The sequence below is a fragment of the Gossypium arboreum genome, chromosome 13 (assembly GCF_025698485.1).
Source record: "Gossypium arboreum isolate Shixiya-1 chromosome 13, ASM2569848v2, whole genome shotgun sequence".
NCBI classification, from domain to species: Eukaryota; Viridiplantae; Streptophyta; class Magnoliopsida; order Malvales; family Malvaceae; genus Gossypium; species Gossypium arboreum.
The window spans coordinates 124,271,044-124,392,939 of NC_069082.1; the positions used below are offsets into that span (position 1 = coordinate 124,271,044).

Consider the following 121,896-nt stretch of genomic DNA (forward strand, 5'->3'; position numbering starts at 1 on the left):
TAAAATGAAATTTATAGGCGATGTTAGAAGACAACAGATGTGTTAGTTTCAACGGCGAGGATTTAACCGAGTTCTCGCCGGCAGCCTGGTGGTGGTGGGGGAGATGACATTTTGTGTATCATTGTTGTTTCATTGTCGTTTAATCATGTTTCTTCTTTCTGATTTATACAAGAGATTAATATTTCATTTTTCTTATGATGTCGAAATCATAATAACTCAATCTTTGGGTGAAAAAAATCATAATCCAAACTTAATTTAATAATGCTTCGAAAAAAAAAAGTATATTACAGCAAAGCTTTGGGCTCCAGCAGCTTTCGTGTTTGTCTTCCAGATTTGACGATGTCTTGAATACAAGTTTTTTTTTCTTTAAAATTATTTTGAGTTTTGGTGAGGGAAGGTGGAAATTTTTCTAAAAAATTATAAAGTGTTGGTCGATATACCTTCATAAGTTGGGGTTTGAACTTCAAAAGCCGTCATTTCTTTTTCTTTGGTAGGTGATTCTACGTCCAACTCAATGAAACGCTCTCATTTTATGAATTCACCATAACCTGTTAAGATATTTGGACTCGATAAATTATAATATTAAGAAAATGTAAGGTTCAAATGACCAATGATGGGGTTGTTAGAGATGCTTTGTTTTTTTAGATAGACAGTGTTAGTTCCGTTGCTTTTCGTTTGCTGACAATAGGGGTATAAGGTTTGTGTGTATTAAATATAAAAAAAAGGTGAATTAAATATATGTATGAGGTTTATATTATAATTTTAAAAAGGGTATAAAATAATCTGACTTTACAAATTTATTTTATAGAGAGCGGTGGGGGAAGATTTTGGTAAGTGGAAGACACGAAATACTTTGTTCTTTTAACACACATTAGCATCGACGCGTTTGCCAAGCTGCCATGGCCATGCCACTCTTAAAACCTTCAAATCTGCTGCTTATTTTTCCATTTTTCGAATTTATTATATTTCTTTATTTTTATTAAATAATTTGCTCCTTCCCTTTGTTGTTATAATAAAATTGTTTCTCTATTTAGGCCATTAATTTAGGTTTTCAATAAGTTTCATTTGTGTTGAGTTTAGTTCACTTGAATGTGACGTATTTGACAAAATTAGAAACATGAGTCGAGTAGGGTGATAAGATTCCTAATCGAATTGCTTGAAGTGATTGGATAAGCTTGAAAGATTTTTTTTTTACCTCTTGAAAGAGTTTTGGAGAGTTTGAAGACTGATTTATCAATATTTTTATGTGATAAATACTTAGGATAATTAACCACTTGAAGAGGCCCATAAATAGGTTGTTTTGTGCATGTACATCAAGAATCATTTTGGACTGTCTTTGTCAACAGCTTTATTGTGTTCTTATGATTATTTTGTGACACTCTTTTTTATTGTATTGTGAGGTATTAGGTTAAGTGATTTGTGACAATTGGGGTTGCAATCACTTCTTTGTGTAAGGGTAGACTGGCTTAATCTAATAGATGATTCGAACGGTTATTGAATAAAATCATTCATTAGAAGGGATTTCGTAGACGTAATACCGTTGTGTCTAAATTATGTTAACAAAGATCAGTTATGTCTTTTCGACTATTATTTTTTTTTGCTACTTGTTTTCGTTTTAACTGTTGTTACACCAAATGTTAAACAAAGTTGATTTATCATATCTACAAACTAGCTATTTTTCAATATGTATTAAAAGAGTTCGATTAAACTCGAGTTGAAATTAAAATTGGTTTTATATTACTATTGCTAAGTCCCTACTTGAGTTGGTGTCACGAGCCAATTGGGCACGAACTCGATCATGAAACTTACGAAAATGTCCTTACATAATTAAAATAAGTCATATTATTCAAGGGTATCTTAGTTTTTTTTTTTTAAATTCAATAAAAAATTTGCATGTAGCCTATGCTATTTACATTAATAAAATATTAACATTACCATTTTAATATAGTAATTACATTTTAATGGTATTATGTATATTTTATTACTTCCACTAATTGTATGTGTTAATAATGTTTTTGATCGAGTTGTTGTCACAAGTCAAGTCAACATTAACTCAAGACTGACGATAACAACATGATAAACAATTGTACGTATTTAAATTAATTTTACTCACAATTTAATTTATTTTTTCATTTTACGTGTGTAATAGAATTTCTAAACGCTTTACACTTTCCAAAAGAGAATTCAAATTTAAATTTTGACTATAATTTGTTAGAAGGACTATATAAAATTAGTAATTTAATTTACTAATTAAAATAAACTGTTATTATCGAGAATCAATCATTAGAAATAATAAATTAAATTATTAATTCAATAAATTAATTCAACTCAAATTAACTCGTCTAAATATAATAATTTAGACTATTAAAATTTAAATCTAAAATCTTCAAATTCTTAAAACCAAAACTTTACCATTAATAACAATTTTAAGACAAATTAGGTACCTAATTTGAATACATATGTCTAATTGTGTAACTTGCTTTTTAACATGTACCCACATTGATTTTATTTAGACCAATCCCTAATTACCAACCACTTTTAATTCAATGATGATTATAAAGTTGAATACTTTTTATTTTCTTTTTAAATATTATCCTTACAAGAATTCGTTTAGAATGATGATTCAACTATAAGAATAAGAAAATTAGTTTGGTTTGATTAAAGTTGTGATTATTTTTTCTCGAATAATCTGATTATATAGTATTTAGAATTATTTATAGCTTCTTTTTATTTATAAATAAGATAATATTATGTTTTTGTATACTCGAACCTACGTCATTTTATATTAATAATAATGTTCATGTGAATCGAACTAAAACTTAATTGATAAAGCTGTAATTATTAAAATAAAACTAAAAATTGAAAACTGTTTTCCAAAGGATTATTTAGATTACAAATTAATAAAATTAAATTTAAAACACATGGTCTTTTAGTATTTATCCACAAAATTTGAAAAAAAAAAAAAAGAAGAAAAAAAAATGAATGTTTGGAATCCAAGTAATCCTTATCAGAAATAAAGAACATGGCAGCTGCAAGAATGATTATTGTTTTGACTTTTGACGTTGTTTTGTTTGTGTAATATTCCCAATTTTAGAAAGAAGAAAAATTAGAGTTTTATAGGTTATTAAGCGTGAATTCGATTGGTGTAAGTATTATTGTTAAGTTAGAAAGATTTAAGTTTGAGTATATTAAAGTGCATTATTTTCTTATTTATCGATTAGGGGCTATAGATAGTTTAGCTATTGTGTCAAAAATAGCAGATATGATCGAATTTATAACGAGATTATTAAAATAAAATAATTATTCTATATTGTGAATGTTAATGTATGTATAACAATTATAAACAATTATCTAATTAATTGATCTAACATTGGTGGAATTTAAATAAAAATAGGTCAATCATATTCTTTATTTTTTAATCAATCTATATTTTATAATATATACATGTAAATTTAATTTTGAAAAATTATTTGATATATCGTCGGTAGAGTATTTTAGATTCTACAAACGAATTAAGGGTTTGACAACTGTATTATAGTGTGTAGTAAAAAAAAAATTATATAAATAAATATGACACTTATCACATCCTCAATCCGTTTGTGGAGTCTAAAAACATCACGGATGGTGTATCAAATAATTACACTTTAATTTTTTAAGAATTTTTCATTATACATTACACTATTAATTCTTTTATTTTAAATATTTTTATTATTTATTAAATTTATAAATAAAACTCACGTATTCAAATATTTGGTTAAATGTATTCAATAGACAATAAAATTTATCAAAATTATAAATAATTTTATTAAAAAATTACCTTAAATAAATAATAAAATTTTGATATTTAAAATTAGATTAATATATATATTTTTACTTTTTAGATTAATGAAAAATTGGTACTTTAAAGATTGGTAATGCATTATAAGTTTTTATTTTCTTATTTATTAGCAAATAAGTTAAAGTTTTTAATAAATTTATTTACGTGTGATCGATTTTATTATCAAACAAGTTGATATGATATTTATTTATAAATGTGGAAAATTTTTAAATAATAAAAATATTTTGAATCACCCTCACAATTAACGTAAATGAATTGTAGCCTAAGCTTTAGTAATTTATATATTAGAATTTTATGATTTTTAATTTTTTAAAATTTTAAAATTATTGATTATTAATAATATTTTTATTATTTTAATTATTTTTAATATTCTAAATTACGTTCATAATGAATATAAATAAATGGTTGTTCAAGTTACATTTGTCCAGCTCATTTTGGACGTACATATTTTATTCATGGATCAGCCAAGTTCATTACAAGGAGCTTTGTATGCTGATAGGATTGTAAGTATAACGGGTTAACTGTTATTGTAACCGCTTAAATATTATTTTTGTCTATTAATTTTTTTTAAAATATACAGATGTGACATGCCATATGTTAAATTTTTCTTACTTCCGTCAATCATTTCACTGTTTGTTAATGGGCAAATCAGCCAATAACAATTTTCGTTGATTGAACAGCATATTTGATTTTTTTTTAACCGTTACCTTAATTGAGTGCACTTTTTCTGTAAGAGTTTAATTGATTTTTTTTTTTATAATTTTTTTACTAATTGTTTTGTAATCCTTTTGACTTATATATTAAATAACTTCATATTTAATATATAAAATTTAATAAAAAAATACATTTAGGAATAAGGGATTGATCTCCTTGCAAGGGATCAATCTTAGCATCGACCCATTGTCACGACTTTTGCACTTTCAACTAGCATTGTTCATCCCATACACCTGTTTTTGTTTTAAATTGAAAACAAAATTAAAAAATTTCCAAGTATCAAGCATGAATTATTTCTATTATCTTATAAAAATATTATTTTAAAATAATTTGTATAATATTTATGAGGTCTGTGTTACCATGGAGAAGACTTGGTTGGCCTATGAAGAAGTTAAAAGAAGAAAAAGACAAAGTCCAGTTAGCTGCCTTCCACAAAGAGAAGGTCCAGTCTCCGGTGTTTGCGGGTCTTTAGGGAAAAAAAAAATGTAATAAAAGCAGCAAATATAGGGCATGTTTGTCATTTCGGCATCGGGACTGAGTCAAGTCAGTCAACTCAGCCATGGGGCTATAGTAAAATAGGGAGAAAGGGACAGCCCACGTGGGAGATGGTCGTGGCAATCGGATTTTAGGGTTTTCAGTTGATAGCTCCATTCTTCCCGTCCCCATGTTACTCCTAGAATTTTTGTCCCCCCCTTTTATATATCACTATATTAATTTTGATTTAACATTGAATTTTCATTTGATGCATGAAAAAAAACCCTCATAATAAAAGTTATTAGAAACAAATATGATTATAGTTATAATTTTGTACACCTTGTATGATTTATAAATAATTAGATTGATTATTAGCTCAGTTGTATTGATATTATTGTCAGTATAGGAAGATATGGATACTCGAAAACACGTTATCCTCCTATTTAAGGGTTAGAGAGGAATTATGAATAGTTTTAGGCATTATATCAAAAAAGAAAATAATAAAACTTATAATGAAATTAATGTTCAAAAAATTTTAAATTTAAAATTCAACATTTATTGTGCAAATGAAACTACGTTGCCGAGCATTAATTTAAGTTGTATATTTATTTACTACTAAAATTATAATAATTAATTAATGTATTACTGAGTGTAAGTTGATGATAATGATCCAAAAAAGATTAAAGGACTTTTATGAGAGTTTTGGAATATATGTTTTTAATTTTTCGTCCTAATTAACTTTGAACTTGGCCTGCCAACCCTTGTCCATGAATTTGGTGTGTTGGTATTAAAATAAAAAGTACCACTATATAATATAAGATATTCAAGCATATAAAAGAATGATTTGAAGAATGGGAATTAAGACAAACAATACCCACGAGGAGAGAAAAAGAGAGGTGCCCATGAATGGACCATGCATATATGTTTAGGAGACCAACAAAATATTTCTATATTCATCATAATTGATTTCCATAGCATTAATTAATATATTGAAGGACAGTTGCATTATGAAGATAGTTTAACAAAAAAGAATGAAACATAAGAAGGTGTCGAAAGTTAACTTCTGAGGCCTGTTCCGATGTAATAATCAATAAAGTAGGGTGGTAAGATATAATAAAAATTCGGAGATGCCCATTCCTATGTAATAGTTAGAAATGAACATTTGTGTGAACCCATATACTTAATATATCCATATTCAAAATTACAATAGGGTTAGACATATGGTGCTTTTAGAAGATACTAAGTGAGCACCTAAAGACGTCGATCCTGACTTTCTGTTCTAGCTATGGTTAAGTCACTCGTTTTTCATTGTGAACACTTTTCAAGATTATTGAGATCCACTTGAGCATAATAATATCATATTCTCTCAAAAAGAATAATAGAATAGGCCCCATCATATATACCCTCACGCATTCCATGATGTTAATTGCCTTACCACGCCACCACTACCACATAAAAGGACTTCCTTATAAATACCTTCCAAAATGAAAGAAAAGGGACCTTCTCCCCCTTTAACAATCTTGAGCACTTAGTACTCCATGTACTAACCTTTTCCGGTGCTCGCAATAACTTTCTTCCTCTTGTCTTTTTTTGCTTTTTGCTTGCTTAATTTAATCGACTTCCTTTACACCACCACCTTTTTTTTTCTATCTCCTCCCTCATTAAAACTTGTATAGCAAAATTAATACCTACATTATTGTAATTCAAATCCATAGTTGACATGAAGCAACTTGTGTAATGTTGATAATGTTATAAGGGCCCCGTTTCTCATTGGAGGCAAAGAACAACAAAAGAACCTGATGAGTTGGATACCAAATTTTGCATGTTAAAGTGAAGGCAAAGGGATGTATGATGATTTATTTATTTATGGCCATCGTTTTGTTAAAATATCCCAATATATATTTTGTATAAATAAAACAAATCCCTAACTAGTCTTTGTATTCTTGCATGGTATAAGTGTAATAAAATACTATGTTCAAAGCAAATCTTTGATTGTTTGATCTTCTTTTTCTTTAAAAGATTCATCATTTTCAGTGGTGGATCAATAAATAAATAAATAAAATTTGCTTTTGGGACTTAAAAAAAAGTTTTTGAATGCAAAGCATAGGTCTCTTTCAACAAATATTGTATTTTTAATTTTGCACACAAACAATATATACATATATATATGTCCAATAAAATCCAAAAGTAGAAAAACCAATTAAACGACATGACATGTGATGTTCTCGAGTATGATATAGATATCCCCACGATTCCACCATGCAAAACTATGGGTTCTAACATCAGAAACAAAAATGAAACAAAAAAAAAGAAGAAGCAATTTTGTACAAAAAAGAAAGAAATTAATTAAGTACCCATGCATGAACATCTTGATGGAAATGTTGAAGCTAAAGACTCATAATTGAGCCCATACATTAGAAAGAGAGTAACCTCTCAGGGGTGGAAGTATAAAGTAATTTTATCATATATAAATTTAGTAGTATAAATTGTGATGGTTGAGGTTTTAATTGTCATTGTATTTTATCATATATATATATATATATATATATATTTTATATAAAAATAAAAGAAATAAGAGTATATATATGCGAAAGAAGAAAGTAAAGATAAAAGATAAAAAAATAAATTAAAAAGAACAAGACCTTCGTGTGATGAATTGGTTTTTGATCAGCTTGCTATCTTTTGTTTAAATCTTTCTTTTTTGATATATCAATGCCCCCCATTTACATGATTTTTGAATGGCTTTTTATAGCCATCTTTTACATGATTTTCTATTATTTCTTTTTCTATTTCTTTTGTAGGTGATGATGACAGACAATGGATATCAAAAATGGGAGGAAAATGAGACAAGTGAGAAAGTGGCTAGGTGGCTAGGATTTCTTGGTTTTTTTTGGGGGGTTAGGTTTTTTTTGGGTTTAATGGGCTTTTGAATTGGATTTAATATTTGGGTTTTGTAATGAATTTGGGTAGATATAAATGAGACATAGGTTAAAGGTTTTAGTGAGTTTAGAGATTTGGTTAGATTTTGATGAAATCGAGCTCAAGCAATTTGAGCTTCTACAATTACTATAGATTTATTTGTGTTATAAATTACATAAAATAATTAAACTTAAACCTTAAATATTCAAACTCGAATCTAACCTATATTTTAAACAGATGTATTTTTTCGCAACCCACCCAATACCTTTTACCAAACCCTCTCATCTTATGTCATGTTAAAATTATAGCATGTAATGAGTGTTAGATCCTTCTAGATATACATTCTTCCACCAAAAAAGGTTCATATGATTATTTTAAGACGGAGTTCATATTATGTTACGGGTTAATTACATAAGGTAGAAAACAAGCTTTTGCATGAAGATTAAATGAGAAAATCATCCACCCTGCTGCCAATTCAGGATTCATTACAAATTGGCTTTAATTAAAAAAAAAAAAAACAACTGATATAAGCCATTTCTTTTACATGAGCACAAAAATTACTACATTTACTGGTTCTTCAATGGCCCTGTGGCCTCAAACACTAAAACCTCAATTGTAGCTACTACGTTTAAGTGAAACGAAACCTTCCCAAACAAACACTGAACTACGAAACAGTAGGAGGTTTTTTTTTTTTTTTCTAGAGCTCTGCTACCGGCCACCACCGTACTACTTCGTAATAATAACGCTTTCAGAGTTATGTTTTGTCTACAGGAGGATTTTCTGGGATACTCTGCATGAATGTAGCTGATATGTTAAACAGTTACCTGTAACTGATGGTATTTGAAATGTTTTGAAAACAAGTATATACCTTCGGCCAAATGTAAGAAAACACTGGAGAGCAGCTGTTGAACTATTTTTACTTGTATGGGGCAAAAATGATCGATGAGTTATGCCCGCCAAACCCGAATGAATTCGACAATGCCGCCTTAACGTTCAATCTTTCTTTATTTGGCCCCACAAGCACGCTTGTGTCCTGGAAAGCAAAATTGAACCATGTCGGAAAACCGAGGGAAAAAAACTACAGTATGTACGTGTCACAAAGCAAAAACTGATGAATGAGAAGGAAGAAAGGAGAAAGAGAGAGAAGAGGCAACATACCACTCCTACATCCGGGTTTTCCAGGTTGATATTTGGATGAACCCAACCAGTTCGTATTGCCTACGATTAACAAGACATTACCATGTCAATGTTCAGGTTCTGGAAAAGGGAAAGAAAATGGGAGAAAGAAGATACGATGCATGATTCCTTTCATCCCTGCTCGTATCATATAGCCACAAAACAGAAATAGAGGAAGTAGGGAGAACAATCTTCTCGAATAAGAGAACATAAACAACAAAAATTCAGCACCGTGCAAATTCTGTGCAATCTGCTTCCTAAATCCAAAATAGGAACATAACCAAAACTCAAAATTGCATACCTGTACTGTTGCAACAGCTTCCACAGCACCGGAAGCTCCTAGTAGGTGACCAATCATTGATTTTGTAGAGTTCACCCTTAACTACAAATGATGGAGATCTTATCAATAATCACAATGCATAAATTTGAAAAACAGAAATGCATGGAGATTCAATTTTTCAAGAAAAGTAGGTGAAATTACCTCGGGATTTTCTCCAAAACAATGAAGAAGAGCTTGGTATTCTTTAATGTCTCCAGTTGGTGTCGATGTAGCATGAGCATTAATATAGTTTATATCTCCTCTAGATACACCAGCGTGAGCCAAGGCCTTTTCGATGCAGAGAATGACACCAACACCTATTTTTAAATTTCACGAGATGGATGTTAGTTTAATTGTTCATACAGTAACATGCACTGCTTCAGAAAGAACATGTAAAACATCACTAATTATATAAATGTGGGTTATCTTCACAGTTGGGAATACTCGGACAAAGAGGCATAAGTTGCAATCTCATGATATTTATTCTGCTCAATCACGAAAATCAAGAATCTAATGTCAAGACATGCATGTACTCGATAATGCCATGAGCCAAAAAAAACTTACCCGCTTATATAAATCATTGTTTCACGGAAAAACAATAAAGTAAAAGCAGCAAATTAAGTCTCAACGTCTATATTTAGAAAATAAAATCGGAATTTAAGAAGAATTGTGGTTATACAGATGTGGCTCATTACCATCAGGGTGAGGCTCGGTCATGTGATAAGCATCACAAGTGAAGCTTCCACCAAGGAATTCTGCATAGATAGTCGCACCTCTCCTCTGCAAAATCAGAAATCTAAACACGGTAATTTCCTTTCTACAAAAGAAAATAAGTACTAACCTATTGCTTACAACATGGATTTGTAGGGTTTGAAGACAGTGTACCTTAGCATGCTCCAATTCTTCCAAAAGTAGAACCCCAGCACCTTCCCCCATGACAAATCCATCGCGATTCTGGAAGAAAAAATAGAACCACTATCAAGGTAAATAGCACGCACGAAGCAAACCAAGGAAAATTAAGTTCCTTTGATTAGAAAATGCTCGATTAGAAAATGCTCGATAAATATATAGTGTAACTTTGTCAAAAAGACCATGTGCAGATACATATCATTTGTGACATGAGTTGTTAAGATATGATAAACACGTTGAATACTCATTCAAAAGATTAGAATAGTTGACATTAATTACCATGAAGTTTCATTCATAAATGCATTCTTGGTTTTACTGCTTTTGTTCTATGAAGAGGGGAAAATGAAACAACAGCAAAAGGAAAAATGATAGTGATGAAGCTCAAGAGTTTTCGAAATATTACAGCATCCCAAGGGCGTGAAGCTTTGGTAGGATCATTGTTCCTCTGAGAAAGCGCTCTACAAGCCACAAATCCCCCCAAACCTAAATGAAAAAAAGGATAAAATAGAGTATTACATGCTATACCAAGCAGAAAGATTATAAAACAATGCTGAATAAGAAAGTTAGAACAATATACCAATGGGTATAATTGCTGCATCGGAGCCACCACAAAGCATCATATCCTGCAATTTTGACACAAATACGTTGTTATAGTGCTATCAATCATACATGATATATTGGATGTTTTTCTTTGCTAGACTTACAGCTTCGCCTCTAATGATATGGTTTGCTGCATTTAATATGCAAAAGTTGCTTGTAGCACATGCAGTGGAGATTGAATAATTAGGACCCATCCATCCCTGAAGAAATCATCAGTTTAAAGCTCAAACTCAAAATTTTAACATCCATCAAGGTCTATCTTAACATTGCAGAATCTAAATTTAAGCTAACCAAATCCATTGCAAGCATTGCAGAACCCATATTTGTTGTAGCAAACGGTACGCAAAAAGGATTCATCTTCCTGTATGAGATCCTCAAAGCTTCAATCGCATCATTGAAAACCTGTTCATTCCACAACAAGCAATGTATATGACTCGATGGATATAGAAAGAAAACTATATACCATGACACTTTCCTTCTTCTAGCAAAAGGTTTTACCTTCATGCCACCCATTGCTGAACCAATCAAAACTCCGCATTTCGTTTTATCTAACTCCTCCATTACATCTTCATTTACTCCCCCATCTTGCAAAGCTTTCTTTCCGGCAGTAAGAGAATAAAGCATGAATTTGTCCATCCTCTTGGAAAGTTTCGGTGCGACCCATCCATCAGTTGAGAAAGATTTGATCTCTCCAGCAATCCTCTGGAGAGAAAACAGGAGCAGTAAGAACGAGCAGCAGTACAAACAAGAGCAAAATATGAGATTCCAAAGACAACTTACTGTCGGAAACTGAGCGCAGTCAAAAGTCTCGATTTCACTTATACCACTAACACCCTCAAGCAGGGTGTTATAGAAAACATCAGGCTCATGTCCAAGCGGAGTTACTACTCCCATCCCAGTCACAACCACTTGTCTTTGCTTCGTAGGAGGCTTCTTCTTCGTTGTAATCTCTCTTGTGGGTTGCACAGCTATAGCCATGGCTTGTCCTAAGTTTTTTTTAAACAAATTAACCCGCAGAATGAACTTAATTTAACCGGTAAGTTCTACAAATAACACATATAAACAATCTCATATACATACAAAAAGCCCAAAATTCTAGAATGCAAAACAAACATTTTTCCATTTAACCCATGAAAACAAAACAATTAATACTACCAACCTACAACAACTTGTTAAAAAGAGAGAGAGAGAAAAGCAGAATCAATTATATCTATGATTTAATTATAGCGAAAGAAGTACAAAAGCTTGCACATGTATAATCTGTTTGTATTAAATTCACATTATCTGATGAAATAATGATTTTCCATGGCTATGGACTTAACAAGAACTTAAAATCAACTATATTTCTAGCTCTTAATTTTGTTTTAAAACAAAAAAAAAAAAATTCTTGGTGAAATTGTACAGAGGAACATTTATTATATCCCTATTTTCATTTCTAGACTTGCTTTCAAGAAAATCAATTAAAGAAAAAGAGGCAAAAACAGAGCTCTCTACAGGAATTAAAATTCATAACAATAAAAAAGAAAAAGAACCCAGATTTGAAAAAGAAACATAATATGTTACCAGAATGATGAGCTCGTCGATTGAGCCTTTTTTGCTTGCGATTTTTATTGAAAGGAACATTTTTGGAGCCGAAGAAAGATGAAAAGCTTCCATTTTGACCGAAAAAGCTACCATTTTTGGAGGAATAATAATCATCACAAGGCTCAAAAGCCAAGCAAGAAGCCATCAAGCCTTGAATGGTGGATCCACGGAAGGAAGAAATCAAGCCCACGTCTTTGTTAGGGGTTGCGCCGCCACCACAGCATTGAGAAAGGAGAGCCTTCCTTCTATTACGAGCCCAACGGCCGAGCCTGTTCGAAGAAGCGGAGGCTGATGAGTTGAACAATGGAGACCGGGACTGGTCTTTACCATACGTTACCGACATACAAGCCGCCACCAGCCAAGTGCATAAAGGACTTGCCAGTGATGAAGATGCCATCATCCCCCCGAAAGAAAAAAACAAATAAAACTAAAAATTATATGTGAAAAAAAAAAAGATTGTAAAGATTTGGGTCCGGATAAAGATAGAGTATTTATGTGAGGTTAATAAAAATCTAGCAACCCATCAATGGAAAAAAAAAAAGCAAAACAAAAAATAAAGACTGAAATTTTGATGAAGAAGAAAATCGAAGTTGCATTCGATATTTTGGGGGAAAAAGCTTTGAATCTGGGCAATCTCAGTCGTTTCCCTTTAGACTAAATGACTGCACTGCCAAGTACTCTCTTTTTTTTTTTAATTTTTGTTTTTTTAAATTTTTATTTTTATTTTTTCTCCCCCTGTTTTCAGTGAGAGTTTCAGTTTTTCTCTCGAATGAGAAAAACAGAAACAATCTTTTTTATTTTTATTTTTGTAAAAATAAGGATCTATGACCAGAAAAATTGTTCTTAATTTATCAGTGGTAATTTAATTTTTAATGATAAAAATAGGTTTTCTCATTGTGCTCTTTTGTATCATAAGGTTTGAATCGGATCGGATAAATTTGGAAACTGTTGAAATATCGATTCAGAAAAAGTATTAAATTAATTAAATTCATTAAATTACATTAAAAGATTATTTTAACTCGATTTTTATATTTTTAATAATTTTATATATATTCAATATATTAAATAAAACTACATATTTTTAATATGATAGAAATAAAAACTAATTAAAATTAAAAGGATAATGAGATTTTGACAATGATAAAAGAAATTAAAAATTTTTAATCATGTATGAATTTTAGTTTAAAATTTTTCTCATTTAAATTTCACTATTATAAAATTTATATTAAAATAGAAATAAAAAATAATTTATACTTTTTAAGGATTTAAAATGATTTTTATTATAGCACAAAGAGATTAAAAATTGAAACAATTACCTCAACTAAAATTCGGAAGTGATTGGTGATGAAGGCCCGCACATACAATTGCACGAGAGAAGGAGAGATAGAGAGAGAGAATGAATGAATTAATGAATAAACTAAAAAAGGAGAGCTTTTCAGCTTTATTATTCCATCGTTTACCTCTCCAACTCAAATAACAAACAATCAATCCAGTGCAAACCTCCATTCCAAAAGACTCTTTCTATTCATAGAGGAAGACATGGAAATTGGGATGATAAGTGTGAAAATTCCCCAAATTTATTCATGCATGTAGCCAATAGTTAAGAAGACACGTAAATTGAGCATTTGTCCTCCATTATCACGACTTTAATATGCATTGAAGCCTTTTTAATCCAATAGGTAAATCTCTTCTTCTAAAAACCCTCTTTAACTTGTAAGTGTGTTGTTTGATTGCTTTCTCTCTATATGTGTTGAACTCGAACCTCTATAAACATTTCTAGTAATTGTTTTGCTCAATCTAGTTGTTTACTTGCTAGTTTGCTAATGATGAATAGTAAACCCCCTTCAAAATCATCGAGTTGAAAATCAACTCATTCGCAAATTTGATCGCCTAATAACTTACAATAGCTTCTGTTGCAAACACATCAGGTATGTTATTGTTCTACTCATATAAAATCCCATGATAAAGTATTGAGATTTTGTGCCTTTGGTGTGGCTATTGTCAGTTATGCTTATAATTTTTCAAGCAGATTAGTTAATAAAATTTCATAGTAAAATTATTACCTTGTATATATTTGTCCTTAATGGTTTTTGTATGGAAAGAAAAATGAACAAATAAAATATTAACTCACTAATTACATAATGTTTAACTAATATTAAGTTGCATTAGAGGAATGGATTATGATGTAACATCTATGGTAGTTGCACCCAAGCTGACTGCAACATATGACAGTCCATTTCCTAATGGTTATTTGTATTGTAGCTGTGAAAAAATAAAATAGAATAAAATAAATAAAAATAAAGAACACAAAAATTTTACGTGGAAACCCTTTCGGGAAAAAAACCACGGGCAGAGGAGAAGAAAATTCACTATGTCGAAAAATTTTTACTCAAATACAAGAGGAATAGACTAGTCTATTTATAGGCTTGCAAAGCCATATTCTAGTAGGATTGAAACACCTTATCCTAATCAATATAAAATAGATGGAGTTTAATAAGGTTTAAAACCTTATTCTAAAATAAAATAAAAGAAGTCTAGTTTTATATGGATTTTACTTTTATTTTATTTTCCATCGTATTTTATTTAAATAAGAATTTGGGTCACTTAATTCTAACAATCTCCACCTTGACACAAATTCTCAATGAACAAGTTCTTCATCGCGAACTTTCAATAAACAAGTTCTTCACCTCTTCCAAAAAACCCTTAAGGGTTTAACTTCAACAATGAACACCAACCAAGTCTAAGCAATGCTCAAACTTGGTTATAGGAAGTGACTTAGTCATCATATCTGCAGGATTTTCATGAGTGCTAATTTTGCTCACAACAATATCACCATGAGCAATAATATCACGAACAAAATGATACCGAATATCAATGTGTTTTGTTCTCTCATGAAACATTTGATCTTTTGTAAGAAAGATGGCACTGATTGTCACAAAATATCGTGTTGATTTGAAGGTCTTCATTGAGTTCACTAAATAGTCCTTCAACCAAATAGCTTCTTTACAAGCCTCGAAATCGCCATGTACTCGACTTGGTAGACAAAGCGATCGTAGTTTGCAAAGTGGCTTTCCAACTAATTGCACAACCTCCGATTGTAAAGACGTAACTCGTGAGAGATCTTCTTCTATCAAGGTCTCCAGCAAAATCAGCATCAACATACCCTATAACTCCATCTTTAGTTCTTCCAAACGTAAGCAAACATTAGTAGTGCCTCGTAAGTATCTTAAAATCCATCGAATCGCTTTCCGGTGTTCTTTACGAGATTCGCCATGTATCGCTAAGCTGACCGATCGCATATGATAAACGGACGTGAACAAACCATAGCATACATGAGAGATCCTCTTGCACTAGAGTATGGAACATGTGACATGTACTCAATCTCATTATCGATTGAGGAGATAAGGCCGATGAAAGTCGAAATGGTCGCTAAAGGAGTACTAACAGCTTAGCACTCTGCATATTGAACTCGCAAAGAACTTTCTCAATGTACCCTTCCGACTTAGGTACAATTTACTTGCTTTTCTATCTCGAGAATCTCCATACCAAGTATCTTCTTTGTTGGTCCTAAATCTTTCATCTCAAATTCTTCACTTAGTTGGGCTTTAACCTTTCTTATCTCTCTTTTATCTTTTGTCGCTATCAACATGTCATCAACATAAAGAAGTAGATACACAAAAGAACCATCACTGTTTTTCTTAAAGTAGACACAACATCAAAACTACTTCTTTTGAAATCATGAGAAGTCATAAAGGAATCAAACCTCTTGTACCATTGTCTTGGTGACTGTTTCAAACCGTAAAGGGACTTTTTCAAGCAAGCAAACATAGTCCTCTTTTTCGAGACTATAAAACCCTCTGGTTGTTGCATGTAAATATCTTCCTCAAGTTCTCCATGCAAAATGCGGTTTTACATCTAACGCTCAAGCTCCAAATCATGCATGGCCACAATACCAAGCAAAGCTCGAATCGAACTATGCTTAACAACCGGAGAGAATACATCTGTGAAGTCCACTCGGAATTTGATCAGTAACCCTTTGCAACAAGCCTTGCTTTATATCCGGGTTCTTCAACTCCTAGAGTCCCTTCCTTCTTTTTAAACACCCATTTACAACGAATGCCTTTTTACCTTTAGGAAGTTTTACAAGATCCCATGTTCTGTTTTTGTGGAGTGATTCCATCTCCTCTTGCATAGCAAACATCCACTTTTCTCGAGTCTTCACAGACTAATCGCCTCGAATAATTAAATGGCTCTTGATTCGCATCTATATCTTCACCACATTTAAAGCATAAGCAACTAGATCAACCTCGGCATACTTCTTTGGAGGTTTAATTTCTCTTCTTGTCCTGTTTTTGGCGATAGAGTATTGCGGTGAAGAAGCAACTCTATTCTCAATTTTGTCTTGGCTTGAGGAGTTGATTCGGATTAATCGATGCTCCACCGCTTTTGGTTTTCTTTATTGGAAGAGTCTTTAAGAGATAAGTTAGGTAGCATAGCGTTTCATCAAAAACAACATCTCTGCTAATCACAACTTTTCTATTTTCAGGACACCATAACTTATAGCCTTTTACACCACTTTATAACCAAGAAAAACGCATTTAATGGATCTCGGTTCCAATTTTCCATTATCAACATGAGCATACGCAGACACCCAAAAATCTTTAAATCGAATAATTAGCGGGATTACGGACCATACCTCTTGTGAGTCTTTTCTCAATGGCAGCGGATGGAGATCGGTTGATCAAAAACATGCAAGAGAGGTCGCTTCGCCCAAAATGACTTGGTAAGTTGGCATTTGACAACATACATCGAACCTTCTCCATGATCGCTCGTTCATTCGTTCGCAACGCCGCTTTTGCTTTGTGGAGTATGACGAATCGTCAAGTGTCTCATGATCCTTCGACTTGCACAATCTATTAAACTCATCGTAACGAACTCTAAGCCATTGTTTGTACGGAGGTATTTTATCTGCTTTTCCCATCTGCTTTTTCAATCATAATTTTCCAAGACTTAAATGTGGAAAACACATCGCTTTTCGCTTCGGAAGAACGCCCAAACTTTTTCGGAAAAATCATCAATAAAGGTTAGCATATAATTAGCTCCACCTCTCGAAGGCACTCGGACGGCCCCACAGATCGAATGGATATACTCCAACGCTTCCTTCGTGTTATGGATTCCTCTAGTGAATCGAACTCTCTTTTGCTTCCCAAAACACAAGGCTCACAGAAATTCGGTTTGCAAATTCCTTGCCCATTAAGAAGTCCTCTTTTGCTTAATTCGCCATGCCATTCTCACTCATATGCCCTAGGCGATATGCCAAAGTTTAGTAATATCATCATCGACAAGGAAGAGGAAGCGACAATTGATCACCAAGATATGAGAGAACCTCAGAAACATATAACTTGGCAATCTTTCTTTGCCCTTTCATCACAACAAGGACCCTTTGAAATCTTTAAAACCCCACTTTCATTTGTGTATCTGCACCCTTTTGAATCAAGAGTACTCAACGAAATTAAATTTCTTTTCAATTCGGAACATGCCGCACGTCACTAAGTGTTCGACAACTCCATCAAACATCTTAACTTTAATTGTTCCAACACCTGCGATTTTACATGAAGCATTATTTCCCATCAAAACAACACCTTTGACATCGTTTCATAAGTTGTAAACCAATCCCGATTGGGACTCATGTGGAAGGTGCAACTGAATCAAGTATCCACTCGCCACTTTAGAATCATTGATGAAGCAACTAGAAGTTCACCATCGCCGTAGTCTTCTACAACATCGCTTTTACCGAATTTTTGGTTTGTTTTCCTTTTGATTCGCAGCCTCCCTTTTAATCTTATTTTGTAGCTTATAGCACTCAGATTTAATGTGCCCTTTCTTCTTGCGAAGTTGCAAGTTTTACCTCTGCTTGAAGATTTCGATCTACCCTTAGATTTACCACGAGGATTCCGTTCTCGTGTTCTACCACGATCATCATCAACATTCCGGTCTTGTCTCTCACGAACAATGAGACCCTCTCCCGAGAGTTGGGTTTAACCACAAGATGCTTCATCTTATCATACGAGGTTAAAGAATCATAAACCTCATCAACCGTGAGAGACTCGGCTATATAAAATCGTGTCTCTAAAGGTTGAATAAGACGGGGCAACGAACAAAGTAGAATCAACCCTAGATCTTCCTTATCATCTTGAACCTCCATGGCCTCCAAGTTTGAGAGAATTTCTTTAAACACATTAAGTGTTCGTATGTGACGCACCTTCCTCCAAACGATGAGCATAAAGACGCCGCTTCATATGCAACTTGCTTGTTAGAGTTTTCGACATACATATTTGTTCTAGCCTCTTCCATAATGCATTGCAGTTTTCTCTTTCATCACATCCTGTAAAATTTCGTTGGACAAATGCAGATGTAATTGTGTTAATGCCTTTCGATCCTTACGCTTCTTCTCTTCATCTCGTTAATGTCGAAGGCATCTTATCTATCCTCAGCAGGCATCCTCTAGATCCATCTGCAAGAACCGCTTGCATCTTAATTTGCCACAACGCAAATCTGTGTTGCGATCCAACAGTAATTTCATACTTCAAAGACACCATTACCGTGATCGAGATGAATAACACGGAAGCTCTGATACCAATTTGTGAAAAATAAAATAGAATAAAATAAATAAAAATAAAGAACACAAAAATTTTACGTGGAAACCCTTTCGGGAAAAAAACCACGGGCAGAGGAGAAGAAAATTCACTATGTCGAAAAATTTTTACTCAAATACAAGAGGAATAGACTATGTCTATTTATAGGCTTGCAAAGCCATATTCTAGTAGGATTGAAACACCTTATCCTAATCAATATAAAATAGATGGAGTTTAATAAGGTTTAAAAACCTTATTCTAAAATAAAATAAAAGAAGTCTAGTTCTATATGGATTTTACTTTTATTTTATTTTCCATCGTATTTTATTTAAATAAGAATTTGGGTCACTTAATTCTAACAGTAGCATTATTGGAACTTTACATTATGTATGTCAACAAACTGAGTCAATACATGAATTCTCCAAAAGTACTCACTAGCAGGTAGTGAAGCCTGTGTTGAGATATCTTAATGGAACTTTGGATCATGGCTTATACTTCACCAAAAGTTGTTTTGAATTGGTTTGTTATTCTGATGCTGACTGGGCATCTACTATTGAAGACAGATGATCCACCACAGGTTACTGCATTTACCTTGGCTCCAATCCAGTTAAATGGTGTTCCAGGAAACAAGTTCTTGTTTCTAGATCCTCCTCAAAAGCAGAATATCACAATCTTGCAAATTGTGTTGTTGAACTACTATGGGTAAAGTAGCTGCTGACTGAAGTTGGTGTCCATCTACAACATACTCCAGTAGTGTGGTGTGACAACACCTCCACGGTGTCAATGGTAACCGATCCAACTCATCATGCTAAGGTTAAACACATGGAGATTGATCATCACTTTGTCCGAAAGAAAATTCATGATGGTATCCTGCATGTCAGCTTTGTGCCCTCAGCAATCCAAATTGCAGAAGTTCTCACCAAACCTATCACTCCAAAGAAGTTTTCTTCCTTTCAAGATGCCTTATGAGTCCTCTCTTTGAGAAATAGTCAACCAAAGAGGTCAACACAAGACAAAACATCGGGAGAATGTTAGAGTAGTAGCAGTTGAGTAGTTAGTTTGTTAAAGAAAGGTTAAAGAAGTTAGTAGTTAAAGATAGTTACAGAAGTTAGTTAGTTAGCAACTTTGTAGCCTTTGATATCATGTGTATAAATACAAATCATACATTTAATAAGTGTAGAATCGAAATATTAAATCCATATATTAAAACTGTAAAATTTGAAAACGAATCAATAAAAAAATAATAGAGAATCAATTCGTTATCAATGGTTCAACATGACGAGGCTCGGATGCCACTTGTAAGAATCGTAAAAACAATATCTGATATAAACTTAAAACTGTAAACCAAGATATGTCATGTCAAATCATCAAGAATAAATCAAGAACAAAATTAAATGCGAAAGTGTACCTAAATCCATTGATTTCTTGGAATCTTCGATCTTATGGTCTTGATCTTTCAAATTAGCACACAAGTAATTTAGAGAATCTAACTCTCTTTTTTTCTAAATATTTGATATTAGAAAAGTTACGTATGTATAATTTGGGGACCATAGACCTAACATATAACTTTGTACATTAATTGTAATTTCTAATCAACCTAGCATCAATTACAAATTAGTTACTAGAGTATCTACACATATTTGACCCATGCTTTATTTAATAACTAAATCCCAATAAACCTTAACTAAATTACATCACTTTTAATTTGGGCTAATTTTTTTATGATAGTAAATAATAACATGTAATTACTCTTATTATATATGCGATGTCCATATTTTCCAACATAAGAGAAATAAATATAGTATTTCTTTTAGATTTGAGGATATGATGAGAAGGAAGGTTAATGGTTGGTTATGGGGGAATTTTTTAGAGTTAAAATAATGGAAGGCATGTAATGTTTTGGGAGAAATAGATTTTTTTGAAACCTCTTATTGGATACATATTCATAATTTGCCTTTGATTATGTTGACTAAAGAGAATGTAATGGAGTGGGAAATATTTGGGGAATATAATGGAGATTGAATATACTAATAGATTACATGGAATGGGAAATGAAATTATGAGGTTAAGGGTTATTATGAATGTTGATAAACTTTTGGGTTCTTGGGAAAGGGAAGGGTAAAGTATGAAAATGTAACACCCCAAACCCAGCCTAGAAGTCTAGACCAAATTCGGACTGCTACATAGATCACCGAAGTGATCGTAAGGAAATTTTACAAATCAATTTATCCCAGTAAACCAAAAGCATTTAAAATCGTTTAATAACTAACTAGTTCAAATTTAAAATAAATCTCGAAGTACAACCCGTTAAAAATATACGAGTAAAGGCACAAATTGGAAACGGTACCACAGCATTATAAATCCTTATAGTTTAAATTAAATCGAGTATCAAATAAAAACAAAAGTGAAACTTATAGTTCAATTCCTCTAAGCCTGCCCAAGACCTCCGCGTACTGAGTCTAGCAACTAGAATCCAGAACTGTACCTGAAAGGGGAAACAGAAGAGGGGGTAAACTACTCGACCTCAGTGTAAGATCAAAGCCAACTACTACAGAATCAGAATCAGAATCAGATAATCTAGAAAGTAATTCAAAAGCGGTACATATTTATAGAACTATGCGGAACTAGTTGGTACATTCTAAATGGATGTACCGGCAGATAACCATATTTAGCACATATTAAAACACACTCAATTACACAGTCGCTATAATGGTTCAGTCAGACAGTTACAATCAGAGTACATAGTGTTAGAAATGCTTTTCGATCAAACAGTATAACAGTCAATCGCATTCACAAACAGTCAATAAAATGCATATGAGTGCAGTTGAGTTAAAGGAACCCACCTATCCAGCCAACACACCTCTCCGTCCCCCATCACACCTCAATAGAGTTGTAAGCTCATTCAACCAATCACTCAATGTGAGGATATAATCAACCCATCCAGCCAATCCTACATTCCATATGATGTCATTCTAGGTTGGCCGGTAACGATGGACATCAGCATTGTCCTTGACCCTCAGGAAATTGGGATTGCCCACAACCCTCTGGGTATTAAGGGCTATCAATAAGGTGTACAGTGCCATGCGGAAGTCCACGGTACAGACATGCAGTATGAACTACCAGATCAGATATATTACGCAGCAAAGCTAGCGTATAAGTCATCTTGTGCAATGCGGTAAACCATGATGCAGACGCAAAGATAACGCGCCAGACCAGATAGTGGTACGTAGTGTAGCTAACGTACATGCGGTACAGTGCAATGCGGTAATTCGCTATACCGTTATCAATAATGTCCACGACCCTCAGGGTATTGGGACAGCCCACGACCCTATAGGAATTAGGGGCTATCAGTAATAACCAGCAGAGCAGCTGCCAGTTCAGATTAGACTCCCTTCTCTTCACAACCCCACCCAAAATAGTTTATGCATATGCATGTATGTATGCAGTTAGATGTCCACAACCAGAATACCAGTCTCAGATAATTAATCAGAAGCAAACATTCACCCAGATAATCGAGTTCAGAATCAAACATGTCATATACCCAATCACAAAGAGCACATTATTCAAACTCAGATCAGAGTTGTAAATACCCTCACTAAAGCTTAACCAAGGGTTAGATCATACAGAGCAGCAATTACCAGTAACTTTGACCTAACAACAATATTTGGCGAGATAGGGCCACACGCCTGTATGCTTTGGCCGTGTGGGGGTCCAAACGCCAGTGTGAAGGGTAGCACACAGTTGTGTGGCAGAGGCACACGCCCGTATGGTGCAGGGACATGGTCGTGTAGACAGGACATGTAACTCACTATCCAAAATTGCTAAAATAAGGTGTAGGGAAGTCATGGTCGTGCGAGGGTCTCACACGCCCGTGTATCCACCAAGCACGACCGTGTGTTTCGAAACATACACCCGTATGGAATCCCTAATCCCCAATCAGTCATACGACCATGAGGCTAGGCCGTGTGACCCTAAATCTCTAAAACCCTAATCCCCAAACTTACACGCCATTATGGACCAAGGGACACAGCCGTGTGAGAAACGACAAAATCCTCAAATCGGCCACACGAGTGTGTGGCACCAAATTTGGCCCGAAGCCCTAATTCCCAAATCTACACGACTGTGTGCCGAGTCGGGAGGCCACGAAACCACCTCAACATAGCCCCAAAACCACCATTTAAGCCTCCGTAACAGTCTCTAGCCTTTGACTTATCAACATATATCAAATACTAGCGTTTTTCCCTCTCCTACAACGCTTCAAGACCCAAAAATGATGGGGTTAATGCACATTCAAGGAAAACCGAATGTACTTGGCAAAATAAAACAATATAGTCGAAGTTAGAATCCCACACCTGTTTTCGACGACGAAAGAATGACGAAAGAATGACAGAGGAGTGAAACTCCAGAATCCGCAATTAACCGGTTTTTAGAAAGAAAATAGCAAAAAAAAATGAAGAAGGGAAGAGAAACAGAAAAGAACGTGATAAGGAAGAAGAATAAAATTAAAAATTAAAAATTAAAGTAAAAATAAATAATAATAATAATCATAATAATAATAAACAAATAAACTAAATAAGTATTTTAACTTAAAACAGAAATAAATAAAATGTTTTTCAAAATTTCCACACAAAGACTCGAACCAATGACCCAGAGTCAAGCTAACACACTTTCAACCACCAATCCAACAAACTTATTTTGCCATTAAATTGCGCTGCTAAATACATAAGTACCACCTCCTCACTGACCTTATGCTCAAAACCCAAAACTTCTAGGCCAAAAATTCAGGGCGTTACAGAAAAACTCAAGAGATTTTTTTGTTTCTCTTGTGGTGAACTAGAGGACATTTTAAAGAATTATGGTTTGTTGGGGGATAAATAAAATAGGAGTTGGTAGTCAGCAATGTGAGGCATATATAAGAGCATTCCAAATTAAGATTTCAAGTAAAGAAGATGAATCTGATAAAGAAGATAGAGAAGTTAATGTGAGGAGTAAAAAAGGTGATAGAAATCAGATTGTAAGAGAGGAAGAGGATGTAATAAAGGATAGAAGGAAAGTTTTTGTTAGGAATGGAGTTGAGGGGTCATTTTGCTCTTTGATCTAATATATATGGATTAATTTTTACTTTTTTTGAGTAGAGAGGGCAAAATGTAGTCCAACCCCTAGTACAAGACCTCCATGGTACTTTAACCTCTAAATTTGCTTTTTTTTTTCCGCTTTATAGTCAAATATCAAATTTATATATAAACTTTGATACAATTTGAAATATTGTATATCAACTTTAATTTGATGCATTTGAATCAAAATTTGTGTATATTTTGTTATATGTCAATAGCTTGAAACCTGAATCCTAGAAAAGATTCGAGCCTTCGAGTCATGACTCAACCATGAGAAGACAACAAGCGAACCAAATCGCAGAGCGAGGCAACAAACCCAACTCACAGAACCCTTACGCTAACTCATAGGGCAAGATCGCAAGTACAACTTGTAGAACTAGCTTGCAAGATAGGGTTACAGACCCAGCTCTTGAAGACCTAGGAAAGGTCGCAGTCTCACCTCATATGTACTCAAGGAACTTGCAGAAAGTGCCACGTGGTCCATAGGCCACCCAGGCACACATCCAGTAGGTATTGAGCTCGCCCTGAACGCTAGTCTAGGAATAGAAAGGACCGTGTGCTCTGTAGACACGTGCCCAGCAAACTTGGAGCTTACAGAGAATGTCAGTATTAGGAACAAAGAATGTCAGTACTGGAGACAACAGAATCAAAACAAAATCATGGAGTCTTATCATGAGCTATAATGATAACAGTAATAAAATGTATAAATATCTGGATACTCGTATCAATAAGACACAAGCAAAATACTACTCAACAAATTTTAATATCTATCTTTTATATTTTTAATAGCTTTCTCCTGTGAGATACACATGTTAAACTACAATAGGTTTTTGTGGTCCAAAAATAAATGACATTGATTCTCTGTTTATGGGAATGTTATGGTGGTGCAACGTGGTGAGGTCAAGTCACGTCCACTTATTTTTAAATTAATTAATTAATTAAAATCTATTAATTTTTTATAAACCTTTCGCTTTAAATTTTATTAGCATAATTTTCATTTACTAATTATTTTTAATAATGAGAAAATAATAGTTAATTACGAAGTTATATAATTATTTTTAAAGTTTGAAAATTATAATTATAATTACAAGTAATATATTTTAAAATCATTATAATCGTAATTTAGTTATTGGATTAAAATTAAAATAAATCTTAAATCATAATGAATTTTTAAGAATTGGTAATCCTATTAAAATCTTTATTAAATTTAAGTTTATTATAATGTTATTTTCTTACATAAATTTTGAGTAAATTTTTTAATTTTAAATTTTAAATTATCACACCAATAAATTTAACAAATAAATTTTAACAATGTTAACAAATAGACCTACATTTTTAAACTTGAAAAGTAGAGGACTAAATTCCTAAAAATAAAAGTATAAAACTAAATTCCAAATATATGAATAGTACAAGAATTTAGAGCATATTGCAACCTTTAAGTTTTTTTTTTACTTTATAATTACTTTGATTTCTTAAGGTATCTACCGGAACGAATCCAATAACTAATCATCCGCATTTTGTGGGCACATTAAAGGGTAGATGCTAGCCACGAGTTTAAAAGCTACTCCATACCCAAGATGAGGATCGAACCCTCAACCACTGAAAAACAAAATTTAACCCAACGCGAAGCGTGGGTGAGAATCATACTAGTATATCATTATTTTAAAGTGATTCGTAAAATTAACCCCAACATTCATTCAATCACGACTTTTAAAAATAAAAATTATATATTTAAAACACAAAAAATAAATAATAAAATGTATGATTTGAAATTAATTAACAATAACACATGAAATATGTACAATATTAAAATGAAAAAATTATATTCGAGTAAAACGAAATTAAAACATGTGGATTTATCATATTAAGAATATTAAATTCACTACAATTATTTATCATAGTATTTTTATCTATCTTGAGTTAATGTCGACAAGGGTGTAGCCAGGGGGGCTGGCATGGGCCCTGGCCCCCCTTAAAATGGAAAATTGCATTTTAGGCCCTTGAAATTTTTAAAATTTTAAATTAGTAAAGGTAAAATTGCACTTTGGCCCCCTAAAATTATAAAAATTCAATCTATTCCTTTACAAATTATAAAAGTATAAACTATAAAAAATTAAAATTTCATCCGCACCCCTAAAAAATTTTAAAGCTTAGCCACTGAATGTCGAGTTGACTCGTGACACTAACTCAATCAACAATATTATTTATATATACAATTAACGGAGGTAATAAAAATACATAATAGAATTAAAATGTAAATATTATATTAAAATATATTATTAATGTAAATAGCATAGGTTCAAATCTCCTCACATGATTTTTTTTTTTGCTTTTTAAAGAAAATAAAAGACTAAATTATTCTCGAATAATATTATATATTTTTGTTATGGAAGGGTATTTTCATAATTTTCCTAATAAAATTGGTGCCTGATTAACTAATGACACCAACTCTATCGAGAGCTTGAACAATAGTAAAGATTAGTATCGTTTCCCACACAAATAATTTAATTTAAATTAGGTTTAAATATTTTTAACTGGTTTAGTATTTTTTAATTAAGATTTAATAATAGTATAGATTTATATATATCATTACTTTAAAATGATTTTTTTATTTTTAAAATTAATCCTACATCAATTCTATCTTGACTTTTAATAATAACTAGTATGATTTCCATCACGTTTCGCGTTGGGTCAGTCAATATTTTAGACTAAATTATAAAGTAAAAATTTGAAGGTCAAAATATATTCTAAGCCCTTATACTCTTTGTACATTTGAAATTTAATTTTGGTACTTTTATTTTCGGAATTTAGTTTCTTTACTTTTTGGATTTAAAATTTAGGTCCAATTGTTAACACCATTAAAATTTTTCTGTTAAATTTATTGGTGTGACATATTAAAATTAAAAAAAAGGCACTTGGTAGCCATATAATAAAAAATGACATTGTAATAGACTTTAATTCAACAATGAACTTTAATTGTGTTGGCAATTTTAAAATTTATGTCAACATTTTAATTAGAATATAATATTTAGACTAAACAATAATATTAAAAAGTTAAAGTGTCAAATTATGTCAATAACCAAAGTATAAGATTAAAATTTAAAATTGAGCATAGTATAGAGACTAAAATTTAAAATTTGTACTATTGTTATATAACCTCAAAAGAAGTAAAAGGTTATATATTTAGACACATGTATACAATATTTTAATCATAATAAATATTTAGACTAACAACGATATTATAAAAAGTTAAGGTGAAATTATTTAAAAATTAAAGTAAAGTATAAAGATTAAATTTAAAATTTTATCATAATATATGAACTAAAATTAAAATTTAACTATTATTATATAATATAAAAAAAGTAAAAGGTTGTGCATTTAAACTCATTTATGTCAACTTCTTATTTAGAATAAAGTATTTAGAATACACCTGTCCATGGGACAAGTGGTCCATCCGACTCAATTTTATATTAAACAATTTTAAAAATATCTTTATTTTAAAATTATTTATAAAATATAAATTTTAATTAAAATAATATATTTTTATTTTAAAATAATGATATGAGTTGTTTAGGCGATTTGGGCCGAGATTTTTTAAAAGATAATTGGGCGTTGGCTAGTCTCAGCTCAACCTATGATAAATCTAATTTATACTAATTATGATATTATAAAAAGTGAACAAATGTGTTTGGGTTTGGTGTGATTTGTTTTTATCGTTAATTCAAGAGGTGTCTCGATATTTTCTTTAAAAAAAGTGAAGTACTAAATTATGTAAAAAATATAAAAAGTAAATTTGAAATTTGAATATATTATAGAGATCAAAATTAAAATTGGATCGTTCTTATAAACTTGGACTTTCCTTTCATATCAATATATACACATATATTTTTATTATTATTTAGGTGTGTCACTGAATTGGTGGCATGAGTTAACTCAACATTAAGTCAATTAAAGAAATTATTAAAATAAAATTATATATTATAAATAAGTTATACTATTATGATAATACTTTTATTTTTCTTATTTTAAAAATATTAAAAATTACAAATATAAATATTTAACCTCATGGTACTAGTAAGTGGTGGAGCCAAAAATTTTTGGGGTTAAATTGTATATTTTTACGATAGTAAAAATGTAATTTTACCAATTTAATAATCTATATTGTTATAATTTTTTAAATGATTAAATAGAATTTTTATCATTTCGAGAGGGCAAAGTGTAATTTTATCATTATTAATTTAAAATTTTATAAATTATAATTAGACTAAATAGAAAATTTTCCATTTTAGTTGGGATCAGGACCCCTGCCAACCCTCTTGACTCCGTCACTGTTACTAGTATCATAAAAAACTTTTACCACTTCACCTAAAACGATATTTTGATGTATTTTAATTTTATTACACAACTTGTTTCACCTACTTTATTTGTTTATAATATCGATGATGTTGTTGATTGAATTAATATCACAATTTAATTTATATTTTATTTTAATTTCGTACATGTTACATATATATTATTACTACTTTTCAACCTTAAATTTTATTATTTATTAAACCTTCCTATTTTAAATACATAATTTTTTATAAACATAGAGTTTTTTTTTTATTTTTGTGAAAATAAACATAGAGATTTTAATACTCATATTGGTGCACGATTCAAATATTTAATTGAGTGTCACGATTTAAACATTAAGTTTTATTGGATGGGTTTACGTGGAGAAAAGCTTTTTCCATATTAATTAAATTAATGCCATAAATTGTCAGTCTCATGTAATCCTTATCGATATTTCCAATGTTTATTTTCTTTCGTTTATAAAACTTAATTATGTGATACTATATAACATATAAAAGAAAAATAAATTTAATATATTAAAAATAGAATACAAAATACTTTTTATTTTTAATAATATGAGATCAATACATCGTATTCGGAGTAAATTAAATAAATATGCTGAAATTTTTAATATTTAAGTAAATACATTTTTTTATATTTATCGGGTATATTATTTTTGGAGAGAGAAATAAGAACGCGTTTTCATTTTGTTAACAAGTGTTTTTTTCTTTGCGGTTGAAAATTAGAAGTTTATAGATTTATTTTTGTTTATGTTTGAGATAGGTATTGTTATAATTTTAAAATATGTTTAAATTTATGGTGATGCCATGGAATGCGATGACCTATAAATTTCATCTGTCATATGAGGATGGAGCCATCCTCCGAGAAGTCAGGATTCCATTGCAAGTCAAGATGAATGCATGCACGAATTGTTCTTTTTCAATCGTCAGTCGTAGAGGCCTCGATATGTTTGAAGTGGTCTTCCAACCATCCCATCTCGATCCAACTACCCTTAAACTTGTTTGGCATCTTCCCTAATACTGCTCACATGTTGCACTCCAATCACCACTCGCCACTGGTGCCATTATGACTTCCCCATAAACCAGTAGGCCGAGTTGTGAACCAACATCCTCGAGTGTAAATGTACACTCACCGTAGGGAAGATGGAATGTGTGTTTCTCTAGTCTCCATCTTTCCACCAAAGCACTGATAAGTGGGGGATTCAATTTAGTCCCCTCGAGCATGCGAGCCACTTATAAGAATCTCGCACCTCACAAGTGTCCATGAATGACAACGATGCACTCACACTTAAACTGTGTATGTACGTCTTCAAAATCCGATCTTCAACCTGAGTATATAAACATAAAAAATTTAATAATGTTAACAACATAATAATTAACAAATTAAAATTAAATAATTTAATATATTTTCTTACCATTTGTAATTGAACGTTAAAGATGTGGTTATCATCCAAATGAATAAGTTGATTTGTTATTTTTAAAAATTATAATGAATAAAATAAAATCGAAGAGAATAGGAATCAGAGAAATATTTAAAACGAAATTATCGAGAGAATTGAGACTTGAGAATCACGAGAATACAAATAAGTTTCAATTGAAAAGAATGAAATTTGGAGGGATTTATATAGGAAAAAAAGATATGGTTGTTGCCATTGGAATTGAGAATTGCGAGAATACAAATAAGTTTGAATTGAAAAGAATAAAATTTAGAGGGATTTATATGGCAAAAAAATATGGTTATTTCTCACTCTAAAATAATATACTCCGATAAATATAAAAAAAAATCATGGTATTTACTTGCATATTAAAAATTTCAGCATATTTATTTAATTTACCCATCATATTCGTTTATAAAAATCAAATATAAATTTTAAAAATATGAGCCTTCAGTTTAATCTTCAACATAATATACATTTTTTTAAATTTTATTACATAAAACTAATACATATTTTCTTTTCTTTGTTTGGGTATAGTCGTACTTTGCATAGAGTTAAAATTTAATTATAATTTGGTCAAATGCCAAATTTTTGCCACGTTTGTTTTTTTATTTTCAATTTTTGTGCTTTATTTTATGCACATTTTCTTTTAAGGCAACATTTATGCTTTTTTTCTTTTTTCTTTTTTCTTTTTTATGAATTTTTTTTCTCCTTTTTCAATAGAAAATAAGTCAAGCTCAACATGCTTAAATTTTACATATAGAACAAGATTTGCAGTAATAACAACCATACTTGAACTATCACACTAAAACAAAGGCTTATCATCCAACTGAACAAGAAATTCACCCAACAAACCGTCTAACCAGGCAACTTTAGTAGTAGCATGAGCTACATATTGTATTATGCTTCAGATGTACTACGAGAGACTACCTGCTACTTTTTGGAACACTAAGAAACTTGATTTATTGCAAAAGTTAAACCCTAGCTAGACGTTGAGCATTGATAACCAAGATTAGGCCCCTAATTAGCATAAATAAAACCACAGATAGGCATCATTACACCAGGTTTAAACAGAATGCCATGAGTAGAAGAAGCAGCTAGGTATCGCAACACTTGCTTCATAGCTTTGAAATGACCGTCAAGAGGCCTATGCATGAACTGACAAGTATGATTCATAGTAAAAGCGATTTATGGTTTTGTAATAACAACATACTGCAAAGCATTAGCAATACTCCTATATAATCCTTCATCTTTAGTAGGAGTAGAACCAGACAAATTGCAAGAACTAACTATTGGAGTAGGAACTCCATATGCCTGTGCCATGTGACTTTTCTCCAAAAGTTCTGAAATATACTTTTGCTGATTGAGAAACAAATCTTGGTTAGTATAAGTAACCTCAATGCCCAAAAAGTAATGCAATCTACCCATCTCTTTTAGAGAAAAGGTTGTATTGAGACTATGAACCATTGAATCAACTACATCATTATTACTTCTAGTGGTGATGATATCATCCACATACACTAATAGATAAGTGACATCAGGCTTAGCTACTTTGATAAAGAGAAAGGCATCAAATTTTCCTATAACAAACCTTGTGGAAACAAGATAGTCCTTAAACTTTTCAAACCAGGTTCTAAGAGCTTGTTTGAGACAGTAAAAAGCCTTATCCAGCTTGCAAACAAGTTATTCCTTAGACTTTGTTTGATACCTTGGTGGTTGCACCATATATACCTCATCAAGTAAATTTCCATTTAGAAATGTATTATTAATACCAACCTGCCTGAGCATCCACTATTTTAAAACAAAAAGAGAAAGAATAACTTTGATGGTCATAGGTTTCATCATGAAGCTAAATGTGTCTTTAAAATTAAAACTTGCTACATGATAATGCCCATTACCAACCAATCGTGCCTTGTATCGAGCAACAATGCCATCTAAATTTCTTTTTATTTTAAACAACTACTTGCATCCAATTGGCTTCTTTCCTGGTGGTAAATGAGCCAAAGTTCAAGTGTTATTCTTCATTAAAGTATCATACTCACTCTAAAATGCTTTTTTCCAATAAGAATGTACTAATGCTTCTTCAATAGACTCAGACTCCCTATTATGAAGCTCAGTAGTACACAAATTTTTTGGCATTGGTCATCATAGGATGAGAATTAAGAACATAACTTTAAGAAGCTACTGGTACCTCAATTTGCTCCGTTGGAGACACAGTACTAGTAGAAGCTACTACCTCAGTTTGCTCTTGTAAGGGAATTTGAATATTTGTAATGGGAACTTCAACATTTACAATAGTAAGAACTTCAGGAAAAAAAAAATAGAAGAAGAACCACCCGCCACACATGAAGATCCACTAAGAACAGGTGAAGGTGAAGCACAATCTACACTAGCTGGAGGTGCATTATTGCTAAGACCATTGCTTGTTGGAGAAGCAAAAATAGGACTTGAGTTGTCTGCAGAATAGTCACTCATTAGTGAACTCAATACATGAACTTGCTGAGATGATGATTCTACTCGAAACACAATAGACAAAGGAGCAGAAAAGAGAATAGTTGCTAAGGGAAAAGAAGAAGGTCTATTTGAAATATAAAAGAACCTTCATTAAAGAAATAAAAAACATGCTTGGAAATAAAAGCCCTGCCATTATCATCAAGACGCCTATAACCCTTGTGAGTAGAACTGTACCCAAGAAATGTACACAGTTTAGATTTAAACTGCAGCTTATGTTTATTGTAGGGTCTCAAACAAGGATAACAAAAACAACCAATGATTTTCAGAAGACTATAATCAAGCTTAATCTTGTATAGAATTTCATATGAAGACTTATTTTGCAACGCAAATGTTGGCAATCGATTTATAAGATGAATGGCAGTAACAAATGCATAGGAACAAAACTTGAGTGGCAAGTGAGCTTAGGCTAGTAAGGTTAACCTCATTTTGATTATGTGAAGATGCTGCCTTTCAGTTATATCATTCTACTTAGAAGTAGAAGGATAACTCACTCTCTTTTAGATGCCAGATCGGGCCAACAAAGAAGTGAGAGGCCTATATTCTCTACCCCAATCACTCTAAAGGCTTTGATTTTAGACTAAAACTGAACTTCAACATAATTTTGAAAATTTTGAAAACATTCTACAACTTGAGATTTATTATTTAATAGGTACAACCATGTAAACCTATTATGGACATCCATAAAGGTAACATATTACCAATGACCATCTGACACCTCTGCAGCTGGCCCTTACAAATCTAAAACCACTAACTCGAATGGTATAACATTAGTTGTAACAAAAGTGGAAAAAGTTAACTTATGTGATTTTCCCAACTAACAAGACGTGCAATCTGTATTATTAGTTTCAATAATTTTATCAACAGAGATATTACAAAATAGTAAAAGATTTCTTAGAGCTTTAGTAGAGGGATGACCAAGTCTCTTAAGCCATACATCAAAAACAATGAAAAAAGAATCTAAAAATGTGTTGTTTATTTCACCATCAAGCAATGCTACTAGTTTGACCTCGGCTTTTGATAGGATGAAATAGGCTATAGGTGTGAAATTTAAAGAATACATCATTATCTTTAGTAAATTGAGATACCGAAAGATGATTCTTGTTTATATTAGGCACATGTAACACATTTTTAAGATGCAAGATTTTATCTGAAAAAAGTATAGCTCCATAACCAATATTTTCAACTTTAGCATTAGTTCAATTACCCATATACAAACCATTATTACTTGTGTAAGGGCCACTGGTCTGTAGAATAGTACCATTATCAGTGATGTGATTCATAGCACCTGAATCAAGATACTAGACACTATCTTGAGATGATAGAAGTAGAAGCTGCATATGAGATAGAGCCTTGAAACCAAGAATGTAACACCCTTTACCCGACCCGATCGTCGAGTCTGAGTTACAAAATGCTACACCAGTTACCGGAGCAACAACAATCAAATAAATATCCAATCATGTTGTTATACATTTAAATACAAGTAAGATAGACATATGGTATGATATAAATAAATTTTGGGACTGACACGGGCTTAAGAATACTATTATACTAGTCCTCACTTGAATTAGGAACAAATTATAAAATTTTGAAAATTCCTGGATCGACGTCACGACTTCGTCCTTTCCTTGTCGCGATGTGGTCATCTCAGTATGCCACGTTGCAACAACATGCATATGCTCTCCAAGATGTCACTTTTTGAGATGACAATGTTGCGACATTAAGAGCCCATAGTCGCGGCGTTGCCTCTATTTTTGACAAAATAAATATTTGGTGCCTAATTCAATGATATTAAAACCATTTCCTAAGTGTTTCACTCCACCTTACATAAGATTAAAGCTATTAAACCAAGTCAACAATAACCAATTCAAGTATCTAATCATTTAAACCAACCAATCTTTAAGATTCAATTCAACAATTCAACATTTAAGAACATGCAAAACCATTTCATCAGTTCATACTCCAAATACATCTATTTTAACTTCTACCATATTCATTTTACCAATTGATAACAAAACCATTCTTAAGCTTGACATAAATCAACCAACGCATACATTAAATCATAAATCATGTTCCACATATAGCTCACTATTCACAACTTATTAATCCAATTAACTAATTCATATAGTCTAATTGATAGGTTAAACTTACCAAACTATTCAAAAGCAAAATCACCATTCATATAACATCAAACTTAAACAAATTATGTTTCTTTAAGATATATACCAAATAGTATGTTTAAAATCAACCATTACCACAACTAACATAAAAGTTTCACTCCAAAATGACCATTTGTATAATAAAAGCCCTTTTGTACATGCCATATAGTCTAGACTTAAGTTAGACATATAACTACCATCACAGGATAGTGTGTGCTCCTCCGCTAATCTGGCTCGACAAGTTTTGCCAGGTGTCAATCTACAGGGAAGAAAAATAACTAGACTAAGCATTCAAAATGCTTAGTAAGTTCAAATGGAATCACTTAACATACCTTGACCATTTAAGGCATAGTTAAAATATTCAATTTGGAAATCAACTTAGCTATTGACACATGATGATATAACTAAACATGAAAAATGTCGATTTAAATGTGTTAGTCACATTCCCAAATCATACGTAATATCGAGACTTTAATGGAATCGTGTAAAAATTTATATATCAAGCATCAACAATTACCATATCATTTTCAATTCACAATTAAGTTTCAATTTCTAATCAACTGAATATAACTCAATGGAACTATAGTAAAATGAACTTGGATACGTAGGAATAAGTTGCTTGTAATACCCGTAACCCTTATCCATTGCCGAAACAGGGTTACAGAGCATCACTAAACTTTTCAGTTTAATTACGAACATTACGTATCATTTGTCAAATATATTGTAAATAAATCATATAGTCCTTTATATGAGCCTTCGAGGCCCAAAATATGTGTTAGAAACAAATTGAGACAAAATCGGGTGCTCAGGAAATTTTTCTGAACACTTCAAAAATTTTCAAAGAAACAGGGGACACGCACCTGTGTGTCTAGGCCGTGTGGTTCACACGGTCAAGAGACATGCCCGTGTCTCAGGCCATGTGAGTATTCGAAATAGGGGCACACGGCCGTGTTCCAATCCGTGCTTAAATTTAGGTATATACTGACTTGAGTCACACGACCAAGTCACATGCTCGTGTCTCTGCTCGTGTAAAAATACCTGAGCATTTTGTTTTAAAAATTTTAAGTTGCAAGGGACACACGGCTAAACCACACGCCCATGTGTTAGCCGTGTGTCTCACACGGTCCAGTCACACACCTGTATGTCTGGCCGTGTGGACTCAAAATGAACCTTAAACAACAAGTTTACCATCCCTGCAATCTTATACACTAAGCAACTTAAAAGTCATTTATTCAACCAATTAAAAACATAATTAAACACATTCAAAATATGTCAAAATAGACATCCTAAGTACCTAACCAATGTACCCTCAAAGGTATTACAATTGTATTATCAAAACTATATCAATAAGACCTCATTCAAATCAAATTTGTAAAAATGACAATTTTAACCTATTTTGCCTATATTATACCAATTTGAACATTAATTTAAACATGTCATATTATGACCTCAAACATAAGCATATATTTATATATAATCAATCCAAATTTAACTTATAATCATATTTACAATCAATCCACAACATAGTTAACATTTGGACGCCCTAGGTACATGTCGACAAAGAAAGAAATATACATCACCGCGTTTGAGATCGAAATCATTGTGGATGCTGAATCAATGATCAACCCTTAAGTACCTAACCTGCGCATGGAAAACAAACCGTACGCTGAATATAAACTCAGTGGTATTTCTAGAATCCAAATATTTTAAAACAAAATTTAATATAACATACGCATTTAATCGTACAACAACAATAGCTATTCAATTAAGCAATTAATAAACAAATTATTTATAACATATTCAATTCTCTTCATTTACTATTTAAAATAGCTTTTCGTAATACGATACAAAAATCAATATATCTTACTTGCATTTCACATTCAATGTTTTTCAGTTCCAATCATATTATCATTTCATTTAATTACCCCTATTAACATGAATCGGACTTGGACGGGTACAAGGATCCCACAAAAACACACCAGTTTTGCACCCAGTGCCTCATCAAATAATTCGAAGTAATAACTTGACACCCAGTGTCCCATCAGCTAAACCGAAGTAAATTGGCACCCAGTGCCTCATCGAATTAATCCAAAGTAAATAATTGACACCTAGTGCCTTATCGAATTAATCCGAAGTAAATAATTGACATCCAGTGTCTTATCGACTCGAGGTCGAAGAATCCCTAAACTATTCCAATCCTATGGCATGCCATCTATATCCGACTCAGTCCGATACAGTTAATAGGGTTTCAATTCACTTTCTAATTGTAACAAATATCCAATTCCACATTAATCACATATACATATAAATTCAATTCAATATCAAGATGTTAACACTCACTGATGCGGTCGTTGAGAGCACAAAAAATATCTTATTTCCTACAAAATAATGAAAAAGAACAGTAAAGGGGAAGTAGGGTCGAATCCTTAGGGACCGGATTGCACGAATGCTTATTCTTTGAAATCCTAGGCAGAATCGTGCCCAAGAAATCTTGTGTTCCTAAAAAAAATTAAAAAAAAATAGAATTAAAAGTTTTTTTTATCTGGAAAAATAAAATAAAAACCGAATTGAAAGTTGAATTGAAATTGTGAAATTAAATAAATTGCGAAAATTAAAATAGAGAATATTAAAATAAACAGAGTTTGGGAAAAGAGAGTTTCTTATGTGGCGAGATTCCAGCCTCCGGTTATCTCGATTTGCCTTGGGCCTAATCTTTGGCTTTAAGTGATCCTTCTCAAGCAGAATAAGTCAGTTATACTGGAAGAGGATGCCTACGACCGCCAGCTCTAAGAATTTAGACTTAAGATTTTGCGGAACCTGACTCTAGCCAATAATCGCTTTTGTGGGCTATCTTCTGCTAGATCATCACTTCCCAATGGCGAATACCACACCATTTTGTCTTTTGGACTCGTCAACCTCTGAATCAAAAAGCCAACGAGCCGACTGTGTAACCTTCCCAAAACGTACAAAGCGTCCGTTCCTTGCACCAGTTGAAAAGATCACCTATTAAGGGACATGGACGAAAGCGTCAACCCCGTAATGCGGAGAAGTGATGAATACCCTGTTGCGAAGGCTAAGCGCGGATTCTAAGCCTCATAAACCTTTTTGGGGAATTTCGACAACCTTCGGCTAAATTAGATTTAGTGGGTCATGGTTTTCGGGGAAAATAAAAAAAATAATGAAAATGGAATTTTTATTCAAAGAAACTATGGAAAGAACAAAAAGACTAAATTTATGGGGGAGAGAGTGTCACAGCAAAAGATGCCTCCAATTTGTGTCACTTCATCCCCTATTTATAGTACTAAGAAACCTAGCCTATTCCTAATTAAATTCTAAAATATAAATACAAATAAATAAAGATAATTAAAGATAAATAAAAATAAATCCTAAATTTAGATCTAAATAATTATCATTAATAATTATCCTAATATAATAAAACATTAAATAGAGTCTTGTGCTATAAAATCTTTTCTTTTGCACTTTTGCCCTTATGCCTTCCATACTTGCATTTTTGGCACCACCTTTTTCTCTATGTTGCATGTTGGCCCATTATACCTTCAAATTCGTACTTTTTGCCTTTAAATTTCCTTTTGCCTCAAATTTAGTCCCTAAAAGATAAAAGAACATAAAAAAACCCAAATTAGTAGGATCATACTCAAAATAAACATGCAATTAGCACATAAAATATGTCGTTCTAGAATATTATCAAATTCCCCTTACTTAGCCCATGCTTGCCCTCAAGTATGGTTTCTGTCCACTGTGGAAATCAGATCCTGCCATTAAAGAAATACTACTCCAAAGTTTTATAAAAATTAGTTAAAATGCATACGAAAAATAAAAAGAACCCTTAGCTTGATTTAAGTAAAATTGAAAAAATATTCCAATTAACACATACAAAAATTAAGATTGACTTGGATTATGTCATGAAAATTAGTTAATTTACCAAACCTATCAAGACACCCTATTTGTTTCTACCTTTAGTCCCCACATTTTATTAATACATCTCTTTTTTTTCTTCTTTTATTTTTTAATTATTTTTAATTAATTAATTAATTAATTTTTGCTTAGGAATATTTTGAACCTTATGACGCGAAGAGAGATGACAGCCAAACACCTTACCCCGGTTACTCAGCCCAACACACTCCTAATTTTTATTTTTCTTAAAAACATATCGAACCTTTTGACACGAAGAGAGATGACAGCCAATCACCTCACCCCGGTTACTCAGCCCAACACATTATTAAAAAATTAATTTCAGTTAGCGGAGTTTTACCTAACACGTCACACAACCTTTTGACACGAAATAGGATGACAACCCAAGAACCTTACCCCGATTACTCAGCTAGTCACGTCTTAAGCTACACTCATAACCATGGAAACATTATTATTAAATGAAATTTTAATTTTGGAGGACTTAGGAGCAACAATCAAGTGTCAAAAATAAGTTTCAGCAACCACCTTAATAGTCATGAACATATTTTAAGCATGCAATTGTATTAAGTGTCCTCTCTGTATTTAGACTTAATCAAATTTACTAAAAGCAAAATAGGGTTAACTCTATTAATCATAATTATTTTTAATAAATTCGATTTCGGGCCTAGTCGAAAGAGTTTCAGGACCACTATTCCGAGGCCAGAGAAAATTATTTTAGTATTATTTTGTGTTATAATATAATTTTATAAGTGTATGTAAATTTTGGTAAGTTAATTTTAGCGATTTCTAGTCCAATTTCGAAAAAGGACTAAATCGCGTAAAAGGTAAAAGTTGAGTTTTAATACCTAAAGGTGTTAAATTGCCTTGTATTTTAAATTGGGGGTCTTTAAAGTGAAATTAGGCCAATTAAAGAGTGATGGCCGGCCATGAGACAAGGAATGAAATGGTCAAACATGTTAGTTAAGTGTTGGGTGACTTATTTGACAAATAAGTAATAAAATAAAGAAAAGAAAATATCATCTTTTCTTCATCTTCTCTCCACCGAAAAAATGGCAGCAAAGAAAGGGTTTAGAAGCTGGAAACTTTCAGCAAAGAAACTCCCTTTATAGTAAGTGATTTTAATGCTTTTTCTTGATGATTTTTACATTTTTGGAACCCCTAAAGCATGAGCTTTCATATGAGGGGTCTATTTTGCAAAATGATGAAGAGTCTAGGGTTTTGAAATGAGAGTAAATGTGTTTTTTGCTGTGTTTTTATGGAAGATTATGAGTCCTAGTTGTCTAATAAACAACTTTTGTGAAAGAAATTGCATGAAAACACCTTAAAAAGGGTTAGATTGTTAAGTTGTAAAATGAGTTGTAAATGTGTGAAATAGTTGAAATTATGAGTTTCTATAGTTATGAAAATGGTTCATCTAGACTCAAGGAGTAAATAAATGTGATAAAAATTATTTTACGAGCCTAGGGGTAATTTGGTAATTTTGGCAAAATATAGGGCAAAATTGTAAAAATTGCCCAAGTGTGTCAATGGACTAATTTGATCAGTACATTGTTTTAATAAGTTGAATGTGATATTTTAGATGATGAAAATCGAGATTTGGACCTAGAACGGAAAGAAATCGATTAAGGGATAATTACGTCTTTTTTTCACCTTTGTGGTATCGAGGTAAGTTCATGTGTAAATAATGTAGCATAATTGTTATTTTAAGTTATTGATGTTAAATATATGATATGCTGATTTTTATCATGAAATATATGCTTTGTGGTTATTTTCGAATAAAATGCAAGTTATGTGTATTATCTGTTAAATATAAAGTGCTACTGAGTATTGGTTTCGGTATTTTACGGAAGATGGCAAGGATATGTGTTCGAGGAAAATCCCGTTTGAACCTTAGGAATAGATTAGGATACAAGTGACATGTCACTAGGATGGTTGAGCATCCGAACTCGTTGAGTTGAGTCCGAGTTCACTTATGGATGCGAATGTTCGAACTCGTTGAGTTGAGTCCGAGTTCGTGAGATGTAACTAGGCATCCGAGCTCGTTGAGTTGAGTCCGAGTTCACTTATGGGTGGGTTACACGGTAGCTTGGCTACATATGTGGCACTTATGTGCAAACTTTCCATGTATCCGAATTATATTCCGATGTGTTCAATGGGTAAAATTCTACTCAAATGGAGGAATAGTCGAGATGAAAGGGACGTATTGGTAAATATTATGAAATGGATACTTTGAACAGGTATGTACTTAACCCTCGGGTTGAAAACTCGACATAACAACAATATGGTAAGATGGTAAACGAAAATGTGATATGAATGTCTCGGTGATGATTATACAAACGATGTTGTATTAATTTTGTGAACAATGATCATGAATGAGTAATTTAGCCTTGATAGATTTGAGTTACTGCAGTAGTGTAAATTTGAAAATACACTAAAAATAGTGGAAAATGAGTTAGAGGCAGAATAAAATATGGGATTAAAGCTTAATGAGTCTATTTTCACATGAAAGAAACAGGGGAAGAAAAAGAATTCCATATTGTGTGATATTTGAATTCTTGTGAAACAGGGTCTGAATGAATTCGAGATCCCCTATTCTGACTTTATAAATTCACCAAAAATTGTACAAAAATTATTAAGAGTCATACCTTACATGCATGGATTCCTTATTGAGTCTATTTTTAGGGGAAATAAACGGCATGGTCGTTGGAATTTTTTACAGGGAGAAATTCGGTTTGTAGTGCACAGGGGTCAGAGTGATCATACCCTAAAATAGGGGAGACTTTAACTAATAAACTGTACTAATTGGCCCAACCAAAAAATTTTAGAAAAAAAATTATTAAGTATACATATGAGTCTAGTTTCAATAGAAATAGACGAGAACATTATTCGAGTCTTGTACTATGAGATAATTGAACTTTAGTACAGAAGGGTCGGAACTGTCAGACAGTGAATCAGGAGTAAATTTGAGGAATAAACTGTACTATTTGGCTTAACCAAAATTCTGGAAATTTTATGGAAGAAAGGAAAATAAGTCTAGTTTCAGGGAAAATTAACAGAACTTAATTCGGAGTTTCGTAGCTCCAAATATAAATAATTTAGTGACCGTTGCTCAGAAAGACAGCTTGTAGTGAACTTGAAAATATGTTGTAAACATTGATAAAACAAGTTAATGAGTTGCTTATTGTTTTCATATGAACTTACTAAGCGAAAGCTTACCCCTCTTCTTTCCCATGTTTTCTATAGTTTCCAGGTTAGCTCGGGTTGGAGGCCGTCAGAGATATTATCACACTGTTAAGCTAACGCTATTGGTGTAGTGATTTCAAGTACTTTGAGCCTATGACATGTATAGGAGTTTAAATATTAGAGTATGTGATATGGCTTTAACCATATGTGTTGGCCTATTTTGATTATGGGGTTGTAAATCTATTTTAATTATGCATGCATGTGCTATGGTATTATGTGATGAGTTTATAATGATTATAGTATGAATGTGGTAAAGATGTGAGTAAAATCTATGATATCAATTGCATGTGAAATTGCCATAATCATGACATGTTAGGAATGTTTAAGTACCTAATTTTGCCATGTTGTATGTTATTGTATAAGTATGCGTGTATCTATTGTGAGTGTGACAAAATGGCTTGGAAAATAGCCTTGTATTTGTCCAGGTTTTGGACACGGGTTTGGGACACGGGCGTGTCCCTAGCACACAGGCGTGTGCTCTATACCCACACGGGCGTATGAAGTCTTGATGCAAGAGATTTTCTAAGTTTTTCATGAGTTCTTAGTTGGGTCCCGAACTATTCCGGATGTATGTTTTGGGCCTCGTAAGCTCGTATATGGGACAGATTGTATGTGAAAATAAAAGTTTTTAATTATTTGAGATTTCATAGCCCTGTTTAGTATGGAAGTGTTAGTAAAAGTCAGGTAGCACCTAGAACCCCGTCCCTGCGTCGGATGCGGGCAAGAGGTGTTTCAATTTTAACATAATATAAATAAAACAGTGGAGATGAAATTAATTATAGCAAAATCATAATTTTCTCAGAAAACAAAAATCATGCTTGTAAGTTAAATAGTGGGCAATTCTTGGTAAAAATATTGGGCATGAAAAGAGGTAAAATATTCTTAAAAAAATAAATGTGGGCAGAAACAAGTATAAGGCAGCAGCAACAGTAACACAACAGTAAAATCAGCAGATAAGATGACAGAAATAATAAGGAATGCCTTCCCTCTATTTAAAACATATTGTCTTCGATGTGAAAAATAATATTAATGAATATGTTGAAAAGAAAGAGTTTAGAACACTCCCTATGTCGTCACTATCGTGTATGCACAGATGCAAGGAGGAGAAGGTTTGGCGTTGCGTGGAGGATGGGAAGGCGTTCATCTGCTAAGTTGACGTGTTAGGGCACCGAGAATTGGCACCGGCAATTGTTCACGGTGAATGATGGTTTGGCGGCAGCTCGGCTTTGGGTTCTTACTATGGTGTTGGAGAAATCGGCGGTGGAAGGGGTAGAAGGAAGGTGAGGCGGCTGGTGAGAGTTTTGGTGAAAAATATAATAAGTTTTTAAGGTTTGCCGGTGTATAGGTGGAGTGTTTGGCTGAAGGGTTGATGTTTGGTTGCAGGTTGTGCGTAGTCAGGAGCAGGGATGTGTTATTCCAGGCTAGAATAGGGATGGAATATGAGCTGTTTGGCTGTAGGTTTTATCTTTTCCCTTTGTGCTCCCTATTTCTGCTTCGGTTTACCTAGATAGAAGAAGAGAATTTTTATTAATGACCAAAACAAGATAAATAACTAAGTAATAAATGATTAAGATAAAATAATAAATAATAAATAAAATAAAAATAAAGAGAAATGAAAATTGGGTTGCCTTCTAATAAGCACTTGTTTAACGTCGCTAGTTTGACGCCTCAACTAGTATTGGGGTTGTTCCAGCTGAATTCTTTCGTTCGTATAGGTTTGGAAATTCTCCTTTTTTATCACATCCACCATATTTGGGTTTAATCGTCCTTGCGCCTCTTTCCTTGGTTTCATATTTTCCTCCAAGAGGTTGATCCCTTTTAAGTCGACAGTGGTCTTATCATTCTCCAAAAATGTGAATTTGAGATGCTCGGGAAGTGGTTTTAATTTCGGATCTGGTGCCTGCACAACAGAAGGTAAAAGTTTAGTATCCATAGAAGCCAATAAGTTATTAACAGATTCAAAATCATCAAACATCATTTTAGATTTATCTCCATAAGATGACTCAAAATTTTTTTCTACTGATGAGTTAATTATGTCGACACGATTTACGTCCAAGACTTCACTTGGGTGACTAATAGTGCCATAAACGTTAAACATTATGATCTCCCCATCAAACTCCATCGTAAGGGTTCTGTTTCGTACGTCAATCTTAGTATTTGTAGTACTAAGGAAAGGTCACCCCAACAAGATGTCTGAAGACCCAGGAGCGTTATCCTCCTCTATTTTTATCACATAGAAATTTGCAGGGAAGATAAACCCATTGAATTTGACTAATACGTCCTCGAGGACTCCTTCGATATGCACAATGGTCTTGTCTGTCAACTGAATGATAACACCTATCTTTGTCAAAAAACCCGCGTTAAGTGATTCATAAATAGAAAAAGGCATGACATTTATGGAGGCCCTTAAATCACAAATGACCTTCTTAATTCCAAAATGACCTATTTTGCATGGTATTGCAAACATGCCCCTATCTTTACATTTCGCTGGCATTTTCCACTGTAACACTGCAGATATATTCTTACCAATACTTACCTTTTCATTACCTATTAATTTTCGTTTGTTGGTGCAGAGTTCTTTAAAGAACTTGGCATACCGTGAAATTTTTCTGATGACATCCAACAGTGGTAAATTAATCTCGACATTTTTGAATGTTTCGAGAATCTCCTTGTCTTCTTTGCCTTTTCGACACTGATTTAATCGTCCTGGAAATGGAGGTTGGATTTTCAGCAATGGAGGTTTCGCTCAGACCTATTCGTCATTTTCGGGATTTTCCTGGGCATTTTCTTGGCCAAGATTTCTGCCAGGAATTAGTTCTAGTACCTTTCCACTTGGCAGTGTCACTGCATTCACATTTTGTCTCGGGTTCGGTTCTGTTTGTGATGACAACTTACCTTGAGAACTCATTTTCTTAATTGATGTGGTCAATTCTCTTATAGATGCCTTCGTTTCTTTTTGGAAATTAAGAGTTTTCTGTTGGAATCAAGGACATTAGCTACTAATTTACTGACTAAGGTTTCTAGAGAAGTACTTGAATCTTGTGGCTGTTGTAGAATCTGATTTTGGTATAGTTGGTTATATCGTGGATTGGTCCCATAACTCAAGTTAGGGTGGTCCATCTATCCTGGGTTGTAGGTATTAGCGTAAGAGTCGTATCGCCTTTGTGGTGGCCTAGGGAAATTTCCCACAACATCTAAATGAGCCATAGTATCATCATACAGACTGGGACATGCATCAGTTGTATGTTCAGGTGTAGCACATATTCCGCATACTCGGGCTGGTTTTACTTTTTTTACAACAAGAGAATTCACAATATTAGTAAGTCTATCAAGTTTATCCTCAACGATAAAATTACTTAGTTGGTGAACCCTTCTAGGGGGTTCAGGATTGGCTCAAAATTGCTGAGAATTTGCAGCCATCGTGGAGATCAAGTCTCTTACTTGTTGAGGAGTCATGTTGACCAACGCTACTCCGCTAGCAATGTCTACCAAATTCATCTTCATAGGTTTCAAGCCTTCGTAAAAGTATTGGAGGAGAGATTGCTCTGTTATACCATGTTGTGGGTAGCTCGCACACAACTTCTTAAATCACTCCCAATAATTGTATAGAGACTCTACTTCTTTTTGCCTTATTCTAACAATCTCTCTTCTTAACGCAGCTATTTGTGATGCTGGAGAAAACCTGTTGAGAAATAAACGAGAAAAATCAGTCCAAGTTGTAATATATCCAAGAGGTAAGTAAAATAGCCATTCCCTAGCTAAAAATGCTAGGGAAAAAAGAAAAGCACGTAATTTGATTTGATCCTTAGTTACCCCCTGAGGTTTCATACTAAGGCAAACTATATGGAACTCTTTTAAGTGCTTGTGGGGATTTTCGTTTTACAACCCACGAAAAATTAGCAGTAGCTGGATTAAGCCTGACTTTAATTCAAAATCAGTATCTATAGTAGGATACGCGATGCATAGTGGCGGCTGTTTTGCCGAAGCTTCAGCCAGTTGCTGAATTGTTTGAGCCATAAGTTGAGGTGCTAGATTAGAGTTTTCATTAACCCTAGCATTAAGCACTTTTTCTGGGGAATCTACTTCTACTTTTTCACTTTCAAATGTTTAAGAAGGGTTTTCCTTAATCGTAAACTCTGTTTAGTCAACGATTCTGTTTTCAGGCGGTGGATTACTTTGAGTCCCAACCACCGCTAACTACTTTTTCCTTAGTTTTGCTTCCTTGCAATTAGCTCTCGCAGTCTTTTCAATCTCCGAATCAAACGCAAGAGTACTTGAAGCAGATCTGGTCATAAGAAACAAAAAACAAGATTAGTATGTTGCCAATCCCCGGCAATGGCGCCAAAATTTGATGCGGTCGTTGAGAGCACCAAAAATATCCTATTTCCTACAAAATAATAAAAAAGAACAGTAAAGGAAAAGTAGGGTCGAATCCTCAGGGACCGAATTGCACGAATGCTTGTTTCTTGAAATCCTAGGCAGAATCGTGCCTAAGAAATCCTGCGTTCCTAAAAAAAAAACAGAATTAAAAGTTTTTTAATCTGAAAAATAAAATAAAAATCGAATTGAAATTCGAATTGAAATTGAGAAATTAAATAAATTGTGAAAATTAAAATAGAAGATATAAAAATAAACAGAGTTTGGGAAAAGAGAGATTTTATTATGTTACGAGATTCCAGCCTCCGGTTGTCTCGATTTGCCTTGAGTCCAATCTTTGGTTTTAAGTGATCCTTTTCAAGTAGAATAAGCCAGTTATGAAAGATGACACTTACGATCACCAGCTCCAAGAATTTAGACTTAAGATTTGGCGGAACCTGACTCTAGCCAATAATCGATTTTGTGGGACTATTTTCTGCTAGATTATCACTTCCCAACGTCGAATACTATGCCATTTTGTCTCTTGGACTCGTCAACCTCTGACGCAGAAAGCCAACGAACTGACTATGCAACCTTCCCAAAACGTACAAAGTGGCCGTTCCTTGCACCAGTTGAAAAAATCACCTATTAAGGGACATGGACTGAAGCGTCAGCCCCGTAATACGGAGAAACGATGAATACCCTGTTGATAAGGCTAAGTGCGGATTCTAAGCCTAATGAACCTTTTTAAGGAATTTCGACAACCTTCGGCTAGATTAGATTTAGTGGCTCATAATTTTTGGGGAAAATCAAAAAATAATGGAAATGAAATTTTTATTGAAAGAAAATATGGAAAGAACAAAAAGACTAAATTTATGGGGGAAGAGTGTTTACAACAAAAGATGTCTCCAATTTGTGTCACTTCACCCCCTATTTATAGTACTAAGAAACCTAGCTTATTCATAATTAAATTCTAAAAGATAAATACAAATAAATAAAGATAATTAAAGATAAACAAAAATAAATCCTAAATTTAAATCTAAATAATTATCCTAATATAATAAAATATTAAATAGAGTATTGTGCTATAAAATCTCTTCTTTTGCACTTTTGCCGTTATGCCTTCCATACTTGCATTTTTGGCACCACCTTTTTCCCTATGTTGCATGTTGGCCCATTATATCTTCAAATTCGCACTTTTTGCCTTTACATTTCCTTTTGCCTCCAATTTAGTCCCTAAAAGATAAAAAACTATAAAATAACCCAAATTAGTAGGATCATACTCAAAATAAACATGCAATTAGTGCATAAAATGTGTCGTTCTAGAGTATTATCAAATTCCCCTTACTTAGCCCACACTTGCCCTCAAGTATGGTTCGTGTCCACTATGAAAATTAAATCCTGCCATGAAAAAAATACTACTCTAAAGTTTTATAAAAATTAGTCAAAATGCATATAAAAAATAAAGAGAACCCTTAGCTTGCTTTAAGTAAAATCGAAAAGTATTCCAATTAACACACAAAAATTAAGATTGACTTAGATTATTTCATGAAAATTAGGTAATTTACCAAACCTATCAAGACACCCTATTTGTTTCTACCTTTAGTCCCCACTTTATTAATATGTCTTTTTTTCTTTTTTCAATAATTAATAATTAAATTCAGATTATAGAAATACAAACTAGAACATCCGAGCTACTCCTTGTTGACTTTATCATTTCCTTTCTTAGTCGAAGTTTCCGGCATAAAGTTAGCTACAGATATTAAACAATAAAATTCATCAATACAATACAATTAAATTTTCACATTGAATATATCAATTTTTATTCAACATTTGCCTAAATTCCAATTTGGTCCCTAAACTGAGACTAACTTTATTTCTCACAATTAATTCTATATTTTCATTCATTTCCCACTTTAAACTAGTTTTAACTCTCTAATTTCACTTAAATTCCTAAATTTCAAAATTTTACAATTTATTCCTAATGGTCAAAAATATAATTTTTCTACAATCTTTTTCATTTTAGCTTAAAATCTATCAATTTAGTCCCTAATACTCTAATTATTCAAAATAGACAACATTTAAAAACTCAATAATTTCTAAAATTTTGACATAGATTAGGTAGTATTTAATTCTAGGATTCTAAAACATAAAATTATAAGAAAATGGACTAAAATGACTAACCAATTGAGCTTTGAACACTTGAAAACCCTAGTTTTTATCCTTTCTTTTCTTTCCTTTTTCCTTCTATTTCGTTTCAACTTTCTGGTTTCTTTGATTCTTTTCTTTTATTTATTTTATTTATTCTTTTAGTTATTATAATAATATAATATAATATAATATAATATAATATAATATAATATAATATATTATTATGAAAAATAAAATAAAATAAATAAAATAAAATAAAATAAAGAACACACAAATTTTACATGGAAACCCTTTCGGGAAAAAACCACGGGCAGAGGAGAAGAAAATTCACTATGTCATAAAATTTGACCCAAATACAAGAGGAATAGACTATGTCTATTTATAGGCTTGTAAAGCCATATTCTAGTAGGATTGAAACACCTTATCCTAATCAATATAAAATAGATGGAGTTTAATAAGGTTTAAAACCTTATTCTAAAATAAAATAAAAGAAGTCTAGTTCTATATGGATTTTACTTTTATTTTATTTTCCATCGTATTTTATTTAAATAAGAATTTGGGTCACTTAATTCTAACAATCTCCACCTTGACACAAATTCTCAATGAACAAGTTCTTCATCGCGAACTTTCAATAAACAAGTTCTCCACCTCTTCCATAAAACCCCTTAAGGGTTTAACTTCAACAATGAACACCAACCAAGTCTAAGCAATGCTGAAACTTGGTTATAGGAAGTGACTTAGTCATCATATCTGCTGGATTTTCATGAGTACTAATTTTGCTCACAACAATAGCACCACGAGCAATAATATCACGAACAAATGATACCGAATATCAATGTGTTTTGTTCTCTCATGAAACATTTGATCTTTTGTAAGAAAGATGGCACTCTGACTGTCACAAAATACTGTGCTGATTTGAAGGTCTTCATTGAGTTCACTAAATAGTCTCTTCAACCAAATAGTTTCTTTACAAGCCTCAATAATCGCTATGTACTCAGCTTCAGTGGTAGACAAAGCGACTGTAGTTTGCAAAGTGGCTTTCCAACTAATTGCACAACCTACGATTGTAAAGACGTAACTCGTGAGAGATCTTCTTCTATCAAGGTCTCCAAGAAAATCAGCATCAACATACCCTATAACTCCATCTTTAGTTCTTCCAAATCGTAAGCAAACATCAAGAGTGCCTCGTAAGTATCTTAAAATCCATCGAATCGCTTTCCAATGTTCTTTACCGGATTTGCCATATATCCGCTAATCTGACCGATCGCATATGATAAATCTGGACGTGAACAAACCATAGCATACATCGAGATCCCATCGCACTAGAGTATGAAACATGTGACATGTACTCAATCTCATTATCGATTGAGGAGACAAGGCCGATGAAAGTCCGAAATGGGTCGCTAAAGGAGTACTAACAAAGCTTAGCACTCTGCATATTGAACTCGCAAAGAACTTTCTCAATGTACCCATTCTGACTTAGGTACAATTTACTTGCTTTTCTATCTCTGAAAATCTCCATACCAAGTATCTTCTTTGCTGGTCCTAAATCTTTCATCTCAAATTCTTCACTTAGTTGTGCTTTAACCTTTCTTATCTCTCCTTTATCTTTTGCTGCTATCAACATGTCATCAACATAAAGAAGTAGATACATAAAAGAACCATCATTGTTTTTCTTAAAGTAAACACAACTGTCTAAACTACTTCTTTGGAAATCATGAGAAGTCATAAAGGAATCAAACCTTTTGTACCACTGTCTTGGTGACTGTTTCAAACCGTAAAGGGACTTTCTCAGTAAGCAAACATAGTCCTCTTTTTCTGAGACTATAAAACCCTCTGGTTATTGCATGTAAATATCTTCCTCAAGTTCTCTATGCAGAAATGCAATTTTTACATCTAACTGCTCAAGCTCCAAATCATGCATGGCCACAATACCAAGCAAAGCTCGAATCAAACTATGCTTAACAACTGGAGAGAAAACATCTGTGAAGTCCACTCCTGGAATTTGACTGTAACCCTTTGCAACAAGCCTTGCTTTATATCTGGGTTCTTCAACTCCTAGAGTCCATTCTTTCTTTTTAAACACCCATTTACAACGAACAACCTTTTTACCTTTAGGAAATTTCACAAGGTCCCATGTTCTGTTTTTGTGGAGTGATTCCATCTCTTCTTGCATAGCAAACATCCATTTTTCTGAGTCTTCACAACTAACCGCCTCAAAATAATTAGATGGCTCTTGATTCACATCTATATCTTCAGCCACATTTAAAGCATAAGCAATTAGATCAACCTCGGCATACTTCTTTGGAGGTTTAATTTCTCTTTTAGTTCTGTTTTTGGCGATAGAGTATTGTGGTGAAGAAGCAACTCTATTCTCAATTTTTGTTCTGGCTTGAAGAGTTGACTCTGTATTAATCTGATGCTCCACCTGCTTTTGATTTTCTTTATTGGAAGATTCTTTAAGAGATAAGTTAGGTAGCATAGCAGTTTCATCAAAAACAACATCTCTGCTAATCACAACTTTTCTATTTTCAGGACCCCATAACTTATACCCTTTTACACGAGCTTTATAACCAAGAAAATGCATTTAATAGATCTCGGTTCTAATTTTCCATTATCAACATGAGCATACGCAGGACACCCCAAAATCTTTAAATCAGAATAATTAGCAGGATTACCAGACCATACCTCTTGTGGAGTCTTTTTCTCAATGGTAATGGATGGAGATTGATTGATCAAAAAATACGCAGTAGAGGCCGCTTCTGCCCAAAATGCCTTCGGTAAGTTGGCATTTGACAACATACATCGAACCTTCTCCATGATCGTTCTGTTCATTCGTTCTGCAACGCCGTTTTGCTGTGGAGTATGACGAACTGTCAAGTGTCTCATGATCCTTTCTGACTTACACAATCTATATCAGAACAAAACTCTAAGCCATTGTCTGTGCGGAGGTATTTTATCTTTTTCCCTTCTGTTTTTCAATCATAATTTTCCAAGACTTAAATGCGGAAAACACATCGCTTTTCTGCTTCAGGAAAAACACCCAAAATTTTCTGGAAAAATCATCAATAAAGGTTAGCATATAATTAGCTCCACCTCTCAAGGCACTGGATGGCCCCACGATCGAATGAATATACTCCAATGTTCCCTTCGTGTTATGGATTCCTCTAGTGAATCGAACTCTCTTTTGCTTCCCAAAAACACAGTGCTCACAGAAATTCAGTTTGTAAATTCTTTGCCCATTAAGAAGTCCTCTTTTGCTTAATTCTACCATGTCATTCTCACTCATATGCCCTAGGCGCATATGCCAAAGTTTAGTAATATTATCATCTGACAAGAAAGAGGAAGCGACAGCTGCATTACCAATAACAGTAGAACCGTGTAAAACATATAACTTGGCAATCTTTCTCTGCCCTTTCATCACAACAAGGGACCCTTTGGAAATCTTTAAAACCCCACTTTCAGCTATGTATCTGTACCTTTTTGAATCAATAGTACTCAACGAAATTAAATTTCTTTTCAATTCGGAACATGCCGACGTCACTAAGTGTTCGACAACTCCATCAAACATCTTAACTTTAATTGTTCCAACACCGCGATTTTACACGAAGCATTATTTCCCATCAAAACAACACCTTCAGATCATCTTGCTTTTGTAAGTTGTAAACCAATCTCGATTGGGACTTATGTGGAAGGTGCAACTGAATCAAGTGTCCACTCCTCGCCACTTTAGAATCATTGATGAAGCGACTAGAAGTTCACCATCGCCGTAGTCTTCTACAACATCACTTCACCAAAATTTTTCGGTTGTTTTCTTTTGATTCGCAGCCTCCTTTTAATCTTATTTTGTAGCTTATAACACTCGATTTAATGTGCCCTTTCTTCTTGCGAAGTTACAAGTTTTACCTCTGCTTGAAGACTTGATCTACCCTTAGATTTACCACGAGGATTCCGTTCCTGTGTCCTACCACGATCATTATCAGCATTCCGATCTTGTCTCCCACGAACAATGAGACCCTCTCTCTGAGAGTCGGGTTTAACCACAAGATGCTTCATCTTATCATACGAGGTTAAAGAATCATAAACCTCATCAACTATGAGAGACTCGCGGCTATATAAAATCGTGTCTCTAAAGGTTGAATAAGACGGGGGCAACGAACAAAGTAGAATCAACCCTAGATCTTCCTTATCATACTGAACCTCCATGGCCTCCAAGTTTGAGAGAATTTCTTTAAACACTGTTAAGTGTTCGTGTACAGACGGTGTTTCCTCCAAACGATGAGCATAAAGACGCTGCTTCATATGCAACTTGCTTGTTAGAGTTTTCGACATACATATTTGTTCTAGCCTCTTCCATAATGCAGCGGTAGTTTTCTCTTTCATCACATCCTGCAAAATTTCCTTGGACAAATGCAAATGTAATTGTGTTAATGCCTTTCGATCCTTACGCTTATTCTCTTCATCTGTTAATGTCGAATGCATCTTATCTATCCCTAGCAGGGCATCCTCTAGATCCATCTGTGTAAGAACTGCTTGCATCTTAATTTGCCACAACGCAAATCTGGTGTTGCGATCCAACAACGAAATTTCATACTTCAAAGACGCCATTACCGTGATCGAGATGAATAACTCGGAAGCTCTGATACCAATTTATGAAAAATAAAATAAATAAAGAACACACAAATTTTACGTGGAAACCTTTTCGGGAAAAAACCACGGGCAGAGGAGAAGAAAATTCACTATGTCGAAAAATTTGACTCAAATACAAGAGGAATAGACTATGTCTATTTATAGGCTTGCAAAGCCATATTCTAGTAGGATTAAAACACCTTATCCTAATCAATATAAAATAGATGGAGTTTAATAAGGTTTAAAACCTTATTCTAAAATAAAATAAAAGAAGTCTAGTTCTATATGGATTTTACTTTTATTTTATTTTCCATCGTATTTTATTTAAATAAGAATTTGGGTCATTTAATTCTAACAATTATATACTTAAATATTAAGTATTCATATATTATTATAAACATATCAATATTGTTTGTACACATGTATTTACTTATTATCATACAATTGTTACATAAGGCTTAATTGCTTATTTAGTCCATTTACTTTTTCTTTAATCAATAATTAAACTTTTACCCTTTATACAATTTAGTCTTCTTACCTAATTACTCTTAATTCAAGCTAATTCACCTAACTAAAACCTAATTAACTACTCAGCTAACTTCGTAAATATTTTTAATAAATATTTACGAGTCTGTTTTACGAAAATAGATACCCAAATATACACTTTTCGATTACCTGTGACTATCGGGTTGGTACATTACTCACACAAGCTTATAGTATATCGAGTTTGCTCACACAAGCTGACATTATAACAGAGTTGCTCGCACAAGCTGACATTATATCAATGTTACCCATCTGAGCTAAACCTACGATATGTATAACCCGAGAATCTACAACAAATATTGTATCTCGTAAAAAAATGCAATATCCTTAATCAAACGCACGTATAACCCTAATGGCATGCCAAACATATCCTAACATTTTACTAAGTTCACACGAGCATCATTTTCGTATATATGTCATCACCAATCCCTGTACATAATTACATATTTCATTTACAAGTCCTGTAATCAATCAACATACATATTTGTATCTTGTACAATTTCATAATAGCCAATATTCACAACCATTTTCAATTTAGTCCATTTTTAGTCATATGTGCCAATTTTGCTAAACTTTACTTAAATCTATATATATAGACAAATCCAAACATAATTCAAACATAAAAATAAAATAGGTTGGTAAGTTCCATATGGGCTTACTTGTTCAAAATATGTAAAGTGGATACTTCAAGGGTTAACCCGACATTTTAGCTTTTCCCCAATCAATTCCACTTTGATCTGATTCTTGATCTAAACAAGCATTTTATACCATCAATCAATACCAAATATTTCCATTCTATGCTATGATATGTATGAATCTATATGAACTCGATTTTTCGATATCCTTAAATTTTTTCATTTTATTCATTTAGTCTCTAAACTCGGGATAGTCATAACTTTTTATTTCTAGCTTCGGATGAAAATCCAATTTCATATATTCTCATTAGGGACCTTAAAATTTCTATTTCTAACATAATTTCATGTCAAGTTTCACATTTATTCAATTTAGTCCCTAATATAACAAAGTTTGTACAAGCTAAATTAACTTTACAATCGAGTCATTTGTATATTCTAAGCTTAAAATATAACAATTTCAAGCCTAATTCTTCAAGAAATCAACAATAGTAACTTTTTAAAACTTTAACAATTTTACAAATTGGTACATGGGTTTGCCAAATCAAGCTCTCATGACCTCAAATCGACTTTTTTTTTTAAATAATCCAAATAAATTAATTATTTATGAAAATGACCCTCTTGCAAAATAATGTACGAAAATGACCCATTTTGAACAGTGAACCTCGGTGCCACCGTTGTCATTGGTGGCACTAGACTAAATGTGATTATATAAAATATTTAGGGACCTGATGAAGCAATTACCCTTTTTAGATTGGATGAAAAAAGGGGTGACGCCATGACTACTGCGACACCCAATTAAATACTTTCAAACTTTTGGTCTATTTGCATGTTAGATCTATCCCTTTGAAATGAAATTTAAATAACCGTTAAAAATATAAGAATAATAAAATAAACCTTTTTCATTTTTTTAAATAATAAACTTAAAAACTATATAAAATTCTTATTTAAATTACCCAAATATATCCCTCAAGAATTTACCTCAATTTTAAAGAATTTTTTACTTTAATATATCCCTTAAGACTTCAATTACCATTTTGAACCTTAGCTATTTACTATATAAGTCCTTAAATCTTTGGTCAATTAAAAACTTATAGTGATTAGACTTTACGATTTAGCCCCTAAGCCTTAATTAACTATTAATTAAGCTAATAGTGATTGGACTTTATGATCCTGTTGAACAAGATTAGCATGCATAGGAGAAGATATAAAAGACTCAGTAACAAACTCCTTTTGTCGAGATTCACACTCCATCAACATATCAGTGATTAAATCTAATGGAAAAGAATCTCAATTTGAAGATTCTACAGCCAACACTAAGGGTCTGTTTGTTTACATGTAAAAGATTTTACGGAAAATGTTTTTTGCATTTTTCTGTGGTTGTTTCACAGAAAATATTTTAGTCAACGGAAAATGACTTACATGTCAAGGTAAAATAAGCCATTTTTCCTGTAAAATGACTGACCTTTTTGAAAAGCGTAAGTCATTTTCTGGAAAAGAGTTCATCTATAGATAATTTTATTTTTATATAAAAATTAACTTAAATCAAGCTTAATATTATTATATTGATAATAAATTTTATTTTTATTTTTAAAATATTTAAAATATTATATTTTTAATATTATTAAACATAACATACATATTTAATTATTTATATTTAGTCATATAATAAATTATTAATATAATAAATATAATTTATTATTTTAATAAATTATTTAATATTTCAATTTTATTTTAATAATAAATTTTAAAATAATAATTTTAAATAATATTATTCACATATTATTGAAAATATTTAATATTAATATCTTAATAATAAATATTTATTACAATTATAAATATATTAATAATAAATGTTTTGTAGTATAAAGGTTAAAATATGTCATAAGTCTATGTACACTTCACATATTTGTAATTTAGTCTTTGTACTTTTATTTTCAAGAATTTAGTCTCTTTACTTTTCAAATTTGAAAATCAAATCCAATTGTTGACATTGTTAATTTTTTTGTCAATTTTGTTGATGTCACATTTTAAATAAAAATACTCACTTAGTATTCATGTAATTAAAAATAACGTTGCAATGAATCGCATAATATTTTTAATATATGCAAAAACAATGTAAATATAAAATTATAGATAAAAATAAATTCATTTAAATAATGAAAAATAAGAAAATCTCAAATGTATGTTTGTTTAATTGAAAGCAACTTTTATAAAATATTTTAAGAAATCTATCAAACAACACAAAATATTTTACATGATTCATTCAAACACCGAAAATATTAACTTTTTAGAAAAATAAATTATTTTCTAGAAATTATTTTTCAAAATTAATTTTCAGTGAAACAAACGGAGCTTAACTCAAAGATGATATGATAACCCTGTAAGAACAACACTAACATGTTCCTATTCTGACACTATTCTACCAGATGCATTCAATGTATCATAAAGTAGCTTGGTCTTAGCTAGATACTCATTTACATTCTGATTCCTTTTCTTTTGTGAATGAAGAGTATGGCTAGTTGTAGAAATTTTAGTGGAAGATTTAGCAGGATACAGCATAGTGATGACATTCCAAACCTCAAAGGAAGTACTAGTACCAGTGAGATGTGGGAAAACTTCACTAGTAACAGTGGATAACAACAAAGAAGCTAACAATTTATCTTGTTGTCTATATAACATGAAATCAAAATTCTCTAACTAACTTGCCATCTTTATCAGGTAAAAATTGAGCAGGTATAAATAAAGTTCTTAAAATATATCCATTAAGACCATAACCTTCAATGATCAGAGTAACTTGATGCTTCCAAAGAATAAAGTTTTGATCAATCAGCTTAACTACATCATGTTAAGGGAATTGTTGTATTTTGGGTAGAAAAGAACTCATAGATGCATTTGTGAAAGAAGAGACATTACTACATGTACTCATAGGATTTGAAGTTATAATAGGATGCGTGATAGTAACCATATTTGTTGGATCTGTTGTAGGACCACCACAAAAACTTCTTCGATCACTGCGAAAACACCAACTTTGATACCATGATGAGAAAGACAATGAACTAACGATAAGAAGACTTGGAAATATAACAAAAGCAGTGAGGAGAATACTCAGAAAATCAAGATTACATTCCTAAGTTGAACAATCTTCATACACGAGTATTTATATAGAAGAATACCAATTGACTTATAACTAAATGCTAACAGCATAACAATCATTAACAAACTAATCGCTACTAACAGGCTTAACCAAGACTTAATCAATACTTAAGTGATCTAGCTAACAATGCATGTATGTATAGGTGTGAGCAAAACTCAATTCGATTAAAAAAATTGAAAAACAATTTGAATTTCGAGTTAACTGAATCAAGTTATTTGATTTTTTTGAGTAAACTCGAATAAGTAATTCAAGTTTCGAGTTCGAGTCGAGTTAAATTTTAGAATTCAAATAACTCGAATAATTTGAATAACATATTGGTGTAAATACCTCTTTGGTCTTCGTCAATTTTGAAAATGGACAAATTGGTCTCTCTCTCAACAAAAATTACAAAAGAAAAAAATCAAAATAATTTTTAAAATTTAAAATATTTATAAAATTCCAAAATTTATATATATTTTAAAATTATAAAAAAATTTAAAATTTCTAAGAATATATAAAGGAAGTTAAAATTTTAAATTTTTTTAAAATAATAATTTTAGGACTTAAATAAGTTAATTAATGATTCAAATTTATCATATTAAAGTATTTTTCCTTTGCAAAAATTTCAAATATATATGGTTTCAAATTTATGTGCTCTAACATGGAATTAGTTATATTGTAATAAGATTTTAATTTGACATGTTTAATTTTTTAATTCAACTCAAACAATTTCACTCAATTCGATTTAATTTGAATTTTATTTCACTCGACTCGATTTGAGAAAATTTCAAATTGAGATAGGATGATAAAATAGGACACGTTAACTCGATTAACTCAAAATTTTACATTTAATTCGAATCGATCAAATATTTACCCCTAAATACGTATTCTTGACAAACTTAAACCATATAATATTTCAACACAAATAAATAATTAATCCCAGGAACCATTTAATTAAAATAATTGCAAACTCCAAGAAAAGAAACATTAAAAAGATCATGAGATACCCATACTTCACCATTGTTCATGAAATCTTATAAAAGAATGAAAAAAAAAAAAGATTCTTCATTGTTTCACATTATTAATATATATATATATATATATTTCTATTCTGACAGATCAGTTCACAGATTCGTGCATGTACGACAAAAAAAAAATTTAGACTTAATTCAAAATTTAGCACATAAAGTGTACTTGTTTTCCATTTTGGTACTTAAATTTTTCTTGTCAAAATTTAGTACCTAAAATATCATTCCGTTGTATATTTTACTCTATTTTTTAATACTGTTAAAAAAGGTGACCAATAAAACAAGGCACATAGCGTTTTTATTAAAAAATAATTATCATATATTTATTTATTAATTTAAAAATTATAAAAATAGAAATAAAAATATAAAAATAAAAATATATATAATAATAAAGTATAAAAATAAAAATCATTAATTCCATAAAATAATTAATTTTTTCAACTATAAAATCTAACAAATTTTTTTGGTGTTCTTCATCATATTCATCATGATCTTCATGTGAGAAAAGAAAAGAATTAGGCTGCTCATTATAATAAATAGATACTTTAGATATTAAATTAGGACAAAAAGTTTTAAATACTAAAATAAGAGAATGGGTATATTTCAAGGACCAAGTCGTGAATTAAACTTTTTTATAGGCTGCTGATTTTCCCTAGACGTTTGGCAGCTGAGAAAATGAATGAAAAAAAAAACCAAAGGAGGAGGAAATTTTGGACCATTGAGAGTACTTTTTCCCTTATTGAACCCAAATTTATTGAAGCAGTGCACTAGTGAAAGACATTTAATAAGTTTCAGATTTAGAGGTAATAGGAATTGAATCTTAGCTTGATCATATTTTATCAAGTTGGATAAATATATTTAAATTCGTTAAATCAATAAAATATTTGTTAAATAAGATATTAGTGCTCACAATCTACTCGATTTTAATTTCAAATAATCTTAAATTTAATTTGATAATTATTAAGCCAAGTTCAAGTTATAGCAGTTTAAGCTTTTAATCGAATTGAATTTGAGTTTAGTAATATTTGACTTAGATAGCTCACAAATCCCAAGCTCTATCAAGCTTTTCATTTTAATATATTAAATATTGTATATTATTATTTTAAATTATTTCTCTTAATATATATTATTAACCCTAACCTCAATTATCAAGCTTGTATACGTACAAGCTTAATTGAGGCCGAGTTTAACTTAAGTGCAAAAATTGATAAATGAGTTTAATTGAGCTCAAGTTTGAGTGCCTCGATTATATCTTGATTTGAACTCAAACTTTAAAAACAAATGTTTAATATAGCTCGAGCCGACTATCAAGTTCTAAATTTTGAGTTGAGCTCAAACTTTCCACTATTCAAGCTCAACTTAGTTCAATTATACCACTAATTACATTCAACTACTCAAACCAAGCTTTTAGATTCAAATTTCGAGTCAAGCCCCAAACTGATTGGGTTCACCCAATAATTCTTCAGAAAATTATTAAAAGAAAAACATCATTGCAAGCTTCACCAATTAGAATTATGACAAATGAAGTCACAGTGAAATGAAGTAAAGAGTTTGAAGCACAAGAGAGTCAAATGAGGCACATACAAGAAGAAGAACATTTATTGGTTCTTGTGGAGTGCTTTTATTGTGTGTTTCTAAGGTGAAGAGAATTGGGTATTTATAAGATGTGGTTATTGTTCACTGAAGTGATGTCCTAGGTAGGCTCCATGTATGCCAACACGTCTGCTGTCCTAGACTTAATACGTGTCCATTGGTCCACTCGTTTGACTTCGCAACCTCTACTTGCGAACACTTAGAGATATGTAAACTAGGCTTACGAGCCCCTGATGTACGCATCACGGGTTGATAATCCGGGTTTCGAGCCGGTAACAGGAAATATCATAACAGGTGTTTTCATAATTCTAATTGTCAATGATGAAATACGAATTGAACGATTGGCAACCATATATAGCAACCGTTTCACTCGGCACCGATAATAAAAATGCATAAAATTTGAAACTTGATTCAGAAATATTTGCAGGGATGTATCCAATGCTCTGAAATGGCCTCTCTTGGAACATAGATATAAATGTGTTCTTGGCTACTGAGTACTACAGCAAGCTGCTTTGATTGCTATGTACCCTGCATTGAGATACCAATTCGTATCGAATTCAGGACACATTGTGTGAAGCAGAACAGATCTGATACATAATGAATGCAATCTCCATGTTGTACTTATGCTAAAGTTTTCCGATATTCGAGTGTCGATGAGGCTCGAGTGGAACTCGATTGTTCCACTGTGATACATGCTTTAATCAAGTATCGTTTCCTTGAAGTTATATATGTTATGCTTCTATGTGAGTTTGCAAACACCAAAACTTTGGGGTGGTAGCAGTGATTGCATCCGGGTCACCGGTAAAAGTAACTTGTGGAGCTTCAATACAGGTGACGGGTCTGATGCCGGAACCCGAACCGAAAAGGAATGGAGGTAAGGGATCTAAGTTTTAGTAGTTTGCCAGTTGCAACCAAGGCAAATGCCTACTACTACAAGAAGAAATACGCTAATTTTGCCACAATGTATACGATAAAGTGAACATTGAACCCGAGAAGTTAGCGTTTTGTTCTGCATTTTGACATACTGACCTCAATCAGCAGTTTTCTGATGGTTTTTTAACCATGTTGTTGCTCGATCGAAGTGGTTGAATAATTAGAGGTGTTTATGGTCGAATCATATTTGTGCTAGGCGTAACCATGATATTAATATATTTTATATTTGTTTAAATTTGACCCGACTTGAAATATGTTTGTTTAAATCTGACCCGTCCTGACATATGGGCTTAAAATTTTCTTTAAGTCCGTATATATATATTTTTGAATGTTTTGAAAAATTTTATATTATTTTATTTTAATATTTAATAATTTTATATATTTTTACTTATTAAAATTTATAGATAATCATCTTAATATTTTTTAATATTTACATTATTGTATTATATATTATTATAGATTTAGTTTTTGTCTGTTTTAACGGGGAGGGATCCACTTACACAATGTAAAAGTTAAATTAGTTCTACACACTTCCGTAATTATTTATACTAATGATTCAACCGTTGAATTTATCAATATAATTGTACTTGTCATGCAAATTTTCGAATCGATCCAATATATAATCATATCAATCTAATATACTCTATATATTAATATATATTCAAGATTTGCATGATTTACATGAATAGACTGTGAAATATAACGGTTGAATCATTAAAATATGAATCATATAAATAGTTACAGAAATGTGTGAAACTATTTTAGTTCTTGCTTTAGTTCTTGCATTGTGTAAATTATAAATTATATAATAGATATACATAACATAACAAGATTAATCAAATCGGGCTCGGGCCTTGAATATTTTAGCTCGAGTTTGGCTCATATTTCAAACATGTCTAATTTTTTATCCAAGTCCGTTTTTCAGGTCTAATATTTTTGTTCAAATTTTTACAAATTTTGGGTGGGTAACTTAACCAATGAACAAGCCTATAAATAACACAAACTAATTCTTTCAAAGTTTATAGTTGCTCCTTTCAATAATATTTTTTTTTTAAAATTTAAACTTGAGTTCTTTTAATATGCCTATCACTGCATCCGATATTTATTGGTCTAAAACGATAGAATATAGAGCTTTCGGGATCGAAAATCTTTACAAAGAATGTATCTTAGAAGGGGAATGTATAAGAGCATGAACAATTCCAATACCCCGAGCTAATATTAAAACCAATGAATGTAAAACCTATTGAGCGGTTTGGCGTTTGACAAAAATCCTGTCCCAATATAAGTAGGGGTGAAGCTAGAAAAATTTTTTAGGGGGCCAAAATTAAATTATAATTTTTATGATAGTAAAAATATAATTTTAGTGTTTTATATCTTATATCTTTATCATTTTACAAGATTAAATCAAATTTTTATTATTTTTAGGAGGGCTAAAGTGTAATTTTACTTTTATTAATTTAAAATTTTAAAAAAACTTTAAGAACTTAAGTGAAAATTTTTTTATTTTAAGAGGTTGGGCCTTGCTAACCTCCTAACTACGCCCCTACAAGATTCTCTCTAAGCTATCGATTTCCACTACTTCATTCCCAGTACTTCCCATCTTAAAAATAAAAATCCCAGGAAGTAAAATTAGCTTATGATCAAAACCCAGAAGTAAAAATCCCAGAAACGATTTGCCTCAACTGTTTCTTTTAGGGTTGAATTGGGAACAACGATAAAGTTAGATCCTTAACCTTTAAGGACCAAAGTGAATAAAATGATATACTTAGAGGATTACTTTGGGGGAGCCTAGTAAAATTTTTAAAATTTTAAGAGTTAAATGAGAATTTTTTTTTAAAATGGGGTGGATTTAGAATTTTTGTGAGACTAATGAAAATTTTCAAAAATTTTAATAGTTTAATTAAATTTTTTTAAAAAATTAAAAGTTATAATGAGAATTTCAAAAATATAAGGGGCCTAATAAAAATTTTCTAAAAATTCAAGGAGAAATGAAAATTTCCAAAAATTTTGGAGAACTTAATTAAAATTTGCTAAAAGTTTAAAGGGAAAAATAAAAATATCCCAAATTTTTAGGAGGGGGGAGTTGGGCCTAGGATCTGCCTTTGGTTTCGGTGAATGCTTTTTAAGTGATTCGGTTGGATTCTTAATTTTTTTAAATTAATATTTAATTTTAATAAAATAAACTTTTTTTATTTTTTATTTGCCAAATAAAATCGTACTTATTTTCTAGACGGATTTCTTATTTGTTCTAATAATTCTTATATTAAATTAGCACTCAATTAAGTTATTATCATTAATTAAAATAATCAATTAAATCCTTTCATTAATGATTTTATTTTTAACCATGTTGACATTAAAATAAATTTATGGACCAATCAAATAGTGACAAGTGGTAAATTTTAATTTAATTTAATATTTTCTCCTAAAATAACAAAAATTATAAAAATAAAAATATTAAAATTAATGTAAACTTACTAAAATTATAAACATTTATAAACATTACAAAATATAAAAAATTATAAAATTAATAAAACTTATTCAAAACATTTAAAATTAAAAATGAATTAAATTCTTAATAAATTTAAAATTATAAAATAATATTAAAAACATTAAAATTGATATAAACTTATAAAAATAAAAAAATCATTAAACTCGAATCGGTTATCTAGAAATTATTAAATCAGTTGATTTGATAACTGAACAATTGAACTGATTATTTTAATTTAATTATTTTTATTAAACTAAATTTTCATTATCCAACTATTAGTATATGCCAGAATGAAATATTCTAATCAATGTTTTCAGAACTGGATCTATGGTTGAACCGATCAAGCTACCGGTTTACTAGTTCGATCGATCTATCCAATTCAATTAAATAAAATATTAAAAAAATTAAAAGATAAAAATATTTTAAAAAATCGGGTCAACTGTTCAATTCCTAAAGCAGTTGGTCTAATGACTTTTTCGGATCTATATTCTTACCTATTTCAGTCTAATCGATCTAACTTACTAACCCAGTCTAATTCAAGTTTGTATAATTTTTATAAGTTTATATAAATTTTAATACATTTTTATAAAATTTTAATATCTATATATTCACTCTATTTTGTATAATTCACGTATTATTTATGGTAATTGGGAAATCAGTGACCGTCACAAGAACTAGAAAAGGCCACGTGGAGAAACCCTTCGACATGACAAGCTCGTCAAAAAACCCAAGACGGGTTGGCCGTTTAGTTGTTTGACCTTTGCGGCTTCTCCTCCAAAAATAAACGTGGTGCTTTCGTTGACTGTCACTCTCACTCCGACACAGTCTCTACCTCTCAACACAACTGCAACTATAAATAACAGAGCCGCAATGTCCCTTCATACTCCTCACCACCATTACTACAACTTCCTCCACAGCAAAACAATGGTGAAACTCAGCAATGAGAAACCCAGAGGTGAGAGAAACGACTCACAGTTCAAGGGTGTTCGAAAACGGAAATGGGGGAAATGGGTGTCCGAAATCAGACTACCCAACAGTCGTGAAAGGATTTGGTTGGGATCTTACGACACCGCCGACAAAGCGGCGCGTGCTTTCGACGCTGCTGTTTTTTGCTTACGTGGACCTTCTGCTAAGTTCAACTTCCCCCATAACCCACCCGATATCGCCTTCGGTAAGTCTTTAACCCCATCTGAAATCCAAACATTCGCCGCCCGGTTTGCCAAATCGGAGCCTCCGACTACTATCCATTCGGAGCAGTCGATGTCAAGTTGTGGAACGGAGTCACCATCGCCTTCGGTACGGTTGGAGTGGGAAACGCCTGTGGTGGGGTCGTTTACGGATGGTTTGACAATGGATTCGGGGAATTACGGGTTGGATTACGGAATATTCCCTGGATTTGATGATTTTTCAAGTGATGTTGTTATTGGATCATCGGTGGGCAATATCGCCGGTGAAGAAGAAGAGGATAATGTTGATGGCATTTTAGTTTCGGAATCATTTCTCTGGGATTTCTAAAACATATGTGAACTGAATATCCTAATAAGAACATACGTCAGCTAATTTGTCTGGATCCGTAGGAGGGGGTTCCTTTTTGTATGGCTAATCCTTTTTGCTCAATCTCCGACCAAACCAAAATACCCACTGATATTATAATATAACTTTTTTGTTTTATTCTCTTATTATTTTAATTGAATTTGTATTATTGTTCCTTCTTAGAAAATTATTAAAAATTATTTTTAAAAATAAATTATATTATCATAAGAAATAATTAATTATTTATTAATTTTATTCAAGGAATGAGTATTAATTTATATCAATATGTAACTATCAATATTATCACAATCGAATTATACCATATATATTTAGAAGACGGTTCATATTGATATATATAACATACTTATCTTTATAATCTTAGACGAAATAGTATTTGTGGATGCAACAATATACTATGATAACATTCAATCCTAGATCATGAACATAATACTTTATTTATATTTGCCTTAGCCAAAGAATCTATCCAATCCCTAGCTTCTCACAAGAGACGAGTAATTTTAAAATCAGAAATTAAATGTAATATAATGATAAAAAGTTTTAGCATATTTCTAAAGTAGATGACGTGATTTAGAACATCATGAAACGATAATATTGAAATCAAACTCAACAATTGAATTATGAGAATTAATATCGTATTAACCAAGAGGTCTTTCCCAATTCATCTCTAAAAACCCATCGCACTCGGCTTGACAAGTTTGACAAGAAAATTTCTTTGATGACTCAATCAAATATTTAAAAAAAAAAATAGAAAAAATCAAATAAACTAAAGATTTGGTTGAAAATGGAAATCGTATTTGATACGGTCAAAGAAAAATTCATTACACATTTCCATCTTCACCTTTCACGATCACTCATTTTCAATTACTATCAAAAAAATCATTAAAAATAATGAAACAAATTTCAAAAAAGAAAAATAGGAAAAAGGAAATCAAGTAAAATAAAAATCCGGCGCTGTTATATCTTATGGTTGTAAAACAAAATCCGGTGCATAAATCTTTGGAAAATGTGTTGCATTATAAAAGACAAGTTTGGATTATAGCATACTAAATGACAACATTTGTAACCTAAAAGCAAAAAAATGCCTTTGTTGTTTACTGTTTCTAAAGCTGCTCCAATGCTTCCACACTTAGGACCAAAAGTTTGGCTTAAAATATAGACAATTGTGGGGTAACAAAATCAATTTCATTTGACCTTTTTAAACTTTTTTAGGTTTAGTTTGTATATCAAGAAGACAAACAACATATGCTTTTATTATATTTATGTAATTACAAATGATTTCCTAAAATAATTAAAAATTAAAATTAAAAAGATAAAAAGATAAAAAGAAGTGAAGTTTTCACAAATGATTTCGACGGCTAATTTTTTGATTTCATGATAACGACTTTCGAATTTGTCTTCTATAATTTAGAAGGAGCACCGTTCTTTATCCACACATTCCTGTTTCAAAATATATATTATTGAAAAAAAATGTATCATTTTTTGTCAAATGATCCGCACACGCCTTGTGGACTACCAAAACTAGCAAACTTAATCCTTGAAATTGGTCGATCTTGGTATGATAATTCCACTTATTTTTCTTCGTGAGTATTTATGCAAACCGATCCGATTTCAATGGTTTGGAATTGTACACTCGAAGGATTACCACCAAATTCCTCAAACAATACCAAAGTGTTCTTACCGTCTTTAAGAAATGATCGAGGAACATGATACCTATAAAACAACAAAATTAGAATAATGACAAAAAATACTAATAATATTAAAATATATATTTACATATGTAAAAAAACTTAGGGTTACCATCTTTGGGTAGGTTCACCACACTTAGAGACACATTTACTATCACTGTATCTACCACGATAATCAAAAGTCTCTATCTTACTAAGCTACTTATCAACTATATAAGATGGCCAATATCTAACAAGGCTATGACCATTCATCCAAGCCATGCCCTTTCCTAAACCTAGTAAATCCATAACAACTGGTTTATTCCCCAATAGAGCTTTGAATGTTGTCTGCAATTTAAAAAAAAATCAAACATCAATATTAATAAAATCAAACATTATATGTAACATTTATATGTAAGTAAATGTATTGGTTTTAATTATCTTGTACCACGTGAAGTTCCTGTCAAACGGAATAGGGTCGGAAATCCATTTGGATGATGATTTTGAAGCAGAATTTGTGTTGAAAAACTTGTTCGAAATCCCTTTCAAACCAACTTTATATGTCCATTTATTTGAAGACAAATCTTTGATAAAATTTTTGTTCAAAACTAACTCAATTGGTGATGTAATTCTAGCTCCAACCAGATCAAACATTGGAACATAATTATTTTGATTCAAATTATATATTAAAATTCAAGGGTTTTTTTATTTGTTGTATATATATATATATATATATATATATATATATACCTTGAATCCAACACTAACACTAAGTAATGATATCAAGTTTTTCCGGGATAACTTGATATTCCTCTAAAACATGTCACAATGTTGTTACCATATTTTGACTATTGAGAACATACGAAAAAAATACATATAAAATTAAATAAATATATTTTGAGTCAATATAATATATATAAAATATAGTTCATAATTATCAATATATTCTCCATTGAAAAAGCATGAAGAACATGATCAGTATAATTAACATGAAATGTCACTATTCCATTCAACATGAGATCATCTTTTGTAACATCAATACTGTCCAAAAATTAATTAATTAATTAATTAATCAAAACATATATAATTTATATTAAATGAATTAAATATAATTGAATTAAATAATTTAGCTTTTCATATACCACGAATAATCACTAGCATCATTTGTATACCTGAGCAAAAATGATATTTCCTCTCCATCGATATTTCCTCCTTGGGATGCAAATAGTGTCTCTTTTTTCACCATACCAATTATCAATGTTGTAAAATTTTTCATTTCATTCTACAAAATTCTCGTATTATTGAAACTTTTGGAGTTTTAGTTATATTAAATTAAGGTTTCTTTGGATAAGTAGGGATGTTCTAAGACTAATTTTAGCCATTTTCTGTAAAAATAGAGTTTTGGGGCAATTCTGGTTCTTGAGATCCAGGAGGGATGTTTTCGGCAGTTGCAATCAGGTCGATGAAGCCAACTGAAAGTCTTTGAAGCAGTATCATTTCGGGTGGCTCAGAATCCAGGATTTTGTGTGGATCGCCTTTCTTCTGTTATGCCAAAACATTAACAGGGAATGAGAAGGCAGCCTTAGCAATGTTTGTAGCGAACATATGGAAATAAAGGAAGAAATCCTGGCATACTCTGTTTAGAAAATATAGTGATATATACGAGGCAAAAGCATACCTTCCAAGCTCCAGAAGAGCATTTTATTTCGGGAGATGTTGCAAGTTAGTATGCTCAACTTTGCAACCTGCCAACAACAAAATCAATAGCATTAGCATCAGTTGTTTACTACTAAGAAATGCACAGATCAAAACGAGTGACACACATTCCCAATGACGCAGTCTGGTCACTGAGCAATTAATAAAAGTTATATCCGTAATAACTTTTCACATCGTTCCGCAGCCACGATTCAGCTATACCCGGGCTGTAATATTATCCCTAATAACTATTCACATTGCTAGTACTCGAATCAAAGTAGTAGTTGCGATCCAAAAGCATTGTCCCACCGGTTTTGGATGAAAAAAAATGCTAGAATATATAGAAACGAGCCTTCTCCTCCAGCCGTTTATGTCCTGAAAACCAAGACTAAGCTGTTAGTAGATCAAGCTGTCGTTTTGCTAACACCTGTTAGAGAAAACAGGAAATTATGAAGAATTTCCATGGGCAAATCATTCACGTATAAAGGTAAAAAATATATACACTATAGATGAAAAGCGGCAGTTAGGATTGCAATGAGCAATGATGATGTCAAACCCTAGCAATATAAACAACCCGGTGGAAGGTAATAAACATTTAACGCATGACACGCCCACAAAGGAAGCTATATCGATAAAACCAGCTGACTAGTATGTGTCTTTCGCTGTCAAGAGTTATATCCTTAGCCCTCTGTATCTTAAAGTCCATTGTAAAGCTACTCAAATCACCTAATATACCTTTAAGTACTCTAAGGTTGTCGGGAAAACTTCCTTGGTACCTCCCGTATATGGTCAATGGACTTTCAAGTGAAAGGTCAGGAAGAGTCAAGGACATTGTAAAGAAACCCAAATCAGAAGAGAACCTAAATTGGAATGGCTGTTGCAAGAAAGTAACGAGTCGGAGCAATTAGGCATACATAATAACCATCATGATATATATCAGTGATATTCAGGTAAATAGAACATAGAAAGGCAGATATGAGGTAAATAGGATGTCATATATGAATGAAACTGATACGGGGGGACGAACGTACATCTATTTCTTCACGATCATCAAATGCATCAATGGTGATGTTTGCGTGAACAGTAGATACACCTTTGCTAAATAATTTATTCATCTGAACCTCAATAGAATCTGAAAGAACAGAACAAATAATTTGTAAGATTAATGAAATATGACGTTAACTTTTGTATATCCTTGCAATTTAAGGATTTAGCCTATTGTTCAGACTTATGCTTATTTGGCTTGAAGTTCAACTGTAAAATGTGAAAGTGCATACAAACCTAAATCAATAGCAGCACCGTATTCTCCCCAGCCAATCATGGCAAGCATGCGCAGGAAATAATGATTACAGAATGAACCTGAAACATTCCCATTTCCCACGCAACAAGTTAACTAACAATTACGGTGCAAAGAACTAACCGAACAAGCTGGCGTCGGTCAACAACAACGAGAACTAAATTCAGTGAACGAAATCGAAAGGAGACCCTAACACGTAAAAATTATCTATGCCGAAAGTATGGATGGATAGACATAACACTCCTTGATTTGTCCAATGCTTTTGCACACAGTGACAAATGTTTCTCTCGTCTTCAAGAGGCCCATCAGTAACAAGAAAAATCATAAAAATTGAAGCCGCCTATTAATGACAATTGACAACTTGTGCAACCTAAAAGCAAATAAATGTCTTTGTCATGTTTTAAAATCTACAACCACCAAAAGTTTGGCTTATAATTTAGACAATATTAACTTCATTTGGCTTTTTTAGAGTTTTTAGGTTTAGTTTGTATATTATATCTATAAGAGAATATTTATCATCAAAGCAAAGAATAAATAATAAATAAAAACAAACTTATGCTTTTATTATATTAATATAATTACAAAACCTAAGATGATTTCCTAAAATAATACAAAAACTTAACTAAATAATTAAAAATAAAACTAAAAGACCTAAAATTATTGAAAAATCTAAAAAAAAGACTTTTTAAAGAGTAAAATCATCACAAACGGCTTCTACGGCTAATTTTTTAACTTCAGAAGAAGGTCTTCCGAATTTGTCTTCGATAATTTTGAAGGAGCACGATTCTTTACCCACACATTCCTGTTAAATTTTTAAAAATATATATCATTGGAAAAAAATATTTGAAGATATTAAAAAAATAAAATGAAAATAACTTACCTTTTCAAGAATTGATAAAGCATCCACTTTAGAGTCAGATTCACTTTTGTCAAATGATCCGCACACACCTTGTGGACTACCAAAACTAGCAAACTTAATCTTCGAAATTGGTCGATCTTGGCATGATAATTCCACTTCTTTTCCTTCGTGAGTATTTATGCAAACTGATCCGATTTCAACGGTTTGGAATTGTACATTGGAAGGATTACCACCAAATTCCTCAAACAATACCAAAGTGTTCTGACCGTCTTTAAGAAATGATCGAGGAACATGATACCTATAAAACAACAAAATTAGAATAATGACGAAAAATACTAATAATATAAAAATATATTTAACATATGTAAAAAACTTAGGGTTACCATCTTTGGGTAGGTTCACCACATTTAGACACACATTTACTATCACTGTATCTACCACGATAATCACAAGTCTCTGTCTTACAAAGCTGCTTATCAGCTATATAAGATGGCCAATATCTACCAAGGCTATGACCATTCACCCAAGCCATGCCCTTTCCTAAACCTAGTAAATCCACAACAACTGGTTTATTCCCCAATGGAGCTTTGAATGTTGTCTGCAATTTCAAAAAAACCAAAAAAAAATATTAATAAATCAAACATTATATGTAACATTTATATGTAAGTAAATGTATTGGTTTTAATTACCTTGTACCAAGTGAAGTTCCTGTAAATCGGAATAGGGTCAGAAATCCATCTTGATGATGATTTTGAAGCACAATCTGTGTTAAAAAACTTGTTCGAAATCCCATTCAAACCAACTTTACATGTCCATTTATTTGAAGACAAATCCTTGAAGACATTTTTGTTCAAAACCAGCTCAATTGGTGATGTAATTCCAGCTCCAACCATATCAAACATTGGACCATAGTTCTGCATTATTTTCATTCAAATTATATATTAAAATTCTATGGTTTTTTTTTTATTTGCCATATATATATATATATATATATATATATGTATATACCTTGAATCCAACAGTGACACTAAGTAATGATATCAAATTTTTTCCGAGGGATAGTTTAATGTTTCTCTCGAAAACATATGTCACATTGTTGTTACTGTATTTTGACCATTGAGAACCTACGAAAATAAATACATATATATTCAAATAAATATATTTTGAATTCAATATAATATATATAAAATATAGTTCATATTACCGATATATTCTCCATTGAAAAAAGCATGAAGAACATGACCAGTATCATTGACACGAAGTGTCACTATTCCATTCAACATGGGATCATCTTTTGCAACATCAACACTGTCCAAAAAATTAATTAATTAATTAATCAAAACATATATAATTTATATTAAATGAATTGAATATAATGTGATTTAAATAATTCACCTTGTCATATACCACAAATAATCACTAGCATCATTTGCCATATCCTTTTGATCAACAATCTTGTTAACGGAAATATCTCCCCTTCCTTGAACAGAAGTCGATTCGATCAACTCAGGTCGCCATGTCCATTTCAAAGAACTTGGTTCATCTTCAGCTTTGTTCAATTTCTTAACCATCAATGAAGTTTGAGCAGAAACCTAATTTTAAAAAAAAAAATATAAACCCATTAATAATCATAACATATTTATCATAATTATAATAACCCAAAACACGAAAATAGGATTTACCTTAGCGGTATTATATGCTTCCTCCCTACAATCTGGAAGGATACTAATAGACCATGCTGGAACAAAGTAATTAATGCCTCCGAAGTTGACATTTGCATCTGTTTTGGTATTTGTATTGCTCAAAAAGCAACTTGATTTCTCCTTTGTTTGATAAATAGTAGCCTAAATCACATATATAATTAAGAACAATAATTAGAATAAAATGATAAATATTTATTATTTTTTCAAGTAAATTAAATTTATTACCATGACTAAATTGTTGAGTTTTTCATTTTTAACTTCCCCATTTGTAAGAGTATACTCAATGGAATGTAAAACATCATGAAGCCGCTTCAAATGTCCCCATTTTGGTTGGTTCAAATTTCCTAATAAAAATTAATAATTAATTAAAATAATTATAATTTATAAATATATATATATATATACATTCAAAGGCATGAAATTACCATATTCATCAAGAGGTGCATTATAATCATATGTAGTGGTAATATATGGGCCACCAGAAGTTCTACCAAAATTGGTACCACCATGATACTAAAAAAAAGTGGAAAACAAAAGGGTTAATTAGTAAAATTTAATTATTAATTTTAAGAATTTAATTTCAAAAAAATCACTTGCCATGTAATAATTTTGTAGTGTACCACCCTTTTGGAAAAATCGAGCAACAGAGTAAGCAAGATCTTCTGCTGTTCTAAAAGGGTCTGGACCACCCCAACTCTTAAACCTAAAATCAATTAAAATAAAATTTAATTTAAATTTTATAATTTAAATTAAATTGGGAACAATTTTAAGAAGAAAAAAAAATTCACCATCCAGTCCAATTTTCAGTCCACATTTTAGGGGTATTAGAGTCTTTTGGTTTGTATTCATCACAATACCAACCATTGCATGTCTCCAACTACAATTATAATTAAACAAAACAAAATCAAAATTCAATTATTGTCACAAAAAAATGTATCTCTAAATAAAATAATATAGTAAAAATAAATTAAATATAGTACCATAGGCTTTGGTGGAGCAGCTTGTTGACACATGATCCACGGGACACCAATATCAAGAGAATCAGCCATTTGGGCACACCAATTAATATATGATTTCCCATCATCTCCGTATGGTTCCATAACATTCCCATATTCATTCTCAACCTATATGTACATTTTATTTTGATATTATTTAAATAAATAATAAAAATAAAAATAATTAAACATAAAGTTTTATCATATATACCTGAGCTAGAATGATATTTCCTCCTTGGGATGCAAATAGTTTCTCTTTTTCACCATATCAACTATTAATGTTGTAAAGTTTTTCATTTCATTCTAAAAATAAGAAATATTAAACACATTATTTATATATAAAATAAACAAAAATAAAAAAGAATTTTTATTTTTAAAAAAATTATTGAAAATTAAAAGAATTACCATAAAGACATCATTTTTAGTACGGAGAGAAATTCTAGGCATACTATGTAACCATACAGGAAAGCCTCTAATAAAAAATAATAACAAAACTATTAGTACTGAAAACCTAGTTAGATAATTTATTAAATAACATAATTAGTTAAAATTTAAAAATAAATTAATTTACCCATAATTCCACTCAGCACAGGTATAAGGTCCAATTCGAAGAATTGCATATAAACCTTGGTCTTGAATCGTTTTAAGAAATCGAATAAGATCAAGACTTCCACTAAAATCATACTGACGACGAGTTGGCTCATGTGCATTCCAAAACACATATGTTTCAACCGCATCCAATCCACCTTCTTTGGCTTTTCTTATAAGATCCGGCCACATCTAATAAAAAAAAAATCAACCAATCAATCATTCAAAATCAAATTATAAAAAAAAATCCCGAATAATTCAAATGTAAATTATTACCTGAGCAGTACTTCTCGGATAATGAATCGAACCCGAAAGGATAATTCTATGATTTCCATCAATGATAATAGATCTTGAATCATGAGTTACATTAAGCGCATTCGAATGAAATAAGATGAAAAGAAAAATAAAAGCAGTAAATAAAATATTAAATATATTCATTTTCTTATCCAGTAGAGCAAAAGAAAAAGTGTTTTGAGTGAAAAAAGAGACGAGTATGATAATGTATTTATAAGGGCAGTAATTGAATTCATATCAAAGACTAGATTTTCAAAAGATATTTACTTTGATTTATTTGCTATTTTAATTAGATTTATATAATTAGTGAAATCAATAGGTTATCATTAAATAGATTTTGGATTTAATAATATGAGTGTTGAAACTTGAGTTTTAATTCTATGTAACAACATTAATTAAATATTTTTTTAATTATAATTAATTGAGATTTTTGTATCTATATATTAAATTAAGGTTTCTTTTAGAGTTTTAGATTTGTCATGATAATTCAGTTTAAAATTTAAATAAAATTTTTTTAAGTGTCTATTTCATGTCATCATTATATTTTGTGTGAAGTAGTATAAACGTTTTTTTTTTTGACAAATTCCTTATAAATTAGTAATTCGTTTTAAATCAAATTTTGTATATACAAAATTGTGGACGATGTTGTATGAACTATAAAATCGAGCAACCAGATTCAAACAAAAACTCCCAACTAATTCAGACAATATACTACAACTCAAAACTCTCGTAATGTGTTTATCAATCGTCTTGGTTAGGACAACATGATTGTGAGCAACAATGAAGGCAGCCGATGCATGCCAGGGCGGTGCATAGCTGTGTTAACGTGGTGGCACATTGATTATTCATCTTCGAACAACACCGAATGCATCCCATGCAACAGCATCGATTACATATCCCACCGAAGTAATTCGAGGTTGTCTTAATAAATATCTTGGCAACTTCGGGCAATTCTGGTTCTTGAGATCCAGGACGAATGTTTTCGGCAGTTGCAATCAGGTCACCAAAGCCAACTGAAAGTCTTTGAAGCAGTATCATTTCGGGCAGTTCGGATTCCACGACTATGTGTGGATCACCTTTCTTCTGGTATGCCAAAAACATTAACAGGGAATGAGAAAGCAGCCTTAGCAATGTTTGTAGAGAAAATATGAAAATAAACGAAGAAACCCCGGCATACTCTGTTTAGAAAATATAGTGATATATACCAGGGTGTCGTATTATACGAGGCAAAAGCATACCTTCCAAGCTCCAAAATGTTTCAGGGTTTTGAGCATTTTATTTTTCTCGAGAAGGGTCATTCGGGTATACTCGGAGATGTTGCAAGTCTGTATGCTCAACTTTGCAACCTGCAAACAACAAAATCATTAGCATTAGCAACAGTTTTTTTACTACTAAGAAATGCGGAGATCCAAACTAGTGAAACAAATCGAACACATTCCCAATCACGCAGTCTCGTTTAAGTGGCCACTGAGCAATTAGTAAAGGGTATCTCCATGATAACTTTTCACATCGCTGGTAAATGATACGGGACAGTCGCGATTCAGCTAACCCCAGGCTATAATATTATCCATAATAACTTTTCGCATTGGTAGTACTCAAGTCATAGTAGTTGCGATCCAAAAGCATTCTCCCACAGATTTTGGATGAAAAAAAATGCTAGAATATTTAGAAACGAACCTCCTCCTCGAACCGTTTATTTTCTGAAAACCAAGCCTGAGCTGTTAGTAGATCAATCTGTCGTCTTGCTAACACCTGTTAGATAAAACAGGAAATTATGAAGTACTTCCATGCGCAAATCATTCACGTATACAGGTAAAACATATATAAACTATTGATGAAAAGCGGCAGTTAGTATTGCAATGAGCAATGATGATGTCAAACTACGAACAACCCGGTGGAAGATAATAAACATTAAAGGGTCTTTAACGCATGACGCGCCCACAAAGGAAGCTATATCGATAAAACCAGCTGACTAGTATGTGTCTTACGCTGTCAAGAGGTATATCCTTAGCCCTCTGTATCTTCAAGTCCATTGTAAAGCTACTCAAATCACCTAATATACCTGTAACTTTAAGGTTGTCGGGAAAACTGCCTTGGTACCTCCCGTATATGGTCAATGGACTTTCAAGTGAAAGGTCAGGAATCCGTGAAGAGTACACCTGCCGAGGACATTGTAAAGAAACCCAAATCAGAAGAAAACCTAAATTGGAATGGCCATTGCAAAAAAGTAACTAATCGGAGCAATTAGGCATACATAATAACCATCATGATGTATATCAGTGATATTCAGGTAAATAAAACATAGAAAGGCAGATATGAGGTAAATAGGATGCCGTATATGAATGAAACTGATACAGGGGGGGGACGAACGTACCTCTATTTCTTCACGATCATCAAATGCATCAATGGTGATGTTTGTGAGAACAGTAGATAAACCTTTGCTAAATAATTTATTCATCTGAACCTCAATAGAATCTGAAAGAACAGAAAAAATAATTAGTAAGATTAATGAAATATGACGAGAACTTTTGTATATCCTTACAATTTAAGGATTTAGCCTATGGTTCAGACTTATGCTCGTAGAATTTGGGAATTCCAAATATTTATTTGGCTGGAGGTTCAAATGTAAAATGTCAAAGTGCATACAACCTAAATCGAAAGCAGCATCGTATTCCCCCCGGCCAATCATGGCAAGCATGCGCAGGAAATAATGATTACAGAATGAACCTGAAACATTCCCATTTCCCACGCAACAAGTTAACTAACAATTACGGTGCAAAGAACTAACCGAACAAGCTTGCATCGGTCAACAACAAAGAGCACTAAATTCAGTGAACTTAAAGGAAATCGAAAGGAGACCCTAACACGTGAAAATTACCTATGCCAAAAGTATGGATGGATGGAGATAAAACTCCTTGATTTGTCAAACGCTTTTGCATCCAGTGACAAATGTTTCTCTCATCTTTGACAGACCCATCGGTAACAAGAAAAATCATAGGAATTGAATCACAAGTGTTTGATAGCATATCAGCCGCCTGACAGAAATAAATAACACGCTATTGATCGTGAGAAAGGAATGCTAACCAGATTCTAATTTCTCGAACCATTTCAGAAAACACGAGAAGTTAAACGAAAAAACAAAGGAGGTTACTAACCTTTTCTAGTGGAATAAACAAATTTGTACTGCCCCCCACGGTATATTTCGTACTAATCCAAGCACTGGCCCTTTCAATCGCATCCTTTGAAGCCAACTCCATGGATGTTGAAAATTGAAAAGCCTCATTACTAAAAGCTATAATGTTAAACGAATCTTCTGGACTGACCTTAGAAAGGGCTGCAGATATTGCACTCTTGGTACTCTCGAGTGGTCTCCCTTGCATGCTTTCACTTATATCAACAACAAATACGACTTCCTTTTTGAACACCTATCAAATTTGAAAAAGGATAAGGATTATATACCGAAAAGAATAACCGAGCAGGTCAAACACATGCTACACCCACCTTCCTATTCTTCTCACTTCCAGGGAAAAGATAAATACAGAACATATCCCTTTGGTCGTAATCATATAAAGACTGCAAAAGTATGCCTCCAAATATGTTACCGGAAGAAACCTATTAAAAGAAGTAGACAAGATATGATTATCAATATCTCGATGATAACAAGTTGAGATATTCCTCATGAAAATATCATAGCTACTGATTCTTACACTATATGAGAAGCGGAAGTCAGTATTCGACCATTTGAAAATTTCAGCTTCATATAAGAAACTGAACTTCCCTTCATGGCGTCTTATTTCCTGCGAAATAAGAAACAAATCATATATTGCATCATAAGCCAAAAATGAAAAAAAAGGAGCACAATGATTCAAAATCAAAATATGAAACCTTCAAAGGATGACTAGCTGCCTTGCACAAGATTCCATTTGCTACACTAGAGTTCACATTCAATTCTATCTTTTCCTTCTTCGAAATTTTCTTTATAGCAGGGGTAACATACTCTGGAAAACAAAACGGTACAGTCAACGAAAACCGGCCCGCATTATATGACAACTTCTGAGACCAACGAAGCTTAATTGAAATATTAGTACCACCATCGATCTGAGAATTAAAAAAAAAAAAAAATCATCAGAAACAAAACAACAGGGAGTTAATTCATTACAACTTCGAAGCATCTGGTATCACCTGCGGTATCGTTAAAGTAAATATATGAGGCTTCAAAAATCCTCCATCTTCTGGTCTTGCTATCTTTCCAATACCCTTACTTTCTTGTTCTCCAATCAGTTGAGTAACATAAGATTTTGTAGGAAGATCAACTTCAACACCTAGAATTGAACCCTGTTAGCCAAATATAATATATTATTTACTTGATAACATTAAATAAACACAATTCCAAACACTAAAATCAAGTTAACCCAAACAGTGAATTCATTAATATTTCTCTCTTGTAGGATAAGGATTCCATTTTTAAGTCAACAAAATGAAATGAACAAAATTTTCATAATCAAACAGCAAATAGAGCTTCATGAGCTGTAAAAAAAAAGAAAGAGAGAAGTACTTTAAGCTAAGAAAAACACAAAAAAGAGATCAAAATTTGTCCATTTTCCACTAATAAGTGGAGGGAACTAACCTGGTTACCCATAGGGACAGCAATAAGACAATCACAAGAACGGCTACCCATAACGCAATGAATCCTCCACGTACCTGAAACTCCAATAATAGCGGTATCCACATAACAATCCACGTTTAAATTGACACCCATCATCTGAAGGGGAATCAAAGCCGGTGGGTCATACATTCCATGCACGTAAGGCTGGTAACTCGGCATATCCGGGTTGTCAACCATTCTCGGGTCGGATATAACAGCGTAAACCATCGGAGCTGAAGGTAAGTACCAATTCGTTGACCTCTCCATTAACGGTGGTGCCATACGACGCGCCACCGTTCTACTGTCTTTTCCTAAGTATACCCGTTTCGCTAACTTCAGACCGTCCTCCACCGCCTTTGCAAAATCCTCCGCCATTAAAGAAAACACAACGAAAACGAAAAACCCTTTCTTTCTTTCTTTTTTTATTTCTCTTCTTTATGCAAAAGCTGGGATTACTTCGATAAATGGACTCTTGCAGTGGCGTGAGCAGTACCGAATTTTTTTTTCTTTTTTCGGTTTACTATTTTCGAGTTCATTTTTATAGTTAGTTAATTAATTAGTTTTTTTTTTTTTTGGCGAAAGAGACCCTTTTTATATATATTGCAACTGCGACTACGATTGGATAAAATGTTTACGTTGCGTAGGAAAATGAAGATGGTGAGGAAGATGAACTTTCAGATTAAAACGTGGCGGCATCCATTTGGCTAAGCGAAAGATTTACCATGGTTCCGCGAAGCAGTGGATACTAAACGTCCCCAACACTGAGAGACAGGTGGGCCAGTGAAAATCTGCTGACTCATTCCACGTGGCATTTGGACTGTATATAAAGTATATAATAAATTAAAAAGTCGGCAGATTCTTTTATATATATATAAGATAAAGTCGGCAGATTTCACTGCCTCGATTCTGTTTAATATTTTTATTTTTTGATGGTAATTTTTTTTTTTTTATTTTAGTCCTAATTATAGAGCTTATAAAATTTTTGGGGAAATTATTTATATCCGAAATTAGAATATCTTGTCTCAAGGTTATTATATATTTCTCCATTTTATTACCCTTATTATTTCTGGCCATGGTTGGATTATAAGTAAAAACCTCTATGCAAAAATGCAAAATACTTGGATTCGGGTACTAGTGTTAGATATTGTTGAGGCGAGTTCGGTCTCTTTTAGAAAAAGGTATTCGTAGTGTACTCCTCAACTTCGGGAAATTCTGGTTCTTGAGATCCAGGAGGGATGTTTTCGGCAGTTGCAATCAGGTCGACGAAGGCTACTGAAAGTCTATCATTTCGGGCGGTTCAGAATCCAGGATTTTGTGTGGATCGCCTTTCTTCTGTTATGCCAAAACATTAACAGGGAATGAGAAGGCAGCCTTAGCAATGTTTGTAGCGAACATATGGAAAAAGGAGAAATCCTGGCATACTCTGTTTAGAAAATATAGTGATATATACGAGGCAAAAGCATACCTTCCAAGTTCCAGAAGAGCATTTTATTTCGGGAGATGTTGCAAGTTAGTATGCTCAACTTTGCAACCTGCCAACAACAAAATCAATAGCATTAGCATCAGTTGTTTACTACTAAGAAATGCGCAGATCAAAACGCCAATGACTAGTAAAGAGTAATCGCTGCGCAGCAGCTATATTATTATCCGTAATAACTATTCACATTGCTAGTACTCGAATCAAAGTAGTAGTTGCGATCCAAAAGCATTGTCCCACCTATTTTGGATGAAAAAAAAAATGCTAGAATATTTAGAAACGAGCCTTCTCCTCCAGTCGTTTATGTTCTGAAAACCATGTCTGAGCAATCTGTCTTCTTGCTAACACCAGTTAGAGAAAACAGGAAATTATGAAGAATTTCCATGGGCAAATCATTCACGTATACCATTAACTTTGTCGGGAAAACTGCCTTGGTAGGTCCTGTATATTGTCAATGGACTTTCGATGAAAAGCGATGAAAAGCATATGCCGATGAAAACTGTCGGGAAAACTGACTTGGTATCTCCCGTACACAGGTAAAACATATACTCACCATCGATGAAAAGCGGCAGTTAGTATTGAGCAATGATGATGTCAAACCGTAACACGTGAAAATTGCCTATGCCGAAAGTATATATGGATGGACATAACACTCCTTGATTTGTCAAACGGTTTTGCATACAATGAAATGTTTCTCTCGTCTTCCACAGACACATCACCTCGAGTGTTTGATAACATGTCAGTCGCAAGTTACAACTTTTGTAACCTAAAAGCAAATAAATTTCTTTTTCATTACTGTTTCTAAAGCTGCTCCAATACTTCCACTTAAGGTTTTTTGTCATGTTTTGTAATCTATAATGACCAGAAGTTTGGCTTATAATTTAGGCAATTGTGGGGTTTTTCATTTGGCCTTTCTGGAGTTTTTAGATTTAGTTTGTATATTAAATCTATAAGAGAATAGTTATCATGAAAGCAAAGAACAAATAAAAAAAATATACATGCTTTTATTATATTAATATAATTACAAAACCTAAGAAGATTTCCTAAAATAATCAAAAAGAAAAACTTAACTAAATAACTAAAAATAAAACTGAAAATACCTAAAATTATTGAAAAATCTAAAAAAAGAAAAAGAATTTAAAGAGTAAAATCTTCACAAACAGCTTCCACGGCTAATTTTTTGGCTTCACAAGGTCTTCTGAATTTATCTTCTGTAATTTTGAAGGAGCACGATTCTTTACCCACACATTCCTGTTAAATTTTTCAAAATATATATTATTGGAAAAAAATATTTCAAGATGTTAAAAAAATAAAATGAAAATAACTTACCTTTTCAAGAATTGATAAAACATCCACTTCCGAGTCAAATTCATTTTTGTCAAATGATCCGCACACACCTTGTGGACTACCAAAACTAGCAAACTTAATCTTTGAAACTGGTCGATCTTGGCATGATAATTCCACTTCTTTTCCTTTATGAGTATTTATGCAAACCAATCTGATTTCAACGATTTGGAATTGTACACCGGAAGGATTACCACCAAATTCCTCAAACAATACCAAAGTGTTCTCACTATCTTTAAAAAATGATCGAGGAACATGGTACCTATAAAACAATAAAATTAGAATAATGAAAAAAATACTAATAATATAAAAATGTAGATTAACATATGTAAAAAAACTTAGGGTTACCATCTTTGGGTAGGTTCATCGCACTTAGAGATACATTTACTATCACTGTATCTACCACAATAATCACAAGTCTCTATCTTACGAAGCTGCTTATTAGCTGTATAAGATGGCCAATATCTACCAAGGTTATGACCATTCACCCAAGCCATGCCCTTTCCTAAACCTAGTAAATCCACAACAATTGGTTTATTCCCCAACGAAGCTTTGAATGCTGTCTGCAATTTAAAAAAAAACAAACAAACATAAATATTGATAAAATCAAACATTATATGTAAGTAAATGTATTGGTTTTAATTACCTTGTACCAAGTGAAGTTCCTGTAAACTGGAATAGGGTTAGAAACCCATTTGGATGATGATTTTGAAGCATAATATATGTCAAAAACTTGTTTGAAATTCCATTCAAACCAACTTTATATGTCCATTTATTTGAAGACAAATCCTTGACGATTTTTTTGCTCAAAACTAGCTCAATTGGTGATGTAATTCCAGCTCCAACCAGATCAAACATTGGACCATAGTTCTACATTATTATGATTCAAATTATATATTAAAATTCTAGGGTTTTTTTATTTGTTGATATATATATAATATATATATACACTTACATTTAATCTAACAGTGACACTAAGTAATGATATCAAGTCTTTCCCAGGGGATAGCTTGATGTTCCTCTCGAAAACATATGTCACATTGTTGTTACCATATTTTGACCGAATTTTGAATTCAATATAATATATATAAAATATAGTTCATAATTACCGATATATATTCTCTATTGAAAAAAGCATGAAGAACATGACCAGTATCATTAACACGAAGTGTTACTGTTGCATTCAACATAGGATCATCTTTTGCAACATCAATACTATTGTCCAAAAAATTAATTAATTAATTAATCAAAATATAATAATTTATATTAAATGAATTGAATATAATTGTGTTAAATAATTTACCTTGTCATATACCACAAATAATCACTAGCATCATTTGCCATATCCTTTTGATCAACAATCTTGTTAACGGAAACATCTCCCCTTCCTTGAACAGAAGTCGATTCAATCAACTCGAGTCGCTACGTCCATTTCAAAGAACTCGGTTCATCTTCAGCTTTGTTTAATTTCTTAACTATCAATGAAGTTTGAACAGAAACCTAGTTTTTTTTTAAAATATAAACCCATTTATAATCATAACATATTTATCATAATTATAATAACCCGAAACACAAAAATAGGGCTTACCTTAGTGGTATTATATGCTTCCTCCCTACAATCTAGAAGGACACTAATAGTCTATGTTGGAACAAAATAATTAATGCCTCCGAAGTTGACATTTGCATCTATTTTGGTATTTGTATTGCTCAAAAAGTACCTTAATTTCTCCTTTGTTTGATGAATAATAGCCTAAATCATATATATAATTAAGAATAATAATTAGAATAAAATGATAAATATTTATTATTTTTTCAAATAAATTTATATATAAATTCATTTTATTACCATGACTAAATTGTTGAGTTTTTCATTTTAATGTCTTCATTTGTAAGAATATACTCAATGGAACGTAGAACATTATGAAGTCGCTTCAAATGTCCCCATTTTGGTTGATTCAAATTTCTTAATAAAAATTAATAATTAATTAAAATAATTATAATTTATAAATAAATATATATATATATACACACATTCAAAGGCATGAAATTACCATATTCATCAAGAGGTTCATTATAATCATGTGTAGTGGTAATATATGGGCCACCAGAAGTTCTACCAAAATTGGTACCACCATGATACTAAAAAAATTGGAAAAACAAAGGGGTTAATTAATAAAATTAAATTATTAATTTAAGAATTTAATTTCAAAAAAATCACTTGCCATGTAATAATTTTGTAGTGTACCACCCTTTTAGAAAAATCGAGCAGCAGAGTAAGCAAGATCTTTTACTGTTTTAAATGGCCTGCACCACCCAACTCTTAAACCTGAAGTTAATTAAAATAAAATTTAATATAAAGTTTTAAATTAAGTACAATTTTAAGAAGAAAAAGAAAAACTCACCATCCAGTCCAATTTTCAGTCCACATTTTATGATAAAAATTTATCATATACACCTGAACTAGAATGATATTTCCTCCTCGAGATGCAAATAGTTTCTTTTTTCGGCATATTAACTATTAATGTTGTAAAGTTTTTCATTTCATTCTAAAAATAAGAAAAATTAAACACATTATTTATAAATAAAAATAAACAAAAATAGAATAGAATTTTTATTTTTTTTAAAAAAGTTACTGAAAATTAAAAGAATTACCATAAAGACTGTAACACCCCCTAACCCTTATCCGTCGCCGGAACCGGGTTACGAAGCATTACTGGACTTTTCAGATCAAATACGAACATTACATAATCATTTAGCATACATATCATATTTGAATTATATTGCCTCTCTTTTGAGCCATCGAGGCCCAAAATATGTGTTAGAAACAAATTGGAACTAAATCAAGTACTCCGGAAATTTTTCGTGAAATTTAAAAAATTTCATAGATGTAGGGTACACGCGCCCGTGTGGCCAAGGGACACACCCGTGTGGCCATTAGACATGCCCGTGCCTTAGGCCGTGTTTGACCCCCTGTAACTCTCTGACTTAGGTCACATGACCAGCCATATGTCCGTGTGCTAGGCCGTGTGGTTAATTTATTTTTCAAAAATTTGGTGCAGGCTTCATATGGCCAGGTCACATGCTCGCGTGATAGGCCGTGTATCTCACACGACTAAGACACACGCCCGTGTCTCTGTCCATGTGAAAATACCTAAACATTTTGTTTTGAAAATTTTAAGTTGCAGGGGACACACGGCCAAATCACACGCCCATGTGTTAGCTATGTGTCTCACATGGTCCAGTCACATGCCTGTGTGTCTGGCCTTGTTGACTCAAAATGAACCTTAAACATCAAGTTTACCTTTCCTTACAACCTTGAACATCAAGCAACTCAAAAACCAATTGTCCAAACCCTTAAAAACACGATCAAATACCTTTAAAATATGTCAAAACAATCATTTTAGTAACCTAATCAATGTACCCTCATAGGTACTTCATATATATTATCAAAACAATCCATTAAAACACCATTTAAGCCAACTCTAAATTCATACCAATTTCAACCAAAACATATCATTTAATAGCCGCAACATAACACATATGGTTATATATATATATATATATATATAAACAACCAATATCAACTTATAATATCACTTACAATCATTCCACAAAATGGTAAGCATTAGATAACTAGGTACATGCCGACACAAAAAGAAATATACATCACCACGTTTTGAGTTCGGAATCGTTGTTGATGCTAAATCAACGATCAACTTTTAAGTACCTAACCTGAAAAACTAAAAATAAACCAAACGCTGACTATAAACTCAGTAGTATTTCTATAATCTGAATGCTTAAAAATAAAATAATATAACATATACATTTAATCATATATTAACAATAGTCATTCAATTGAACAAATTATTCATAACACATTCAATTCTCATCAATTGCTATCTCAATTAGCATTTCTCAATATCACACAATTCATATGTCTCATTTCTAATTTCACATTTGGTATTTTCAAATACCTTTCATAATATCACTTCATTTATTTATCCCTATTAACAAGACTCAAACTTAGACGGATACACGGATCCAACCAAAACACACTAGTTTGGGACCCAGTGCCTCATCAGATAATTCGAAGTAATAAATTGACGCCCAGTGTCTCATTGACTCGAAGTCGAAGTAATCCCTGAACTCTTCCAATCCTATGGCATGCCATCTATATCCGACTTAGCCCAATACAGCTAATAGGGTTTCAATTTCACTTTTCAAAGTCACATTCATCCAATATTCAAATATCACAAAATCACATACTTTCAATTCAATGTCATAATGATAATTACTCACCTCATTTACTTACCATAACATTTAATCAAAATACAACAAATAATAATTATTAGATTCAAATTATAGAAATACAAACTAGAATTTTCAAGCTACTCCTAGTCGACTTTACCTTTTCCTCTTTTAGCCGAGGTTTCCAGCACAACATTGAATATTTCAATTTGTATTCAACTTTTGCCTAAATTCCAATTTAGTCCCTAAATTAAGACTAACTTTGTTTCTTTAAACTAATTCTATATTTTCATTCAATTTCTACTTTAGACTAAATTCAACTCTCTAATTTCATTTAAATATCTAAATTTTGAAATTTTTACAATTTAGTCTCTAAGACTCAAAACTTATAATTTATTTTACAATGCAATCCCTTTTCATTTCTAACTTAAAATTTTATTAATTTAATCCCATATACTTAAATTATTCAACATGAACAATGTTGAAACCATTTTTGAAAAGATCGACTTTTTATTTAAAAAAACGAAAATGGAGTCGCCACCAATCTTTTTTTATGAGGTGTGATCGGGTCACCTTGTGATTGATCGTTTTAATAAAATATTTTAATTTACTAAAACAACGATTTTGGTCTACAAAACTCGAGAAAATGGATTCGGGAGTCGGTTACGTGTGAGGAAGGATTAGCACCCTCGTAACGCCCAAAAATTGTACCTAATTGATTAATTAATGTCTTAATGTTAAAAATTTGAAAACTTGAAAGAATTTACAATACGATCCCTCTTTTTATTAATATTAAATTTTAAAAAAAAACTCTTGAATAAATTGAAACGAATGTCAAAGACATTCTCGTCTCGATATAACAAATGTCACATCCCATAAGTTAGGACACGACATTTTGAACCTTCGAGAATAAGCTTGCCTTTAATTTTTTTATTTGAAATCTTATACATTTTAATTTTGAACGAATATTTGGTTATTTGAGTTCAAAAAAAAAATTGAAACCCTATAAGTTAGGGTACGATTTCTAGACAAATGTGAAATATTGCCTTGTTTTGAATTTTTTTACGTATTTGGGTAAAAATTAATATAATGTTTAAAATGATATACAATATACGATAAAATACTATAATAACAATGAAGTAATTACAAAGATGAATACAATAACGGTAAACAAGTCTTGATAAATAAGTAAAGCAATAAAACAAAAATGCATGATATAAAACAAACAAACATAACATAAAAATGTTTAAAAATGAATGGAACAAAGAAACCATATATATATATATATATAAAGAGGAAACAAATGATAAACAAATGGATAAATAAGTAAATATTTGTAGTAAGAAAATACACGAATCAATAAATATTTATAAAGAAAATATTAACTTTACAAACTTTAATATGTATATAAAGCGTATAGAATAATAAATAAATAAGTAAGTAAAATAGATATACATATAATGTTAAGTTTAGATTTTTAAAATGTGAAAAATAATAAAATAGCAAAAATGAGATAAAAATATAACAATAATAGTAACAATAATAATAGTAATAATAAAATATGTAAATAAAGGAATAAAGAAAAATGTGAATTAAAAAAAATGAAAAGAGCAAAGAAAAAAAATGTACATACATGAACAAATACACAAATAAATAAAAATAATATACAAATAAAATCTATAAAGGGTTGATATTAAACAACCGAGGATGGAATTGTAATTTAGACAAAATTACAGGTATAAAACATAAGAAAATAAAATTAATTGAATGGTAAATCGATACAAAGGACCACTCCAAAATACGCAAAAAGGATGAGGGATTAATTGGGAAAATATCTCAAAACCTTGCGAAGCGCATTTACCTTCGGCAAATCAAGGGACTAAATTAAAATGAAATAAAATGAAATGGCCAAATTTAAAAAAGAAAAAATGACCACATTGAAATCGCTTAAAATTAGAAGGACCATTCGTGCAAATGGCCCAAAAATTGAAAACACAAGGATCCCCCTAGAGTGGGTCGGGTCGCGCATGGGTTGGCCTTAAACGGCACCGCTTTGGCATTAAAGGGTCAAAGTAAAACGACATCGTTTTACTTCCATTATTTAAGTCAAATTTTTTTTAAAAAAACTTCATTTTCTCTCTTCTTCCTCAAAAAACAAGAGAAACTCTCTCAATTCATCCCCCCATCTTTCCGATCTCCAGGCATTAAGGTTACCGGACTTTGCCGTGACGGTCGCCGGCTGCCTTGAAAAGCGTCAAATAAAAAGGCACCCTTCTAATTGCCTTTTTGTCCTTAGGCCTATTTTGAAGCCAAAACCCCTCAAAACCTAACCAAACTCAACAGAGAAAAAAGAAACACTTCGTTTCCTCTCCCTTTTCCTGCGTCGCCTTCAACGGCGAGGATGCCGACCGACTCAAGTGAGTTTTCTTCCCTTTTTTATTTTCGCATGTAAAATAAAAATAAAAACTTAAGACTAAAATAAATAGAAATAAAAAGGAAATCACCTTTAGAAAATTTCTATATTCGATCTCTTTTTGTTTTTGTGTTCAATCTATTGCTTTTTGATTACTATCTTGTCCGGAAAAAATTATAAAGATAATGTTGGGGCTTTTATAGCCAATGTTACAAGATCTGTCTTTGTTTTTTTTTTTTTGTCTGATGCCATTTTGTTTCCTTCTTTGTTGTCTTCTTCTTTTGCGTGTTGCAGGTGGTGTCAGAGAAGCGTCAGACGCATGGAGAGGTGGTGGCTGGCGTGCAGCAACGTGAAGAGGCTAGGCTAGGGGCTAGGGTTTCTGTTGCTAGTTTGGGTTATGGGTTGTTTGGGCTAGGGTTAGTTTTGGGCTTGTAAAAGAAAACTAGACTGTTTTTTTTATGGACTATTAATTTTTATTTTGGTTTTTATTTCTGTCTATTTTTTGGTCTTGGGCCTGGGCCAAAATTGGCCTATTACAAACAACATCTAAAATTTCAATATTTTCTAAACTTTCAACATAGATTAAGTAGTATTTAATACTAAGATTCTAAAAATATAAAAATTATAAGAAAATAAACTAAATTAACTTAGCAATTAATCTTTCAACTTCAAACCCTAATTTTTCTCTTTATTTTCTTTCTCTTTCTCTTTCTCCCTTTATCCTTCTGTTTCGTTACAATTGCTTTGTTTCTTTATATTTCATTTCTATTCTTTTCCTATTTTTATTTATTTGCTTTACTTTAATTATTTAATTATACTAATATAATATAATAATATATTAATATTTACTTAAATAATAAGTAAATATATAATATAATCTAATATATGAATTTTATTTTAACACATGTTTTCATCTACACCATCCACTTGTCAATTAAGATTTAATTGCTTATTTAGTCCCTTTACTTTTCTTTAATTTATAATTAAACTTTACCCATTATTCAATTTAATCTTTATACCTAATTACCCTTAATTCAAGCTAATTCATCTAACCGAAACCTAATTAACCACACAACTAATTTCATAAATATTTTTAATAAATATTTACAAATCCTTTTACAAAAGCAGAGACTCGAAGGTACACTTTTCGATTACTCGTAACTATCGAGTCGTTACAAAGACATCATTTTTGGTACAGAGAGAAACTTTAGGCATGTTATGCAACCATACAGGAAAGCCTCTAATAAATAATAATAAAACTATTAGTACTGTAATTAGATAATTTATTAAATAATATAATTAGTTAAAATTTAAAAACAAATTAATTTACCCATAATTCCACTCCACATAGGTATAAGGTCCAATTCAAAGAATTGCATATAAACCTTGGTCTTGAATCGTTTTAAGAAATTGAATAAGGTCAATATTTCCACTAAAATCATATTGACAGTAAGCTAGTTCATGTGCATTCCAAAACACATATGTTTCAACCGCATCTAATTCACTTTCTTTGGCTTTTCTTATAAGATCCGGCCACATCTAATAAATTTTTTTAAAAAAGTTAATCATTTAATCATTCAAAATCAAATTATAAAAATATATCCCAAATAATTCAAACGTAAATTATTACCTGAGCAATACATTTCGGATAATGAATCAAACCCAAAGGGTAATTCTATGATTTCCATCAATTATGATGGATCTTGAATAATGAGTCACATTAAGTGCATTCAAATGAAATAGGATTGAAAGAAAAAATAAAAGCAGGGAATAAAATATTGAATATATTCATTAATTAAATATAGGAGCGTTGAAACTGAGTTTTAATTCTAGTAACAACATTAATCAAATAATTTTTATAATTAAATATTTTTAATTATAATTAATTGAGTTTTTGTATCTACAAAATTCTCCTATTATTAAATTTTTAGAGTTTTAGTTATATTAAATTAAGCATTTTTTAGAGTTTTATATTTTCATGATAATTTAATTTAAATAAAAAATTAGGTGTAAAAATAGCAAATATAGTACAACGAAGGGACCAAAAACCAATTTATATCAGTCGCGTGGAGCAGCCGCCATCAACAACAAAAAAAAAAGAGTGTAGCAGTAACAAACAGAGCTCAAAAGGCGTCTGCGATCCCATTCCATTCATTTCATCAATAAATCATCTCGAAAATTTCAATCAATGGCGCTTGATTCTAAGTTGATTGACGACGTGCTTGCGGTTGACAACACTCTCCAAGCTATCTGCTATAAACGTGGCTCCCTCCAGTTACTGGATCAGGTTTAGTTTTTCTTTCATTTTTTTCCCTATAAAGCTGAAGATCTTTGAGATACCTTATATTAGAAGGACCTTTTTAGTATGGGTTTTCCTTCTTCTTCTTTTTTTAAATACTGAACTGTGATCGGTTGTTGAGCTTGAACAGAGAAAACTTCCATTGGAAACGGTGTACTTAGATATTCATGGTTCAGCAGATGGATGGTAATGCAGTGGTTATTCCTATGAATTGGGATTTTGTTTTTTGAATTGTATTGAATTAAGCAAACTCGATTTGAGTTATTTTATTTTGATGGGGTTTTTAAGGAACGCAATCCGAGAGATGGTGGTTCGAGGGGCTCCTGCTATTGCCATAGCTGCAGCTCTTTCACTGGCGGTTGAAGTTGCCAACTTAAAGGACTTTAATGGCGGATCGAAGGATGCCGCTTCTTTTCTTGAATCGAAATTAGAATATCTTGTCTCAAGGTTCGTATATATTTCTCCATTTTATTACCCTTATTATTTCTGGCCATGGTGAGTTTAAGTAATAACCTCTATGCAAAAATACAAAATACTTGGATTCGGGTACTAGTGTTGGATATCATTGAGGGAGTTCAGACTCTTTCAGAAAAAGTATTCCAAGTATCATTTGTCAGGAGCCAATCTACTCCGCAACGGATTGGTGTTGTTCCCAGGTCATGCCGTGCTTCCATCGAGAGTCTTAAAGTTCGCAGAGGGGAGCACCTCGAGGCATTGAGCCGTATATGGGTGCACAATCACCTATCATGGGAACGTGAGCATGTTCGCTCATGGTGGGGTTTGAACCGTTGCCCCTTATATAGGATTAAGGAGCAAGTATGGTACCACTTGTATAATACAGACCCGTTGAGGGGTCGATGAACAACAATTTGAAGATTTCTCTTGAAGGAGTCAGGCATTCTCTCAACAGATATAAACATGTTCATATTTTCAAATGTTTTTCTATATATTTGAAGTGTAATTGGAATATCATATCTCATACTCATGTTTGAAAATGCGTGGGGTATGAATACTTAAAAGGAAAATGGAAAGTCGGGTCTTTTCAAGACTGAAGTTTTTTGCTTCTTGTTGTAATTTTATGTCTATTTTCAGTCGACCAACGGCGGTGAATCTTTCGGATGCTGCTATAAAGCTTAAAGAAATTATATCAAAGGCTGCTTCTACTGTTACAGTGCCTGAGAGTGTTTTCCAGGTGACTTTCATGGTTATGCTTTGATTGATCAAGCTATTTGCCATTAATTGTATCAAATCGGATTTGTTTCAGGATATTTGAGCATGTCTTGTTGTTCTTGCTATGTACTTATTTTTTTTCCCAATCCTTATAGGCTTATATAGAAGCTGCTGAAATCATGCTTGATGATGATGTTGCTACTAACAAAGCAATCGGGTCTCACGGTGCAAGTTTTCTCCAGCACCAACAGAATAATTCAAAGAGATTTTCGGTTTTGACACACTGCAACACCGGAAGGTTTGTTAAGTCTTCTTCCTGCTGTTCCTTGTACAAAAGTCTGATTGATAATGTTGGCAAGAAGCCATTAGAGTTCATACAGGTACTATACTGCCATATGATGGTTTTCTAACAGTGATTTTCTCTATCTTGCAGCCTTGCCACAGCTGGATATGGTACCGCCCTTGGTGTTATCCGCGCCCTTCATGCTCAAGGAGTGTTGGAAAGGGCATATTGTACCGAAACACGACCCTTCAATCAGGTAACCTTTTGTTGAAGAGTTGTCGTTCTTTAAAAGAAGTAGTGATTCATTATCGAACTGTCTTATTGGGGATTAAATCGAACTGTTATCGAGGGTGATGTATGCATTTGTGATCAGGTTCATGCCTTTTTTGAACCCGAATAGGCCATTAAGCTTCCTGATAATATTTTCTGGTCCATTTACTTCAAGCTCATATTCAAAATCTCTGTTTTCTCTCGTATTTTCGGACTGCAGGGATCCAGACTCACGGCTTTCGAGCTGGTGCATGAAAAAATACCTGCTACTCTAATAGCAGATTCTGCTGCAGCTGCTTTAATGAAAGAAGGTCGTGTTGATGCTGTTGTTGTTGGAGCGGATCGTGTGACAGCGAATGGTATTCCATGGCTGTTAATGATGCATTTCGCATGAATTCCATAGTACATATAACCGGTACCTACCATTGAATTGCAGGTGATACTGCTAACAAGATTGGAACCTATAGCCTTGCCTTATGTGCAATGCATCATCATATTCCATTTTACGTTGCCGCACCGCTTACTTCCATAGATTTATCTCTTTCTTCCGGACAAGAAATTGTAATCGAGGAAAGATCAGCTAAGGAGTTATTGCACACACGGGGAGGACTGGGAGAACAAGTGGCTGCTTCCGGGATCTCAGTCTGGAACCCGGCTTTCGATGTCACCCCTGCCAATCTAATAGCCGGTATCATAACAGAAAAGGTCTCACCCTTTCTCCCTTTCGTTATGTCTGTAGAGAAAAACATCAACCATGCATGTGTTAATATATCTACGGTAGTCGAACTCGGATGAGTTTCAGATATCGGTATCTGTGATTTACATTCTAATAATTAACTGTTATTTAAGCAGGGCGTAATTACAAAGAATGACATGAAGGATGATGCATTTGACATTAAGGATTTCATAGAGAAGGCAACAGGCAAATCTACCGTATGAAGTTGGCATCTCTAACCATAAACGATTCCTAGGTCTCACCATTCACGAGACTCGATATCGAGACCTTACTTAGGTATCAAGTTTTGTACCACTTGACCCCGAAACCGTCTGTAAATTTTCCGTTGCTGTAAGACTTAGGAACCAGTTTAGTTCATTTATGCCGTATTGTTGTATTTCTAACTTTACAAGGTGGTGAATGCCTTGGCACAATACTATCAGCAAATAAAAAGGGTGTCTTGAAAATAATTACTGTTAATATGCAGTATTTTGATGGTGTAATTATAATTATCATTTTCATTAAATATTAACCATTGAACTCAACCCATGATGCCAATAAATTTGAATCCACACAAGTTAATATCATTAATCAACATTTTGTCAACATTAATTTAGAATTTGATTTCAATAATTGTAATTTTTAATCCTATTAGTACTCAAACAAAAAAGTCTTATTGTGGGTTTGGATGGGCGGTATGTTTACCTGTGATTAGTGTAAAAACAACGGTGATGGTGAAATTAAATACTCTAGCGTAAGACAAAAAGTAAATTAAACGCGTCGCAACGCACTCCACTACACATCCAAACCCTTAAATTGGTTACATGGTGAATTTAAAGCAACCATATTACACATAGGAATTCAATTATCACGACGCAAAACCTACACAACCAACAAACTTTTCGTTTGGGTGGGGTTGATTGGCCGTGCTTTTTCGGGATTATTTCTTGGCACATTTGAAAGAAACATAATCTTTTTACTTTTCAAGGTATCCCTTGGAATACTGATGTACTCATCAAGGTATCTTATAGTTGGGTAAGACAGTATGCTTTTGTATCCTAGTTGTTATCATTCAAGACATAAAGACTTATTGTTAGTTCACCCTTGTCGTAATTGGGTGCCTTTAAATACAGACGGTTCGTTTAGGATTGAGGATGAATTTTTTGCAGCTGGGGGCTAGTGTGTGATTGTAATGAATGGTGAATTTTTGGTTTTTGCAAATATTTGGGAAGTTATATTGGATCAGGGTTTTGAGAGGGTTTTAATTCAAATTGACAGCCTTGAAGCTGTTAATGCCATTCACGATGTATCATTCGGGGATTCCATTTCCTCTTTGGTCAAGAAAATTTATTAGCTCTTGGCAATTGTAGAACATTGGAGACTACAACATATTCCTCGAGAAGAAAATAATATCACAGATGGTCTCGTCAAGATGATTCGTGAAAGGAGAACAAGATTACAGATGATTGAGGATTCTCCGTTAAAGGGATTAGTTTAATTTCTTACATTTGACTTGTTTCTCTTTCACCAAAAAAATATAATTATTGGAATTAAAAATAGGATTCGATTTTGAAAATGAAAAGAGTACAGGGACAAGGAATAAATTAGACCAAAAATAAAAATAGATGAAGGAAGGGCATTTTGGGGATGTAATCTAGTTTTCTTCTTCCGCGAGTTAACTCCGAAGAGTCCATAAATCTCTTGGAGAGAAAGCTTTGTCTTCTACATCAAATCTCTGCATTCAAAACACCCCCAAAAAAATTCCAAAAAAATATAAAAGAAAAAGAAAATGAGCCGAGGAAGTGGAGGCGGCTACGATCGTCATATCACAATCTTCTCTCCCGAAGGTCGTCTTTTCCAAGTGGGTATGCATATCTATTCACTCTCCCACCTTCTTTTCTCCAACCACTTCATTATTATTTGTTTCAAATCGTTGATTTTTTTTATAAATTGAGCAGAGTATGCGTTTAAGGCAGTTAAAGCAGCTGGGATCACGTCGATTGGTGTTCGAGGCAAAGACTCTGTCTGCGTTGTTACTCAGAAGAAAGTTCCCGTCCGTACTCCCCTTTTATATTTCATTTTTTCTTTATTTTGGGATTAAGTGGTTTTAAGGGTTTTCTTCGATTTGGTTTTTTAATTTCGAATAATGTTACGCAGGACAAGCTATTGGATCAGACTAGTGTCACTCATCTTTTCCCTATTACCAAGTTCCTTGGATTGTTGGCTACTGGCATGACAGGTTTATTATTGCTAAATACTTTTCCTTTTTTTTAATATTATTTGTTTGAATTGGGATGATCTTGTTTTGTTGATTAGTGAATTAGGGTTTTCGGGGTATTAAGGATTCTGGGTTATTATAATGTTACCTGATTTCACATTTGTGATAATTGGCATTTTCAATCATCAGCTGATGCAAGGACCTTGGTCCAACAAGCAAGGAATGAAGCGGCCGAGTTTCGGTTCAGATATGGATATGAGATGCCTGTTGATGTATTGTCTAAATGGTATGTTCTCTTATAATGTTTAGTTGCTTTCAGATTGTTGGCTGTTGTATCTGTACAGCTCGTCTAGATAATGTTTGAACTAGTATTTAGCGACTTCAAGAGACTATTTGGTTGGATATATGCACCTTTGTATGTTAGATATTAGAAAAACTTTATATACCCTGATTCTTTACTGCTCTTGTTAACACTTTGATTGGAGGTTCTTTATTTTCTGGTTCATGGATGAAGTCTTGCTTCAAAAGAATAATACATCAAACCAACCAAATTTTTACTATTATTTTAAATTCCTATTGGTTTTCCTTTGATATTTAGGATTCTTGTTCATTTTGATGATCATACTACTAATTTAGCAAAACATTCTTTATTGGTGTAGGATTGCTGACAAATCACAGGTTTATACTCAACATGCTTATATGAGACCTCTTGGAGTTGGTAAATTTATGATTTCTTCAACATCCTACAACTATACTTTTGTTTTTTACTTTTTTCCCGATTTTGAGTTGTTAACACATGCAAGCAGATATATGCTAATGTATGTTCCAAGTAACTTCCTATGCCATTCCCTTAATATATATTTTGTTTCCTTTTATATGAAGTTGCTATGGTTTTGGGTATTGATGAAGAGAAGGGACCCCAACTCTACAAGTGTGATCCAGCGGGCCACTTTTACGGTCACAAGGTAGTTTGCAATGAATTTTATTGCTCATTGAGTTTGGTTCTCAATTTTGGTTCTGTATACCTGGTGCTGGATATTCATTACTGTTTCTCTCTACTAGTTCTCCTTTTCCATTTTATTTAAAAAAGTTCTTTTTATATTGGATTGTTGTAATATAAATGCTGACAATTTTTCCCCTTTTAGTTTATAACATACTTACGATATTGAAAATCACAATAATTAAACTTAAATTTCAGTCAGTTTTACCAGAATGAATTTTGACTGATATGCTGCAGGCAACTAGTGCTGGATCGAAAGAACAAGAGGCAATTAATTTCTTGGAAAAGAAGATGAAGAATGACCCAGCTTTTACTTACGAGGAAACGGTGCAGGTATATTATTTGTATTCAATATGTATGGTACTGGAATTTGTTCAACACTACGTGTACCATTCACTAAAATGATCGTATTTGTCTAACATTTGCTATTGGTACTATACTGTAGACGGCCATTTCTGCTCTGCAATCTGTTCTTCAGGAGGATTTTAAGGCTACTGAGATAGAGGTATAACAAGTCAGCTGGTCCTTTTAGTTGTTAGTGACTTTATATTGCCATTTCAAGGTTTGGATGGATTAAATTTAAACCTTTTGGTTTTTGGCAGGTGGGAGTGGTGAAAGCTGATAATCCTGTTTTCCGTGTGATGTCAACCGAGGAAATAGATGAACATTTGACAGCCATTAGCGAGCGTGACTAGCGAGCTCAGACCATCAAGAGCCGCTGCAAAAATCTCTGTTATCAATCGAAAATGACAAATGTGCTTTAGTTTATCATATCATGTTTGAGAGAGGATAGAAAAGGGGGTTTGTAGCTTCAAATTATGTCTTCTCGAATTACTGCTTCAAACTTTAAAATTCATGTTATTTCTGGGATTTGAGGATTAGTTTATTTGAAATAACATTTATCTCATTGTGAATTTCATTTTAGTGGAAATTTTGCTACAAAGTCATTCTTGAGACTGCCCAAATAAAGATGATCTTCAAACTCCAAAGCAGATGTCACAAATGAAACAACCGTTCCATCGGGATCATCGAACCTCTTGATTATGTTGCCGTTAGCTGCCACATTGATCACCGTTGCCTTCTTCTTTACCCCACTTGTGACGAGTTCTACCAGTTTCGGAAAACTCGATATGATCAGTTTCAATGCCTTGGAGGTATGCACAAACTCCATGCCTTGAGGAACTATCTGTACCACCAAATCATGAGTTCATCAATGGTGTTTCATCATTCGAACTTTAAAGAAGAAAAGAGTTTTCGAGTACCTGGATTAAAGCGATCCAAAAAGAACCATCCGGTGCTAGATTGATGTTATCGGGTCCATCCGGGAGGTTTTCCACGAAAACCTCCGTCTTCCCTTTACTCTCACCTTTCAACCAGTATTTCAGGCACCTGAATCTGTACCCTCACCGGGAATTTACATATATCGAAAATGAATGTCAGAATAATCTGAAAGAAAACCTGAACTCGCAATGATGAAGATATTTATGGATTACCTGAACGTTTCACATATAAGAAGAAAATCTTCATCTTTGGGGAGTGCAACACCATTGGCAAAGTACAAACCATCTAATAAAATGGAGGTGTGTTGAGTTGATGGGTCATATTTAAGAATCTGGCCATGAGGTTTTGCCTCTACAAGATCCAGAGTCCAGTCGTAGAGTCCATATTTAGTGCTTGCTACACTAAAATAGATACTTCCATCCGATGCTTCAATCGCATCATCTGCAAACCTGATCATATTTTTTAACAACATACCAACATTAGTATATAGGTAGTGATGATGATGATGGATGGATGGATGTTCTCTTTTGACATTGAAGTTACCAATATTGTCTTTTAGCATAAAGAAGAACATGGTTGATTAAAAATAGGATTGGGTAGGGTTTGATTTGTTTTACAATATGTTAATTGTCATGGATGAATTCGGATTTTAAAAATTTTAAGTTATTTTAATTTGGATAATTTTTAGCTTGTTTACTTTAGATTTGGGTCTATTTTGGTACAAGTTATTTTTGAGTTTGGATTAATTTCGAGTTTGAGTAATTTTATTTTGAGTCTTTGAGTTTGAGATTTATTTATTTTTGTTGAATTATTACAAGGTTAGGATCATTTTTGGTAGTGTTGTACAATACGAATCACTAGTCGAACAATTTGTTCAAATACAAAAAAAAAAAAAAAATAAAAAGGGGAAAATAATAGATTAATCAACATTAGGATTACTTAAAAGATTAACCAGCAGCATATACCACATGTTTCTAGATTTTTTTTTTAAATGATCTCGTTATAAGTTTCGATCATATCCGTTCTTTTTTAGAAAATATCCAGTAGTACCCATAACCCCTGTCCAATCTATAAATAAGAAGATAATGCGCTTCAGTGTACTCAAATCCACATCTTACTAATTGATAATAATAGCAATGCCAATCGAATTAAATTTTAATATATTTCTTGATTTTTAAAAAAAGAATTCACTTATTTAATTAATTACCTCTAAATATTTATGTCTGAAATTATGCCGATTTGAACCATTTACCTGATTTCAGAACCATCTACATGTGATGCAAGAACTGTTACACCATCATCTGTAACCTTGAGCAAACCCTGAGAAAAAAAAACGTCAAACATGACAGAGTTCATGCAGTAAAATATCCGCTTATGGAGTATTTTTATTACGGTAGATGGAATAATTTAATTACCTTGTCGGCATCACAAACAATGAGACCACCTCGTTTAGTTGTTGCGATTCCAAGCAAAGTATTGCTTTCAAATTTCTTCCAATCCTCCCATGAACCATTTCGATGCAATCTCCTGATCCACCCGTCACGGGTTGCCGTATACAACGCGCCGTCTTCGTCCACCGCGACATCCTCCGGACCTTCTAACAACCCTTCTCCAAGTTTAATCACTTTCTACAACCAAACTCAAGCATGTACACATATAAATGAAACAGCAAACCTGGTAAATAACATAGGAGGTGGTGGTGTGTGGTTCATGGTGTAACGCATATATATATTTTTTTTACCTGTAACTGGTTGTTTGATGGAGGAACTGAAACTGAAGGTGATGTTAATGGTAGTTCAAGTATGTCTGGTGATATTGGTGAGAAGAAGATGATTTGAAGTGCAAAGGCTGTAAGAAGAACTAACAGAAAGACCAAAGATTTTTTGAAGACAGCCATGAAACTGGAAACTGCTGTTTCAGAAATGATAATTTGTGTGTGGTTGAGAGAAACCTAGGAGATAGTGCTTTAGAATAATTCTTACATTATTGATAGATACATGTAAGAATCAGACACATAGCAATTCCTATAATTTGATGACAAGAGGTAAATTTGAAAACTTTATTAAAAAATGAATAAATTTCTCTTTATTACGTTAAATAGGTGAATTAAAAAGTCTCTACGTTATAATAAATTTATCTCTTTAACATTTAGTTAATTTAGCATGTAACTTTTATTGAAAATAAATTAGAAAATTTTGAAACAAATAAAACTAAAAGATAAAAAAATTTAATAACAATCTTTTTAAAAATTAAGTAATCTCTTTTAAAATTTAAAATTATATTAAAAATCACAAAATTTTAAACAGTATTTATAAAAATTATAAAATTTTAATTAAAATTAACACTATTGACGAAGAGGGTCAATTTTTTTAAAATCTATAGCCCTTAGGATTTAATGGGTCAACATTATTATTTTTAATAAAAATTTATAATTTAATTTTTATAAATTTTATTTATAATTTTATGATTTTTTAAATAATTTTAAATTTTAAAAGTGTTTAATTGATTTTTTTAAAATGTAGTTATTAGGGTTTTTATTTTTTTATTCTTTATTCTTATTAGTTTCAAAAGTTTATGAGTTGAAATAAAAGAGTTAGGTTGAAATTAAATAAATTTGATATGTTTTAATGGCATGAAAATTATAAGAATGTGGCATAGACATGTTAAGACACATGTGCATTTCCCATGCAATGTTTATTGCTTTTCGTAAAACTTGAGTGGATTTTTACTGATAATATACGATGACTTTGGCTTGTTCCATGCATGTAAGGTCATAAGAATATATCCCCACAGTATACAAGTTATACCATACGCATGCATCTATATGTGTGCATAAATACATGGTTATATATATTATTGATACACGATATCGACAAAGATCAAAATCTGAGAGGTCAGGATGAAAGGGATGGTATTCTAGTCTAAAAAATAGAAAAGAAACCTCCTCAAATGAAATGCCTGAAGTTACTTAACTATGGGTATTTCAGATCAGGTTATTATACATATTTTTATAGTTGTATAATATGTATATAAAGGACTTATGTATAAATATTTAAATCCAATGTTTACGGCATATAATTAGTAGATATAATATGATGTTTCTTAGAGTGAGTTTGGATGGACGGTGTATTTACTTGCAATTAGTGTAAAAACAGTGGTGGCGGTGAGATTAGATACTATAGTGATACTATAGCGTGAGACAAAAAGTTGGTTATGCAGTTTCGAATAGAATTCTTCATTGGTTGGGTTAGGTTCGGGTTCAATTCGGCCCAAAAAATAAGTCTAAATTTTTTTCAAAGTTCGACCTGGATCAAAATATTAAAACCTTATCTCGATTCAGTCCGTCCAATTAATTTTTAAAATTTTTATTTTTATATAAAAATATGATACACCAAATATACTAAAAATATTAAAATAAATGTTTCCCAATAAATTTAAAAAAGTTTTATATTTAAATAACATTAAGATATGTGGAACTTAACAAGCAAATACCTCTAAGATAATAGAAAAATTAACAACAAAACAAGTCTTATACAATATCCGAACATTAACAATAAAATAGTAAAAACTTAATAACAAAATGATAGCAAAACAATGATAAAAAAGTTGAAAAACAGAAGTCAGCAAGGGTATTTTTTATTTCAAATTTAGGCCTGGACCCGAACAAAAAAAAACTTTATGCAGTACAATCTATTTTCTAAACAAATTTTTTTTTTAATTTTATTTTTGAATCTATATTTTTACCTTAAACATTTTTAATTTTTGAACAGGACTTCGAGTTGAAGCGATTAACCTTGCCATGAACAACTGTAGTTCCGAATGACCCTGGTAACGTGTGGCTCTGGAAATTGGAACAGGAGTATGACCCAACAATTGCGACTGCAGCACCGCAAGTATGGGCCGTTGTGTAGTTTGAGAAAACCAGTATGACCGAAAAGGGTGAGTGGCTGGGAGAGTATAGGTGCCATTGCATGTCGTCGGTTGTGGCCAATTTGCGTAGAGTGATGGACTTTGTCGGGTTGCTGATTTTAACTAAGCTAATGATCCATGGAATTTTATTTGTCGCTTTTTATTACACCCACATGACATGAATCTCTTTCACTCCCCGGCTTCACTACCTTAACGAAACAGAATTTAAAAAGTTTGAAAAAAAAACCAGAATAAAAGATTAAAAGTTTTCGATGTTTCTTTTCCGAAAAATGGAAATTTCAGACTCAAGTACTCAAACCCACCAATTAAACTGATTGTTCTGAATCTAATTTAAATCTTTGGAAGGCTAAAATATTTATCATTGAATTAGTTTATAAACTCATAAAAGTTTTACCATTTTTGGGACCAAAGCCCCTGCCTCCCCTGGTGCTACCCTGTACACAGAGGAATGCCCTCCTGTTTATATTCTACATACGTTACAAGGGCCGTTGGATTTGCTGACTCTACATCGAAGCGATCACCGGATTTAAGATCGGATCAACACATCAGTTTCTGCAACAGTTCAGGGCGACGAAACAGAGTACCCCATCTCTGCCATGGAGAGAATCATTGGTCGAAGCTTCGAATCACCGTGAGCTCGTGTTGTTGCATGGATTTATAGGAGTTAAAGGGATCGTCTCCTTTTCCAATTCAAGATTTGTTTCTCAGCTCTTTCTAGCTGAGTTATTCTTCTCAATTTTAAAAGGGAAAAAAAGAAAAAACAAGGGAAATCTGCTTCAATGTGTTGTTTATAGATAGAGTTTAATGTTTATTGCAACTAAAGAAGTGGTTCAGGCTTCATAGGGTTCTTCTTATATCGGTTGTTGTTGAGCAAAAATCGATTGGCATATATATGTTTAATATGAGTGCTGTAGCAGAATCTAATGACACTTTCCTTTAAGCAATGAAGGGGTGATTCGGCTTGTCTTACTACAAAACAATCTTAAAACATGGGAGCTTGTACCATAATGGTAGTGGCTTTCTATTTTTTAGGTCCAATTTCAGCTGAAAAATGGGTATTCGAAGAAGATGAAGACAGAAAATGAAACTGCAAGGAAAATTCCTGTAACCAGTGAAAGTAACTCATACTGTACTTAGATTCATCCCCATAATTTCTCTTTCCTTTATCTTTTACTAAAAAGGAAAAAAAGAAAAATTAAGGTAACAATACGACAAAAATAGAGGTATTACTAATATCAATCAAAAACCAATTTGGTTATGCAGTTAGTATCCTCATTTTTCTCTCTAAGGATATAGTTCACTAACCATTATCCAATATTCCTCACCAAATGATGAATTCGTTTAATCAAAGCACAGTTTGAGGAATTCTTGAAAGAGTCTTCTTTCACAATCTTCACACTATTTATTTGAATCAACACTTTCTCATAATTTTAACTCTGTAGAATGAACAAATCATGTAGATTTTTCATATGACTTATTTACATGTTTAAATTTCATTTTACTCATAATTTAATCTATTTTTTTCATTTTGATATAGTACATGTTTCATATGTTATTATTAATTAGTTTTAAATCATTCATCTCATTATTTATTATATGTTATTTTAAAATTAACATCGTGTTATAAGTACATAATCTATATACATACGCGTGTGATAGAATTTTTAACAATTTCTTATGTGAGAGTAAAAGATAACTTAATATACGATAAAGAATATACTTTAAAATATTTTTATAAGTTTTTAATATTATTATGAATTATAAGAAACTTATCAATCCCTAATCTTACTTGTAAAATCTAAAAACTAGAAACTCTAACAAATAAAAACTAGAAACTCTAACAAATAATTTGAGGAAAAAATTATACACGGAAAGATAACAAAAATCTCTTCTTTTTTTTCTTTTCATTCTGTCTTTATAAAAGCCATCTTGCAATAAAAGTCCAAAAATCAATATTTTAATCATAGAAACTAAAAATTTCTATTTTGTTTAATATTGAAAATTAAAGACTTAAGTGTTTAAAAGAGACTGTATCATCAACTAGCATTAATGTCCTTGTTTTTTGTCTTCAAATCTTTTTGTTTCCTCCCTGAATAAGTTGAAAAGCCCAATTAGCGGCTGTTGCCGGGAAACCAGTACCGAACTACATTTTTGTCGGTTCCCCCCTTGTTATTTTCCAGCCCCGACATGGATTACCTTCCATTGCTCAACCTTTTTAGCTCGATTCCATTTTGTTTTTCCTTCAAAGTTCACAGATTTTTTATTGTTCCCATTTATTTATTGTCTCTTATATCAGCCTCCATGAAGCTTCCTCTCTTGTTTTTTCAATTCCCTTCTCTTCTTATTTATCCCATGTTTTGAAACCATTGAACAAAGAAAGGAAAAACGTTTTTATGTTTCCTTCTCTTTTTTTTGTTTTTGAAATGGAACCCAAATTTCGTGGAATTGTTCGTTCTGTTTTTGCCTTGGTGCTACTTTTCTTGTTTTACAATCACGAAAATGGCTTCAAAACACCATTTTTAGTGAAACCCAGAGTTGGGTTTTATGATCAAAGTGAAGTTATTCACAGGAGAATCATGGAAACTAATGATACCAGTGTTGAAGTCAATGACTTGGCTGCTAGAAAACCCAAAATTTGCTCAGGGTTGATTGAACACAAGGGCTATCCTAGTCAATGCGATTACTTGATTGCCCACCCTGAGTGTAATCCTGGTGGGTTTTTCAACTACATCAAGTTCTTTTATTGTAGCTGTCAAAATGTTAGCTTCTTGGGGTTCACTGTATTGGCTATATGGTTGGTTGCCTTGTTTTACTTATTGGGTAACACAGCAGCTGATTACTTTTGTTTTTCCTTGGAAAAGCTTTCGAGTTTATTGAAAATGTCACCAACTGTTGCTGGGGTTACTTTGTTGCCATTAGGGAATGGTGCTCCTGACCTGTTTGCTAGCATTGCTGCATTTGCAAGCAAGAATTCAAGTGAGGTTGGGATTAACAGTGTGTTAGGGGGTGCTGTGTTTGTCACTTGTGTTGTTGTTGGGATTATTTCTCTTTGTATAGCTGAAAAAAAGGTTCAAATTGATAGGTATTCCTTTGTTAGGGACATTGGTTTCTTTTTGTTCTGTTTGATTTGGCTGTTCTTGATTTTAACTGTTGGAGAGGTCACTGTTGGGACTGCATTGTTGTTTGTTTTGCTGTATTTGATTTATGTTCTTGCTGTTGCTCTTAATGAGGTTGGTAGGATAAACATTAGGGTGTTTAAGTTGAAGTATGTTACACCATTGTTGCCTGTTAGATGGTGTAGTTCATCTTCTATTGGAGATGAAGAGGGGGATTCTGTTTATGCCTCGTTGCTCGAATCCGGCTCAAAAAGTGACGTACCGTGTCTCGAGAATAGGTTGCCTCATTGGATGTGGGCATCTCAGGTGGCGATCTATTCAGATGAGCTTGAAGAGGACCCAAAATCAACGTGGGGTTGGAATGATGAGGATGAGGTCGTGTTGAAAGAACGGTCTTTGTTCTCTTGTTCTAAGTTTGTTTCGTTGCTGGAGTTTCCGTTGACACTTCCAAGACAGTTGACGATTCCTATGGTGGAAGAGCGATGGTCGAAAGGGTATGCCGTGGCTAGTGCTACGTTGGCGCCTATACTTCTTGCTTTCTTGTGGAACACTAAAGGCGATGATGCAACTCCATTAAGTCAGGAAATTGTGTACTTCATTGGTGTTACCTTCGGTGGCATACTCGGAGTTCCCGCATATCTATTCACCTCATCCGATCACCCGCCTCACCGGTTTTTGCTCCCATGGGTTTTGGGAGGATTTTTCATGAGCATAGTCTGGTTTTACATGATTGCAAACGAGCTTGTTGCTTTATTGGTGGGATTAGGTGTGATCTTTGGTATCAAACCTTCGATCCTCGGTCTAACCGTATTGGCATGGGGCAACTCAATGGGCGATTTGATGTCGGACATTGCACTTGCAATGAATGGCAGGGACAGTGTACAGATTGCCATGTCAGGGTGCTATGCCGGACCGATGTTCAACACGCTTGCCGGTTTGGGGATCTCATTGGTGCTCGGTGCATGGAATAAGAAACCTTCTCCATACATAGTTCCCAGAGATAGTAGCTTGTTTTGTACAATCGGGTTTCTAGCATTAGGCCTAGTTTGGTCCTTCATCGTGTTGCCCCGGAATGATATGCGGCCGAACAAAACACTCGGGATCGGGCTTATAATGATCTACTTAATATTTGTCATTGTTCAGGTGAGTGCATCCCTTGGTGTTTTATCAATAGGTTGGGATTGAAAACGTTATGGCCTTTGCTAGTTCAGTATTGTTATTTTTTGTGTATCCCCATTTAAAGAGCAATGGTATAGGAGGATAAATTTTGGTTAGAATCTTGTATAGCATTGGGTTTTAATAGTAATGGACTTCAACTTTATAATAAAAGTCGATAATAGCAGTAGAACGATCACAAAACAATAAGAAAAAAAATAACACACAAATTTTATTTAAGGATTGAAAAGTATTGTTCTAATCAGATTTAGTCCATAGATTAAAATTATATAAAAAAAACTAAAATTAGATTTTTAAAATTTATGTTGGATAAATTACACAAGGTCATTGTATGGCATTTTCTGTCCACACCGCCTGCACCAATCGAAAGCTCTTATTTTCCTCTTATTTTCCTTTTCTTTTCAATTTTTTTTTCATGAAACAACATTGAATGTTATGAATTTACGAATCAAAATTCAAATAACTTTCTATTCCAATCTTCAACACTGACCGTTAGACCGAGTTGGATCTAATGTATGTTCTTTTATTCATCGATAAGGTATTAATCCATTGTATGTGTTCTTTTATTCATCGATAGGGTACTAATCCAATGTATCGATCGTTGAATCATTGCTTAGAGCCCAATAGCCAAACTTTTAAGAAAACAACTTAACAACTCAATTACTCAAATGAAAACTTTTAAATAGTTTAGTGATCATTTTATAAATTGTTTAAGTTGAATACCAAAATACAAACTTATTAATAATTTAATAATTTTTTATTATAGTTTACCAATTTATGTGTAGCTTGGAGGCGCCCTTTTTCTTTTCCCCAATTAAACCTTAACTTCGATTCCAAGCTTGGCATTTGCCAATCGTATCCCACAAAGGGCATAATGGTAAATTAAAAAACTCCATCCTTGAGAACTAGATGAGTTTCACTTTCATTTCTGATCAGAATTCCCGACCAAACCAAAGCCATCAATCAAAATCTTAAAGAAAATTTTCTTTTTCTGTGTACAAAAGAAGATGCATTTGACATTATATTGGGGTAAAAATGTAACCCTCCTCGTTGATTCATGGAAAACCGATTCATGGCTAAGTTACCTCTTCACTCTACTCGCTTGTTTCCTCTTCTCTTCCTTTTACCAGTACATGGAAGACCGCCGCCTCCGTTTCCGATCCCTCTCTTCCTCCTCCTCCTCCGCCGTTCCTCTCCTCCCCAAATACCAACGCTCTGCTAAATTCGCGACGGCCGTGCTCTTCGGTGTCAACTCAGCAATTGGGTATCTCCTAATGTTGGCCTTAATGTCGTTCAACGGCGGCGTTTTCTTGGCCGTCGTTTCGGGACTAGCTGTTGGGTACTTGTTTTTCAGGCTTATCGACGATGAGGAACCATGGGTGGTGATCGACAACGCTTGCGCTTGTGCTTGATATAACTTCATTTTTACCAATATTTTTTTCTTTGTACATTATACCCCTATTTCTTGTACCTATAATCAACGTTTCATCGTGATTAGCGTTGATTATTAATGAGCTTACAAAATACGAAAATTAATTATTGAATTTACTTTGATAAATATATATTTTTATTTTTAACATATTTCTCTTTATTATTTAGTGTTTCTATATTAAGATTAATATACTATTTAATATTTAAATTTGACATAATGTTGAATTTAATATTTAAATCAAATATTATTATATAATTAAATAAAAAATTTGTGTTGATGTAAGAATTTTTCAAGTTGGACCTTCGTTGATTGATGATTAGAGATTGATTCTATTATTAGCTCGTAATTGATGCTTAAAAAAAAAAAAGCCTATCATCATTGCTTTTGCTTTAATATTTGTATAGGATATGGTTAGACGTACATTCGGAAATCGGCGAGGGAAAAAACCATTACTCTCAAGTGCTTCCATTGGGCCGAATGGAGAGATTGCGATGCTAAACATGAGCATATGGGAAGTAAGTAGGCAGTTTCAATAGTGATGGCCCAAGCAAGGCCATATCCTCAACTGAACTAACCAAAACTCAAAACCTATGCCCATGCTTTGAATGTTATAATACTAATAGAAGAAGGGGGAAATGGGACAATGATTGTTCATTGGAGTCATGGAGAGGAAAGTCAATGTAATGAATGCAAATGCTGGCATCACCCTCTCAAACCCCTCTTCCTCAATTTCTAAGATGCACCGCAAATCTCTCTTTCAACTAAATTCATTACATAGATTTGGGATAGGTAGACATGTGGGTGGTGGAGTTGTAGTACTTTGGAAAAGAGCGTGAGGTGTGAGAGTGTGGGTTTTGTTATGGTAATGAAAGGGGGATGGAGACACTGACTTGTCTTCTCAAAATGTCGGTCTTTCTCCATCAATGCTTTCAGGACCCCACGTGTGGGCCTGCTCTCTTCCCCCTCCCTACTTTCCACTTCTTTCTTCTTATAATTATAAATTAATGGGTAAACTATAAGAATGTGAATAAATTATTAATAAATTTATATTTTAGTTATTTAATTTTAAAAAGTTATAAAATAATCGTTAAGTTATTTAAAATTTTTATTTAAATCTTAAAAATATTTAAAAATATTTATTTAAGTCATAGGGTTATCATGGTTTTTTTAAATAGTCTAATTAGTAAGTTTTAAGCTACAATTTAAAAATTAATATCCATTAACAAATAGAATAATATTATTTAATGAAAAAATTAAACTGTAAAAGAGATGAGAAAGGAGAGCTTTTCATTTGTGCAGGTGGTGCAAGTAAAGAATACAATACAGTAGTAACTTTAACAATTCAATGACTTAAATGAAAACTTTCAAATAACTCAATGACTATTTTATAACTTTTTAAAATTAAGTGACCAAAATGTAAACTTACTAATAATTTAGTGACTTGAGATGTAAATTTACCTATAAAATTAAATTTATATTGATATTATATTTTATAAAATAATTTAAAATATATTGAAATGCATTTTTAAATAACTTTATAAAATATATATTATAATATATTATTTAAAATATCGGACCAACTAGGAAGAAATTAAGAAACCATTTCAATGTCATAATTGAAGTTGGAGTAAAAATATTAAATAAAATTCAAAATAGTGCAAGTTCAAGTATAAACATATAAAAAAAAATTGTGAAAAAGGTGAGTGATTGTCCACCCCTATCCATATGATAACCGTATGAAAGTGAAGACAAAGGTTATAAAAATGGACCAACAACATGGGTGAAAAGTCAGACATGATTAGTTTCACCTATAGTGATTATGCAGGAGATCAAGATGATAAAAGAAGTAATTCAAGCTATATCTTTATGCTTGACATAGAGATTATTTCGTAGTTTTCTAAGAAGCAATCCATTATCATATTATCAAGAACAGAAGTTGAATTTATTGTTACTACAGTTCGTGCTTTTCAAGCTATTTGGCTTACAAGAATCCTTGAACAACTATAATTAAAGTCAGAAAGAGTCATTACAAATTTCTGTAATAACAACTCAACTATCAAGTTGTCAAAAAAAATCTTGTGTTGCATAAAAGAAGAAAGCATATTGATGTAAAATATTACTTTCTATGAGATCTTAGCAACGAAGGAGCAATTGAGCTAAAGTATTGCATAAGTGAGGATCAAGTTGCTGATGTATTTACCAAGCCTCTCAAGTTGGTATCATTTGTCAAGTTTAGGAAAATACTTAGCCTTAGACATCAAGTAGTAAGCATGTATTAAACTGAAAGTACACTTTCACGTTGAGGGATTATTGAGATGTTTTTGGTAAATAAATCATCCCTAAAAATTAGGGATTACCAGATATGGTTGAGGTTTTTTTCGTATTTAATTTTGTTATTTTTAACTTTGAGCTTACTAATTTTAGCTATTGTAAAGCTATAAAATGTTAGAACCATTTGGAGTTATTCATCAATTCAACAAAATCTTCTCTCATTTGAGTTAAAAGCTCGTTTTTCTCTGTTTCTCTACTTGTAAGTGCAACATAACACTCACCAATTTCGTGCCCTCACCATTGTACAAAGACTAGATCGCTCTCCCACTAAACTTCCCCCTCAAAAGCTTAACTTTGCAACTCAAGAGATTAAACTATTAATCTCTCAGTTACTCTCGATTCCCTTTAACCTACTTAAGCTTTGCAATCTAATCACTTTTTTTTTTATAAAGTAAAGCTAAAAATCAACATATGATGATAATTCTATAAGAGTCGTGGTGTAATCCAAAGTCTTTAACTATAAAAAGTGACTTTACTTGCCTACAAGAAACCAATCTTTAAGTTTTCAATTTCAACTCAATTGGTGTTCATGTTTTAAGCATTACTCATCTAATATCATGAAAAGTAAATAACCCAATACTTTTATTCTAAAATCTATCAACTTTTCAAAAGATAAATATAATAAGGATAAATACCAAAACTATACATGAACTATGGTTTAATGTGCAATCGTATACATGAAATTTTGATTTGATCCAATTCTTGTAAATTATTAACACAATTATTGATATAACTTCATTTTATGTTTATATATAGCATGCATAAATAATTATATTTATCAAATATAAAAATAAATTAAAGTATTTATTTCTTTAAATATGTATGATTAAATAAAATTAAAGTTTCAAGTATACATTTGAACCACAATTAGAGTTTCACGTGTATAATTACACAAAATTAAAGTTCATGTATATAATTGTACATTAAATCAAAATGCATGTATAATTTTGAGATTTATCTCATATAATAATAAAATAGTACCTGAAGTTATAACCATTATTTCCACTATAGAAACAAATACAAAAGGAGCCTTACCTTTAAATGTCTTAAACATTTTAATTAGTGAGTCTATTTTAGTTAGAGTGTGATAAATTTATGTATAATTTTGAGATTTATCCTATATAATAATGTAATAATACTATAACGTGAGATAAAAAGAAAACTAAACTATTACACTGAAAGTAAACACTGATTAATGTAATTCGATTATCATAACATTAACCCATTTTGATAGTGTGAATTTTTTTTTTTGGTTAAAAAAGTAATAATTGGTGTACAAATATTGGGAGACAAGGGAAATTGGCACCCTCACCTCTTTGCTTGTCTCCCAACACAAAACCCTCAAGCATTGAAAACCAACCCTTGATTTTGGGACAAAAGTAATCATTTTATTTTACATTATCAAATAAAAAATAAATTCAAGGAATAAATCCATTTGATATTGACCTTTCTATACAATGTTGTAAACCAAAAGTGAAATTACATGTTCCTAGTATTTTAATTTCATAATTAAAAAGAAAAAGATTGGTAGCTAGGTCCAAAATTAAGGGAGAGCATTTGATCTTTTAGAGTGATTCGATTTTAAAAGTATTATAGAGGTTTTTTTATTATAGATTAAATTGTATTTTGTTTTTTATTAAAAATAGGTCAATTAATTTGTGTATATTAAATTAAAGAATAAATTAATTATTTTTGTTAAAAATTTTATTCATTTCTACTGTTGAAAATAAATGTGACTTGCAGTATATCTCGTGCTGATATATAGGGACAAGTTTATAACAATAAAAATGGATGAAATTTTTAACAAAAATGGTCAATTTTCATTTTTTTTTTAGTAAATGAACTAAAATGAAATCCAACTCTTAATATAAGGGCATTTGTGTTACTTCTACCATAGTTTAGTTTGTTTTTTTAATTAAATTGATATTAATCTACAAAACCAACTCAACCAAATTAGAATTTAAGAACCGACTTAACTAACTTTAGTTATTGGGTTGAATTATTGGCTTTAATAATACATATTTATTTTATATACTATAAATTATAAATATATTTTAAATAATTAAAAGGATTTTAAATTAAGTCAAGGTTTTTCAGTTAAATTAATATAAAAATTCAAAAATTGATAACAGGCTAAATTAACCAGCAAAATCAAATCCATAATTGAAAATGTCCAAACCAAAATAGACTAAACCAATTAAATGGATTGCACTGCCCTGCTGAAAAACCCAATGCGTTGCAGTTGACTTTGATGAAGCTTTTACATTGAATCAAAAATGGAGGAAAATGGGTGGGGGGGGGGGGTGGCATGGGGATTGGATACATGATCTTTAGCAGTGCAGGTAGCAGAGTCTGAGAAAGGGAGAAGAACAGTGAAAAGCAGTAGGTTTGAAAATGAAATGAAAAGAAGAAAGAGGGAAGGAGGGGGATGACTATTCATTCAATCATGTACTGAACTGCAACATGGAAAAATCAACTTGATTAATAGTCCCTGTAGTATCAGTATTGGGGCCTCTCATCTTCCCCCTATCATTTCATATCACACCACATCTTTTTAAAAAATTCAATTTTACCATTAAACTAAATCTTTATCCACAAATACGTTAAAAGTATATTTTATGTACAGATTAAAAGTTAAAAAGATTAAAATCACAGAAGTTAAGTGAGATGGCAAATGTTTCTTCTATTGAGAGTTTGATCTTTTCTCTTAATATTGAACAGCTTTAAAACTCGTGGCCAACTATTCTTTGTGTATTTAAAATTTAATTTTTTTTTTATGAATTCAGTGTCACTAATTTTCAAGCTTAAAAGTGTGTTAAATTCATGTCTATTACAACACTGTTTTTTTTTTTTTACATAATTACAGAGTAAATTTATTATTATTTCAATTTGTCACACCAATGAAATTTTTAAATCCGAATATTAAAGAAACTAAATTTCTAAAAGTAAAAAAACTAATGTCCAAATCTAATATCTCAAAACTGTAAGCAAGAGTTCTTGTATTTTACAATTATCAAATTATAAGCATGAAGAGTGGTGCGGCATTTATCTAAAGATACTGTTATAATGAAATTTTGTAGGATCATTTTGGAGTTAAAATAAAAAGGGAGAAAAAAAATGACAATCCATCATTAATTATGTCACGTAGGACTTGCATTGAAAAAAATGAATTTAACTTTTAATCAATTTAACTGATTTCAATACGAGAAAAATTTATTTAATAGATTTTAGGTCACTATCATAATTTCTCAATTTCTGACACGACTCGATCAGATAAATACAATATTCTCATTTCTATCTTTTAATCACAACCGTTAATTTAAAAAGGATATACCGAAATCTTTGACATAACTAGTAAGATTTTGAGAAATTTACTACTAAAAAAGGACACACAAATTGTAGATCCGAAAATAAAACAAGATTTCTTCTTCTTCTTCTTCTTCAAACAAACAGTGAATAAAATTCTGATTAAATTTTTATATAGAAATAATAATTGTTCTCTCCAATAATTTGGCCTTATCAGGACCCTGTAGACCTGATAGCAAATATCCCATTGCAAAAATCCAAGCAAAAAGGCAAAAAAAGAAAAGAAAATTTTAAGGTACACTGAAAATTTAGACAAATCAGGAAATGGAAAAAGGAAAATAAAAAGAAAGTGCTTCAATTTTTAATTATGGAACCAAATGAGTAAACTCAAACTCAGAATCTTATACATATAATTGTACCAAAACTAAATATTTGGAATTTTACCTTAGATCCATCACCATCTTACTTTTTTTTCTTTCTTTCATGTTTGAACAGTCATTTTTTTTTTTTTTACCTTTTCTTTTTTAGATTTTCAATATTCACATTAGTTCCGATTATAAAACATCGAAATGAGAGGTAAAACTTTTCCAACGCTATTTTTTTTTACTCAAAATACCCGAAGCAAATACTTTATTTAAAAAATATCGAATTTATTATCATTTGACTTGGTTGATGAATTACTCGAATTTATTTCAAGTTTTTTTGCCTCCAATGTATAAGAGTGGAGCATGGTGTATATAGGATATTTGTGTTATCGTTCATGAAATTATCTAGGTTGAAAATTTTCTATTCAAACTCGATTCAACTCTAGTTATTACTAGAAATTCATTCCTCCAAAAACTACTTGGACTCGATTGAATATTATTACAAAAGGATGAACTCGATTCAAAATAAAAGTTTTAACAAATGAAAAATATAGAAAATTTGTGTTAAAAAATTTGGAGAAGGGAGGAAAATAGATAGAGAAGTATAAGAGAATGAAAAAAAATAGAATATAAAAAAATTCTCAAAATGAAAAAATATGAGGACCAATTGTATAATTTAACAAAAAATTATTGCTTGAAATGATGATTCAATGTATCTAGTCAGCTTACCGTTACAATATTAGTAGAAATTAACGATTGAATGACTAAAATGTAAGATGGGATAAACAAAAGTGACTATTTTAGAAACTTAACCAAAAATGAAAATAAGGTTGTAAGTATCTCTCTTTCCTACGCAGACGTCACGTGCGATCTGAGGTACAACATCGTGCTTTTCGCTTCTCTGCCTTCTGCAAATTCTGCAACCTCAGTTCCCCCACCCACCCATTCACTCATTCACAGAGACGACACCCCTCTTATAACCTTCCAAACTCCCCAATTTTAACATCTGAACCACTGTTTCCCACTCTCTTAATAAAACCCACTGTTAAAAAAAATTACAAATCTTATTACCTCTTCAAAACTATTATTTACACACACTCGCTCTCTGGGAATTACATAGAAGAAAAAAAATACTGAAACTTTAAGCTCTTAAAAATGGGTTCGTACAAAAAGTTGCAGCCTTTCCCACAGCCGTCTTTACCATTATTCTTATTCTCATTATTACCATGCACAAAGGTTATTATTATGGTTATTGTGTTTCTCAATCTTTCTTCATCTTCTAATAATAATAATAATGTTTCCCTTTTTACTTTCATTTTTCATTTTAATCTCTTCTTCTTATCTACCAATGCTGCAAATTTTGCATTCATTTTCTTTCTTGTACAACCCACCCTTTCTTTTTTCAGCTTCTGGTTAATCGTTTAAGCTCTGGGTCGCAATTATCCTTGTCAGACACGTTTAATTACTGCCTCTGCCACTGTCATTCACAGTTCACACTCCAAAAAAAAAAAACCCCACTTTCTTTCTCACTCCTAACATTTACTTGCCGTTTCTTCTTTGTCTCTTTATTAAAGACTGTTTTGGGGTTTCCTTTGTTTACTTTCTATTTCTGGTTACTGCACTGCTTCTTGCTTTTGTGGAAGGAAAGTGCTGATTTTGTGTAAAAAAAAAAAAACAAAGTCCTTTTTTTTTCATTTTCCGGCGGTGACCGGAGACATTGATGGCTGCCAGGTCCGGTGGTTCTTCTTCTTCGTCGGTCCCGACTCTGCCTCCACCATGTCCGAGATCCCCACCGGAGTATCCTGATTTGTATGGGAAACGAAGGGAAGCAGCTAAGACTCAGATGCTTGAAAGAGAAATTAGTTTCCTTGAGGTTTGTTTTTAATTTTAGTTCTAAATTGATTATTAATAGACCATTCATGCATAAATTGCTTAAAGGTTACGTTTTTCTTTAATGGATTAGGATAAAAAGTTCAACTTGAAATGTTCTTGTTAGTGTAAATTGAAACATCAATCAGACACGTATTCGGATATGGATATGTGAGCATGATCGAGAAAAACTTAAAAAAAAATTGAACATGCCCGTATTGAAAAGAACATGTTTTTGCTCATTAAACACTTAACAATATTCATGCATTTGGGGTAAATCTTTGGGATCACCTAAACATGTTATTTTCTATTAATCATCCTATGAATTTAGAGGTTTATGTTCTGAAAAGAAAAAGGGTTTAAACATACATCATTACCGATGATCTGATCGAAAAATAGGCTTGGATTTATCGATACTACACGAGGCTTGTGTTCAATTTCTGAACTGTTGATGACTGTCTTGTTTCGAGCAGGAAGAGTTAAAATCGGTAGAGGGTCTTCAACCGGCTTCAAGATTCTGCAAAGAGTATGTCAAGCTTTGCAATTACCTTGAATAGCTTGCTAGCTATAGTTCATTTATAGATAAATGTGTTTTTTTTTTCTTTTCAGGGTTACAGATTTTGTGATGGCCAACTCTGATCCTTTAATACCTACGTAAGAACTAAAAACGTCGTTAATTTTCACTGATTTTCATGTAATATGAGCCCTTATGATTTATATTTTTGTTCCGTGAAGCAGAAGCAGGAAGAATCGGAAGTCATGTCGATTCTGGAAGTGGCTTTGGTACCGATTTCTTGTGCTTTTGTATTTGTTATGTATAAATCTAGTTTCATTTCTATATGTGTTGGCTACTTCGGGCTACGGGCTAACTGGTTTTATGAGTTTTGATCTTTGTTTTGCTATTTGTTCTGTTTCGTAACATGGATTCTGTTCGTTTGCAGTGGGATTCCTTGCTCTAACTTATCGTGGATCTGTTGTTGCTGTTATTCGGCGTGCTCTTGCCATCTGAAATGCCTGCAGTGTTGTGATTGCGATTTATGCAACTGCAGCTCATGCATTTGCAGCTTATGTAAATGCAGGCGCTGCAGTTGCGGCTCATCGGAACACAGTTCGTGCAAATGCAGCTCATGTGACCTGCCTTCATGTAAATGCAGCTCGTGCGATTGCACTTCATGTAAATGCAGCTCATGCAACTGCAATCCGTGTAAATGCAGCTCGTGCGACTGCAATCCGTGTAAATGCAGCTCGTGCAACTGCAATCCGTGTAAATGCGGCTCATGCGACTGCAATCCATGTAAATGCAGCCCGTGTGACTGTAGTTCATGTAAATGCAGCAGTTTATGTGACTGCAGTTCATGTAATTGCAGCTCATGCAACTGTAGTTCATGTAAATGCAGCAGTTTATGCGACTGCAGTTCTTGTAAATGCATCTCATGCAACTGCAGTTCATGTAAATGCAGCAGTTTATGCGACTGCAGTTCATGTAAATGCAGCTCGTGTGACTGCAAATCATGTTTAAGCTGCTGCACGATCCCTAAATGGCGATGTAAATGCAGCTCATGCAACCCGTGTCACTGCAATCCATGTTTAAGCTGCTGCTCAATTCCGAAATGGCGATGTTGCTCGTTTCCTAAATCTGGTTGCTGCCAAAAGATCTCGTGTAGCCGGAACTGTTGCATTTTTCAATTCCCCTCGTGCACAGGTTGCTTTTGCTGCAAATGGAAATGTTCATGTCCAAAAGTAACCCGTTGCTGTAGTTGTACAAAAACCAGTTGTAATCCTTGCTGCCTATTTTTCTAATATATTTCTGCATTTTATAATTCATCTACAAGCTTTAGAGCCACAATTTGTTGAACTTTAAAAAAAAAAACACAGATTTAAGCTTAGAATTGCTGGGGTGTTAGCGTTGTTTTTATCAAAGAACACATGCACCAAATCTACCATTTACGATCACGATGTTAGCTGACAGTGAAAAGAGCAGGTGGACCTTAATTTTCAGGTCCCAAAATTCAAAATAGTGGACCTACAAACTGACATGAATTCATGATGGATGGAGAAAATAGATGAAAACAATTGAATTTGCTACAGGATTCTGCCATATTTTTCTTCAAAAATCTCAAACCAAAGGATGCGGTTGAGATGTCATTTCCATCAGTTCTTAAAAAGAAACCCAGAACCCCAGTATGCACAAATCCATGTTATCATTCATTTTTCTATGATGATGATCATCATCAAAGTTTCAAAGATACCTGAGATTTGAATGTGACATATGCTTGCAGAAAAAAAACATTGAAACTATTTGGGGAAAAAAAAAAAAAGAGGAAAAGATCTGCTAGGGGTCCATCTGTCCCCCCCCCCCCCTTTCTTTTTTACTTGTATTGTGTGCTATTTTGTCAAATCCGCCCATAAAAAAGACCTTGGAAGTGTACCTTGTCAATGGAGGGGCTCCATTTGGAAGGTATCTGTTTAGCCAACAAGGTGATCATTTTTATACCATCATTAACTTAAATCCAAATGTAAACAAATATTACAAACCACAAAATGAAAAAGGTTTCCGCCATGGATGAGGGTCCCTTTTTGCACCAGATTTCTTGTCCTGTGTGAGGTTCATTGAGGGAAAGAATACCCAGAATTATATATAAACTGTGGGACACTCTCACATCAATGACCATGAGAAGGAAACTGGGCTTTTAACTTGGTTTTGAGCATTGCCCCATACTATTGAACCAAATTCAGGTTTAGCCATTGGGCTTGTTCCTCTTTTAGCTACAAAGGTGACTGTGTATCTCTTCTTTTCACCCACGGTTCTAAAGATGAGTGTCTTGGGCCTAACTGAGATCCCTACTGTCGATGGTCCATTTACTGTGACTTTGTACATGGACCTTGCAGGGCCGACGTTTGTTAATTCACGAGTGTATCGAACAACCCTTTTGCCCCCAAACATGACTGAAAACGATGGGTAATTTAGTTCACCAGGGTCCTTGAATTTCTTCGAACATGTAACGTTGGGGCGTTTCACTATGGTCTTGACATGGTCGACGGTGTAGCCGAGTGAGCACAAGAATGTGATGTATTCGTCAGTCGAGATGTCGTATATTAGGCCTGGTGAAAGAGCTTTTTGGGGATCGACATGGCCAGCCCCATGTGCCCATCGGTTTGACAACGATCCGTCCGCAGCATCCCTGAGAGTCGAGTTGGTATTGTCTTGGGTGTAGGCAGTGGTCATTAAAGCCGATTTGATTGCACTCGGGCTCCATTCTGGATGAGCGGCCTTGATCAACGCTGCTAGCCCACTGATGTGTGGGCATGACATTGATGTACCTACGCATATTTAAATCAATGGTTGTGTTATGAAATGTGCTCTGCTAGACATAAAGACAAACAGATGATGCGCATGGTGAAAGGTGGTGATGTCACACAAATAACAATGAATATAGCCGTTATGGAAGTACCTGACATGATGTTGAACATGGTCTTCCTCGAGTCCTTGGCCAAACCAGTGGGACCAATAGCCTCTGACCAAGCAGCTAATATGTTGACACCAGGTCCAATCACGTCCGGTTTCAAGATCTGTGGCGTCACCATATTGGGTCCCCGGGAACTAAACGCTGCAACAACCGGTGATGGTTTGATATCCAAAACCGTACCACCGAAGACAAGCGCAGCGGTTGGATTGGGATCGGACCGTGCGTATTCTCTGATCAAATCACCGACTTTCCTCCCAACCGCCACGGCTGGTAACAAGTGACTGTCAGCCACCAGTTCCTCACCGCTAGTCTCGGTGTTCGCTAATATCATCCCGAAGCCGCCTGCGTCGCGCACGACGGCTCCTTTTTCAACTCGGGCGGTTGTTCCTCTATCGCAAAGCACTACCTTTCCACGTACCAAAGCCGGATCGAGTGAACCGGTCAAACATAAATTACTACCGGAGCTGTTACCTTTGCTGTAAACCAAACCAACCGGTTTTTTCCCCATTCCTCGACCGCTGTAAAGCGAGACGCCGTTATAACGGATTTTATTTCCTAAAACGGCGTAAGCGGGGAAATCTCGATCTAACGTCCCGGCGCCAACCGTCATAATCCACGGCGCCACGTTGGCAAGAGTGGCCTTAGTGGGCCCGCTATTACCTGCTGAGCAAGAGACGAAAATGCCCTTCTCCATCGCCGTGAATGCTCCAATGGCGATGGTGTCACGGAAATACGGCGCCGATCCGCCACCGAGTGACAACGAGAGGACGTCGACGCCGTCTTCGATTGCGCGTTCCATACCGGCCAGAATGTCGGATCCGAAACAACCCGTTTCCCAACAAACCTTGTAGGTGGCGACGCGGGCGTGAGTCGCCATCCCACGAGCCGTTCCGCTAGCGTATCCGAGGAGACTAGCGTTTGCCACGTGAGATCCAGCGGCGGTGCTAGCAGTGTGTGTACCGTGACCATCTTTATCACGCGGGGACTGGATCTCTCCCGGTTTTTTGTAAATCCCACCACCGCCGGATGCCATACGGTAACCTTTTGAAAAGCTTCGAGCTCCAATGAGTTTCCTGTTGCAAAACTTGGGATTAAAATCAGGAGCCGATTCACACTCACCACGCCACTTAGCAGGAACCTCCGGCATACCGGAATCATCAAAACTCTTAGATTCCGGCCAAACACCGGTATCTAACACCCCAATAATCACATCCCGAGAAGCTTGTTCCAGTTGCTGGGTATTATGACCAGCCCATAGGCCAGACTCAGCATCAAGGCCTAAAAACTGTGGGGTACGAGTAGTGTGAAGATTATAAACAGTATCTTCATAAACACCCAGAACCGAATCTGATTTGCCAAGAGCTTCAGCTTGTTCTGGATCAAGTGAAGCAGCGAAGCCATTAAATGCAGCATTATATGAATAAAGAAGAGACTCAGCTGGGGTGGAGGTGAGTGACTGTAAGCTGGAACGGTACCAATCATTGTGGGTTTCAAAAGAAAGTGGCTTGTCTTGATGTTTCATGTGAACAATGTAGGTCTTTTTGGCGGTGACTGTGAGACAAAGTAGGAAGAAGAAGAAGGTAGAAGATGCCATGGCAGCCATGGCTGTAGATTTAAGGATTATTAGTACTTATTAATGAACTTAGTTCAGTAATGATACTTACAAAAACTGGAAGAAGAAGACTCTGAGAAAAGGATAGAAGTAAAAACATTAGACTGATGTCGGATTTATAACGCACTTATGTTTCTAATTGGGCTTGTTCTTTAGCTTTATTTACTTCAATGCCATCTATAAATATGTAAATCTGAAAATTGATTTATACTAATTATATAGCTTTTTATTTTTATTACTTTTTATTACTAATATATTTTCGTATTCATGAATATAATCCAAATATAAATATATATTTCTCTTATATTACAATTTAGTCACTTATATTTAAAATATTACGTTTTAGTCACTTACGTTATCGTTTTGTTACGAAGTAATCACTCTACCATTAAGCTCTGTTAACTCCTTAATGACAATCTTACAAATTGAGATGAGAATAGTTTTTTCAATAAAAAAAAAAGAAACTAAAAAGAAAGAGACGAATGGTTTTTTTTTTTTTGGTTCAAGGTGTAATTAATTTAATTTTTTTAATTAATTAAAAACATATTATCATCCCAGTTGGATATCTAATTTGGTATTTAAAACCTATTTAGGCTGCCATGTAGGATTGCCGTTAGGAAAGTAACGGAGCTTAATGGTATAGTAACTACTTCGTAACAAAACGATAATGTAAGTGACTAAAACGTAACATTTCAAACATAAGTGACTAAAATATAATCTAAGACAAACAAAAATAACTATTTTTTAATTTACCCAAAAGTTTAATATATTAAATATCTATATAAAAATTGTATTATAGAATTTACAATTTTCAAGAGGCTAGCCTTCTATAACGGTCCATAATGTTGAGCGTGACAGATATTTGTCATTATCAGATGCAAATGCTACAAGGAAACTACAGCTGTACACACGCGATACGAAATACAACCTAACTTTACCTAAGTTTCTTTTTCATTTTTCTTATATTTATACCGTATTCATACTTTTTTATGTAATAGTTATGTTTAATTTTTATATTTAAATTATGTCTAATTAGTTAATATTTTATTTTATAAATTTTGATATATTTACATTTTCATGTTAAATTCGTGCTTTTTTTTCGTATTGTACTTATTATTTTTCTCTGTCATATTCAGTATCGTATTATAATTAAGTGTAAGAATACTATCACTTTGAAATATTAGATTTTGAGTTATGTTTGTGTAAACGTATTTGATCGGGTAATTATTCAGTCTGATACTTATAATGATTAATTTTGATAATAACTATTAATATAATTATAATTTTTCACTTAAAATTGTTTAAGCAATGATATTAGATTAGAAGTGTTGTAAAAAATGTAATAAAAATCTATTTTAATCAGTGGTGGAGAGTTCGATCATTGCCCTAGGTATGGAGCAATTTTAAAAATAAAATAGTTACTAGACTCACTCTTGTAGATACCTTGAGAAATAAAAAAAAATGTAATAAAAATAAAATAGGTTAAAATATGCCATAAATTTATGTATTTTTGAAAATTTAGAATTTATTTCTTTTACTTTTTAATTTCAAGGATTTAGTCATTTAACCTTTTATATTCCAAAATTCAAGTGTAATTTTTAACACATTAAATTTGTATATGTGACATTTTGAAGAAAAAAGATTCACTTGAATTTAAATGAAAATAATAATGTTAACAGATAAACTTGAATTTTGAAATCGAAAAAAACTAAATTTTAAAAATAAAATATATAAATTAATTTTAAAATTTCCCAAGAGTAAATAAACTAATGGTACATTTTTAATCAATAAAATAACATGAAATTGTATGAAATGCCAAAAAAAAAACAAATTAAATTCGATTATGATATGATTGAATATACAAATTTTTATGGT

At 32.4% G+C, this 121,896-nt stretch overlaps 12 protein-coding genes, 2 long non-coding RNA genes and 2 pseudogenes across 17 annotated transcripts in view; 9 read left to right on the plus strand and 7 right to left on the minus strand.

The window, feature by feature from the left end:
* LOC108463224 (auxin-responsive protein SAUR76-like) overlaps positions 1–171 on the plus strand; it is a 671-nt gene extending 500 nt beyond the window's left edge. The window contains exon 1 of the mRNA XM_017763167.2: positions 1–171. This exon is cut by the window's left edge and continues 500 nt beyond it. The gene's annotated coding sequence lies outside the window, so the exon portion shown is untranslated.
* Positions 172–8,374: 8,203 nt separating this feature from the next.
* LOC108464305 (3-oxoacyl-[acyl-carrier-protein] synthase II, chloroplastic-like) lies at positions 8,375–14,045 on the minus strand. 2 transcript variants are annotated; one of them, XM_053024102.1, is made up of 15 exons: positions 13,850–14,045; positions 12,513–12,802; positions 11,730–11,935; positions 11,448–11,651; positions 11,241–11,351; positions 11,054–11,149; positions 10,927–10,972; positions 10,753–10,832; positions 10,326–10,394; positions 10,136–10,220; positions 9,603–9,757; positions 9,423–9,503; positions 9,104–9,163; positions 8,814–8,978; positions 8,375–8,735 (listed from the first exon to the last, which is right to left on the minus strand). In XM_053024102.1, the coding sequence occupies exons 2-14, from the start codon at positions 12,676–12,678 to the stop codon at positions 8,862–8,864; spliced, it is 1,476 nt and encodes a 491-aa protein (XP_052880062.1). In that variant the 5' UTR covers positions 12,679–12,802; positions 13,850–14,045; the 3' UTR covers positions 8,375–8,735; positions 8,814–8,861. The 2 variants fall into 2 exon arrangements, with proteins under 2 accessions (XP_052880062.1, XP_017620024.1); XM_017764535.2 differs by lacking the exon at positions 13,850–14,045 and having other exon boundaries at positions 12,513–13,450.
* A 25,610-nt stretch (positions 14,046–39,655) lies between these two features.
* On the plus strand, positions 39,656–42,197 carry LOC128286384 (uncharacterized). Its single transcript, XR_008276923.1, has 3 exons — positions 39,656–39,781; positions 40,253–40,338; positions 41,917–42,197. It is a non-coding gene; the product is annotated as an uncharacterized LOC128286384 (long non-coding RNA).
* A 21,959-nt stretch (positions 42,198–64,156) lies between these two features.
* LOC108462470 (ethylene-responsive transcription factor ERF017-like) lies at positions 64,157–65,067 on the plus strand. Its single transcript, XM_017762413.2, has one exon. It carries the CDS (start codon positions 64,276–64,278, stop codon positions 64,918–64,920), a length of 645 nt encoding a protein of 214 aa, XP_017617902.1. The 5' UTR covers positions 64,157–64,275; the 3' UTR covers positions 64,921–65,067.
* Positions 65,068–67,836: 2,769 nt separating this feature from the next.
* Positions 67,837–69,960, minus strand: LOC108463633 (uncharacterized). 3 transcript variants are annotated; one of them, XR_008277448.1, is made up of 5 exons: positions 69,600–69,960; positions 69,350–69,450; positions 69,054–69,192; positions 68,302–68,693; positions 67,837–68,165 (listed from the first exon to the last, which is right to left on the minus strand). XR_008277448.1 is itself a non-coding variant. In XM_017763544.2 (5 exons), exons 1-5 carry the CDS (start codon positions 69,646–69,648, stop codon positions 68,131–68,133), a joined length of 318 nt encoding a protein of 105 aa, XP_017619033.1. In that variant the 5' UTR covers positions 69,649–69,949; the 3' UTR covers positions 67,837–68,130. The 3 variants fall into 3 exon arrangements, 1 of the variants encoding a protein (XP_017619033.1); XR_008277449.1 differs by lacking the exon at positions 69,054–69,192 and having other exon boundaries at positions 68,302–68,368; positions 68,447–68,693; positions 69,600–69,959; XM_017763544.2 differs by lacking the exon at positions 69,054–69,192 and having other exon boundaries at positions 68,302–68,368; positions 68,628–68,693; positions 69,600–69,949.
* A 340-nt stretch (positions 69,961–70,300) lies between these two features.
* On the minus strand, positions 70,301–74,138 carry LOC108462469 (beta-galactosidase 15-like; annotated as a pseudogene).
* A 533-nt stretch (positions 74,139–74,671) lies between these two features.
* LOC108463027 (uncharacterized) lies at positions 74,672–79,247 on the minus strand. The gene is made up of 13 exons (XM_017762962.2): positions 78,682–79,247; positions 78,237–78,389; positions 77,940–78,152; positions 77,762–77,851; positions 77,556–77,666; positions 77,210–77,479; positions 76,933–77,089; positions 76,704–76,781; positions 76,429–76,529; positions 76,043–76,213; positions 75,732–75,806; positions 75,293–75,400; positions 74,672–75,137 (listed from the first exon to the last, which is right to left on the minus strand). The coding sequence occupies exons 1-13, from the start codon at positions 79,072–79,074 to the stop codon at positions 74,796–74,798; spliced, it is 2,262 nt and encodes a 753-aa protein (XP_017618451.1). The 5' UTR covers positions 79,075–79,247; the 3' UTR covers positions 74,672–74,795.
* Positions 79,248–79,403: 156 nt separating this feature from the next.
* On the minus strand, positions 79,404–89,915 carry LOC108462468 (beta-galactosidase 7-like; annotated as a pseudogene).
* LOC108463536 (uncharacterized) lies at positions 87,906–88,724 on the plus strand. The gene is made up of 2 exons (XR_001868086.2): positions 87,906–88,185; positions 88,476–88,724. It is a non-coding gene; the product is annotated as an uncharacterized LOC108463536 (long non-coding RNA).
* A 308-nt stretch (positions 89,916–90,223) lies between the features above and the next one.
* On the plus strand, positions 90,224–93,388 carry LOC108461517 (methylthioribose-1-phosphate isomerase). The gene is made up of 9 exons (XM_017761380.2): positions 90,224–90,468; positions 90,611–90,666; positions 90,769–90,927; positions 91,573–91,672; positions 91,806–91,948; positions 92,084–92,189; positions 92,424–92,562; positions 92,640–92,908; positions 93,056–93,388. Exons 1-9 carry the CDS (start codon positions 90,370–90,372, stop codon positions 93,140–93,142), a joined length of 1,158 nt encoding a protein of 385 aa, XP_017616869.1. The 5' UTR covers positions 90,224–90,369; the 3' UTR covers positions 93,143–93,388.
* A 1,178-nt stretch (positions 93,389–94,566) lies between these two features.
* On the plus strand, positions 94,567–97,079 carry LOC108461136 (proteasome subunit alpha type-6). Its single transcript, XM_017760856.2, has 9 exons — positions 94,567–94,783; positions 94,877–94,971; positions 95,076–95,157; positions 95,326–95,422; positions 95,796–95,854; positions 96,019–96,101; positions 96,374–96,469; positions 96,582–96,641; positions 96,739–97,079. The coding sequence occupies exons 1-9, from the start codon at positions 94,708–94,710 to the stop codon at positions 96,829–96,831; spliced, it is 741 nt and encodes a 246-aa protein (XP_017616345.1). The 5' UTR covers positions 94,567–94,707; the 3' UTR covers positions 96,832–97,079.
* Positions 96,939–99,451, minus strand: LOC108461135 (protein STRICTOSIDINE SYNTHASE-LIKE 4-like). The gene is made up of 6 exons (XM_017760855.2): positions 99,159–99,451; positions 98,833–99,045; positions 98,670–98,737; positions 97,630–97,866; positions 97,399–97,531; positions 96,939–97,322 (listed from the first exon to the last, which is right to left on the minus strand). The coding sequence occupies exons 1-6, from the start codon at positions 99,312–99,314 to the stop codon at positions 97,053–97,055; spliced, it is 1,077 nt and encodes a 358-aa protein (XP_017616344.1). The 5' UTR covers positions 99,315–99,451; the 3' UTR covers positions 96,939–97,052.
* A 3,930-nt stretch (positions 99,452–103,381) lies between these two features.
* Positions 103,382–105,792, plus strand: LOC108463095 (cation/calcium exchanger 4-like). The gene has a single exon (XM_017763038.2). It carries the CDS (start codon positions 103,741–103,743, stop codon positions 105,646–105,648), a length of 1,908 nt encoding a protein of 635 aa, XP_017618527.1. The 5' UTR covers positions 103,382–103,740; the 3' UTR covers positions 105,649–105,792.
* Positions 105,793–106,433: 641 nt separating this feature from the next.
* On the plus strand, positions 106,434–107,197 carry LOC108463524 (copper transporter 5-like). The gene has a single exon (XM_017763452.2). The coding sequence runs from the start codon at positions 106,647–106,649 to the stop codon at positions 107,049–107,051; it is 405 nt and encodes a 134-aa protein (XP_017618941.1). The 5' UTR covers positions 106,434–106,646; the 3' UTR covers positions 107,052–107,197.
* A 6,669-nt stretch (positions 107,198–113,866) lies between these two features.
* LOC108461520 (guanine nucleotide-binding protein subunit gamma 3-like) lies at positions 113,867–116,773 on the plus strand. Its single transcript, XM_017761385.2, has 5 exons — positions 113,867–114,946; positions 115,416–115,468; positions 115,552–115,596; positions 115,681–115,725; positions 115,884–116,773. The coding sequence occupies exons 1-5, from the start codon at positions 114,794–114,796 to the stop codon at positions 116,740–116,742; spliced, it is 1,155 nt and encodes a 384-aa protein (XP_017616874.1). The 5' UTR covers positions 113,867–114,793; the 3' UTR covers positions 116,743–116,773.
* Positions 116,774–117,407: 634 nt separating this feature from the next.
* Positions 117,408–120,254, minus strand: LOC108464066 (subtilisin-like protease SBT1.8). The gene is made up of 2 exons (XM_017764150.2): positions 118,395–120,254; positions 117,408–118,263 (listed from the first exon to the last, which is right to left on the minus strand). Exons 1-2 carry the CDS (start codon positions 120,010–120,012, stop codon positions 117,599–117,601), a joined length of 2,283 nt encoding a protein of 760 aa, XP_017619639.1. The 5' UTR covers positions 120,013–120,254; the 3' UTR covers positions 117,408–117,598.
* Positions 120,255–121,896: the final 1,642 nt, after the last annotated feature.

What these genes read in the sequence shown, in the direction of transcription:
- LOC108464305 (XM_017764535.2), bottom strand. Translation starts at nt 12,933, where the DNA reads ATGATGGCATCTTCATCACTGGCAAGTCCTTTATGCACTTGGCTGGTG. An exon ending in CAGCAATGGGTGGCATGAAG is followed by an intron (nt 11,352 to 11,447) that starts GTAAAACCTTTT and finishes TGGAATGAACAG; the next exon opens with GTTTTCAATGATGCGATTGA. An exon ending in CTTCACGCCCTTGGGATGCT is followed by an intron (nt 10,395 to 10,752) that starts GTAATATTTCGA and finishes TTTTTCTTCCAG; the next exon opens with AATCGCGATGGATTTGTCAT.
- LOC108462470 (XM_017762413.2), top strand. Translation starts at nt 64,276, where the DNA reads ATGTCCCTTCATACTCCTCACCACCATTACTACAACTTCCTCCACAGC.
- LOC108463633 (XM_017763544.2), bottom strand. Translation starts at nt 69,648, where the DNA reads ATGCTTGCCATGATTGGCTGGGGAGAATACGGTGCTGCTATTGATTTA. An exon ending in ATGATCGTGAAGAAATAGAT is followed by an intron (nt 68,694 to 69,349) that starts GTACGTTCGTCC and finishes CTTGGTTTTCAG; the next exon opens with GACATAAACGGCTGGAGGAG. An exon ending in TTTTTTTTCATCCAAAACCG is followed by an intron (nt 68,369 to 68,627) that starts GTGGGACAATGC and finishes TGTTGTTGGCAG; the next exon opens with GTTGCAAAGTTGAGCATACT.
- LOC108463027 (XM_017762962.2), bottom strand. Translation starts at nt 79,074, where the DNA reads ATGGCGGAGGATTTTGCAAAGGCGGTGGAGGACGGTCTGAAGTTAGCG. An exon ending in GAAGTGAGAAGAATAGGAAG is followed by an intron (nt 77,480 to 77,555) that starts GTGGGTGTAGCA and finishes CAAATTTGATAG; the next exon opens with GTGTTCAAAAAGGAAGTCGT. An exon ending in CATCCATACTTTTGGCATAG is followed by an intron (nt 76,782 to 76,932) that starts GTAATTTTCACG and finishes GGAATGTTTCAG; the next exon opens with GTTCATTCTGTAATCATTAT.
- LOC108461517 (XM_017761380.2), top strand. Translation starts at nt 90,370, where the DNA reads ATGGCGCTTGATTCTAAGTTGATTGACGACGTGCTTGCGGTTGACAAC. An exon ending in ACACACTGCAACACCGGAAG is followed by an intron (nt 91,949 to 92,083) that starts GTTTGTTAAGTC and finishes TCTATCTTGCAG; the next exon opens with CCTTGCCACAGCTGGATATG. An exon ending in GGATCGTGTGACAGCGAATG is followed by an intron (nt 92,563 to 92,639) that starts GTATTCCATGGC and finishes ATTGAATTGCAG; the next exon opens with GTGATACTGCTAACAAGATT.
- LOC108461136 (XM_017760856.2), top strand. Translation starts at nt 94,708, where the DNA reads ATGAGCCGAGGAAGTGGAGGCGGCTACGATCGTCATATCACAATCTTC. An exon ending in GTTGGCTACTGGCATGACAG is followed by an intron (nt 95,158 to 95,325) that starts GTTTATTATTGC and finishes TTCAATCATCAG; the next exon opens with CTGATGCAAGGACCTTGGTC. An exon ending in GTTGATGTATTGTCTAAATG is followed by an intron (nt 95,423 to 95,795) that starts GTATGTTCTCTT and finishes TTATTGGTGTAG; the next exon opens with GATTGCTGACAAATCACAGG.
- LOC108461135 (XM_017760855.2), bottom strand. Translation starts at nt 99,314, where the DNA reads ATGGCTGTCTTCAAAAAATCTTTGGTCTTTCTGTTAGTTCTTCTTACA. An exon ending in CATCAAACAACCAGTTACAG is followed by an intron (nt 99,046 to 99,158) that starts GTAAAAAAAATA and finishes GTTTGGTTGTAG; the next exon opens with AAAGTGATTAAACTTGGAGA. An exon ending in TTTGGATCGCTTTAATCCAG is followed by an intron (nt 97,323 to 97,398) that starts GTACTCGAAAAC and finishes TTGGTGGTACAG; the next exon opens with ATAGTTCCTCAAGGCATGGA.
- LOC108463095 (XM_017763038.2), top strand. Translation starts at nt 103,741, where the DNA reads ATGTTTCCTTCTCTTTTTTTTGTTTTTGAAATGGAACCCAAATTTCGT.
- LOC108463524 (XM_017763452.2), top strand. Translation starts at nt 106,647, where the DNA reads ATGCATTTGACATTATATTGGGGTAAAAATGTAACCCTCCTCGTTGAT.
- LOC108461520 (XM_017761385.2), top strand. Translation starts at nt 114,794, where the DNA reads ATGGCTGCCAGGTCCGGTGGTTCTTCTTCTTCGTCGGTCCCGACTCTG. An exon ending in GCTTCAAGATTCTGCAAAGA is followed by an intron (nt 115,469 to 115,551) that starts GTATGTCAAGCT and finishes TTTTCTTTTCAG; the next exon opens with GGTTACAGATTTTGTGATGG. An exon ending in TCTGATCCTTTAATACCTAC is followed by an intron (nt 115,597 to 115,680) that starts GTAAGAACTAAA and finishes TCCGTGAAGCAG; the next exon opens with AAGCAGGAAGAATCGGAAGT.
- LOC108464066 (XM_017764150.2), bottom strand. Translation starts at nt 120,012, where the DNA reads ATGGCTGCCATGGCATCTTCTACCTTCTTCTTCTTCCTACTTTGTCTC. An exon ending in CATGTTCAACATCATGTCAG is followed by an intron (nt 118,264 to 118,394) that starts GTACTTCCATAA and finishes AAATATGCGTAG; the next exon opens with GTACATCAATGTCATGCCCA.